The sequence below is a fragment of the Lampetra planeri genome, chromosome 8 (genome assembly GCF_965212315.1).
Source record: "Lampetra planeri chromosome 8, kcLamPlan1.2.h2, whole genome shotgun sequence".
NCBI lineage: Eukaryota > Metazoa > Chordata > Hyperoartia > Petromyzontiformes > Petromyzontidae > Lampetra > Lampetra planeri.
Genome location: NC_136114.1, coordinates 4,580,645 through 4,724,823, shown reverse-complemented (window position 1 = coordinate 4,724,823; position 144,179 = coordinate 4,580,645). Strand labels below are relative to the sequence as shown.

The 144,179-nt window shown below is 43.6% G+C and overlaps 1 protein-coding gene across 1 annotated transcript; it reads right to left on the bottom strand.

Moving 5' to 3' along the window:
• Positions 1-24,090: 24,090 nt before the first annotated feature.
• LRRIQ1 (leucine rich repeats and IQ motif containing 1) lies at positions 24,091-135,807 on the bottom strand. Its single transcript, XM_078596747.1, has 27 exons — positions 135,681-135,807; positions 133,724-133,847; positions 132,114-132,228; positions 131,192-131,283; positions 130,189-130,321; positions 127,076-127,260; positions 125,580-125,654; positions 123,402-124,664; positions 122,526-122,678; positions 122,044-122,194; positions 120,595-120,788; positions 119,517-119,644; positions 118,805-118,878; positions 107,974-108,067; positions 106,207-106,371; positions 105,042-105,686; positions 102,565-102,832; positions 88,002-88,127; positions 86,506-86,580; positions 85,024-85,106; positions 83,579-83,674; positions 81,637-81,725; positions 54,674-54,775; positions 42,072-42,204; positions 40,656-40,719; positions 38,007-38,190; positions 24,091-26,313 (listed from the first exon to the last, which is right to left on the bottom strand). The coding sequence occupies exons 2-27, from the start codon at positions 133,841-133,843 to the stop codon at positions 26,147-26,149; spliced, it is 4,974 nt and encodes a 1,657-aa protein (XP_078452873.1). The 5' UTR covers positions 133,844-133,847; positions 135,681-135,807; the 3' UTR covers positions 24,091-26,146.
• Between the last annotated feature and the right edge of the window lie 8,372 nt (positions 135,808-144,179).

The following is a 144,179-nucleotide window of genomic DNA, read 5'->3' as shown; positions in this document are numbered from 1 at the left end:
AGGCTTTCGCGAACAATATCATCCATAATAAAGGTTTTTTTGGGTTAGTTCGCGTAAATATATTAATGTGTTGTGGAAACCCGCCACCACCCGACACAGCTAACTAGTAAGGGTTGTCACGTAAGAGTGCACCACATCTACGCCTCTATATAAGGAACGAAACAGGTGGACTTCTCCACAAATCTGGCTGTCGCCTGATGAAGCTAGTTCTAATTACTGGCGAAACGTCGTACTCGGATTGTAAATGTTGTGGCTTGGCTCTCCAACACACCCGTGTGCTGTACTAGTGACGAATTTGCCACGTTCTGTTCACGTGACAACCCTTACTAGTTGGCTGTGTCGGGTGGTGGCGGCTTTCCACGACACATTTATATATTTACGCGATCTAACCCAAACTAAACCTCTATTGTGGCAGTGAGGCTAAGTTTTGTAACGTTATAAAGGCGCGGCCCCGCAATCGCTCGCTGATGCCACTGCTGGTGGAAGGATCTCGACCAGAGAGAGCCCTCGAGGGTAGCGTGGCCGACGTTTGGCGTCGCTGCTCAGACTTCTTGGGGCAGGTGCGGGTACCCACGTCTTCACCCCACCAATCTAACGGTGCTGCACACATTTACGTTGCTAAGGGGTGGACAGAGGCAACGGCGGGTTGAAATTGACTAAACACGTTGACGAAACACCGTCGTTGTTTTTGTTGTTGTTGTTTTTGAAACTACCACGCCGGGAGATGGAATGGAATCGGCGATACTCTGAACGTAACGATGGTACAACCCTGCAATTGGTTAAAGGCGCAAGCCTGCAGTTGCTTGCTCGTGACGCTGCTGCCGGAAGAACCCGAAAGAGAGACCCTCTATGACTATGCCATGCATTGTAATTCAGACTGTGTGTCCTGTGTTTGAGCACGAGTAGGGGCTGCACGTGTTTGTGTGTGTGTGGGAAGCGGTCGCGTTACGCTTAGCCCGCCGCACTACGAACCTGATTTTCCTGATTCCGGCTCACGGCCAACACCAGTGACGATTATCTGAACCGGTCCTGGGACTCGCGTAGGTCGACTCAGCCTCAAATGAGCACCTGGTGCAATGTGTAAACATCGCCATTGGGAGTCAAAGGCGTTCGGGCGTGGTGTTAGCCACCCACCCCCTCGTGTGCCGTGCCGGCCTTCATATGTGCTCGCTAACAGCACTTGCCCCAGCAGTATGTTACAGGCTACACGGGGGATCTGTGTCTCTGCGTATTCGCTGGAGCTGTCACATCATTAAAAAACAAAATAACTTTCTTTGCCCCACGTTCACTGCCGTGGCTACGAATACCATAACGACGACGCCGGTGAGAGAGAGAGGGGAGGGGAGAGGGTAGGGAGAGAGCATTGTTACGGAGAGGCTCAAACCTTCCCCTCTCACAAGGCGCGCCGCTCTAATGCCTCCCGTCACGAAGGGATATTATAGCGCAACAGTTAGAGTCCTTTGGATGTATCGAGTTGCAAAGAGCGACGTTTGGCTGAAGTAATGAAAATTGCGTGCGTTTCTCTCGCAATAGGGCAGCCTTGAATGCACGCGTTTGTGTGTGTGTGTGCGTGTGTGGAGCGGCGGTGCTCGCTAACAGCACTTGCCCCAACGCTATATTTAGACTATACGGGGGATGTTTGTCTTTGGAGCGATGGCGTATCGGTTAGCGCACTGCGCAAAGAATCCGGCAGACCGGGGTTCGATTCCCGCTCGCGGCCAACGCCAGTGACGACGAACATCTCTCCCTTCGATTATCACAGTTGGATAGTACGGTGCGAAAGAAGTTCAACATACATACCACTGAACCGCTTGTACACCGTACCGGCTTTACTAGATGTTTCACAATCGCACTTGCACCTACAGACTGTACGGGTAGAGAGGGATCTTTGCCTTCGCTTTTGGAGCGCGTGCGAGTTCGGAGTGTGTCCCATTTCAATCAAGTCGTGGGCTCACCACTGTGACTCTCAACTCAGAAGGTGGCCCTGAAGCGGTGTTGGAAATTCGACATTCGTATGGCGGTGCAGTTGGTTCCTCTGTAGGGACGAACACTGTTGACTCCCCATGCAGTAGTGATCATGTTATCGACCTCGGAGCGATGAGAGGCTGAGTCGAACTCCAAACGGGATTTCAACTTGAGCGGTCTAAACAGTAGCGGCCCCTAACCGGAACGTATTGCGATAGGCACTTGCAAACAGAACTCCAATCTCAAGTCCACATTGCGTGCTATGAAGACAAAGTTACATATCTACACACACACACGCACATCTATAATCTATCATGTGTGTGTGTGTGTATGTAGGTACTTAGGCACGCCGCTAGAAGGGATGGAGGATCTCGTGTGCGGGAGCTGGAGATGACTGGGCCATCAGAGTCAGAAGATGTATTGACACTGGAGGAATCCGATGAGCTTCATAGCTCTTTTTCACGGATGTCCTGTAGCATCGCGTGACCGAGGGATGGCGACTGCTTAGGGAAGCCTTCATCCAGCAGTGGGTAGATCACGGATGATGAAGATGAATATCATGATATGCTCTTTTAAATGTAAATATGAATGTATGCGTACAATGTATACAGTACTGCATATAGGCGTTATAATACACAGAATTAGACTTCAAATAACCTACAAATATGTATCCCCTGAAAGTCTGTGTACTCACATCACGTGCGGTGTTACAGCAAGTGCGAACCTTCTGGTCACAATAACTTACGTTTAAGTATTCCACATTTTAAGTACTGTATTACACATTTCATACAAATAGTGCAAGTTGTTTTCTGTGTTCTTGGGTCATATTATTTGCTCGTTTTCCGAACGTACATCTGTAGCAACAACAACAACAACCCACAACTACGGGCAATCACGACTTAAAAGCTAAATCCAAACTATTTTTAGTATTTTACCAGGTAAGGCCGACTGAGCTACGTCGCTTTTTTTTAAGAAGCGACCTGGCCACACGTGATAGCTTAACGAAGTGGCTTATCGTGTCGATTCTAAATGTGGAGGGAAAACCCGGAGGACCCGGAGAAAAATCCACGCGTCCACGGGCAGAGTGACGCGCACACTCCAAATAGATAGCAGCCGTGAGGGTTCTAGGATCGAACCCACGGACCTTCTGTATACCAGGCGAGGGTGTTCCCATCTCGCCACCGCGGTGCCCTCATTCACCAGCCGTGGCTCCCTTTGCCATGCCCATTGTCTGCACTGCCACATAACCCTTGCGAGGTTTTCCATGTCACCATGAAGCGACCGTGAGCCCGTGAACGTTCGAAATGAAATCGAACATTTGGGTGATGCTGCTACTGCTGCTGCTGCGTTTGTAGTTAACAATTTAAAAACGCAACAACGTGTGTGTCAGTGCCATTGACGAATCCACCGCGTGCCTCGTGTTTGTTGAATTTTGTTTAATCGAGCTGCGAGTGAGTGCTTTTAGAAGCGAGACAGAGAGTCAGTTCGTCCGGCCGGACACGACAAGGCCCTTGTATATCCACGTGAACTCTCGCCGTCTTTCAGTGCCGAGAAGTTAACGCAGCTTCAGCAAATGAAGGTCCCGGCTCGCTTCTGCCCGTGTCATATGGATCGCATTATAGGCGACCATAGCAAAGCTGTGTCAGTCTCACGCAGGCAACGGGGATTAGTAATGATGGGGGCGGGGGGGGGGGCGTAACAATATAGTCGCTTACAACACAAAAGGCTTCATGCGCTTAGTATTTCATTGCCTTGTGTTATGACGCACGGATGAAAGTACCGCAATGTTTATCAAGACCGCATATAAACGCACACACACACACGCGCACACACACACGCACGCACACACACACACGCACACACACACACACGCACACACGCACCCACACACACGCACACGCACACACGCACACACACGCACACACGCGCAACTTGTTATGAGATTGATTTATGAATGTGCCTGCACACTCTGGCGAAGCGGTATGAACCTGGCGACCTGCGTTTGATTCCAAGCCACGGCCCACATCGTTGGTGAGTGGTGTCTGAACGAGTCGCGCTCATCACAACCTCCTGTCCCTCCGCCCCTTGCATCAACCCCTACGGAGTATGGTGATGAAGTATTGAGCCAAACGCCCCCGTGACTGGCGCGATATGATACGAGGCCTTTATCCAGCAGTGGATTGACAAAGCGTTGCGATTTATTGGGAGTGTACGTATTACACATAGTACTCAACAAAAGTCCACATCATGTTGTTAAGAGCCATATGCGTTGTGCTTTGATGGTTGATTGTGTTAAATCATTCCATTCAGATTTACAACGATGAGAAAACTGCCAATCTCAATGTGCATAGTTTACACAATTAGTTCAGGACATCCGTATTATGACAATAACACTTATACCATGTCAAGTAGTTGTCAAATAATACATTTGGTCTCTTGGCATCAACTGAAATTATCCAGTGAGCAATATGTATGTTGTGATGTTATTATACGTGAATGGAAAACACTTGTTTGTGAGATATGCGGGATATCTGTTTCTGTTCTGTGTATGAATCCATGGGGAGCGTTGGAACATTGGTTAGCACATTGCGCTATGAACCCGGCGTCCCGAGTTCAATTCTCCGACGCGGCTAACATCAGAGTTCTCCCCCCCCCCTTATACAAATATAAAGATCCCCCGTAAAGATTTAACTGATTTTCGGGGCAAGTGCTATTAGCGAGCACCTATGAAGGCCGGCACCGCACACGAGAGGGTCGGTGAGCAGCATCACGCCCGGCCGCCTTTGTCTCCCCGGTGGCGAAGTTTACACATCGCACCAAGCATTAATTTAAGGCTTAGTCGACCTAAGGGATGCCCTGGACCGGTTCAGATATTCCTCACCGATGTTAGCCGTGAGCGGGTATCGAGAACTCGGGTCGCTGGATTCGTGACGCAGCCCGCTAGCCACGACACTACCGTTCCCCGTGCACACACTTCGTCATCAATACTCATTTACCAGCGCGGCCAAGTCAAGTGAAACATCCCCCTTCACCGACACGGCGTGGCGTGGGCGTGGCTGTTCGGTCGCAATCAATGATCAATCAAAGTTCAATCAAGTTTCAATCAAGGTTTAATCAAGGTTTAATCAACGTTTGATCAAGGTTCGATTAAGGTTTGATCAAGGTTTGATCAAGTTTTAATCAAGGTTTGATCAAGGTTCCATCAAGCTTTAATCAAGGTTTGATCAAGGTTTAATCAAGATTGATCAAGATTTAATCAAGGTTTGATCAAGGTTCCATCAAGCTTTAATCAAGGTTTGATCAAGGTTCGATCAAGGTTTAATCAAGATTGATCAAGATTTTAATCAAGGTTAGATCAAGGTTCGATTAAGGTTTGATCAAGGTTTGATCAAGGTTTAATCAAGTTTCAATCAAGGTTCCATCAAGTTTAATCAAGGTTTGATCAAGGTTCGATTAAGGTTTGATCAAGGTTTAATCAAGGTTTAATCAACGTTTGATCAAGGTTCGATTAAGGTTTGATCAAGGTTTGATCAAGTTTTAATCAAGGATTGATCAAGGTTCCATCAAGCTTTAATCAAGGTTTGATCAAGGTTCGATTAAGGTTTAATTAAAATTCGATCAAGGTTTAATCATAGTTTAATCAAGGTTTAATCAAAGTTCAATCAAGGTTCCATCAAGATTTAATCAAGATTCGATCAAGGTTTAATCAAGGTGTGATCAAGGTTCGATTAAGTTTTAATCAAGATTTGATCAAGGTTTGATCAAGGTTTAATCAAGATGTGATCAAGGTTCGATTAAGTTTTAATCAAGGTTTGATCAAGTTTTAATCAAGGTTTGATCAAGTTCAATCAAGGTTCAATCAAGCATCGATCAATATTTTGATCAAGGTGTATAGCCACCACAAGCTGGATCACACGGCGCGTCCGTGACGTGAGCTTCACAATGCAGAGCGAGCGTGCGGCTTGTGATCTGTCGCTCGCTCTCTGTGGACATGCCGAGTGACAGCGAGACGAGGGGACCACCACTTTGCACGCCACCACGCTAAACTCACCCTACATCTCGACGTGCGCGTATCTTAAAGGAGGCCGGTCCTGGGCCCTCTCCTAGGTCGACTCAGCCTCAAATGAGTACTTGGTGCGGTGTGTAAACATTGCCACTGGGGAGACAAAGGCGGCCGGGCGTGGTGCTGGCCATCCACCCCAACGTGTGCCGTACCGGCCTTCATAGATGCTCGCTAACAGCACTCGGCCCCAAACAGTCCGTCTTTGCTATGAGACACACAGGCTCATGATTATTTTGTCTTGCGAATAAAATAATTTCGTGTCAAACCACCCATTGCCAATAGACACATCTCGCAGTTCACCAGCATTTGTTCAGGCACGGCATGACTGCTGATGAGGCAGAGAATGTCGAAACCGATTCAGAGCCACATCGATTGTTATTGAAGCAACGCTGTTGAAATGACGCACTCACAGAATGGCGTTTGGCTGACGGGAAGTATTACAATTTAGCTTTCATATTTGTGTGTGTGGAGGGACATACATATGAAGGAGATCGATTATAGATTATAGAGTATCTTCTTATTCGTGTTGTTACTTCGATTCTCCGCAAACATGGAGATCCATTTACAGATACCCCACTGATTTCGAATGGCCCTCTCGATATCATTTAAACAGCTGGTTAGATGTCGTACATAAAGCGATGGTTCCGCGTCTTACGGAGGAGAGAGTCAGCATGCATCTGACGCGTACTGCGGTGTGCGGAAGACGTGCGAAAAGGCGTTTTAACGCAATGTAGTTGTCTCCGCAATGTCTCCGTGTTGTTTTAGTGGGGTATCTAGAAATGGATCACCCCGTACTTGCTCCCGTATGCCCGACTGGCAGCAGGACCGTGAACGTTCTCGCGAACTCTTGAGTCGTGGTATAATATATATTAACATTTAACGTAGATTAAGGTGCCATGGTGAACTATATATACACTTCATACTTGTGGTAACGTATTGCATGGGGGGGGGGGGTGCTCAGACACTGTGCATTTAAATTAACATTTAAAAATAATATTGCTTTTTAATCGATCAGCCTATGGTAACGGCTATCCGCAGAAGACGTGCAGCGTTGGACCAACGTTGGCCCGACGTTGGTACAATCCAACATTCCACGACGTTTCACTGGGTTCCGGACCCGATTTGGCGAGCGGTCAAAACGTTGTGAGAATCGCAATAACCGCAACTCCGCATTCACGACGGCAGGCTGTGTGCAAGTCGAAGCAGCCGTCGTTGTGTCATATGCTGAGCAATCACCACGCGTCGCAATGCTCTCATCAAGCGTGCGGTGAACGGCCGCTATGGAAGTGGGACATTCAAACCGCGTCGAGTGATGGGTCACGCACTTTTATTCTGCGATCAGTACTTTAAATAATACAAAAACGGTGTTTGGCAATTCTTGCACACTTAGCGCATGTGTCAATTCGGTGCGTATCCAGCAGACGTCGCGTAAAAACGCGTCTAGGCTATTGATACTACAGTGCTGTATCACAGACATCGACTAAGGCTTCAAATCATATACCGTATAGAGCTTCATTATACAACACATAGCAATCGGTGTGTAGCGTCGTAGCTTATATAAAAAAAAAACTAAGATCACTCTCAGGTTAAGTGTGAGTCAAGCACAAGATCCTCACGTGAACGAAAAACTCCACCACCGTATGATGTATCCATCCATGTATTATTTAAAACACACACGCACGCACGAGAGCTGTAAAAAAAATGTTAATGCAAAAGTTGAATTCATAGCCGCTCATATCTTAGTTCAATTCATATTCCGCGTCCATCCCAACAACCCTTAACCGCACAAATTATACACGCACGGATGAGCAGCGAACATCTAATTCATATTTAATACAAAAAAATGATGTTTCTCCCCCTCGATCAGACTGTTGGGGCCAAGGGCTGTTAGCCAGCAGCGACTGCAGGCCGGCACGGCGCACGAGGGGGTTTGGGTGGCCAGCACCACACCGACACACACATGACAAAGATCAAAGATCCCCCGTATAGCCTTAACAGACTGTAGGGGCAAGTGCTGTTAGCGAGCACCTATGAAGGCCGGAACGGTACACGAGGGGGTGGGTGGCCAGCACCACGCCCGACCGCCTTTGTCTCCCCAGTGGCGATATTTACACACCGCACCGGGTACTCATTTCAGGTTGTATCGACCTAGGGGAGGCCCAGGACCGGTTCAGATAATCGTCACTGGTGTTGGCCGTGAGCGGGAATCGAACTCGGGTCGCCAGGTTCATAGCGCTGTGCGCTAACCGCTACACCACCGCTCCCCCCACACATGAACACACAACACATCAGCTCCCTCCCGTAACCATACGTGTTGCTGTGTAAAGTGCCACTCGCGAGCACACACAGAGAGATTCCGCCACGGCCAGCGCCACACCCGGCCACCTTTATCTCCCCAGTGCCGCTGTGCATGGAGGATCGATCCACGCCCTGCTTGGTACGCGACTGTTCTTTCACTTATCTGTGGCCGGGGATCGAACTCAGCTCGCCGGCTTCCGGGCGCAGTGCGCGAGACCCCACTGCGTCGTCTGAACGACAGAGCGAGTCAATCTCAGCACCTCCGATTAGCACGTGTTTGGCCACGTCTTCGTACGGTGCGAAAGAGGTTCTACGTACACACATACACACGGCGGCGTGGGTATCAAACGGTGGCGCGATGGTGAGCGCACTGCTCTTATCGGAATGTCTATTTATACTGGAGGAGGAATCCGATGAGCTATGAAGCTCTTTTCCCCCAGACGTCCAGTATGAACACGGCGAGCTGAGTTCGATTACCGGCACAGGCAACACATTAACAACATCGAGTCACGTAACGACCCGATTCCTCTGGGGGATGGGGGTTCAATGTCACCAACCAATCGACCCCGCACCGATGAGTTGTGGTCATAACCAACTCGGTGTCGGGGGGGGGGCCTTCATCCAGCAGTGGATTAAGCAAGGGCCGCAGTGATGAACTCGTTCTTAGCAGGAGTGTTTTCGCGAGGTGCACCGCTAGTCGGTGCTCTGTGTGCGTGCGCTCACGGCACTTGCCCCACCGGTCTGTGCGAGGGCTTATAGAGGTCTTGGCTGTGCGTGTCGCAGGCTCTGCCATGTGATCGAGTCACACGCGCACATCGCTGTGAGTGCCGTCACACATCACGTAAACACAAGCTCAGCGCGTGTGCCAGCAACGCTGCCTTGAAATGAAATAGAACGATCATTGTGTGCTGCGAAGAAGGGCTATTTACCCGAAACGTTGCGTGTTAAAAACGGTGTATATATCTTTGTTTCTTTGACGAATGCGTTCAGTTGTTATTTGTGCACCACTGCCAACCCAGCAAGCTACATCACCACCAAATAATGTGTACGAGTAGCAGTGTGTGGGTGGAAGCCAACTGTGGTTACCGTCTGGATCGACTCTACCCCGGCCACGGGAATGTGTAATTTCCACCACTGGCTCAAGGGCAGATAAGCACCGCCTCAGTGCTCAATTGAGCATGAAAACACTGACTTTTGGAAGCTGTATGCATTAAAACCAAACGTATGCACACACATTGTTGCATTATGCAGCCAACGTGAAAATAACGCGCTTAACAATGCTCCTGACTAATGCCGTTTTCTTCGGACCATCAGACGCACCGGAAAGTAAGACGCACCCCACGGTGTCAATACAATTATACAAATCGGGTCACACACGCACCTACACACCGGATGAAAAGACGCACATCTTATTTTTTTATTTGAAATAAATGTATGCAAATCTGGCCATACACACCCCTACCGGATTATAAGACGCACACCTTATTGCTGTTTCTTCGATAGAAAAGTATGGAAATCTGGCCACACACGTCCGCACACGCCCCTACCGGATTATGAGACGCACCCCCGACTTTCGCTGTAAAATGCGGAAGAACATGTGCGTCCTATAATCTGCAGAATACTGTAAGTACATGCCAGGTACAGGAGGGTGGAGAGGAGTCAGTGCCGTTGTTATGATCGCGGCCACCTGAGTTCGATCCCCGGCCACGGCGAACGCCAACTGGAGGTGTTGATGGTTGGGCTGAATGCACCCTTAAACAAGCCGCATTGACCAGCGTGGTGAAGTATGGTCAACCCCCGTGACTGAAAACCCCGAGCGGTGGTGGGGGGCGGAGCAGAGAAGCCTCCAACCAGCAGGATTGTTCTCTGCATAAGGTTCATTGCCCGAAACGTCGCCTATTTGTATATATATTTTTTTAATTGAGAGCAGCGTTATTGACGAACGTAGTATATTGAGTTTTTCGTTATGTGTGCCTATGCACCACTGTCAATATAGTGTCACAAAACAATTCATAATAAAGATTTTTTTTTTGGGTTAAATCGCGTGATTTATAAATGTGTCGTAACCCTCCACCACCCGACACGGCCAAACAGTAAAAAATGCGTCCCGTTTACAAAAGACAAATAGTTCACTACTTTAGCCCACCGTTGTGTTGAAGAGTGAATCAACATCATTTAAACATTTTAATACGACGTTTCGCTGGTAATTACGAAACAAGTTGAATCTAGCAGTTGATAGAGCACCGCCTGTACGCTTGCAACTGCAGATACCATTGATCGCAACACGTGGACACACAAACAACGCCACCCCCCACCCACCCACCCACGTGTAGGCGCAAGTGCCGTTAGCGAGCAACTCTGAAGCCTGGCACGGCACACACGGGCGGAGGAATGGGTGGGTAACACCACGCCCGACCGCCTTTGTCTCTCCCGGTGTGTAATGCCCCGCACATCGCGATCTTCGACGCCGAAGAACCGTGTTCGGATGATCGTCACTGATGGCGATTGGAGCGGTGGGAGAGAGGGGATTGAACTCGGGGTTGGCACGGTTCGGAGCGCAGCGCGCGCCAACCGCTTGCCACTACCGATCCCCACGTTGGTCACGGAATTCGCGTTGGACTTCTTTCGCACCGTACGTGGCCGATCGTACTCATCGGACGTGTGGGTAGAAGGGCAACAAAACTAAACGCACGCAAAAAAAGGCCGCTCTCGAGAATTGCGTTTTCAATGTTCATTTTTTTAAGGCGCTCAGTCCAAACAACACACGCACAGCAAATACAAAGACACCCCGTATAGCCTGAACAGACTGTTGGGGCAAGGGCTGTTAGCGACCACCTATTGAGGCCGAAACGACACACGAGGGGGTGGGTGGCTAGCACCACGCCCGGCCGCCTTTGTCTCCCAAGTGGTGATGTTTTTAAACATCGCCCAGGGGATGCGCAGAACCGGTTCAGAGAATCGTCACTGGTGTTGGCCGTGAGCGGGAATCGAACTCGGGTCGCCGGGTTCGGAGCGCTCCAACCGCTGCACTACATTCACGATGTATGTTGAACTTCTTTCGCACCGTACATAGCCGACCGTGATAACCGGAGGTGCGGGAGAAGGACGGCAAACTAGACACACACACAGGCGGTTCTGAAGAAATGAGTTTGTCAATGTTGGTCTAAAAGTGCTCAGTAAATAGAACTCACGCACAGCACACGTCTCCCACGTGCGTACAGACACACCACACACACACACACCACACACACCACACACACACCACACACACACCACACACACACACATAACACCCACCACACACACGCCACACACACACACATAACACCCACCACACACACACACCACACACACACCACACACACCACACACACACACCACACACACACACCACACACACACACCACACACACACACCACACACACCCCACACACACACACCACACACACCACACACACCACACACACCACACACACACCACACACACACACCACACACACACACATAACACCCACCACACACACACCACACACACACACATAACACCCACCACACACACACACCACACACACACCACACACACCACACACACACACCACACACACACACCACACACACCCCACACACACACCCCACACACACCACACACACCACACACACACCACACACACACACCACACACACACTACACACACACTACACACACACACACACGACACACACCACACACACACACCACACACACACTACACACACACCACACACACCACACACACACACACCACACACACGCACCACACACACCACACACACACACTACACACACACCACACACACCAAACACACCACACACACACACCACACACACCACACACACACACGACACACACACATAACCCCCACCACACACACACACCACACACACACACTACACACACACCACACACACCAAACACACCACACACACCCAACACACACCACACACACACACACGACACACACACATCACACCCACCACACACACACCACACACACACACACTACACACACCACACACACACCACACACACACACCACACACACCACACACACACCACACACACCACACACACACACGACACACACACATAACACCCACCACACACACACCACACACACACACATAACACCCACCACACACACACCACACACACACACTACACACACACCAAACACACCACACACACACCCAACACACACCACACACACACACGACACACACACATCACACCCACCACACACACACCACACACACACACACACTACACACACCACACACACACCACACACACCACACACCACACACACACCACACACACACACCACACACACCACACACACACCACACACACCACACACACACACGACACACACACATAACACCCACCACACACACACCACACACACCAAACACACCACACACACACACACCCAACACACACCACACACACACACACGACACACACACATCACACCCACCACACACACACCACACACACACACACACTACACACACTACACACACCACACACCACACACACACACACCACACACACACACACCACACACACACACCACACACACCACACACACACCACACACACCACACACACACACGACACACACACATAACACCCACCACACACACACCACACACACACACTACACACACACCACACACACCAAACACACCACACACACACCCAACACACACCACACACACACACACGACACACACACATCACACCCACCACACACACACCACACACACACACTACACACACCACACACACACCACACACACCACACACACCACACACACGCGACACACACCACACACACACCACACACACACACACACACCACACACACACACACACCACACATACACCACACACACACACACACCACACACACACACCACACACACACATCACACCCACCACTCCACACACACACACCATACACACATCAGACACAACACACACCACACCACACACCACACACACACCACACACACACACCACACATACACACACCACACACACCACACATGCACCACACACACATACACCACACACACACACACCACACACACACATCACACCCACAACACACAAACACCACACACACCACACACACACCACAACACACAAACACCACACACACACAACACACACACCACACACACCACACACACACCACACATACACACCACACACACACACCACACACACATCACACCCCACACACACACAACACACACACACACCACACACACCACAACACACACACTACACCCAAACCACACCACACACACACACCCCACACACACCAAACACACATCACACACACGACACACACACACGACACACACATCACACACACACACCACACACACCACACACACACACCACACACAGCCAGCACACACACACCACACACACACACCACACACACCACACACACCACACACACCACACACCCCCAGCACACACACACCACACACACCACACACAGACCACACACACACCACAACACACACACACACCACACATACACACACCAAACACACACACCACTCCACACACACACCACACACACACCCCACACACACCACATACACACACACCACCCACACAGCACACCCCCCACACACACACAACACACACACAGCACACCCCACACACACACACAACACACACACACCCACCACACACACACCACACACACACACTACACACACCCAGCACACACACCAAACACACCACACACACACCACACACACACACCACACACACCCCACACACACACACACCACACACACACGCTGGGTGTAACAACGCGACGGCGGACACAGCACGAACCGCGCCACCGCCACCACCACCACCACCCACCTTGGGCCACATTCGCTCCGGGGAACTTGGCGTGTGTGCGCTGCTTGCTGGCCAAGGCTGCCCGCCCCGCTCCGCACTTGCCCGCCGAGACCCGAGCAGCAGCAGCAGCATCAGCAGCGACGACGGCGGCGGCGGCGGGCTGCTTGCTCCGAACGCGTGGAGGAGCTTCACACCCAGACCCCTCGCGGTTGCATGGAACTTGGCGTGCGAGCTTTGTTGCCGTCTGCTGCAGATCAGGGCCTTTGGTGCGTGGCGCGTGTTATTATGCTGCGTTGTTACTGGTGCACGGCACATATATGGGCATGTGAATGCGTGCATTGGTCCCGCGGTGAGTACATGTTAAAGTCACTTTAAATACGATATTCTTAACAGACGCGTGCATTGGATGCAGAAACGCAGACACACACACACAGCCCACGCTCGCTCCCTATCCGTGTCCTACACGCACATATGTATATGTTAATTAATGAGCCTGGCAGTAAGTCAAACTGTGAGTTGAGTCACTTTTACTTGAGACAGAGACCGATGGTTACATTGGGTGCACGCGCACGCACGCGCTCGCTCCCTTATCCGTGACCTCCCGCACACGGCGGCAGTCAGCGTGTACGTGACACCGTGTGTGTGTGTGTCACAAGAGAGAGACACACACACGGGCTGATGGGGGCTGGCTGGTTTAAGACCTCGCTAATTATGGCTAAAAATACGTCAAACAAAAGCCTTCGTAAGTGAAAGGGCGTGGGGGTGGGGGGAGGTGGTTTGGTTTTGGCGAAGGGGGTCTCTGGGTCAAAAATGCATCGGGTCACGCCAGATGCACCTCCTGGCTGCAAGCGGTAACGCGATATCGCTATTAGGCAGTGCTGCTGTACGCGACGGCGATGCAGATGGTGAACTTTACCCCCCTCCCCTTCCACTATCGAGACAAAGACAAAGATCCCCCGTATAGACTGTTAATGTCAGTCGGGGGCAAGTGCTGTTCGCGGGCACCTATGGAAGGTCGGGCACGGCCCGACCAGCACCTCGCCCGGGTCGCCTTTGTCTCTCCCAGTGGCGATGTTTTACTCCACCTCGACAGCTACTCACTTGAGGCTGAGTCGACCTAGGGGAGGCCTAGCAGCGGTGTTGGCCGTGGGTGGATATCGAACCCGGGTCGCACGGTTCGGAGCGCGGCACGCTACATAATTCTCACTCACACGTGCAAGGGAACCGGGGAGCATATACTTTGGGGGCATAGTATAGTACAACCATTGATTTTTCAGCATTGCCCCCCCCCCTGCTAACACACGCGCGATCACACGCAACTTGTGCGATTCGTCTTGCCACTCCACTGCTGGATGAAGGCCTCCCCACACCGTGCGCGCCGTGAGGTCGACTCGTGCGTGTATGTCCATGTATATAATTATACAAAGACAAAGATCTCCCGTATAGCCTGCAACTGACTGTTCAGGCAAGTGCTGCACGGCACGCGAGAGGGTGGGTGGCTCACACCACGCCCGGCCGTCTTTGTATCCCCAGTGGGGATGTTTAAACACCGCACCAGGTACCCATTTGGGGCTGAGTCGACCTCGGGGAGGCCTAAAACCGGTTCAGATAATCGTCGCTGGTGCTAGCCGTGATTGGGAATCGAATTGGGGTTGGCCGGGTTCATAGCGCCGCGCGGTCACCGCTACACTACAGAACGACACAGACAGACAGATGCACAGACACACACACGCATTGACATGACGACTCACACACAGACACACACACACGCAGTCACATGACAGATCACACACACACACAGACACACACAGACACACATACATACACGCATTGACAAGACAGATCACACACAGACACACACACACAGACACACACACACATACACGCAGTGACATGACAGACACACACACGCGCGCGCATACAAACTTGCCAAGAGGTGGAACACAATCCCAAATCTCATTTTCCAGAGCACTCACTTTGATGTGGAGGTGACTTAGAGGCACGAGTGGTTTCACGAGATCACACACAGACGGGTAACTGAAAGCCGTACACGCAAAGCCTCTGTCATCAGCGTTTGCGTTGTCGAATGGGGGCTCTTCGTTGTCGCCAACAGCGCTTCATGTGTTTTTTGCGGTGTCAGCAAAAAATGTCGCTCATTTTCAAATGCGACCGCATTTGCGTAACGTCTCCGGTAATGCTACACTATTAAAGTGCCTCTAACATCAAGTTAAATACATTCTTCGGAACAATATCGTTCCCGATAAGTCGCGTAAGTGGTACTCGTAGGCTGCCGTGACAAGGGCTGTTTGCGAGTGCCTATTACATCTCAGATACTGCAATCAGAATTAGAGGCCGAAGGGAGGAGAGGATGGAGTATGTGGCGCGTGTGCCGGCAGTCAAACTGAAGGTCCCCGCGGCTCACGGTACGTGCTGCCCTGTGGTGTCTCTTGTAAACACCAGTACGGGCTGCTCTACGACAACACGTGTTGTTTTCATCACGCGAATGGGATATAACGCGATGGATGTATTAGGGGCCGTCCATAAATGACGTCACGCACCTGGGGGGGGGGGGTCAGACATTTGTGACGATGTGTGACGAGGGTGGGGTGAAGGGTTGAGAAATGTGACGTCACATCAAAATGCGCAACTTGAAATAAATATGGAATTGTTATAATAACACTCCTACAACATCAGAGTGCAGCGCCACATTAAATACGCACTGCAATGACAATAGTTTAAAACCATTTGAAGCATGCTTTATTTTCAAAATGGAAACATGGTTTGGGGGGGGGAGAGCAGAGCTTTGTGACGTCATATTTCAGGGGGGGTCTGACTTTTTGTGACGCCGTGTGACGAGGGGGGGGGGGGGTCAAAAATCGTTCAAAATCGCGTGACGTCATTTATGGACGGCCCCTTAGGGAACACATCTCTTTTTTTAAGAACGCGGATGCGATTTGAGTGAACAGAAGAATGACGTCACGCGAGCTAGGGAGAAGCGGTTGTAGGGCTGCCTCGGCGGAGCATCCCACAAGGCACTGCGAGGCTTCTAGAAGATGCTACCCACGCTCTCTCCTCTGTGTTCAGCCTGCATAGGGGCCGTCCATAAATGACGTCACGCGATTTTGGTCGATTTTTGACCCCCTCCCCCCCTTCGTCACACGGCGTCACAAAAAGTCAAACCCCCCCCCCTTAAATATGACGTCACAAAGCTCTGCCCCCGCCCCAAAAAAAACATCCTTCAAATCGCTTTAAACTATTGCCATTGTCGTGCGTATTTAATGTGGAGAAAACATTTATTAAAAAGTCTTTGCAATGAAGTAGAACGTGTTGTCTATATTTATTAAAAGTTGTGCATTTTGATGTGACGTCACATTTCTCAAACCCCCCCCCCTCGTCACACATCGTCACAAATGTCTAACCCCTCCCCCTAGGTGCGTGACGCCATTTATGGACGGCCCCATACTCATCTCACGTGTTATCGCGGGACTGTGCTTTATCCTATATTATATATGAAAACGCATTTTTTCCCATAATGCGTTGTTCTCCGGGAACGCAACTCCCGCGTTATAGGAGAACGGACTGTACAGCAATGCCTCGATATACGAAGTAGATGCGTTCCTGGAGCTTCGTGTATTGAGAATTCGTGTGTTGAATATCTTATAACATTAGTGCTATGAGGATGCGTTCCCAGCCTTCGTATCTTACCATTTCATACTATAAACACTTCTTAACTTACCGTTCATATTGTAAACAAAGACAATTATATTGCTAATAATATTATACTTTACACTGTGCAGTATTAAAATATAAAAACTGACATGAATAAAACAAATAGTGAAGGCCTCGACACAGGCGTTGTTTCTCTGTGTGCCTATCTGTGTGTCTCTCATTGTGTTGTCTCTCTCTGCTTGTGTGTCTGTCTGTGTGTCTCCGTGTCTGTATTTTGCCTCTCTCTCAAATTTAGCAATCTTTAGAAAAACGTAATCAACCAGGTAGAGTGTTGGCTGTTATGTTAGCCGACTCTCTGTGTTGTATTGCATTATATTTCTAAGTTTACTTTTCTCATTCATTTGTACCTGCTTGTGTTGCAATCGAAACGTCATATGCTATTTGTTTTCTACGTGACTTTACCGAAAGAACCAAAGAGTAAAAAACCCATTTTTATTATTATTATTATTTATATAGTACCGCAGATCGTCGACTTTATTATTTATGCATTTCCGTGTATTAATTTATTATTTTACTTAATTGCGTAGCTTTCTGTTATCCAATAATGGTCAAACAAATTCCAACATTCATAATACTGAAACTTCGTTTTTGGAATATACGCATATCGAGGTATTGCTGCAAATGATTAGGTCGTGGTGCATGAGCACAATTAACAAACACTCGATGCGTTTGTCCAATAATATCGAAATAAAAAGGGTTAAATATATTATATCTATTTCAGGCAGTGTCCCCCCTTCTTCATAGCATAACTGTGCTATGGATATTTAGTGCATAATTTATATTTATGTGCTATTGTGTGTGTATATGTATAAGTTATGTTGAGACTTCATGTTTAAATGGGATAGCGTGCCACATTTATATCTGCTATTCTCTTTTTAATAACTTTAAACAACAATGCTGACATTTTAATTATGCCATTACCATTCCTTACTGGAACTCTAATTACTGTAATAGACATTAGCAGATTGTTGCATTTACATATTAATAATTCCATCTCAGTCAAATAATATTTCTGCACAAACCAGAAGCCAGCAGAAGTTGTCTTCGAGAACAACTGAAGCCCACCATGGAAACGTGGAATTTCCACTCCTCACTTTGCACCGTCAATGCCCCATTGCAATTTTGAGCGAAAATTTGAAAAAAATGTTGGAATGCGAATTTGTATTTTTTTTTATTTTGCTGCACTTCGTAACGCTTTGCATCGGTCACTGAACCTTCATTTTAAGTCACGCACAGGCGCACACACACACGCATGGAATGCAGTGCCACGCAAAGACAGAGAGCCACATCCGCATAGACTTTAATAGACTGTTGGGGCAAGTGTTGCTATCGCGCACTTATTAAGGCACACGCGGGGGGTGGAAAACATCACGCCCGTCCGCCTTTGTCTCCCCAATGCTGTTGTTTAAATGCTTGTGTTTCATATGCTTTTGTGTTTATTTTTTGCCCTTCCCCCACACCTCCGATTATAACCACGGTTGGTTACGTACGGTGCAACGTAAGTTTAACATACTACACAGGTTTAAACACAAGGAGCTCATGTAAGGAGGCCCAGGACCGGTTCATATTTTCGCCACTGTTAGTGGTTGTGTTACACAGTGCACAAGTGTGGAACAGCTGGACACCGCTGCCACACACCAATACACGTGGGCCACGTTGATTAAAACCTGCTCCCGAAAGCTGTCGAAATGAATCCCCTCGTTAACAGTGGCTGGGGTGACTTTAACTTGGGCCGCTAGCATTTCCACAGTTTATAAGACGGGGAAATATATTTCACCCCGAGACATTTAGAAGCCGTTATACAGCATCATAGCCTGCCCTTTAGAGACCTTGAAGACTTTTAATATATTATTTAAAGTTTAAAGCTTTCACTACACATACCTCGAGGGTATTTTCTTAAGACCTTCACCATAGGAATGTGCAAATCCCACCAATGTCCATTGATCGGTGCGAAAGAAGTTCAACATGAACACATCAGCTACGCGAATCAGCATATTCGTATGAGCACGAATGTCCTTTTGAATGCCACAGTGAGGAGTTCCAGGCGGCAGGTTTTGTTTGGGGCAATGATGTGGCCCGAGTGGTAAGGCGATCGCGACTCGTCGTTGCAGAGGTTCACGGTTCGAATTCAACGGCCTCCCCGGTTATTGCTGCCGCTGTGTAATAGCAGCTGGCCATTGTGTGCCGCAGTCACATTCGAACATTCCCCTGCAAATTACTCAACGTGGGATGATGCTGCCGGTAGACGAATGTCATGTCTTGGGTCACTCTTGCAAAGGAGACTCTTCTGGTCTCCCGAGTTCTCACTTTGTTTAAGCTAAATGCACTTGAAGCTGTTTTTTCTGTGTCAGCCGGAGCACCACACTCAACGAGAAGCGAACGACTTTTCTCTGACGAAGGAGATCCGATTCAGTATCTTTAAGCGTTTAGCACGAGACCTCACGCACTTCAGAGGGTTCGGTTGAGCCTAAGTGAAAACAATCAACCTTCTGGCAATCATTTTTTGTGGGCCATAATTTTAAAATGTTCACCACAATTTAAACATTTAGATTTTTGAATATTTATAGTTACGTGTATACTCGCGACTATAGTTGTGCCAAATATCAGTTTGCTGGCCCTTCACGAACGTTATTCGAATTTAGATCACTCAGTCATAACCATCCATTTGTATGAGCGCCAGTTTTATGTGAAGCAGCACATGTCTGGTTTCAGTACTGACACTACATCAGCAGTTAATTTTTTAAAGTCATAGTTGATGAGCACAGGCCCAAAATGACAGGGGCCAGCAACAATCAGCACGGCTAATGTTGTATTATATTAGAGGAAACACGGTTATCCATTGAGCAAGGTTATTTTCAAAAAATTCAACTAAAACTACGAAACAATTTTTATTTTACCAGGTAAGGCCCCCTGAGCTTCATAGCTCTTTTTCAGAAGCGACCTGGCCACAAATAATAGCTCAACGAAGTAGCTTATCATGTGGGCATTTATAGCAGCCAAATACTCTAAAAGTACTTTTCTAAATGTGATGGGACAAACCAGAGGACCGGAGAAAAATCCACACAATCATTGGGAGAGAGAGACACATGAAAATTCCAAATATACAGCAGCATTTGCCAGGGTCGCGATCGAATCCACGACCTCCTGAACACCAGGCGAGGTAGTTAACATTCTCACCACCGCGGCACCCATGGGAAAGAGACGGTGGATGGGAAATGCAAGGTCGAGCAGTGGGAAGGAAGAAGCAGCGACGTCTTCGTTGTGATGTGCCGTGTGGTGGTGGTGGTGGTGGTGGTGGTGGTTGAACCCGGCGACGTGGATGCGACGACTGAGTCGGGAAGACCGAAGCCCTCGACATGGCTGGGGGATTTACACTATGAGACATCTCCTTTACCAGTGGCAAAATATAGTAATAGGTTTTTACCCTTTCCAATGGTACAAAAACTGACACCTTTATACAAGCCATCATGTTTGCAATAACCACAACACAAGCAGTCAAAATGCAAACAAAAAGAAACAACTCTGATGATGATAATGATATGCACTGTCCTTGAAATTGATTGGTCCACACCCGAGACAGCTTTTCTTAGAGCCTAGTCTCCATTGGTGTTGGACCAGATGACGTCAAAAGGCGTACAACTCAAAGACAGCGCACTATCAGAGTATTGAGAGCTCGGGGTAAGCATTTACATAAAATGCATTATGACTGCTTGTGTTGTGATTATTGCAAACATGATGCCTTGTATAAAGGTGTCAGTTTTTGTACCAGTTGAAAGGGTAAAAACCTATTACTATGGCTGGGGGACTTAATGAGTGAAGTTCACGGGGACAGGAGCCAGGCTGCTCGTAGTAGCGATAGAAGAGCGATACGGAGGGGACTGACCACCGGTGGGTGGGCGACTGCAGTGACTTTCTGAGTGCTATAAACTGAAAATCGCGTACAATGCATGCCCCAGGTCAGTGCCCTTAGCCAATTACGTCAATTCCATATTCGCATGATAGGGACCATTCTCACTATATGTCAACCGCTGCTGACAGTGATCGCTTTATCAGCCCTCCAGGTGACAACCATCATATCATAATCATCTTCTGAAATCTTGATGATCATATAGAATATTCAATGCTCATCATTGGACATGAATGTGTTTCCACCAAATTATTTTCTTTTTCAAAGACTGAGTCTGATTCCCGTCCGTGGCTAAGATAATCTGAAGATAATTTGCATTGACAGGCGAGGTGAAGTATGGTCAAACAACCCACAGAACATAGGGAGGCCTTCATCTAGCAGTGGATTGACACAGAGTTGCAAATTTAAATTATATCTGCATAGCTTGACTGCTGCGATGGCTGCAATCATCTTCATTTACAACGGGAGATCCACATTTTTAGTAACGTTGATGTTTATCCATCGCAGGACATTATGCCATTTTGGCATCTAGTTAACATGTTTGCAACAAAGCACAACTAATTCTATCAACCCTGGAAGGATGATGGGTTTACTCAACCCTAAACCTGTGAGTCAACTGCTCGAATCTCAAAAGCATCAGGCCGTTTTCTTGGTTCTTTCGGTAAAGTCACGTAGAAGGGAAGTAATAAAATAATTTCTTCGCCTGAGGACGGCTGCTTGCGTTGTGGCCGAAACGTCGTGAGAATTGTTTTATTATGTTTTATTTTTATTATTTAATTACTTCCCTTCTACGTGACTTTACCGAAAGAACCAAGAAGATGAATCCCTGCAGTCACGAAAGCTTTAAATCGAAACATCAGGCCGTTATTTAGATATATTTGTATAAGCCGAATTGTGTTTATGACAATCAATAGTGGCTCGCTTTTCCTAATCGAATTGGGTCACGTGGGCAGCGACTCCACCAAGGCATCGTCGATGCCTTGCCCTCGGCCAGCGACATCGACTGTGGCTCCCGGATCGCCGGTCTCTCCTCGGCCAAGCGCACCACCTGGTCTCTCCAATGCGATCGCGGGCGGCCTCTGGGTCTTTTGCCTGCAGGACATCCTTTGAACGTCTCCATGGGGGGAGTCTTTCTTCCGGCATCCTTAACAGATGACCCATCCACCGTAGCTGGCTTCGCTCCACGCGCAATAGTGCCGACTGCACATTTAGTCTCTGGCGGATAGCCGTGCTTCTCACCCCATCGCGGAGAGCCCTGCCTCGCATTCCGCTGCAAAGCTGTTCATGACTATTATGTTGCCTGCACCCGTGAGCGTGTCCTTTCCACCAGGATCCGTGTTTCGTGACCGTAGGTCAGGATCGGGACGAGTATTGACCGATAGTCCGAGAGCTTTGCCTGAGGGCTCAGCTCCCATCTTGAGACCACCGACCACTTCATCGTCCGCATCGCTGCGGTCACCACTCCGATCCGGGGCTTCGAGAAATCCACCCCGAGGAACCGGGAGTCTTCGACCTCCTCCTCCACTGCTCCCCCATTAATCCAGAGGGGCTCTGCCACTCTGGTCCACTCCACAGCCACGGTCGTGGAGGTGCTGGTGCGCATGTCGATGGCCTCGCATTCCGCCGCAAAGCTGGTGATGACTATCTTGTGTAGTTTTTGCACGTATCAAATGCCATTTTTAAAATGCCATTTTTGGCAAGACATTTTCAAAATACCAAATGCAATTGTAATTCGATGGCTGTTAAAAGTTCCATTTTATATGCGAAATGCGAGTTTCCTGCGGAAATGTTGATTTGAATTGCTTGACTAGATTTCCATTGTAAATAGCTCTGGTTGTTTATTGTTTTATTATTTATTAGTTGTTTGTGCAATGTATTCTACGCAGCGCCTGTAAACCCTCCAACCTCATTCAACTTTCCTGATACCGTATCAGCTGCTTTGGCTGGGGTGCAATTGACAAAACCTTGCTTCTTAGCTCAACGGGCCTCACCCGAAGTCAACTAACAGAAGTTTATATGTCACATACGGAATTGTTTACGTGTGCATATATTACATGTGGATATTTTACACTGCCTGACATATTATTATATCTGACAATTAGACGCATTACAAATAGCACAACATGAAACTCAATCTGTTAACGCATACAAGCTATAAAACTGACATTTCTCAGTCAAATTAAGACACATTGATACGTGTAAAAAAAACAACTGCATTCATTGAAATAATTTATTTTGCCATTTATTTAATCGAATTACAGAACATTCTCAAATGTAAAACGATATAAATTCGTATATAAGCGAGCCAGAATGTATGTTAGCGGTTCATGCAATAACCAGCTGAGCCAGTTCGAAGGAAATTAATCATTCTATAACCCTGTAACACAACACACGTGAGTAGTCATATGTGTGACGAGTTATGGAGCAATTTCAATAATAAAACAAAAATAATCTAAGTGTCTCCATGCTCCAGTGAGTGCTGTACTCATCCAGTGGCACGACAGACGTAGTCATGACATTTCCACATTGATAAGGCGGGGACCAGTCTACACATAGGAGTCACTGTTGACATCACAGAATGTGACACATTGTATGCACTGACGGAGATGCAACTGATGTCACCACACCAATTATTTTCCTCCTTCCTTCTGCCAGATCCTGTCACTGTTGCACAGCCGACAACCCTGAAAGTCTGCTCTTACAGGAGCTCACAACAAGGCTTTAGGTCTTCATCATCGTGCCACGGCAATGCCCGTGACACAAACATGTCTTCCACCATCCTCATAGCTGTCAACCCATACGGTTTACCCGGATTCTTGGACAGGGAAATTGAGTTCCACACGGCATACAGCCGTTTCAATACGGGCAACAAAATGTGTTGTATATTTGTTTGTGTATCTCCCTTGTGATGAGACTTTGTAGGATTAACTTTGAGATTTCTAAGGGCACGGGGTGACCAACAAGGTCTGAATTGGTCTGCAATAAGGTAGGCACTGATAAGGGGTTGACAGGTATGCATAATATACACGCATTTTCTCCTGCCTTGTTCTATCCTGAAATTCAAAGTAGCTACCCTTAGCCTGCCGTGAAATTTCAAACATCATCTGCATGTCGCTGAGAGGTCAGATGTAATTTTCCGAGTAGATGGTCTAAGGTTCAACACTCTGACCTGTACAGTAGCACAAACATTACTCCTTATTCAGACACCTGGCACTTCACAATAAAGCTTTACAATTATAAAACCTCACCCTGTTTAAACAAAACCTCTCTAGTTTTTGCTGACCTTGATGTATTTTTGTTTTAAATGTCATGAGATAAAGGCATTTACATTCCCATCTCGAGTAGTGAGCAGTGCATCAACTGGAGCTGGGAAGGAGTGGTGGCCGATTCTATCATAGAACCACCGGTTAGGCCGTGCGCTTCAGTGGGCTGCGACGTGTCATGCACCTCCTCACATTCTCATCAAAGAGTGTCCAATGCACAGTAATCAAACCAAAAATGTCAGTTCCCAGACCTGGATTGTGACAATTTAAGTGAACCCCACCCCAAAATGTAATGTTTTTTTTGTTGTCATAAAATATTTGTTATTCTTTAATGTTACATTTCAATTACATTATTCATGACGGGGTTGAAACCATCGACTGGCTACGCCTGAAAACCCAGCGCAGCGTAGACGCGTGTGGCTGGCACCGTTTTAAAACCCATGATCACAGCGGTGCTGGCTCAAGTGCTCTCAAACGGGATCAGTTCCCCGTCCCCCCTTGATCCACCTGGGCACCTCTCTAATCTACTGAACCTCTGTGGGACGAGCCGTTTGGGGGGATTCACCTTCTCGAGCGTAGCCCCAAAACTCTGGAACACCCTGCTTGCCTGCCACAGGACATCCGAAATGCGCCGGGTTTCTCTCAATTCCGTAGTCTGTGCAGGATGCATCTACTCAGATTTGCCTTCTCATCACATGTAAAATGTAAAAAAAAAACTTATGTTACTTATTTAGTATTTTCAAATAACCTTTCTTATGCTATTCGTTTCGCACGGTTGCACTTTATTTTGCGCACGGTTGAATTTAACTTTTTTCATTCCCATTGCTCTGTGCCCCCCCGCCCCGTTCTCGTTCTGCACCGATGCCTACTGTATTGAGGGCGATATTGGCACGTAACATAAAGACTGATTGATGGCGAAGTCACTGCAGTGAACGCGTCCCCTCCAACCAACGATGCCCGTGAAGTGTGTGCGGGACGGCTGGCAAAGGGTTTGCGTTGGGGAGGCTACAGGGGCTTGCCGTGCTTGCGACCTCCCCCCCAACCCCCGCTGAGTTGCACGGGGGCGTCACGGAACGAGATTCGTTGTTTCGGGCGAGACGCCGGGGCTGAACCGCCTGGGGCTGGGACCGGCGTGGGGCCTTGAGCCGGGACCCCGGGCCAAGCCTTGTCGCCTGCAGGGGAGGCAGGCACGTGGGGGGGGGGGGGGGGAGAGACGTAGGCACGCACGGGGCAAGGGGTAAGTGTTCGGTTGGGAACGTTGTGCACTTTGTAGAGGATTCGCCGGGCTGGGACAGGCATGGGAACCTGAGTGAATTTAATTGACAAGGTAAACTGATATAAATGTATATAGAGTTGAAGATAAGATATATAAGCATGCCTTATATAACCCGGGCCAGGTGGTTTAGCAGTAGAGGGTATGATTCGCAATTCGAATCCTGGTTTGTAGGTTCACTCATAATCTGTCTGGGTTTGGAAAAATCGGTACAATTTTGTAAATAAATCACCAATGGCTGTCATAGGAAGAGACTCGGCCTCTGCCATAGAAATGTGGAATTTCTCCAACTGGCTCAGGGCTGTAAATGGGAGACCACTACGACCTCAATTCTCAAATGAGCAGCAAATTACATCCGACTTTGAATAGTTCTGGTATAAAAAACACACATCACTGAAGCAATCACTTCTGACAAAGGTGCACTTTGCGTATAAGCACACTTGGCCGTACTCTCATGGGGTGTGCTTATAACCAGCTAATAGTGTACGTTCTTCAGCGCTGTCATCACTGGGAAAATTAGACCATGAACTCACTCCGCATGCGAATCAAGTTCAATCACAGGTGGCGGCCCAGATTCCTGACCCAGGATCCCAGTGGTTCGACCCTTTTGTTCTCACACGGTAATCAGCAGTCAGTTTTAACATACCCCGCTCCACGTTGGTAACTAAACGCCACACGAATCAAACCTGAATATAAATAATTGGAAGCAAGACAATGCACGTGAAACGTTCAAGCCCTTTTCAAAATGCATTATCGCAGAGCTAAGAAATTACGGGCTCAATTCCAAGGTGTGTTAGATTAAATAAAATCGGTCGAAAATACCAAGACAAATAATGGGAAGAGAATGGTCGAGGCATGTGTTGTGACAAACGCAAACAAAACAGATCTCGCGTAAATATTTTGATGCCAGGAGATATTGAGCAAAGGGCTACATTGTGAAGTGTAGCCTCCAGCAGACTTGGCGAGCGAGAGGCCATACTGAGACCACATGGCAGGGGATGTAATAGCTTGTGCAAGCATTTAGAAGTTGTAAGAGCCAAGGATTGAGGAACGCAGGGCCCATCAGCTCTATGGACCGATACAGACAAACGGCAATAGCTTTACATGTGCCATAACTAAATCCGACCGAGTGGTGCCGTGGTTAGAGTGCTCACCTCAGGGATATAATCCCATTCAGTCATCATCCCGGCTTTTGACTCTCCTGTGGTCAAAATAATGATATTTTGGTATCCGTGCAATTCTTATAGCACACGGCTATCACCAAGGTGCTGTTTGAAGACAGTCTGCAGTTATTTCACAGTAAGTGCCGATTATTGCTATGTGTAACCTCAATGAAATAATTTTCTGTGCAATTTTTCAGATTTTTAGCAAGTTGAACCGTGATGCTAGCACACAATGGGCTCCTTGTTTTGAATGGCGTCAGGGGGTCTTTAACGTCCACTGTGAAGCAGACGGCGCGTGTGTTATGGTTAATACACACCCGAAGTAATAACCAGGGTGGCCTGCCAGATTCGAACCAACACTCGGCGAACGCACCACCGCTGGGCCACGCCACCACGGCGGAACTAGTCCTCTCCATGGAAATGTGGAATATTCATCAAGGGCTCACGGTTGTCAACAAAGATGAGTGACAATCGACATTGTGTGGGATAAAACGTTACCAATGCTTTCATGAAAATAAACGTGACAGGTGAAATCTTTTTAAGATTTTTGGCACGTTGAAAAAGTGCTTCTAAAAATCCCCGCTTGCAAGCGCGCATTTTCTATGCACAGCAGCCAAACGTCGTCAGTTCTTTAGAACGAGTCCGGAGAGTTGACCGGCGATCGAAATTCCTGGCAAAAAAAATCTGAAAGGCACAACCCTGTTCACAAATCCTCCTGCTTCGATATCTCGAATATGGCGAAAGATGGAAACGCTACCCTTACCAAAAGGGACTCGGAAAATGTTTTACGATTATTATTTAAAGGTCTTATTTTATTTTCCTAGGAAAGTAAAGCCTGCGGCTGTGAGATGTGTCGTGACTACAGCACATTGCCAAGCTTAGGAGTGCCTTGGAATATAGTGGAGAGAAAATAAAAGCAGGGGTTTGCGGTAACAACACATGGCCGCGGCTTTGTGAGGCACGTTTGCTCTGTGATGAGCGCGCTGCAACAAGATCCAAACATAATACACGCTCACAATCGCAGCGCAACAAACAAAACAAAACAGACGCCACATCTCATGACACGTGATGCCCTACGGTGTCGGTATTTATTAAGCTCGTACCTTTGCCTCGCCATAACTGCGCACACCACGCCCGAGTCATAGATGAGGTGAGATGGATTGGAATCCTTTGATGAAGAGTTGGTGTGTGGTCATCTCCGGGTGGTGCTGCGGTTAGAGCACTCGGCTCGCTATCGGAAGGTCGCGGTCGGGGGGGTCGACTCGGCACAGCATCCCTCCAGGGCCAATAAAATGAGTACCACATTGTCAGAAGTAAACAGTGGCTGTACTATGTGATGGAACGGCCACACCATAGGAATGCTGAATTTCCACCAATGGGTCAGAGCTGCCAATGGGGGATGAGAAAAGCTCAAAACATTCGTCAATAACGCTGCCCTTAAAGGAAAACTACATACAGCAAAAAGCTCTGTTATCCGGCATCCATGGGGAATGGATAGTGCTGGTTAATCAATGTGAGAGTTATACGTATTATTCACTGAATTTTCCAAGTACATAATACTTTTCAAGAAATAAACTAAGTCTATATTTTAACGATGATATCATAAATAATAAACTCTTAAACAGAGATACCCACCACTCAGTTGTAGAGAACAAGTGGGGCCCGTTTATAGTATAGTATACAATAGTGCAGTACTGTATGTAATGACTTCCGTAAGCACTCAGAATCACCATCAGAATCAGACCCACCACTCAGAATCAGAACCACCACTCAGAATCAGAACCACCACTCAGAATCAGACCCACCACTCAGAATCAGACCCACCACTCAGAATCACCATCAGAATCAGACCCACCACTCAGAATCACCATCAGAATCAGACCCACCACTCAGAATCACCATCAGAATCAGACCCACCACTCAGAATCACCACTCAGAATCAGAACCACCACTCAGAATCACCGCTCAGAATCAGACCCACCACTCAGAATCAGACCCACCACTCAGAATCACCATCAGAATCAGAACCACCACTCAGAATCACCATCAGAATCAGAACCACCATTCAGAATTACCAACAGAATCAGAACCACCATTCAGAATCACCATCAGAATCAGACCCACCACTCAGAATCACCATCAAAATCAGAACCACCACTCAGAATCACCATCAGAATCAGACCCACCACTCAGAATCACCATCAGAATCAGAACCACCACTCAGAATCACCATCAGAATCAGAACCACCACTCAGAATCACCATCAGAATCAGACCCACCACTCAGAATCACCATCAGAATCAGAACCACCATTCAGAATCACCATCAGAATCAGACCCACCACTCAGAATCACCATCAGAAGCAGACCCACCACTCAGACTCACCATCAGAATCAGAACCACCACTCAGAATCACCATCAGAATCAAACCCACCACTCAGAATTACCATCAGAATCAGACCATCACTCAGAATCACCATCAGAATCAGACCCACCACTCAGAATCACCATCAGAATCAGACTACCACTCAGAATCACCATCAGAATCAGACCCACCACTCAGAATCACCATCAGAATCAGAACCACCACTCAGAATCACCATCAGAATCAAACCCACCACTCAGAATTACCATCAGAATCAGACCCACCACTCAGAATCACCATCAGAATCAGACCCACCACTCAAAATCACCATCAGAATCAGAACCACCACTCAGAATCACCATCAGAATCAGACCCACCACTCAGAATCACCATCAGAATCAGACCCACCACTCAGAATCACCATCAGAATCAGAACCACCACTCAGAATCACCATCAGAATCAGAACCACCACTCAGAATCACTATCAGAATCAGACCCACCACTCAGAATCACCATCAGAATCAGACCCACCACTCAGAATCACCATCAAAATCCTGAAACTTCTGTAACCAACAGATCTATGTGGAGTGCATGGCAAGATGCCGGATGTCCGTCGGAATGTTTCCGGATACGTGACGGAAGATTTCTACTGCCGCCTGTGACAGATGCCGGTTAATGAAGAGCATTCCGGATGGTAAAGTGCCAGATAACAGAGCTTGTGCTGTATATATATAAATGCAACGAATTGGGAAATGGCCCTTCTTCATACCTGAGATAAGAAGGGCCATTGACAGAATGTCAACTTTCGATTTAAAGCTTTCGTGACTGCAGGGATTCATCTTCTTGGTTCTTTCGGTAAAGTCACGTAGTAGGGAAGTAATAAAATAATACAAATAAAACATATTTTATTATGTTTTATTTTTATTATTTTATTACTTCCCTACTACGTGACTTTACCGAAAGAACCAAGAAGAAGAATGTCAACTATTTAATATTTCAGTATGTGTGTCCTTTAAAGGGCAGTGTTATGAATGAATATGTTTCGTTTGTATGATTATACGTGATTGCGCACCACTCCCAATGCAGCGGAGCAATTGGTTGGTTTTGTTTCATGATGGAGATGAGCACTGCTCGACGACATTTGGATCAGAGACACCAGCATTGACAAGCCCTATTACATGCACACTTGCACATGAAGCACGCATGCTTTGTAGCTGCCATTAACAATACATCTCTGTAAAAAAATGTATTTCTCAGGTGCTTTCACGCATACTCATAGTCTAGCGATGTGGAGGTCAGGTTGGTGGATCGTGAAAATATGCAATAAAAACTCACCTTCAGGGTAATGAGCCTGAAATATGCAGCAAAGTAAGTAGGTCCTTACATTGTCCGTGCATGCATTTCGATTGTTATCTGGTCACATCCAAGGTTTTCATCCAAGTTTCAAATATTGGGGATCTAATGATCCATCGATGAAGATTGATTCCTATGCCTATGGTACACGCGTCAAATGACGTACGAGCATCGTCATTAATATTCATTGATGCGCATCCTTAAGAAATAGTTTTCTGCCTTAGATTATTAATTGGAATGGACAAGACAAAAGAGAGAAGCCAGTGCAAACAAGATATGTACGCACGGGACAATACCAACAAGACAGTACGTGCGTGAAATACATTACACATTAGAAAGACAACGCAAATGAGAACAATACCGACGGGACAATAAATACGTGGCACACATGGTGCCGTGCGCCTCCGATTAGCACGGTTGGCTACGTACGGTGCAAAAGAAGTCCAGCAGACATACAGGGACAATATCAATGGAACAAATGAGACGGACAGTATGTCAAATATTAAACGACACAGCATAGACAGAGTAACTGACGTAAACCAGTTGAGATTGGACAGACAGTATTATACCTGTCAGTACCTACCTTATATTCTTGGTTCTTTCGGTAAAGTCACGTAAATAGAAAACAAAAAAATTGAAAAAGAAAATAAGAGTTATAAAATAAATATAAAATAAAAATAAATAAAAATAGCAAAACAATTACAAAAATAACCCCACGACGTTTCGATTGCAACACAAGCGGTCTTCTCTCCGCCTGATGAAGACCTTTTACAAGGAATCATGTCTGCATTAACCGCAATACTTGCGGTCAAAATGCACAAATTGCATTGTTTCCAGATAAAAGGAGAAAAACCTATTCTAATATTCTGGTACTGGCAAAGGAGGTCCCATGATGATGAAGACCGCTTGTGTTGCGATCGAAACGTCGTGGGGTTTTTTGTGCTATTTTTATTTATTTTTATTCAAATTTTTATTTAAATTTTAGTTATATACTTTTTTTGTTTTTTATCTACGTGACATTACCGAAAGAACCAAGAGTATGAATTCCTGCAGTCACGAAAGTTTTAAGTCAAAATAGTGCCTACCTTATTACAGACCAATTCAGATCTTATTGGTCACCCAATGCCCTTACAAATCTCAACGTTCATCCTACAAAGTCCCACCACAAGGGAGAGACACAAACAAATAGACAACACAAATGTTGCCCGTATTAAAACGGTTGTACGCCGTATGGACCTGAAAACTCAATTTCCCTGCACAAGAATACGGGGTAAACCGCATGGGTTGATAGGTACAAGGCCAGCCGTGGTTATGTCCGAAGCAGTGTGCTTGTTTCAGAAGTTGTCCTTTGTTTCCCCCACCAGTGTCATGGAAGCATGTGTTGCTTATATGAAAACTGTGCTAAGGTGTGCTTATATACAGCTTCTGCTGTGCTATAAATGAGGCAGATAGGTATGCAACAAGATGGTACAAAAGAAGGGATTGGGAATTGGCGACAAAAAACATGTCAAATGGTGAATCCCGAATCATCAGTTCGTCGAGATTTGAGGTTATTTAGGTGTATTTTATTTCAGGATTAATTTTGGCACATATAAAACCGATTGGGCAATACGTGTTCTCATTAAACTGTGGCAGGAAGGGAAGGGGAAGTAGCGTTACAAAGCCGAGAGCAAAACAAATACCCAGTAAGGAGCCGGTGATGCATCCCAAGGCAGGTCAATGTTGAGGCTTTCTTGGGTAAATAAAGAACTGCACAAATGTAGAAGGTTTTATTTCCACACAATTTGGCAGAGCGGTGAGAAATGTTAAAAGCTAAATAAGGATCCCAATGAGTGGAATGTGCATTTGCTTGTTTAGTCAAGTATAAAAAAAAATCATTCAATTAGTGGAGTTGTGTCTGGGTCAGAGTTTTTTTTTACTTTTCAGCTGCCTTGCAATGGTGGTATGTCAGTGCCTATGCCAGAATCTTATCACGCTCTCCGGACCGTTACTCCATTTATTTTTAAACAAGAACATTTGTATGTTAAGCTTGGCTTCCAGCAAAATGTGAATGAAACGTGGGGACAACAACAATAATATAACTCTAAGTGTGAAACATTTTTACAGAATGAGGTGGAATTCTTTTCGGTACAAAAAAACAGAGCAATGTTGAGATTTTAAGGAAGTCAAATGTTTTGTTAGACACAATTGAATTTAAAGTAGACGCTTTACTTACAATATTTACACGGGATACATACGTTTATTGAAATGGAGCAGTGTTGATGTATTTTACAGAATATAGACTTAGTGGGGGTGATTATGATGATGTTGTGGAATGAGGGGTACTAAGTATAGATTCTAGTCACTGTATAGGAGTGCAAAGTTAATAATTTTAAACGTGTACACACTTACATAAGCGTATATGGTTATTTGTGTATAAATAAGTCTATAGATGTGTGTGAATGTGTCTACATATATATGTGTGGAGCAGCAGTGGTGCGATTAGCGTGCTGCCCTACGAACGCGGCATCCCGAGTTAGATTCCTGTTCACGGGCTATACCAGTGGCAATGATCTGATCTGGAAAGGCTGTATGGGGGAGATCTTTGTCTACATGAGCGGTAGTGCAGTGGTTCGTGCATCGTGCTATAATCTGCTGTGAGCTCGCTTTGATTCCTAGCCTCAATTCACAGCCAGTGGTAAATGGTATCTAAACCTGGCCTGTGGCTTCATTAAGTCGACTCAGCCTTGGATAAAGTGTAGCTGCTGCAACGGGATGGTCAATGACATCGTTGCGGAGACAAATATTTGCTGGGCGTGGTTCTGGCCACATCACTCCCTCATATACAATGCTGGCCTTCATAAGTGCTCAATAACAAAACATGTACAGTCAATAGGTGTGGATACAATGGGGATGCTAGTCATATGTAACATACACGATATCTGTACACACATTGCATGAGTGACACATTTAGCATTTGTTAATTTTCCAAAATCTATTTTTGACATCTTCTTGGTTCTTTCGGTAAAGTCACGTAGAAGGGAAATAATAAAATAATAAAAATAAAACATAATAAAATACAATTCTCATGACGTTTCGGCCACAATGCAAGCAGCCGTCCTCCTTGCGTTGTGGCCGAAACGTCGTGAGAATTGTATTTTATTATGTTTTGTTATTATTATTTTATTATTTCCCTTCTACGTAACTTTACCGAAAGAACCAATAAGATGAATCCCTGCAGTCACGAAAGCTTTAAATCGAAATACTTTTGACAGTTTAGGTCTATATTTATTACAATTGCCTGTTCAATTAAATAAATGTGTAGACAATGTACATACACATGTTTGCAAATATATGTATGTTTTAGAAAAAGATACATTATATCTGTATCATAATGTAGTACCGCTTCATTGTAAGACAACTGTGGTCATCCTATGGTGAGACGAGTCACCACCAAGGGAATATGGAGTCGACAACTCAGCACCACCAACAGATTGCACACACAACAAAAAAGACCCCCCCCTATCGCCTTAACAGACTGTTGGGAAAAGTGTCGGAGCACCTTATACACACACGCACACACAAGTAATTTAAAGCACGCACAGATTTCACTCAATTCCGTATTTTCCGAATTAAACCTATCGTTCATGATATAAATAACAATTACAAAACGTTACACCCCCCCCCCACCACCACCCCATCATGGAGCATAAACCAAAACGTTCCTGCCGAACACAGCACCCCAACACCACGAGAGCTCACGGCCTCCGCTGGAGTAGCTACGAGGCGTCCTCCGTGTGACCCTCGAGGATATAATTGATAGCACATTGCGGCGGGGGGTGGCTCGGGCTGAACTTGAAGGAAGTTGACGAAATCAACCAGGTCAGCCGGTTCAAAGGTGTAAAAATTCGTGACCTAAGGGAGCCATTTCGGAGGATAAATACGCAAAGCCCTGGCCTGAGCGTCTTGCTGTTCAGTAGTGATTTTGTTTTTGGGGAGGGGGGGGGGCGGAAAAAAAAACCTGGGGGGTGGGCATGCGATGTGCGTCAAGTGAACAAGGCTCATCACGCTCTCGCCGAGAGCTGCTGATGGGTGGCCTACGTTAGTCCAGCAGCTGGGTGGTGGTGCTGCGGTAAGCGAGCTTGACTCGAGTTTAAATCCTGGGTTTACTCGGCCTATCGTCCCTGAAGAGTGGATACAAGTTATACCGTTTCGTTGGACGTCAACAGTCGTCATGCTGTAAACAGACTTGCCTCAGCATGTGTGTGTCTGTGCATAATTGCAACAATGTTCGGCGAATATCTGAACATCATGAATATCTTTTTAGTATTATTTATTTTTATAATTTATTTTTTACCTACGTGACTTTACCGAAAAAACCTAAGAGTATGAATCCTTGCAGTCACGAAAGCTTCAAATCTAGAATGAATATCTAAACATCACTTGCCATTAACAACACCCATTGTAAGTTGTATTTAAACTGGTTTTGGACCACCCCGAGGTCAACTTAGCCTTACATGAGTACCTGGTGCAGTGTGTAAGCACCAGCATTGGGGAGACAAAGGCGGCCAGGCATGGTGCTAGCCTCTCACGCCCCTTTGTGCCGTACCGACCTCAATAGCACTTGTCCCAACAGTCTGTTTAACGCTATATGGGGGGGATATTTGTCTTTGTATGGCACACACACAGACTTCGGCGTCCCAGTGATGTTCACACTGAATCACAATCTTGTTCACTTAATTTAGTTCGCAGCCATGCACAACTTTGGCAGGTCACAAGTGATACCTTTCCTGGATCTCCCCTAGGTCAATGTGGCATTAAAATGAGTATCTGGTGTCATGTGTAAGCATGGGCACTGGGTTGAGGAGACACAGAAGGGTCAGGTAAGGTGCTGAGAGATTAGACATGCAAGCAAAGAAAGATTCAACGGTGAGAAACGATTCTTGCGCTCACGACATTTGCATCCAATTGCGAGAATCGATCATGTGAAAGGCATGCAAATTATACGCCAGCGGCATGCGAATGGCCACCTTTAGCCTGACGTATCAAAACTAAACTGATTAAAAGAGACAAATCGGGATGGTAACAAGTAAACCCGTAAAAACAAAGTTTTTCACTATAAATCCTTTATATGCGTGGCGGCTAGAGTCCTCTCGTCCTCTGGCTTGAGATGGCTGCCACCTATGGGTCAGATGATTGTCTGCCACCATTAAGCAATTGGTAATTAAATATTTAATTTGTTTTCCCTAAACACTGTAAAATTTTGGAATTTTTTTTTCACGAAAATTAATTGTCACACACAACGAGTCTGTGTGGAAAATGTCAGTTCGATTTGATCACGGGAAGTGGGTTAAAACACGAGCGAAAGATTTGCACGGTCCTAAGCAAGCAAGCGAACTTAATATAAAGGATTTAAAAAATATATTCGCCTGTGGAGGACGCGGGGATCGATCCCGCGACCTTTGGCATGGGAAGCGAGGGCGCTACCAACTGCGCTACTCCGCCACGGCCTGTGGAGGGGTTACGCTCTGGGCTCTTACACTGTGACGTTCAGCCAAAGCCATGAATGAGTTCTATTTGAATATATGTAAAATAAAACATTTTTGCCTAAAAAGTGTAAAATTTTGGGAATTTTTTTTCACGAACATTAATTGTCTCGCACAACGAGTCTGTGTGGAAAATGTCAGCTCGATTGGATCACGGGAAGTGGGTTAAAAAACGACCGAAAGATTTGCACGGTCGTAAGCAAGCAAGCAAGCACGCAAGCAAGCAAGTACGCAAGCAAGCAAGCACGCAAGCAAGCAAGCACGCGAACTTAATATAAAGGATTTAAAAATGAGACGGCAATCATGATCTCAAAACAGGAGGTTTCATGGAACTGGCGTTGGAGGGGGGGCGAGTGGGTGAATGACTCCGTGCCGACTGGCAACGGTAGCCACTCGTGCGCCGTGCCACCATTAATCGGCGCTCACATTAACAAACAAATCCCGCTTCTTAGTCGCTATTCTTGCCCGAGGCAGGGGTATCAGATACCGTACTGAGTTCGTGTGTGCAGCAGAATGACGCAGTCAATCTCTACCGCTCCTCGCAAATTGTAATTTTAGCCGCCCATCATTCAATTAAAGTGAAACACTTGCGAATCAACAGTACAACCACACTAATCATGGCAATTAATACTTGAGGCATGTGAGGCATAAACAAACCTAATGCCTTCATGTTTGACTCGCTTAAAGTACGAAGTATGTCACCTTGGCATTGTAGTGATGTAGTATACACATTATGGGTATATTGCAGTTGATTTCAGAGAAAACAAGTACATTTGAATTTTTTTTGGTTGAATGTTTTGAATTGATAATTTTATTTGGAATTCCTGCAACAACATTTACAGACAAAACCATAGCCAGCGTACACAATATATGCAGAAAAAAGAAAAAGAGGAGAATATAAAGGGGCAATGGTTTCTGAATGTGGTCTGGGCCTGCGCGAGTTGGACTCAGCTGTGAAATAAGTACTCGGTCGGTGTGTGATGACTGTCACCCCACGGCGGGGATAAAAATGCAGTTGGCTGTGCCTGCTATCTTTGCCACAGGACCATGTTATTTACTGTGCCAACCTTAATAGGTGCTAACCGCTACACTACCGCTCCCCACAGCACGCGCACCCACTCACCCACTCACCCACACACCCACACAGCCACTCACACACTCTCTAACAGTGGTGACTACACCTACGTGTGGCGTCGGCCGAGAGGTTGCGTTGTGTGGAGAAGCTGCTTTGGCGGAAGCCCCGCGTCCGGCCGGCGCGGGACTGCGAGTGGCTGTGAGCAGAGAGGGCCCCGTACGCTTTGCTGGTGCTGCCGCTGCCCGTCACCGACAGGAGCTCCATGTCCCTGTCTTCACGGCCAATGGGGCTGGCCTGTGCCACAGGGGGGCACACAGAGAGACACAGAGCCAACACAGTGAATCGTACCCACAATATGTCAAGCGCAGTCCAACAAGCTTGAGACCATATTCTTGGTTCTTTCGGTAAAGTCACGTAGAAGGGAAATAATAAAATAATAAAAATAAAACATCATAAAATAAAAGACGTTGTCTTTCCGACAGCTCTGTTTCTTCACCTGAGGACGGCTGCTTGCGTTGTGGCCAAAACGTCGTGAGAATTTTATTTAATTATGTAAAATTGTATTATTTTATTATTTCCCTTCTAAGTGACTTTACCGAAAGAACCAAGAATATGAATCCCTGCAGTCACGAAAGCTTTACATCGAAATTTAAGCTTGAGGCTGAGAAGTCAACGCGTACAATGCTGCTGATGCCGCCATGCCTCGTCACTACTTCCTTCTACTGGATCCCGGAATTGCTGAAGAGTTGATGCCTGGCTCCCAAGGTCCACTGTATGTGTGTATGTCAAACTTCTTTCGCACCGTACATAGCCAACCATGCTAATTGAAGGTGCAGGGGAAGGACAACAAACTAAACACAAAAAGCAGTTCTAAAGAAATGAGTTTTCAATCTAGATTTAAAACTCTAAACCAACCATGCCTTCCCCTCGCTTGCCTACCTCTAGATGCCACAGTCTCGGTAGTCTGCCCTCTTCCATTTGGCACATACTCATCATTGTAGCTTCCTCTTCTGGAACACAACTACCATGCTTCCTTGCCACGTTCTATTGCAAACTTTGGCGTTGTTTACTCTAAATGATCTGGGTTTCCCAACAACAGCCGTTGCTTTATTACTGCAAAATAGTCAGATGATCTGAGGTTTGGCTACACACCTTCTTGCTTTACAACTATGTTATTATTTGTGCTGCCACTTGACATGGAAGTTGCATCTCAATGGTGATATTGGCATCCAAGTGCAGTTGTGGCTCGGTATTCTGACGTGGGCGAGGAAAAGTGTTTACGTAACAACACCAGACCAGCTCCATGATGCTGAGAGCAAGCGTGGTGGAGTCAAGTGTTACAAGTGCTGTAATGCATTACCGACAGCACGTGCTGGTAAACATGTGTGATCAGATGGAAGCAACTTAACTGATATCTGGCAATTACACGATGACTTTATATTTACATGTTTAAAATAAATACAAACATTTTTACATTTTTGAAATAAATCCCAAGGGGGGGGGGGTTGAAGTTATCACATTGGCGCAAGCTGCCAATGTGAAGGCAGCAGCAGCAGCCAATACAAATTATAGGACAACACCTACAATCATAGCACATGTACAGCACATTGGGTCAATCCACTGCTGGATGACGTCCTCCCCATGCCATGCAGTCAGTGAGGGTCATTTGGCCACATTTTACCATGCCGGTCCATCCCTGGTTGGTGAAGGAAGGCAGCTTTGAAGTTGGAGCATATTAAAGCACAACAATGGATATTGCTGCATTTTCCTCTACTGCCCACAACACCGACTGCACGTCTTCTGCCCATGGAGGTCACCAATCCTAGTGCTACCCAGTGACAAGTTTCCAAGGTTTGATGCATTCCAGGTGATTTGGTTCAAGGCAAGATAGTTTAGTTTGAATAATTTGTAGCAACTGTGAATCGATCCGTTCAGATTGTTAGTTTGAGAGTACCAAACACGGGATTACACAATAACTCAAGTAGTCAGGGAGAGACTCGTGTTCAAAAACGTCAAGCTCGCACTACCTTCCACGGATGTGTTTTGCACGCCGTGTACCCATATTGCTTACCACAAATAAACCACAATACTTTGCTGATCTCGTCAAGGAGCATAAACCATCACGCAAAATCTGCTAATCCTCGCAGTGGCTTTTGGCTAACCATCGAACAAAGATGGTCACTGCATCGCGCGCTTTCATATGCGCTGCTGCACCATCTGGAAAGCTCTTCCTTCGAATATTAGGAAGCCGTTGGAGCTATGCACTTTTAAATCTAAATTGAAAACCAATTTCTTTAGAACTGCTTTTTATGTTTAGTTTGTTGTTCTTCCCCAACACTTCCAATAAGCATGGCCGGCTACGTATGGCGTGAAAGAAGTTCAACATACACACACGGCTGGCCAGCTCGTGCAAGCTACATTCTATTTAGTGCAGGGGTGCACGACAAATTCAAACGGACAACCAATTAACATTGAAAGGCATAAGGAGAATTGTTTGACAGGGGTATAATCCGCTTGCCGCAAAAACAAACACGACTGCCCGCAACTCTGTTTATGATGCCTGCGCCGCTGTTTATTTTTTCGACCGCCCCTTATTGATGACAAAAAGCCCTAAAGTGGCGTCTTTAGCCTTTGTTTTGTCCGCGAGAGTGCAAGGAGAGGGGGAGCCTGCGGAGGTGGGAAGGCGACGGGATTGGGACGGGGGAATTAGCCGCCGCTCAGGGGGACGGAGTCGGCGCTTCACCGCCGACTACGCTTACCATCAGCTGCACACGACCGCCGCTCAGAACGTCCGGGTCCATGTCGGGCAAAAAACGCGATTCCCTGTGAAACAACACGAAGCAGCGGAAGTTGTTGAGTTGTTGAGCATAAAACTGTACCCGACTGCACTGCCCGGGTTAAGGTAAAACCACAAGGCAACTGGAAAAACGTGCAAATCGATAACGTTGTGTATGATGATAGAAGAACAAATACGTTCAAAAATGCTCCCCAAACGGTAAAATTGTGCCATCGAAGTCATGCCATGGGACAAATCAATCTCAAGGCAAGCAGTGCAACTTCACACTCTGCCAGACAGTTGTCATTAAGTGCTCTTATGAACACTGAATGAAACGTATTTTTTGTATATACAGCCGAGGCAGAGACCATCAACTCACGAGTTTGAGTGACCAAAATTCAGCATGAGCAGTGCGAGTTCAGTGCTTGAACATGGTACTCGTCTAATGGGCCAACTCAGCCATCTCTGGAATAGATCACAATGAAGCTCACAGTCCAACATCCTCCTTCTGCTCATCATCATTATCATCTCTGTAGGCCATGATAACTATGGTATGTGCCAAATCACGCAGAATATGTTCCTTACTGATCAGAACTCAGAAGTTATGCAGGCCTTAGGCTGGTTAGTTCTTGGATGGGACACTGCCAGGAATACCAGGTGTTATAGGTTTGCTCGACGAGGTGGCTAAGAGATGGCAGTATATCTATGGATTATTGAATCAATCTGTGTTCCACATCCAATACCCTGGTTATGACCCACATGCCAGACACTCATTAATGGAATTATTCCAACCTCATCTCAATTCGGGATGTTCCTTAGAAAAAAAAGTGTTGAGACTCAGTAAGTTTTTCTTGGACAAATAAAGGGCATTATGTATTAAGTAATTGGAGTTGGTGAATCGTGCAGAGATGGATGCAGTGCAATCACCCAAACATTATGAAACCTGATCTTGATCGGTTCACATTCTGATGTGTGCATGCTCGGTTGGATCACCCGATCCAACGTTTGTTTAATTTAATACAAAACCTGAATCAGATCTGATGCTCAACAAAATTGAACACATACCACTAACAATCAATTGTAGAAACGTACATAAATATGTTCTAGACGTGGTTATTTGTTGACGCAGTTAACTTTGCTTTTTCCAACACTTTGGCGATGAAAGAAATTTTTAAAACACCTAATGGGAATGCACGACTCGCAGGAAACAATTTCCTCTCCAACACATCCAATATCCCACAAACGTTACGGGGGTATCGGAGAGAATGTTTGAAGGTGTTACCCGTGCTCCGCTGAAACCCGCTTGTTTGGGAGGATTGGCAACATCCGGGGGGGGGGGGGGGGCGCAAACGTTGGGGGCTCAAAACAACGCTGCTGCTGCGACGAAGGCGTTGCGCACCCTTTTGCGGAGTGTGCGTTGGTCATCCCACGGTCGCCTGCCTGTGTGTGCAGCCACTTGTACACGTGATCAATCTTCTGCTCGTTCACATCGACCACCGGCGAGCCTCGTCCCGGCAAACGATCCTCTTGGGCTGAAACGAGGGCACGCACGGCAGTTAGGAACGGACAGTTACAGGCAACGGATAATTATCGCAGCTCCCATTAGCGTGGTAGGCTACGTACGTGCAAAAGAAGTTCAACATACATACATGCACTGTTTAAGTAGAAGTTATGCCTTTTTTTAAGTGTAAACATTTTCTCTGAGTCTCAACATTCTATCTTATTAGTGTCATGCACGAGATGTTTGTAAAAAAAGAATTTGTCATGTTTATTCATAGGAGGAAACAGAGTGCCTGGAAATCGATGCACAGATAGTTTAAAATCTACTCTATATGACTCCTCCTACATATATATCTCATGGCCTCTTACGTAGGTATCACACAGTGGTATACCCCTGCCACCAATGTGCTGGTAAACAATTTAAACCCAGCCAGGTGGCACCGGTAGTTAGAACACTAGGTGCAAATCTTGGTCAGGAACGCACTCAGCCTATCATCCCTCGTACGTTAATAAAATAGGTACCAATTTTTTAGGTAAATAGTTGTCCGAGCGACCACTGCCATAGGAACGTGGAATCTGTATCACTGGCTCATGTGAGCATCCTCCCATGCTCATTTGAGCAGGAATACAGTTAGACTTTTGACTTATTTTTCCTGCATCATCATCATCTAGCACCTGCCAACCAACAGTGGTTGTGCAATGGGAATGATGATGAGGATATTGCTTGCATGTGCATGAACAACCCGTTGATAAACCCCAATGCCGGATAGAGGGCTATCCACGCCTGTGCGGGTTGTAGGGGTTATTTTACCATACTTAACCACGCTTGTAAGTGCAGGTCGGTGAAGGCGGTGACACTGCAGGTGAAAACGATTTGAATGAAGTATGCATTGCTTCCCATTGGATCACAATCAAATCACTCTTCATCAGGTGTCAGCTGCGGCTTAAGGACGTGAACATAAACATGAAGTCAGCTTGACCGCATTGTGGTGCTAACCAAAACTGCCAAAACAAATCATCGCATTGTTGTGGAAATGGTAGCTGTCCACTAACCCACACAGGTCTGTGCTTTGTTGTCTCAAAGTAGATTATCATTATTGCCAAGTGATGAGATGACATGCAGTGGTATGAGATGTATTGAAGCATCATTTTGGGACTGACATAACCAGCTATGCTGTGCTGTCATGTAATAAACAGCTACCAAGTAGAAATTCGTAGTGATTTACGGTGCAGAAGAGTGGTGTTGATTTGACTTAGAGGAGAGGTGGTGACAACCTGAAGAATTTTATGGGAAAAAAAACATGTTTTGTTTTGCAGGCACAAATTCACACGTGTATTTGCACCTTGGGTGTTGACAATTCACCCGTGCTTGTCAATTCAATTAACTTTGTTTTCCTTTATTTGACTATTGTGATTCATTATATGTGTTTAAGTTGAGACTTCTGAAAGGACATCGGTAAGATGTAAAATTCAGCTGTAGATAAAGTCTACCATTTCAGCACACAATGATCTATGCATTTATTTTTTTATTTTTTACAATTCTATTCCCAGTGCACTGTTATATTATGTCATGAGACAAAGCAGCTATTGGGCAATCTCATGGAGCAGTGTGAGTCCTTGTGTCTGAGAAGAGCTGTGAAAGAGATTCTGACAGAACTTCCTTTGAAAAACCCTAACCCTTTTGACTTTCATACAAATCGGAGGCACACTTTGAGATTGGTGGTTGTTGCATGACAGTGAAACAAACCAACGTGAGCATTCTTAGAACACGAATTCAGCCACATCGTCACCGTCATCATCACGGTGACAATGTGGCTGAAGACGCTGCTAAATAATGGGCTTCCCACGCCGCTGCCACTACCGTACTCACTATCCTAAGATAATAATCCACCTAGCAGCCGCGCTCAAACTGATTTCATAACTCCTTCTGCGAGGTAGACATCCTCTCAGACACATTTGATTGATTGGTTGAGGTTCCTTGGCTTACATATTTCAAGTGAAACACTCAATGTGAATACAATATTTTGGTATGTATTAATGGGTTAGTGGAGCATTAACTTACTATATTTAAGAACCCAGTTTGAAACTCGTATTGATGTCGGTGCTTTGACCCTGAGCCATCCATAGAATGGCCAACTCTTATGAATGATGTCACGTGGTATTGAACCCACAATGTATTTCCATGACTTAGCTATACACAGTCATATCTCAGGCATTCACTTTCTTTCCTACTCAATGAACAATTGCACGATTCTCATTCATTTCTGCCCATGCATCTTAAACTTCACACAAGTACGCAATCGCTACAAGAAATCGGCGAAGCTTATGCACATTATTATTTTTACGCCAATAATTGTGAAATCCAGTTTGTGAAGTCACCAGTAATTGCAAGACAGAATCAGTAACGTATCAAATTGATATGAACGACCATGCGACTTAATTCACATGAGTAGGCCACTGTTGTGCCTGTTTGGCAGATACAAATACAGATATAGGCATTTTGCCTGCAGTGAAAACATGGAAATCAATCCGCGGAATAAAATGTATGAATATGATCATCCTTGCAAGCTACATAAGAAACCTACATATGTTAAATATACACACAAATATTATGGACAAATAATGAGCCTAAACTGAATCCATGAAATAAATTAACTTTACCAGCAATTATTATGTATTCATAGATGAAGCCTATGCTGCATTTTTAAAATTAATTCAAAGTTGCTTGGAAGTGGCTCATACATGTTTCTTGTGTTTGTATATACAGAATTGCATGCACAATTTGTCAACTGAAAACGCATTATTTTTTTGTAGTAATACAATAAGTAAAAACTCCCGAACAAGGCAGATCTTGGAAAGTATTTCAATAAAAACGCGTATATATGTGAAACTTATGTAATGAATATTCACTGACAAATGCAATTCCATTTGACTGCTGTCAGAATGCGTGTTCTTGCAGACCTTATACCTTGAGGGCTACAAATGCATTATAATGCACGCGGTTAAATGGTTACAACAAATACATTTCAATTCCACGTCAAAACATTTAGCCTGACCAGGTGTCACTGTGGTCAGAATGCCTGACTCACAATCAGAAGCTTGTGAGTCAAGTTCCGTTTGGAGGCCCATAATCCCTTTCATGATCAATAAAATAAGCACTACTTTGTGGGAAGTCAATTGTGGTTATATAATAAACAGACTGAGCTCTGCCGTGGGAATGTGAAATTTCCACCTCTGACTCAGGGCCACCAATGGAGCTGAGCACCGCTCCGCGCTGGCGATTTCTGCAGGGAGGGCACCCTGACTCGACGTTGACTCCATTAACTACTCCGTTCCCATCGAGCCGATCTGGCTACACGCGGCGACGAGAGATCTTGCTCAAGGTGCACCTCGAGTGGAAGCTTCAAATAACTAAAGCCTATTTGTGAAAATAATCCGGCGACATTCAATGTAAGCGTCACGCCAATTGCTTCTTGCAATGCGGATAGCACGGCGGCAGAGCCAACGGCCAGCCTGCAAAAGAAACAAACACGAGCGTGCCCATCCTTATTCGGCCAGAGTCGAGTGTCGCTCAGACATCCAACAACAAAGCCTCTGCTGCTATAACCCGAGTCAGAAATATTTCCTCAGATCTGAGAAGCGCAGGCACATGAAAAGGCCAAGAAGCATAATATCAGGAAGCGAGTTTCCAAAACAGCTCGGGGCTCGTGTGGGCTTTGGTTCCCTGGATAAATAATCACGGCCCCATCGGTCGCACGAGCGTGGGCTAAATCTGGCCCATGATCTCCTCCCTGGCATGTGGGGCTGATGCCTTGCCTGGGGAGGTTGCCTTAGGGAGGAGTAAAGAGTGGGCAAAGGGTGGTGGGGGCAGGGTTGGATTGGCGGTCCTGCATTAGAGGTGCATTATGGAGAAACACATGTAGTATCAAATTATTCAGGGCGCCCGGTAAAAGGGGTCGGTACAGTGCAGCGTGCAGAACTGAGAAGGGAGAAAAGAAAAAGCATAACAGCGGCGGCCTGCAGCTGGTATCCATCACACTAAGGACTGCCCTCCTACTAGTACATGTATTCACTGAGCATCAACTTGACTGAATCCATGCTAAGCCACATTAAGGAGTCGTATTATTTTCGCTGCTCGTGATTTATTAAGGGGTCAGCTTAGCCATGTGAATTTCACGCGGGGCGCGAGCGCGCGCGGGCGTTCGAGAAGACGGCCGTGATGAATGTTTACCCTCACCGCGCGGCGCTGACAGCTGTTTGACGGAGCGTCGTTCAAGCCGCCGTGTTAAAGCTACGCATCTCCACGCTGCCAGGCCACGCACAAACGGCAAACGGAGGCGTTGTGCGGTTAAATTGGAAGGCTTGCTGTTACGTCACCAATGAAAGCCAAGTTAAGTGGCAGTGTCTCCGAGTGTTGGGGAATGGCCCCGTCCATTCAGAGCCAGTGGTGGAAATCCCTCTGCAGTCATCGGTGAAAAAACAAGAGACCCCCCCCCCTCCCCAATCAAGATTCGTGTTTAGTGGCTGTAAGGATAGTGTCACACGGATGCAATGTCAGCAAAAAGACAGTGGCTGTGTGGCTTGGGGGATAATACTTCTGTTAGCCACCTGGTTCTCAGGTGTAGCGAGTTAACGTTTTCAGTCTGATCATCATGATTAAGCAAGTTCTGACTGGGGACTAAACATTTTGTTCTGATTATCACACAATAAAACTACACAAAGAGCATAAGGGATCACCACCTGGTGGATGCATATGGAAAATAAAATGACTTTGGTAGTTGTATTGTAAAGTTATCTTCTGGGGCCATTCTCTGGCATAAGTTGATGAAGTGGTTAGCTGTGAACGGAAATGTTTTGACCTCATGACACGAGGCCAGAAAAGTGAGAATAAAAAAAAAACTTTTGTTAAAATTACAATTTTAATTGTGCGTTGATATGAAAAAAATACATTTGGGTTTTGATACCGGCACGCCGTAGCCAAATCTTGTGGATGATGTCACAGGGTCACTAATTCTGCTGTTTAGCAGAATGCACACCTGGGTAATTTCACGCAGAAATCACCAGGCTACGTGCAAAATGACCCAAAGTCAGGAAATGTAGACCACACATCCGTCCCAGCGCCCGACTAAACACGAGCGTGTGCAAGATCGCCATAGATGGAGAGGGCTTCCACTGAAGCATTCATAAGTACTTTGCCGTGATTACGGTTAGATAACTTAAATCTAAAAATACAGCGTGATCTTATATTGAGTGCGCAACGGAATGTCAAAAAGTATTCGGGCTCTTGGCTATGACACCGGATGAAATCTATGTTTCGTCAGTACCATTTGGGCGGGCAATTTTTCGTAAAGTTGTTGCATAACAGTCATCCAAAACAAACAAAGCCAAAGTTGCGTTAAGGCATGCGCATTAGCGACTCCACGTTACACAGCTGTTTGAGAAAATTCGCTGGATGTGCTGTGGCTATGCTTCCAAGCCGGCGGAGGGGGAAAAAAAACAAAAACTCCCCCAAAAAACTGCGGCAAAACGGCAAAAGAAACCTTGGCGGTGATATTCGTGAATTATTGACCACTTAACCTTTTGCCGTGCGTGCACCATTGGTCTGCGGTAGCGGAGACATGCCGTTTTAAATATAAAGAGAGAATGGAGAGAAAAAAAATCACAACTGCTTTCTGCTTTCAAACATCCTCTCGTGATCTTAAGCACATCGGACATGCTAATTCGCTCGGTGAGGTATTTCGAGCGGGGAGTGGTGAACCACGTTTTTATCGAGATGAGTCCAGCGAAGGGATGCAGATCTGTAAGCCGTCCTCCATTCTGCTGACGTCTGCGAAACATGGATTCTGTCTCGTTTTTTTTCTCTCAAGAAAAAGTTTGAAATTCTTCACAGTGTACTTTGTCTTTCCTTGTGACTTATGTTGCGTTCATCGAGTTTCACGGGGATCTGCAGAGCAATGCACTTTGATTTAATATTTTACTCGCGCATTGCTAAACGTCTCAAATATCTCTCTATACACACACACTGTAAGTGTAGATATATATATAACAAACATGCGATTGTTTGTACATTTTTGAAAGACTCGCTCCTGCCATGGGAATGTATAATTACCGCTTCAAGCTCAGTGCCACCCAATGGAGTGAGGACAACTCCATTGTTTGTGTACCGTGCCGCTGCTTTTGTTGACTATGAGGATCACTTTTAATTAACGAAGCTTTAATAAAGTTAAACACTGCGGCATACGTTTTAGAGGTACAATATAGCGATTAAAAGCATTCAACTAAATTCTCTAAATCCATAATTTGTCAAAATTAGCACATTTACATTGTGGTTACGTTTCATTCTGTAAACATTTCACTAATTTTCCATGTAATTTATCGCCCGCCTAATGCCACTACTGATGCAATTTGGAGGGCAATAGAGGCCCTTCCACAAGTGGAGTTTAGTTTGTTGTCCTTCCCCCGCACCTCCGATTAGCATGATTGGCTCCGTACGGTGCAAAAGAAGTTCAACATACATCGAGGGCAGTTCTAGAGAGTTCCTCTTCAGGATATTTAGCCTGGTCTTACACGCTGGCCACATTTCTTTGTAGAGTTTGGGGGGGGGGGTACCCACACTTTACCCCACAACGAACGACTGACCGTGGTGTGCCATTTAGTCTGTTGGGTGGGCAGCGGTGAGCGGATTGAAAAAGCTTGCAGCTTTGCTCAACTGGCATGCCGCGAGATTGAACACAATTGGCGACCGCTGATGTCTCCCCGTGCCAAGCATTGCACCACGGCAGGATCCCAAAAGAGCAAGCATTTAATAATTTAAAAAAATACCTACTTTGCTGAATGTTGGTGGGCATTCATTTATTCGAAGCCTGATAGCATCACGCCGCATTTGCAAATTGTACGAGAGGCTCATTTTAACGGCGCACGCGATGGTTGTTTACGCAATGCGATTGGGAGGGCGATTTTTGCAGTTACAAAGTTCATTTCTAGGGTGAATGCACATTAACGGGGAATCAGAAGATTAAGCAGAGGCTAATAATGTAGCTCGTGAACTGCATATCAATCGTGTGGGCCACCCAACACAAGTGTACGCGTTGCACATTAACAAATGGTCAAATCGCGTGCAGCGTTATGCATGCTGGCGTTGGTTAGGCAAGTATAAATACTGATTGCCAAAGTTATACATATTAGCTTCTCATACTATCTCGCATTGTCCTCCCTTGCATCCCACTGGGATATTTTGCACACAGCGTTGGTGTACGGTGCTTTTTTCTGGAATTTTTGCTGTTTTTTTTCCTGGATTTTCAGTTTGCACATAGTCACATAGTCACTTTAAGATGTTTTCTTGTTCATGTTTTTGTTTTTTGTTTGTTGCAGTTGCACCCGATTCAAGAGCCGAATGGCTCACAGGGCTATACCTAATAAATGAACTTGAAACCCATCTGCTCAAAAAAGCAATGCCTTCTCGAAGCTTCACATCAATGTAGTCTGCGTACAGTGGGAGGTAACTCCTTCTCTTCTGCTGCTATTGGTATAAAATCATCCTTCCATCTTGGCATTCCCACATAAAGCTCTTTTCGTAACAAATTGCATTCCAGGATAAACGTGGTCCACTATGTGATGCATTCCTTTCATCTGTTTAAAAGACGAGAGTACAGTGTATTTCCCTGCTCAATTACACATAGGGCAGCGCTCATACATCCAAGAAATGACTATCGTTGACTTCCCGCAAAGTCGTGTGGAGTTTATTATTTCTGGAGGGATGTTGGGTGGGGACAAACCCCGACCAGGATCTCAACATGCAGCCGTTTGATTGTGAACAGAGTGATCTGCCACAGTCCGCCGGGTCAGCTTTCTTGTGGTTATATGTTGTGTTTAGCTCGTGTAAATGTGTGTTTAGTTAATTTGTGCGAATGTATGTTTAGTTAGTTTGTGTGAACGCATGTTCAAATCTCTCCATCTCGCTGCCATGGAGCAGAGACCAGCTCATACACAGCAGCGTGACAGACAACGACTTATGGAGGCCTTCATCCAGCACAAGATAGATAATTCCTGATGAAAATAGTCACCTATACATATCCCATACCTCACATTTATCACGAGTAGCACTGCCATAACTGTGTAGTCAATTGGTAACGAAGCGTGCATGCTATTTTAAACTAAATTGCAGTGCCTTTTCCACCATGTTAATGCCGTAAAAACGAATATCCCTTTTGAGTGTTTCGCATGTGGAGGAAACTGAAGCATCGATAGAAAACACACACACACACGTGAAGATAGTACTCAAATATCCACACAGACAGTTCAGTACCTCACTTGCTGAACTGCCTCACATTGTGAGATTGATGATTATTGCGTGAGCCACCGACCCCTGCCCCAAGAGCGCTCAGCTAGAAGCATGCGCCACCATGCTCGACAAGAGTAAAAAATGTTTTTAAATTGGCAACATTTCATCAGCGGCAATGAACCACTGGCTGATATATTATTATTTTATGTCTAGGCACGCGCCGGCCCTCGCACGCGCGTGCCTCGCCTCGTCGAACGGGCGTCGTGGGGGCGGCGGCGGCAGGGGGGGGGGGCGCAGGCAGAGGGGGCTCGCGATGGCTCCCAAGTCGACTCGCGCTGGCGGTGCAGTCACGCCTCGCTCGTGATCACCTAGCGCTGGCCCCCGGTATGCCACCACCAAGCCCCCCCTGCCTCCTCCCGGAGCCGAGCCACCACCACCCACGCAGCGGCGGCGGCGGCTCTCACCTCGCATGTCGCTCAGTCACGTACCGCTTTCGTTTGCAGAAATATAAAAAAACTGATTTTGTTTTGCACATTAATGGTGACCGGGCTGAGCCCATGAAGGTGTTAACCCTTGAGAAGCCAGTTTTAATCGCAGGTGATTGCCTGAATTTAAACCCAGGATCTTAGCGATGCCAGCTCAATGTTGTGAGTTCGTATCCATCTCGAAACCACCATATTTATTAGTGGAATAATAGACCTTAATCCAGCTGGGTGGCACTGTCGTTAGAGATGTCGACTCAGTTAAGAGTTCATACGTCAGTTGGTCGATCATTCCTCCAGGGTTGATAAAACGAGCACCACTTTGTGCCAAGTCAACAGTGGCTGTGGAGAGATTGGCTCCTGCAACAAGAATGTGGAATTTCCACCGATGGCTGCAAGAATACGCTCTGACCTTCATTAAACTATTATCATCGTTAATTATTTCACCTGTCGCCAACATCATGGACACTTGTGTGTCCCCCAACCTGAAATCCTGAGCGACCCATCATCCCATCACCACAAGTGCCCTCATTGCACCATCAACGACTTCTGCCACACTCAAAATATCAGCGGGACGCTTCACACTCCACACTCCTTTGTCCAACGACACAGCTCAGCAGACAGAGTGCCCAGCATCGGTGATTTAATTACATTTGGCAGATCAGATGCTTAAAGTAAAAAAAACTGGGCAATTGTGTTCTTCAAACGGACGTCATTCCCACCACAGAGCCCCCACAGCACTATGATATATACCATACGTTTTCATTTCAAAACGTTTTTCAAATGATGTCACGCCTGCTGTTATTACTCTTTAGTATTTGGTGCTCTTGACGTTCTGCAGAGAAGAGATTCAGAACGGATGTCATCACCTCTTTCCAGAGATTACCATGAGTGTTTTTTTTTACTGCAAGTTAAAAATTTCGACGAGTTTCATCGTCTTTATGTGACCGGTGTTTGAGTTATTCCATCAATGTCGATCACTGTCTACCTATCCACCAACCTGTGTGCCTACCGAACTACATACGTGCCAGCAGATCATGGTAATTATGCTTTGAATGACCTAAATACGAGTTCTACCCATACTCCAATGTGCCAGTAACACTTTATAATTTCACTTTCAATGCAAAAGAGTGTATTCGTCATTTGTATTTACTATACGTATGCAAATTAAAAAACTATTCATTTTGCCGAAGGTGGCTTACTTTTCTTAATCTCGAAAATGGGACTGGAGAAATGAATGCATGAGCGTAACACATTCCTGCGGAGGGAGCTGGTAGGAACGTTGGGTTGCTAGGTCAATGGCCAGGGTCAATGGCGGCGTGGTGTATGCCGCAAATAATATGCCCGACTGTGAGGGCGGGCACAAGCCGGCGTGAGTAGGTTAAACGTTGAGTTTTATAAGGGCACCACGGGTTGACCAGTCCCTCCCCACCCAGCCCCTCCCCACTCAGCCCCTCCCCACCCAGCCCCACCCAGCCCCTCCCCACCCTCCCCACCCAACCCCTCCCCACCCTCCCCAGCCAGCCCCACCCTCCCCACCCAACCCCTCCCCACCCTCCCCAGCCAGCCCCACCCTCCCCACCCAACCCCTCCTCACCCTCCCCACCCAGCCCCTCCCCACCCTTCCCTCCCCACCCAGCCCCTCCCTCCCCACCCAGCCCCTCCCTGCACGACGGACGGACACAATAATCTCCGGTGGGCTGGTGTAACCAGGAGGCTCCTACCAGTATAATGTCAATTGTATCAAAATTACTGATAGGCAGAGTCATTGCAAACAACCAGAGAAGATGTGCATCAAGACCTGGACATTTGGACTGCCTCGAAACCACAGTACGAGGATGGGTAGAACAAAGGCAGAGTAAACGTGAACTAGGTTCAGGCAGGAATACCAGGATGAGCAACACGAGGTAAGGAAGGGGTGGAGACTCCAACTTATGCGAGTGTCTAGGATGACGAGTGCAAGAGGATGACGGACTGGGCAAGGAGATCGCAGTGAAGGTCAAAAAAGCATGGACGAAATGGAAAGAAATCAGTGGAGTGATGCGTGACACAAAGACACCAACTCGTTTTTGACAAGGGAAAGCTTTGGAGACAGCAACAAACGGAGCTGAATGTTGTCATAGTGTGTAAACATCAGCAATGGGTGGACAAAGGTACAGTTCAGACCATACCATGAAATAATTTGCTGTGTTGGCCTTAATATGTGATCATTAAACAAAGACAACGAACCCTCATATAGCCTTAACAGACTGTTGGGGCAAGTGCTGTTAGTGAGTGCCCATGATAGCTGACACAGCACACAAGGGGGTGGGTGGCCAGCATCATGCCCGGCCGCCTTTGTCTCCCCAGTGGCGATGTTGACACACTGCACCAGGTACTCATTTAAAGCTGAGTCGACCTAAGGGAGGCCTAGGATTGGTTCAGATAATGGTCGCTGGCGTTGGCTGTGAGCGAGAATCAAACTCGGGTTACTGAGTTCGTAGCGCCGTGCGATAACCACCATGTCACCGCTCCCCACATTAAACACACACACACACGCACAAAAACAGACACACAGAACTGAATCGGACAATACAAGACCCCATCGATATCGTTCTGGGCTCCCATAGTATGTTCGCGCGAGAACGCACTTAACGTTAATCTGAACACAAGGTGTGCTTATAACGCCAGGCATTTTATATGCCGCATACATTACCGCATGACAGACAGGCGAGGGCAGGGGTTTAAACGCTGCCACATACTACCTACAGCATGCTCTCAGCGGCCAGATGATTTATGGATTTGCTTAGACGCGCAGGCAGGCACTAATGTGCCCGCACATCAAACGCAAAATCTGGCTGCCGTGTTTCCCAAGCGTGCCGCATTATTACCGACCGGCGTTCGGCATTTTCCAATTCCGGGTGGGGTTTTGGAGACGGCGGAGAGACGTGCAGCAATCATGGGGGCGGCTCAGTGGCTCAAGGAGCTAATGCCAATTCCCATGTCAGGGTATTGAGCCAGCACTGCTGAGGACCTAGGTTCCATTCCCGGCTGCTGCTGCTGCTGCTCCATCGCTTAAGGTTAACTCCCATCTTTTGATGGTACAAACCTGGTCACTATTGGCTTATTGAACGTAAACAAATATGGTAAATATATTTGCATTGAAACGTTTTTTCGTAAAGACCAGCTGTGAAGGAATGTTCTGTCAAAAGGTGCCAACTTTGGCTATCTGGCTGCATCGCACTACAACAGAACCCTCGCCTTATGCTTTACACCTCGGCAGGGGGGTGGGAGGTAACTCAGGCCATCATCGCTAGAGGGTTAATCGTGAACAATTGTTGCCCTATGGAGAGACCGGCACCCGCCAAGGCAATGTGGAATTCCCACTACTGGCTTTGGGCCAACGATGGAGATAAGTGCAGTCCCACTACATACATGTTCACACCTGGAATGACTTTGACTTTTGAATGAAAAAGTGCAGCTATTTCTGGTATTTTTTCTTTCATCACAGTTGGTTGTGTGCATGTATGTTGAACTTCTTTCGCACCATGCATAGCCAACCGGGCTAATTGGCGGTGCTGATCACAGTACAAAAGGCCCAACATGCCAAGTGGCCAGCAACAAATAGCACTGTCGATGGTGTAACAGATACGAGTTAAACGTTTCTTGATAACAGCAAGGTTGTAATAATTCGGCAAAAGGCACGATGGGAGGGAATTCCAAAGTGGAGCAATGCGAGCGAAGAAACTTGTCTTTCACCGCTGAAATATCCGAGGCGGGCCGCAGGCACGGGTCGAGTGGGCTGCACGGGTGGCTGCCTGCAGTCCTCCGTCTTAAAGCGCACCAGCCTCACCGTGGGGTCTGCACGGACACAAACACAAACACGCCGCTTTGAACTCCTTCTAGGCTGATGCAGCCCAAAACACAACCAGCAATTCTCTCTCTGTGCATTTGGAGCTTCACGACATGATTCGGAAGCTTCATTAATGAGAGTTGCTACTCCATACATCACGACATCATTGCATCAAAGTATATATATGAAAATATATTTTTGGTTCAGAACGATCATAGAAGAACCAATTCATCTGTAACCATTTCATATTCGTGCAGTGTTTAGAATAACACTCGACAAACCACTATTTTCATGAGTACTGAGATTTGAAAATATTATTTTGTCAAAAATTTATTTTAAAAATATGTGTTACATAGCCCAAGACACACAGCTAGGCTGTGTATTTTTTGGTTGGGGCCTTCCTTTAATCAGGCGCATACAGAAATGTGGAGTTTGAATGTGTGTGTTTGTTTGTTTGGTAATACTGCTTGGGGGGCACCCAACTTATAAGCAGAAGGCTCCAAAGTGAAATTCTGGAGGTCAATTCAACCAATCATCCTTCACCCTATGGGCTTCGTACAACTTTGTACCACTTTTTTAAATTCAAGAGTGGTTTTCCTATGTATGAGAAAGTGGAACTTCCACCACTGGCTCAGCCTTGCCAATAGAGGTGCTGCCATACTCTTTAGTTATTTCGGTAAAGTCACGTAGATATAAAATAAATCACGACGTTTCGGGCGCAACACAAGCGTCCGTCATCAGGTGGGAAAGCATGCAGTCACGAAAGCTTGAAATCAAGAGGTGATGCTGTTCCATTGCTCCTTTGAGCAGGCAGCACTTTGTGATTGTCTTAATTTTCAAATTAAATAGTTCTCCACAGCATTATATATATAATGCATATATTCTGCAGCATTTTCCAGTTGTGTTCGTCCAACAATTATTTAATGTCTCTAAACAAACGTGTTGTACGTGATCTTTCTTTTGCTCTCATGCATCTTTAGCCTTTGCAGGCATTTGTTTACAACTTCCTGTAGTTTAATTTCCTGTGGTTGGTGTGAATCATGAACCACACCAAAAACATCAACAGGCCGATGTGAACATCCCCTTTCATGACTGGACATTTTAAAGACGAGCCCCAGTGCAATTGTGACCATGCAAACCCAACCATGGACCATATGGTTTACGAATGGGATCTGTGCTCCTTCAATGGAGGATTGGCATAACGACACGAACTCTCACCTTGAAGAACTCTCGTGGCTAGTAGAACTCGACATTGGCATTCAGTGCCTGAAAATATTGCAGTACGCAATAATACGACTTTCCTTCATAAATCCAATATTCGGGTAAGATGTTGGTGCATAACCTTGGCGAGAGTATTTCCTGGCGCTCGAGTTATGTGTATCTCAGTGTAGCTGTTCTATCATTATACATGATTCTGGTGCTTTACTGATGACAAATTTAGGCTTTGTTTATGGAAGCGTGTAAGACTGCAATATTTTTGTCCTAAACTAACTGGACGTAATTATATTCTTTACTATTCCATTCTTACAATAATTTGTCTTAACTAGAATATGTATTTACAGTGCAAGTGAACGTGAGAAAAACAATGGCAGAGAGGTCCTCCACTAGGGTATTTAGCCTGCTTTTCCATTTTCGCCATAAGTTTTGGAAGATAAGTTCCCATACTTTACCCTACTACATGTGATTATTCAACTCAGAATAACTACTATAATCACCCAGGAATGTCCTTAACGCTCGTGACGTCACTCCACATCGACCACCCCCCTTCATTAATAATCATGAGCAGGTGACGTCACTCCACATGTAGCACCCTCCCCCCCATTAATAATAATTAGCGGGTGACGCCACTCCACATGAGGGGCGAGGCGCCTCCTCCCCCCTCCTCGGCGTCAACTTACAACCCTCACTAAAAAGGCAGAACCCTCACGTCACGTGATCTCCGTCACGCTGTTGAGACATCAAAGTAAAAAGGACGTAATGATGAACAAGGGATTATAACCTTACAATAAAATAGATCTGTGTCAACGCGCCCTTACAAATTGCACACGCATTGATGCAATGAATATCACGTCGCGTTCTGCTTTTCGCTTGCAAGTTTCAGATTCATAGCAATACACCCGTCCTTGGACGGGCAAAAGGCTAGTGAATATATAAACACGTTCAGGTAAAGGTCTTGACTCCCATAGTTAAAGTTGTTTCTTTTAAATCAAACTTTTACAGTTGTCATGATTTGCGTGTTGATAGAAAAGTCTATGGTTTGACATATAACTCAATGACATGCCTGGATGTAACGTATTTTCTTAACATGGCCCCCTTCATGTTAAATACACTTAGTCCACTGATTGTCCAAGGATTTAATTCCTGTTCGTAAGAATCTCTTTTCTTGTAAAGTAGAAATATTTTGCAAGTTAATCTTCATTTACTGAAGTCACTGGATTAACTCCGAATTAATCCAAATTCATCCACAATAAAAAAAAAATCGCCATTTTAAATAAACACCCAATTAAAGTGAGTTCAAACAATCGTAAAAACACAGCTAAACTGTTACTATGGAACTTGGCAATCCTCATTAAAAACAATATACTTGCGTTTTTTTTATCGAGCATTCATCATTTCTTTTATAAAAGCCACTTCTACGGCAGGCGCTGTTCTCTGCGATTACCTCTTGTGACAACCACAGCCAACACGCAAAGCTAGTTTTGATGGCTACCATAAGAATCCCTTATCCCACAGAGACAGTGGTAGGCCTTCAGCTGCCCTCCCTCTTCCAGGCTACCCTTTCACCTATGACATTATTTTATTTACTTAACTGCCGCTCGCGCTAAAATGCTTTTCAGTGGGATCGTGGAAACGTTGTGAGTTTACGCGATCGCTTTCGGGAAGGTCAGGGAGAGCAATCCGACCCCGCCCCAGACGCGTTGTAGCATCGCCCTCACGAGACACGTGGTGGAGAACAACCAACAGACGTGCCATAGTGGAACTCATGGACAGGGGATGTAATCATTACGATACATGCCATCCACAATTCGGTGAATCGTCATGATTCAGGGTCGCGGTCTGATTCATGAATTGCCAAAGTCTCTGGAGTATAATACGCTCTGGAAAGTAAGATTCATCCCAAACTTATACGGTGTCAATCGACTTTATCACACATACACACATCGGATTGTAAGACACACTCCAAACTTTTATTTTATAATACTGGGAAAAAGGTGCATCGTAATCCAGAGATGATGGCAGTTCTTTTTTTAATTTATCACTGATGCATATCGCATTACAATGCTATAAAGTTACAGAATATAACAGTGGTGTGAATGTATGGCATCTATAGAGGTACAGTCATCTTTAAACATACACACGTACATTGGAAACGATCCATGCTAACACACATGGTTCGATGTCCGCAACGTGAGAGGTAACATTAATCGATGATTCATTCAGATCTCCAAAACAAATAAGCCAGTCAGAGCACTAGGCGAGCCAGCAACGCTCAGAACGTGGACTTGGTGATATGAAACGAAGCACTCATATGCAATATGTTTGCTCCTGTCAACTCAGTCACCAACGATTACTGCATGAAATAACATCCAGTGTGAGAAAGTTATTTTGAAATTATTAATAATACCCACACTGGTGGTGCTGTTGTCATATCAGAGGGCGAGGGAATTAAAATCTCGGTTGGGGGTCAAACCAGCCCTACATTACTCTCGGGCCAATACAATGAGTATTACCAAAAACCTCTATTATTGATACTTTGTGGAGATTAAAAAGTCATCATTTTAGATGAATGTTCTCTAACCATAGCATGTGGCATTACCATCATAGAGATGAGCACTGTCCCATGCTTGTTTGAGAAGATAAATCCTCATTTTATTTACCCGAAAGGATGATGGGCTGGGTCGACCCCCGACTCAAGATTCTAATTGAAAACATTAAAATTGTGAGTCCAGTTGTGTGTCACAGCACTTGCGGTCATAAAATGCAAATAACTTTAAAATACACGAAAAAAACTAGTTGGTTAACCATCAATCTCATCTCACTACCCAATCAGAAACCATTCATGGGATAGACAGCGCACGGTGTGGGACCGTGTGATTGGTCAGTATATTCCTTGGGGGCGGCGGTGGCATGGGAACGATGAAATTGGTCCCAGGGAATAAGCAGAGTCTCGAGTACGGGGAGTTTGAGGTATAAAAGGGTTAACACAACAGAACCTCTGCTACAATCACTCCCTGCCAAAGTGAAAATAACAACGTTGGCCTGCATGCATAGGCCACAAGACATACAAAATCAACGTTAAATGCTGCAGTGTGGGGGGGGGGGCGGAAGCGGGGGGCCAGGGGGCTTCTTGTCAGTGGTATTTGAGATGTGTTCTGGGCACCCGGCGTCCCGTGTTGTGTTTTCAATTGCACGCATCCATCGACCAGCATTTGTCCGTAGACACACATCGTCATGCCCGTGGTATTCGACAAGCCCGAGAAGTTGACATGTGGCGATGATTTCATGGAAAGGACAGTCCAAGACACCGGTGAACAATATGTTGTTTAAATATCGTCACACCAGTGGTGTGTTCTGATATGGCGATATTACGATATGTTGTACGATAAAAAGACCACAATATTTGTATAATCCGTCTTTACAAACTATGTTTGAGACGTGATAATTGTTGCTCACTCGATTCCAAATCTTTCATGTTTGTTTCTTGAAAATGACATAGCCAAAACAAAAATAAAAGTACATCTTACTCATTAAATTAGTGCTTTAAAAACATATTTTAAAGTAACTGACAGCACCATGTTTTCATGACATAATTTGTGCAGTTAATGTCGATATTTAATCATCTGTGTAAATGACAGAATGTGTGTTATTAGCGTCATAGTTTGTAAAGTTGCAATGATCATCAGACTTGTCAAAGGCTTGTGTTTTGTGAACTGAAATTGAAATCTCTATTTGTACATGAAGCGCAGCAAAGCACAGTAACCACGCAACACACATTACAGATACAAACCAATATCGCAATCATTACCGTACTGTGAAAGGCATAGTGCACCGTATGATATCGCAGCAACCATAATCACAACGCACATCTATGCTCGCGTAGAGGAATACAGGTGGTGCTGCGGTTAGGCTGTCTAACTCACAATTGTAAGACCGCGGGTTAAAATGATCACACCGCTGTGGTCAATAGAATGACGACATGTTTGTGGAAAGCCAATTTAGGATGCCCTCTGTAGAGGCTGACCATCAACCACAGAAATATGGAATTTCCACCACTAATATGGCAACAGGAGTGTGTATTTTGAACGAAGAAGGAGCACATCAATGTCTAGTGCTTGTGTGCCTATGAAGGCGTTTTGAATTGTTGACTTGGACAAGGCTAAGCCAACTCTATTTTGTGATTGAGAGATCAGTGTGATTGAGAGATAAGTATGTAATTTTCTTGATTGGAAGCTTCCGTGACTGCAGGAATTCATACGACCGAAAGAACCAAAGAGTATGAGTATGTAACTTATCAATGTAATTGGTATTGGAAGGGACATTTTCATGCGCTGGTGAATGTTCCTTTTTTATGACAAAATGTACCAATGTCTTCATTGCCAATAATGAAACAAACGGCTTGTTTTGAAAATAAAATGTGAATCGGGCACATTGAGTTCTGAAAATCGTTACATGGCTACATGGCACAATGCCGAAGGTACTCAGCAAAGAATTGCAGATAAAAAAGGACCACCAACAGTACCCACCTGAAAACGTTGTGCGACTCAGGCGTGGCGTTTCCTGCTTGCTATGTTAGCTCGTCCAACTCACAATCAGAAGGTTGTTGAGTTCAAATCCTGGTCGAGCAACCAACCATTCGGGCTCTCGTCTCTCCATGGAGGATAAGTTGTGTACCGTTTTGTAGGAAGTCAACAGTCCAATGCAGTGGATGGCTCCAAAATTTTAAATATGTAATTTATGACCGCCCATGGCTTGTTTTGGAAGGGTGACAGACGTTTTATGTGGGGGACAATGCACTACATATTGCTACGCCAGGCAAATATATCTGTCCAAGGACACTCAACATGTTTTCATGAAAACGACAAAACCCTTGGCCCAGTGCTACGGAACTTACTGCATAGTGCCGAGCATGCTCGCCGTTGCGACAGTATGCCCAGGGCCTCGATGATTTAATTCCACAGCCTCTCAAGTAATTGCCAATTCCCAGTAACAAATTACTGACTCGAAACGCCGACTCGGGGCTATCATCCAGTCACCTTAAGTCACCGATTTCAAAACCCAGTCTCTCAGTCCGTCCCAGTGTCCTCCGAGAAGACGTCTGGATGCTGAGGAATGTGAGAACCCACTCTTGGGCCGGGTTGAGATTGTTTTCCACGCTGCTGCTCAACCAATACCAGCTGCATGACATAAATACCACAGGCAACGCTGGTGGTGGTGGTGATGGGATGAGTGGTTACAGTGGGTCTAATGGACAATGAGCGTATCACTACAGCGTCAATGTCAAAAGTTGAAGCGTTTCTCTGCTCAAACGATCATGGGGGCAGTGTTCAACTCTGTTGGGAGGCCCTGAGTCAGCAGTAGACATTTTATTTCGATGGGTAGGGCCAGTCTAAACATAAGATGGCCACTATTGACTACCCACAAATTGATATGCATTCTATTTATCTCCAGAGGGGTCAGGTTTTTAAAGTCCACCACTAACCGGGATTTTAACTCATAACCTTCTGACAGCGAGTTGAGTACTGTGAGCAAAGTGCGACCAAGATAAATTGCTCATAAAACTGCACTACTTTGGTATTTTACAGTTATTTCAAATTCACAATGGCTTTCAATGGCTTATTGCACAACGTATTGCTTATATAGGCACGCCATTGACGATACTGACTAAATCGAACGTAACAAGTGATTTCACAATTGATCTAGAATTATTCCATCAAATCTGGAATTATACTCTTTGGTTTTTTCGGTAGAGTCACGTAGGTAAAAAATAAAATAAAATAAATGTAAACAACTAAATTAAATCACGACGTTTCGGAGGCAACACAAGCTTCCGTCTACAGATGGCACCGTTACTACAGCGACTTTGGCTGTGACGGTTCCACCTGAAGACGGAAGCTTGTGTTGCCTCCGAAACGTCGTGATTTAATTTAGTTGTTTCCATTTATTTAATTAAAATTTTTACCTACGTGACTTTACCGAAAAAAACAGAGTATGAATCCTTGCAGTCACGAAAGCTTCAAATCTATAAATCTGGAATTATTGATGTTATACTTAAGTTCACTTCAAAAGACCTATGCCAAAGTCTGAACATGGGTTTACCTCCACGGAAGCACCATATTCTCAAGTACAGTGAGTTAATGTTCTTAGCCTAGTCACCAATTATTGTCCAAACAACCCCCTGCACAATGTACACGTTTTCACTTATTTTGCCAAACACCAGGAATGAGGGTTAATACTTATACATTATCATCTTCTTGGGCTATTCTCTGATGTGATGTGAATCTCTTCTGAGAAGTAAAATGTGTACGAATGTTTAACAGGCAGGAGACACTGCTCCCTTCCTGAAAGAAACTAAGACAAGCGGCTCATCACTGTTGCTCAACTGCCCAACAGCTGAGCTAACTTTTCAGTGTGTAAGTAAATAAACACAGGCGTTTACACAAAGGAAAAAGCCAATGAACCACACAAGCAAACTTATGGGCTGACATGTCGAGGAAACCTGCACTCTGCCAAATATTTAAGACTAATTCGTGCTAAAGAAAATGACCAATACAATGTATTGTTACAACTAAAGAGAGCCTGTGTCGTGCAGAAAGAGATGGTACTATCATCAGTTACATTCACACGTATTTATATCTCTCGATAGGTGCCCTAACTACAAGGCATCCTCCTACACCATATGGCCCCATATATCAGTCAATAATGTCTAACGGTGCCTCTCAAAACAAATGTGTGGGCAGTAATAGCTTTGTTTAACACGTAGGCTTTCGCGACCAGTTTTATTCATAATAAAGGCGTTTGGGTTAGATCGCCTAAGTATAAATGTGTCGCAACACTCCACCATGCCAATCAGTAAAAAATGTGTCACGTTAACAAAACGTCAATTAGTTACCAGAAGATATTTCCAAACTAGCTGACCATTGTCATATGGAGAGGTGATTTATTTAAACAAAAGGAACGAGCAGCAATGGGCTCTCCTTTAACTCCTGCTATAGCAAATCTGTACATGGAAAACTTTGAAACAAGAGCACTTGCTTCAAGTACATTAAAACCATCTTTTTGGCTTAGATATGTCGATGACACTTTGATTGTCTGGTCACATCGTAAAGACACACTTAATTAATTTTGAAATCATCTCAATGAACAAAACCCGGCCATCCAGTTCACCATGGAAATGGAGGTGAACAACACACTCCCTTTCCTCGACAATTTTTGCTTGGACGTGGCATAAATGGTAAAATAACACACAGTCTTTACCGAAAGGGAACACACACTGATGCCTATCTGAATGCAGATTCGTATCATCACCCAGCACAGATATACTCTCTTATCAAGACGCTCATACATCGGGCAAATACAGTGTCAGATGGTGAAAGTCGAAGGAGAGAGATGAACATGTTAAAGAAGCACTACGACTGAATGGCTACAACCATGCTCAAATTAACAGAGCATTGAATGCCAAACCAAGACCGAACAACACAACTGCTGAAAGTGATCAGATTATCAAAACAATTAAAATACCATATATCTCAGGAGTAACTGACAAATTAGCCCGTGTTTTGCAAAAGTAAAACAATAAAATAAGATTTGGTACGGTAGACAAAATTCTAGAACTAGTGTCTTATACTAAAGATGAATTACCTAAGTTATCGACAGAAGGTGTAAATCGGATCAATTGCTTATGCGGTAAATGCTATATCGGACAGACGGGACGAAACATTAGCGCAAGACTAAAAGAACACCAAAGGAACATTAAGTTATCTCAAACACAACTGTCGGCAGTGGCAGAACATGCTTGCCAACAAGGGCACTCAATTGATTTTGATAACGTTGAAGTGTTATGCAAAACTATTTATTACTGGCCAAGACTAATTAGAGAATCCATCGAAATTGAGAGAAATACCAATAATTTTAACTGCTCTGATAGCTACAGACTTAGCGCAGCCTGGAAGCGTATTATTAAGTAATACACAATACATTTAAAATGTCCTTATAGAGGAATAACATACTAATTAACTGATTACTAATCTATATATAAAAAGGGAAATTTGTGATTGTGTGTTCGTTCAAAATGTTTAGCGTACTTCCCGGCATGCAATAAACTTGAAAATTTCCATGTGGGTACTTTCCAGACTGTATACCATGCAAAAATAAAAAAAAATAGACTTTTGTGTTTTTTTTTGGGGGGGGGGGGGGGCGCAATAATGCATATTTTTTGCACGGCAAGTGAGCTGTGACGTCACATCTGTCATGTCACCCGCGCATGCTCAGTGCTTGGCACGTTGCGCTACGAACCCGGCGACCCGAGTTCGATTCCCGCTCACGGCCACCACCGGTGACGATTATTTTAACCGCTCCTGGGCCTCCCCTAGGTCGACTCAGCCCCAAACGAGTAACTGGTGTGGTGTGTGAACATCGCCGGGTAGTAAAGCTAGTCTATTATATAACTACAATACCCCCCCTCCGCCTCTGATCTCGAAACCTTATGGGGTTCAATGATGACATCGTCCTGCACTATTTAAGACCGGAAGCAGGTGGATGGCTTCACTATTCTGTCAAATCGCCCGAAGATGCTGGATTAATTACCAGCAAAACGTCACAGTACTCAAACTCTAAATGTTGTGGATTCACTCTTCAAACACACCGGTGGGCTGAAGAAGTTACTAACTGGCGTTTTGTTAACGTGACACATTTCTTACTGATTGGCCGTGTCGGGTGGTGGAGGGTTGCTACACATTTATACTTACGCGATCTAACCCAAAAGCCTTTATTATGAGTAATAGCTTTCTAAGAAGTGACTGTGAAGCAAGATCACGGTCACGATGAAATAGACCATAACAACCTATGCTGTTATTGCCATTAGACCTCCCCATCTCTTACTTCACTAAAATATTGCCACTGGTACAAACTCTTAGGTTTTTTCGGTAAAGTCACGTAGGTAAAAAATAAAATTAAAATTAATAAAAGTAATAATAGAAATAAAATAATAAAAAATCACGACGTTTCGGAGGGCAACACAAGTCTCCGTCATCAGGTGGGACCGTCAGCTAGGTTTGCTGTATCACTTGTGTTGCCTCCGAAACGTCGTGATTTTTATTTTATTATTTTACTTCTATTATTACTTTTATTAATTTTAATCTTATTTTTTACCTACGTGACTTTACCGAAGAAACCTAAGAGTATGAATCCTTGCAGTCACGAAAGCTTCAAATCTAGAATCACTGGTACAAAGACAACGCCCTGGCTCCTAGCTCTGCTCTTCGAGCAGGATCAGGGAACCTTTTTCTGCCAAGGGCCATTTGGATATTTATAACATCATTCGCGGGCCATGCAAAATTATCAACTTCAAAATTTGCCTGTTATATTTGGTCAAACATTGAATTGACTCACCCTTAAATTTCGATTTAAAGCTTTCGTGACTGCAGGGATTCATCGTCTTGGTTCTTTCGGTAAAGTCACGTAGAAGGAGAATAATAAAATAATAAAAATAAAACATAATAAAATAATTCTCACGACGTTTCGGCCACAACGCAAGCAGCCGTCTTCAGGTGGAGAACAGGTCTGTCAAGTAGACAGTCTGAATCAGAGTTTTTATTTTATTATGTTTTATTTTTATTATTTTATTATTCTCCTTCTACGTGAATTTACCGAAAGAACCAAGACGATGACTCACCCTTAATGTGATGGCTGGAACTGCTTCTCTTTGGTGAGGCGTGTAGCTGGTATTGATGATGTTGCTACTCGCAACTGCTTTTCCAGGTTTGCTCCTAGATTTATTGAATTTCGAGTCCCGCCTGCGGTTGCCTTGGCAGGGCCACACCAAATGATTTCGTCGGCCTCATACGGCCCGTGGGCCGGACGTTCCCCAGCCCTGCCTTAGAGTGTCCCACGATCTGGTTTAGGGACATCCCCTGGTTGACGACCTCTGGGTGCCAGTCCAATGCCTGTAACGGTATTCTGCCCTCTTTCATCCTTTTTATGATCAAGTTTAGCTTTGTGAAAGTACTCCGTCCTGATCTTGTACACCTATTTGTTTCATAATTTTGAAGCTAATCCATCCTGAATGAATATCCTTCACTGTGTTAAACACTGCTTTGAAGTTGTAACATGTGTGCTTTCTCTAGAAGCCATAAGAAATAAATACCTTAATGACAAGTGTTCAATATTTTATATTGGTGAGTTCCACAATCATGTTTTAACTATAATTTTAGTATTGAAAAGAAATGCCCAAGACCCAAAAGCCAAAGTATATATAATAAATTTCGATTTATAGCTTTCGTGACTGCAGGGATTCATATTCTTGGTTCTTTCGGTAAAGTCACGTAGAAGGGAAATAATAAAATAATAAAAATAAAACAATAAAATTCTCACAACATTTCGATTGCAACACAAGCAATCATCATCAGGTGTGAAAACCACAGCAAGACATTTTTTTTTAAAAAAGTGTGGTTTTTACACCTGGTGATGATTGCTTGTGTTGCAATCGCAACGTCGTGAGAATTTAATTGTTTATTTTTATTATTTTATTATTTCCCTTCTACGTGACTTTACCGAAAGAACCAAGAATATATATAATAACTTATCATGTATATTTCAGGGTAGTGAAAGTACATAGCCAAGAAGGCCTGTGCAGCTCTCATGTTTATTTTCTAATACAGAGTATAGTGGGGCAAGCAGGCATATTGTAAATTAGCTAGAGTACAGAACATTCACTTCTTAAGTGTTATTTCCCATTCCCTAAGAAAGTATGATTGTTCAGTGGCCAAATACTATCCCCGTATGAGAGTACAGAGCCAGAATTGCTGAGATCCTTGGTTCAAATCCCAGGCTCCCACACAAGCAAAATGTGGCCTTTGCATCTTTTGGATTTTGATGGTCTCAATCCGGTCACTAATCGCTGCACTATAAAATCCACTGCGAATACATTTGGGTTGCCACTTATTTGAAAACCCCACCTTTGAGGGCTTATTTCCAGTATAAACACAGTGAAGATATCACAATTTAAATAAGCTAATAAATAGGACGGGATATATTTAATTGCCAAAATAAAATAATAATAAAATTTCAATCACCATAATGCCTTATGGATACGTTTTTCCCCCAGCAGCGTTCTAAACAGACAATTTTGACTTTTGTGAGACTCATTAGCACAGCTATGAAAAATTGTCTAACCTGTGTATGCATGTACTTAATTATTTATATCCACTTCTTACCAAGACGGCCCACTTTGCTTATTACTTTGTTCCGTGTGACTGAAACGGACAACTCAATGCCTCCACTTCTCATGGTCTCGTGCCATAACTCAAAGTTCTTTCCACATATCACCTACAGATGCAATAATGGCTTCATACAATATTGTTGCATTCCCCCTTGAGGTCTGTGGACCCCAGTTGGAGAGAAACTAATGCTGGCAATGGTATCATCAGCTTGTTCAATCTTTCATTCAGATCAAGTAAAAATGTCTCATTCAAACAATGTGGTAACTGGTGTACAGCTCTGTTAGCATCCCTCAGACAGTGGTAGAAATTCCACAGTCCCATGGCAGGGGCCAGCCACGCCACAGGCCATTCATTTAGACGTGCATATAAAATGGTTTAAAATAAGAATTGTTTTAGGTGAGGTCATTGGGAAAATGTGTGCAACTCCTCTAACCAGCCTTGGCTCGAGTCGCTCACAACTGACGCAAAACCTCCCACCGACAAGCTCACGGTGCTGCGATGCAGGAAAAGCTGCATTGCTGGCCCCACAAATTACTGTAACGCACCCGGGGAAATGAACAAAAAACCTCCACCCTTTACGTCACTCACTCACCCTAAGACTGGCTGAAAGGTTAGGTGTAACTGACCCCTAATGGTTCAGACACTGGGCTGGGTTGGGCACAAAGGTAATGGTATGACTGCCTTGTGATGGGGGACCTTGAAGCTTTTGGGATCCCCTGTTTGGCTTTTAAAGACATCACCTACAGCTCTGGCCAATGTAAACTCTATTAACAACAGGGTGACCTTGTTAGGTTACAGCCTCATCTGGAAATATACAGTGTTTGCGTGAGTGTGCGAGTGTGTGTCCGTGTAGTATTTAGCTGGATGACGCACTGGTTAGAGCACTCAACTCACAATTTGAAGGTCGTGAGTTAAATTTCTGGTGAGAGGTTGACGAAGGTTATCATCCCTCCAGGGCCAATAAAACCACACTGTGGGAAATCACGTTGGTCATCCTTTGGAGACTGGACCCCCATCATGAAAACGAGGAATTCCCACTGCTGATTCAGGGCTACCAATGGGGATAAGCACCATCACATTGTTTGTTTGAGCATGGAGATGCTTTGACCTTTGACCTGACCTAATGTGTGCTGTGCATGTGTGTACAATCGAGAAAAGTCATGGCGTAGTGGTTAGTACATTACTCTGCTCAGATTTTAGTACCTGATTTCTATCCTAAGCCATCCACAGCACATGCAGAAATCGGTGTCTAATCCTGACCTAGACTTTCCACGGGTAGTTTTGGTCGAACATGAGATGTTAACTACCTCGCCTGTTATACAGGAGGCTGTGGGTTATATCCCGACCCTACGGGTTCTCTGGGTTTCCCTCCATATTTAGAAACATGTGTTTAGAGTATTTGACTGCTATAAATTTCCACGTGATAAACCATTTCGTTGAGCGATCATTTGTGGCCAGGTCACTTCTGAAAAAGAGCTATACAGCTCAGTGGGCCTCACCTCGTAAAATAGAAAGAGTTCATAGTAGTTGTGGTGAATGATGGTTGTTTTTTGTTTTTCAGATGAACATTTGGCAGCACTCATATTATATGGAATGCCCCTTTCTCGTGGTTAAAAATTCTACTTGTATGGCATACAAGTCTTTCTACAGCAAAGTGGTACTAATTGTATTGACCTGTCAAGGATGATGGGCTGAGTCAATCCCCGACTAGGATTTTAACTTGCAACCTTCCAACTGTGACTCGGGCTCTCTTCAACAACACCAGTGGACCGGATGCAATGAGAATTCACGTGCAATTGTGCATTTCGTAAAATCATATCAATAGGTTACAAAATATGAAATCGCATTAATATTTAGCGCTTCACCTTTAGGCACAGTTCGTGAAGAAGCTTCGGGACAGGAAGCGAAAAGTTAGGCAGCATGACGAACAACACGCGGTACAACCCGAAAACGCATCGGAGAGCCATGTCGCACAACCGTGAAAATCTACACAGCAGCATCACATTCACATTTTCCCAGTTTACGATTGCCCTTCTGAATGCAGCCGTTGGCCTGCCACGGCCACTGTCCTATCAGCTTTCAGAAAAATTAAGCTCACCTCTGACCACAGGAAGACATGCCGTCAGTTTGTTGAAAGAATGGCTTAACAAAGCCATTGGTTTGTCTGACTAAGTAGTGTCAACATATGAGATAGTACATTAATGTGCTGAAGTAATTTTTCGACATATTTCTCTTGCACAAGCAAGCCTTGAATTTGATATATTAATTGCATTTATAGATTTTAAGTTAAGACAATTGCCAAGTTTCTTATAATCCCTCCCCGCCTCTGTACACCCAGCCATATAAATGGATTCTCCATAATTTATCGGCTAGCCGCGTGTGGTGGGGTAAAGTGTGAGTACCCCCACCTCTCTCAAGATGACTGGCCAGCAGAGACGAGCACACCAAGATAACTCCTAGAGGTATTCTATAGAAACCCTTTTTGTGGCGGCCCATCTACAAGCAGTGGCGTGAGCAAGAGATTGCAAGGCTGCACCTTTACCTTTCTATTTTAACATTCACCCGGTTATTAAAGCCGTCCTGAGGATAAGAGGAAGTCACCCAGTTATCCAAATGGTTAATATTCATCCCATGTAATAACACCATACATGTACATATATATGCATGACATGGTGAGCCTTTACTGGTGAAATAAATGATAACATATTTGAAGTTCTGAATTCAAATCACAATTGGAGGTCAAGTCTTATAAGCATAACATAACTTAATCGGATGTCAGCAGTGGTCAATATATAGAGACCAACCCCACAACAGGAATGTGCAATTTCCTTCACGAGCTCAGTGACACCAATTGAGATGAACATTGCTTCATGGGATTGAGTGGGGGAGGTACTTTGAGGTTCTATATATAATTGTTCCAACGTAATTTTTTGTCCATAAATAAATTAACAAATCCGCCATAATTAAGTTAGAACAAAAAGTAAGATTATTTAATTTGCTAGCGTGCTAACAATATAATGTAATCCTTGCAGAATACACATCTACATGGAGCGGAAATCAAACAACTGCACGCTGTCAATAAAGACGTTTGCATTTTCTCCACACGGGTGTTCATTTAGTCTGCATGCAGCTTAGAGCACACGCACAATAAACAGGACTTGTTGACAAGCAGCGAAGCTGGCCTCACTCCAAGAAAATACACAAATGTCCCTTTCCTGATGTATCATTCAATTATTATATTTCTAGCCAGGCCCTCTTCAAAGGCTTAACTGCTACATTCATCATAATACCAGGGTGGGCAGGGAATATCACTTTTCACCTTTTCCATGTCAGTGTGATTGAAAATGAAAAATGAGGCCTATGCAGGCCTGCATAGGCCTCATTTGGTGGGGGCAGGTTGCTTAAAACACATCGGGTGCCATAAACGTGCAGACGTGGTCACAGAGACTCAAAGAGCAGCCTTCAAACCTCGCGCCTGATTCATGTGTTGCTGAATTTTAAAAAAATCGTCCTATTTGTGGAAGAAAAAAAAGTCCTTGTTTACATTGTTTACGATGGGCAAAATCGGCAAGACAATACGATTTTGATGATTTGTTAACATATGCATCTGTGGTCGTTGAGAGTATTTGGTTGCGATAAATTTCCACGTAAGCCACTTCGTCATATATATGAAATCGTGGGTTTGATCTCGACGCTGATGCCCGCTGTATATTTGGAGTTTGCATGTATCTCTCGCCGTGGTCGCATGGATTTTTCTCCGGGTCCTCCGTTTTCCCCTCCACATTTAGAATCAACATGCGTTCAGAGTATACGGCTGCTTGAAATTTCCACGAGATAAGTCACTTCGTTGAGCTATCATTTGTGGACAGGTCGCTTCTGAAAATAGCTATATAGCTCAGTGGGCCTTACCTGGCAAGAGAACATTTTTAGTTTTATTTTAGTTACGTAAAATATTTTAAGGGATATTTTCCCTTAGTTTGCCATGTAAATCAATGGTGGAAATCCCACATTCTCATCGTGTGAGCAATTTTTGTCAGAGGACAGCCACTGTTGATCTCCCACAAAGTGTGTTAATGCATCGAAAAATGAATTGCTATTTCATTGTCTGATTGCATTCGTGTGCAGTGTTTATGTATGTATATTTATTTACTGCTATATCTTTAGATTTTTTTTTGGTGTTACTGTTTTACAGATTAACTTACTTTTTTTTATTCCCAGATTTATTTTTAAATCGATGAGTATCTCAGTAATCTATCACCTGGTTTAAACGACTGCCATCCTGTCTGCTGACAAATATACCAACTTACTCGCATTCCTACCAACCTTGCCACTCCTCTATCCGAGTTACCTACATTTGTACCCTGTGTTCCTACCTGACAATTAGACATGCAACGACTCAGCTCCCACTGCCAGTGATCTGATGGTCACAATTCTGGGTTCATAATTTTATTCAAATAACCAATTTTTTTCATTAGTGTTCCCATCCTGCATTGTTTCACTTGCTTCTGTCTAGTTTGTTTGTTCCATTAGCCTAAACGCAACACTGGCATATTATATGCAATAAAAATGCATAAATCATAACAATCGATTCTTGCCTGCACAATTATATATATAATACAATTACCATATATAGTTAAAATGCAACTGCATCTCCAGATGCTAACACAGGAAGAATAAGGTATGAAAAAAAATGTGCTATATGCGCATGGAAACAAATGTCTTGACTTGAAGGCCAGAGTCTTGATGTTGTAACAAAAATTTAATTTTAATAAATGCATTTATCCATTATTACATGCCTATTACCAACAATTTAACCTATCCACCCACTTACCCACATACTTACCAGCCTGCCTGCCTGCCTACATTTCGGTGTAATTTTCGTGCATTGTTTAACATTAAAATATTTCCATTATATGTATGTTGGTGGAGTGGTGGTACAATGGTTATCACAGAGTGTTATCAACCCAGATACATATGTTAAATTCTGAGCCAAGGCTAACATCAGTGATATCTGAACTGGTCCTGGGCCACCCCTCTACCCACCTGCACTGACCAGCATGGTGAAGTATGGTCAAATAGCCCCCACGACTGACATAAAATGGGAAGGTCTTCATCCATACGTGGTTTGATAAAGGGTTTTATAGTACATTTTAAATTCATTCACGTAGTATATATGCATAGAACAATTACATCTTAATAACTCCTTGTAAGACCAAAACCACACAACATGTGGAACAAACTGAAATTGACATTCAAGGCTACTGCTTGATATGCTTTCAGTGGGTAGATGTAAAATAGAAACACCGAATCCTCGGTATCCATTGTTGCAGCTGTCCATCTCACTAGTTTCCATGCGAGCATGTCTTATTATCTGCTACCTGATTTACATTTGGATGATTAGACGTGTGTAATTAACGTAAAAATATCGGCTGCTCTGAAAATTTGGAGTGTGGTTTTCTCTAAAGGTCAAAGGTTGCATAAGTGCTCAAGTACAAGCTGTGAGGCTTGAATGCATCACCTGAGATGCAATCATGAATCATGTCCATTCCAATTATCGCTGCAAAAGCAAAAGGTATGCACAGCGAATAAGAACCAGCATTTAGATCCAAGCGAGCTTTGGACAGCATTCATCTAAGTAGGTGGCCATGAGCCATTGGTGAAACATTCCAAGTTCTTATGGTCCATAGGACAAAACACATTTGGAAGGTTGCGAGTTCAAATCCCAGTTGGGAACCAACTACGCCCATCAACCCACAACATGTCGCTACTGTAGGACGGCACGGTGGCGAGATGTTAACTCCCTCGCCCGGTATGCAGGAGGTCGTGGGTTTGATCCCAACCCTGATGCCTGTATATTTGGAGTTTGCATCTGTCTCCCCATGGTTGTGTGGATTTTTCTCCGGGTCCTTTGGTTTTCCCTCCACATTTAGAAACATGCGTTTAGCGTATTTGGCTGCTATACATTTCCACATGATAAGCGACTTCGTTGAGCTATCATTTATGGCCAGGTCGCTTCTGAAAAATAGCTATACAGGCCAGTGGGCCATATCTGGTAAAATAAAAATAGCTTAGTTTTAGTTTCGTGGTCGATACAAAAACAGGACCCTGCGGGGTGGGCTGGTAGGAACGAATAACCAAAGAATATAAACATAATGTATTATTACACTTGTTAAGCCAGGAAAGCCCCACTGAGTCAAAAGGTTTTTGTAGGGTCCTGCCAAGTGTTTGCAGTAGGGGGCGATGTTGATACACGGACGGACGGACGGACGGACGGACGGACGATATAATCTATTGGTGGTCTGGTCCACTTCGTTCCTACCAGTATAAGTACCGATCTCATATGGGCACACTGTACTCCAGCATGGGAATGTGGAATTTCCACCAATGGCTTGGGCTGCCTGTAGAGCTGAAAACTGACTTTAACTTCTTAGCTAGGTACACAGATAAGGGTCATTCACAAAATTACTTTTATCATAACCATGCGATAAGCCAATGAACGATTGTCCCTTTTGCTTAGAGGCCCTATGATAACTGATGCATTTCCAAAAAGTGTAAACATTAGTTATGATAAAACTAATATTTGTGCAAAAAATAAAATGGTACTTTAAACGTGATGAAGTACAAGTAAACCCGTAAAAACAAAGTTTTTCACTATAAATCCTTTATATGCGTGGCATCGGGGTGGCTAGAGTCCTCTTGTCCTCTGGCAGCATTAAACAATTGGTAATTAAATATTTTAAAAAAATTCCCTAAACCGTGTAAAATTTTGGAAACATTTTTTCACGAAAATGCATTGTCACGCACAACGAGTCTGTGTGCAAAATGTCAGCTCGATTGGATCACGGGAAGTGGGTTAAAAAACGACCTAAAGATTTGCACGGTCCTAAGCAAGCAAGCGAACTTAATATAAAGGATTTAAAAATAAATGCCACATCTGCCGCTATGGATCAAGACTAATAACAAGAGCATGACCATTTGAAAATCCCACTAATAGTTTGCTAATCATATAAATTATACACATACCTTATATTAAATATAATTTTCGTATACTGTACACTTCATTATATTAATAAGGCAACAATATTGGGTGAAAAATAGTTCACAATCCTCTACAGGAGTAATGTTTAAAAAGTATATAAAATTAAATAAAATTATAAGCCACAATTTGTGTTTTTCCACCAAGGTTATTATCCTTTAGTGTTAATAGTAGTTATTATGTGACTGAACCCATCATAGGAATGAGGAATTTCAACTTCTGGCTCAGGACTGTTAACGGAGATGAGCACAACACAATGCTCGCCTGAAGAATGAAACACTTTAATTTTGAAAAAATATATAGCTGAATTAAATAAAAAATATATGTCAAATACATTCGGTGTTATTTTAACCATAGCATGACATCATTCTCTTTCTTACACACACTTTTTTCTGACCATTTCTATTCCCCAATGCATAGCACTCTCTTTTTTTATGCAAACAGTTAACAAGTCAAACCCATCAACCTACTGCCATTGCTGTGTGGTCCCCTTATATAAGTGGCAGGCTCTCGTAAACACAAACATGTCCAGCCAACGCTTTCCCCCCCCCAAGCAATACCCTGGGAGGGCCACCGCCTGACTTGTGCTGTGGGGGTTGTTTGGGGAGCCTGGGGGAAGGCGGTGGGGGGGGGAGAGGGGTGCAAGGTTGCGGTTGGGGGGCCGGTGGGCGCCTGGCTTGGGGCTGCGTCTCGTTTACGTGGCCCGGGCCCAGAGTCTCCTCCGTGCCGGCCCCGATGCGGGTCACCTCCGCCCTAATCTGGCTCCCCGAAAGCGATCCCGCCTGCTCGGACGGGGTCAACGAGGGGACTGGCGGCCGTGTAAATCGATTAGAAGTCCGAACGGTCAAAGGGGCTGGTAACCAAAGCTCGGGGGGGGGGGGGAGGAAGGTGGAGGGGGAAGTCTGCCGAGGGCCAGCCCGGCCGGCGACGGCGTGGCGAAGGCGGGCGGTGCCACCGCCGCAATTTGGAAACCGAGACGGCGCGCGGACGGGAGCTGCCGCGTGCCCTCTGCGTGACAGCGCGGTGCGTGCGGCCCCGTGCGCAGCGCCTGGCGCAGCAGCAGGAGCGGCGTGCGCAAGTGGTTCGCCGTGCACCGTTCTCCACGCTACGGACCCACTGACACAAATTCAGTTCCCGCTTATGGCCAATATCGGTGGTGAATATATATTAGCGATGGGGAGACAGAGTTGTGTTGTACTGACCCAAATAAGTGTTTTGCTAACAGCATTTGATGTGTTTTAATGTCTAAATTAGGGAGTTTTAGCTTCATGAATTGGCAACGCATATCAGTGCTACGCCGTGCTCGTTTGAGCAGGAAGACACTTGTGTTTTATTCGTATTATACAGTTAAAAAATAATATCGTACATCTCTCATGAAAGAGCCTATTCAAAACTCAAGTCAAAAGTCAAAACGCTTCCATGGGGTGGTTCTGTTGGCAGCCAGTGGTGGAAATTACACATTCCCATGGTGGGAGCCAGCCCCCTCATTTGTGCGCCGAGCATTCTGCCAACAGCGCCACCCGGCTGGATTAATTCAAATGTAATATGTCATATACCACAGACTCTAATGCGTATCGACTAACATTGCAGTGGAGTTGCACGCCGTTCCGAAGACATGCCCTGGAGGCGAGGCATGAAAAACACAGCGCCGAGAGAGGGAGGTTTCACTCAGAGAGGCAACAGCTGAAGAATCTGGGACACGGCCTGGGTATCCGTGCCTCGGCCACCCCTCTTCCTGTCATTACAGCCATCTCTCCAGCCAGCAAACAGCTCCTGGCCACTGACCCGAAACCCCACGCTTGTTTGGTCGGGCTGGCTCGTTTCATTTCCTCCCGTCACCGTAGCCGAGTGCCACACACTTGCATTGGACTTCTCGCCCACAGGCAAGAAACGACACCCCCCTCCAAAATTCCCAACGTATTCAATTAAACGTCATCGTCAGATACGGTCAAAGTACTTGAACGGTTTTTGCTATGTTACGCAAGACATATTCAAAACGAATGCGTGCACTTTGTTTCGTTTACAAGTATGCATGTGTATGCATGTATGTATATATGTATGCGCTGTGTACACATCCGGATCCGTGTGTTGCTGCGGATAAGAGCGCTCTTAGGCTTGAATAGGCCCATTGTCCCTTCAGGGTTAATAAAACGAGAATCACGTGGTTTGAAACCGATAATGATCGTCCTTTCGGTGCTTTGGAAACATGGCATTTCCACTGCTTAGAAGATGAGCACCAAACTAATGCTCATTTGCAAATTGGGAAATCTATACGAATCTGGGGGGAGGGAGGGGGGCAGTGGCACAGTGGTTATTGCAATGAACTATGAACCTGGCTTCTGGAGTTCAATTAATGTCCACAGCTAACATCAGTGGTAAGGGATGTTTAAATAAGTCCGGGATTTCTCACACATCGCCAACCCGCACTGGCCAGCGTGGTATGATTTACGAATGTATGTTCAACTTCTTTTGCACCGTACGTAGCCAACCGTGATTATTAGGGGTGTGATGGGACAACCACGTGACCGACATTAATCGGGAAGGCCTTCATCCAGCAGGAGGTTAAGAAGGCTACAATTGATTGCTTGATTGATGACATAAGAATGGATTAATAATTTGAATCACACAAACATTGAATATACAGCAGAGTTCAGTGGGCACAATTCATGGCAGCTGTTTTGGTTATAACTCTCACACTCTCCGGATGGCACTTTTCATAGAAATTCATAAAAGAAAAGAAAGCCGATTTTGCATTCACGTGCAGCCGATTCAGCACAATAACACACCCATGCTACCACCACTCACGTTGAATTGTGGAATTAAGTGGGCAGATTTAGCGCGAGGTTAGGTCAGGGATTAGGGTGGAGCCAACGATGGCGAAGAAGAGAGTTTCCGCAAATATTCAGAAACTTTCGACGTTGTGCGGAATTACGTCAATTTATTTTGGCTAGCCATCGAACAAAGAAGGTCACTGCATCACGCACTCTCAGATGCAATTCTGTGGCCATCTGGAACGCTCTTACTTTCAATATTAGGAAGGCAAATCTAGACTGAAAACTACTTTCTTGAGAACTGCTTTTTGTGGTTAGATTGTTGTCCTTCCCTCGCACCTCCGATTGGCACAGTTGGCTACGTACAGTGCGAAATAAGTTCAACATACTATTCTAATTTAGGGGCATTACTTTGTTTGGGAGGGAGCAATGAGAAGGTGTGACAGCCCCATTCTGCACAAATTCACGTCCACGTTTGCCACCTCTATTGGGCAACATGTTTCCGCATTTTGACGCAAAGTTCAGAGCGACGTTTTGCTCCTCCAAACTGTTGTGTTGTAAGCGGTGGAACGGAGGCAAACGCACATGAAGATGACAGTGATGGGGTGACGATGACAGTGGGAGTTTCATAAACCTCCACGTGATTCACCAACCCGTGCCTCCAAAGTGATGGATCGCAAGCACCATGCGTACACCACACCAGGTGCACATCTAAGTCTCGGTGGACCTTGGAGCTGGAGCAGGCTCAGAACAGGTTCTGAGAACACTCGCTACCGATGTGTGGTGCCGTGGCTGGTAATTAAACTTAAGTTGCACGTCTTTGTATCGCTGCGCTCGCTCCCCAAATTACATACACAATCACCCATCAACACATACACACATATGTACACATACACGTGCACACATGTCTATTGGACCCTTTCGCCAGTATATACACACACATGCACACTTACACATTAAAAGACAAAGATCCCCCATATAGCCTGAACAGACTTTTGGAGCAAGTGCCGTTAGCAAGCACAGATGAAGGCCGGCCAGCACCACGCCCAGGCGTCTTTGTCTCCCTAGTGGCTTTGTATACACACCACACCTGGTACTCATTTGAGGCTGAGTCGACCTAGGGGAGGCCCAGGACCGGTTCAGATAATCGTCACTGGTGTTCGGCCGTGAGCGTGAATCGAACTCGGTGCTTAGCGCGGCGTGCTAGCCGCTTACGCTACCGGTTCCCATGCACACATGGATAAACACACACTGCATTTGTCTTAGCGGTACAATTCCATGCCTCAGTGGAGGGCGGAGAAAGTCTCGCGTGCAGATTCGCGTGGTGTGTTCGTGTGCGGGACGGACAGAGCGTAATTGGTCGGCTCTGTGCGTTGGCGGGGTGAGCGTACTGACATCAGCACACACGGCAACCATTCCTGTGGGCACCCCCCCACCCCTCCCCCCAGCTACTAATTTGACCTCGGGATTTTTTTGCAGACTTAATCTCCACCAATTCATTTTCAAAAAAAGGAGTCATATACTGCTATATGTTGTTGTTCTTCCCCCGCACCTCCGATTATCACGGTTGGCAATGTACGGTGCAAAATAAGTTCAACATACATACATACACATACATGAATTAGTTGGAATCACCTTCACGGCTTCCTAAAAAAATGCATTAAAAACTCTGCATGAATTCATGAAGACGTGAAAACGCTACATTAAACGGGCCCAGTATCACTGCGCCGAAACTCGTGTTGAGTAATGTTCATCTTCAATGGTGGCCTTGAGCGAGTGGCAGGGGCTAGTCTATACGCTAGTACAATTAATTGCCCAAAAGTGGAACTAATTTTATTGACCCCGGAAGGATGAGTGGTTTTGTCAATAAACCCATGACCGGGTTTTAACTAATCGCCTTTTAATTGTGAGGTGAGCGCTCTAACCAAAGTTCCACTTTGATGTATATGTTAGCTTGTATGCTTTTTTAAACGTATGTAATGTCAAGTGCTTTTATACTGCCAACATTGTTATATTAACGTATTATTTTCCTGGATCAAATTATGGAAAACTGTTGGTGCCTATTTTGGTAAATGAACAGCCCCCCCTGGCCCATCGATATGAACATCCACAGAAAACACAATGGCTTACTGTTGATGCAGAAGAACTCTTCGATGGATTAGATTTGTCAGAGCTTTTAAAAACAACGCAAAAAAGGGAGAAATTCCTGAAGCCTGACTGGTGTCTAGACCTGGGCTCTGAAGAAAACACTGCATATATGCCAATAAAGGAGGTTAAAAAGGGTGCTACAGGAGGCAGTTTAGCAGTGTTAGGTTAATAGAACCAAGGCTGTAGACCTGTGAAAAGCATGACAATTGCTTTAGCATTTGTTCAAAAGCAATAACCCCTCTGAAATGTATATCGGTGCAGAGCAATTTTCGCTACACATCAGTGAAGGCTTTGCGCACAATATTAAGCACACGTGTTGGAAAAGGTGAACTCTTTTAAAATTTACCTATACAATAAAACTGTCATTGCTCGTAAGAAGTGCTCCCTGTGGGTTATTATTATGAGCATTGTAAGATTTTTAAAAAAATATGTGTAGTATTTTAATGTATGTGTTTACATTGCTGATGTCTACATAGTCCTCCAAGTGTAGTGTAAAACTTTCACTTAATTAAAACCTCTAATTCACAGTAACATTAGACTTGACGTACACGTTATACCATGAATGTCAAGCGCCACTTTGCTCAAATAAGCTCTGTTGGTGGTCTCGATCCAGTGGTTAAAGTTCCACATTCCTATGGTGGGAGCCAGTTCATCCACTACAATCGTGTAGTCTCACTGCATGGTGCTCTGCATTTTACTGAAACCCAGTGATACTTATGTATTTAAGGGACAACACCATAGGTGAAAGTTTATTATTGTGCCGCTTTATATCGAATCATAGGTGATCTGAACCTTCCTCAGCTCATTAAGCTACCATGGGGTTGAATTAAAACAGAATCACAATCTTTATTTATGCTGGAGGAGGAATCCGATGAGCTGTGAAGCTCTTAATTCTAGATTTGAAGCTTTCGTGACTGCAAGGATTCATATTCTTAGGTTTTTTCGGTAAAGTCACGTAGGTAAAAATTTTAAATTAATAAAAGTAAAATTAAATTAAAATAAAATAAAAATCACGACGTTTCGGAGGCAACACATAAGCAAGTCACTAAATATGAATAATTGATAAATACATTAATGATATAAGTCCCATTTATCAAGCTTGGGCAAGGCAGCAAAAACAACTAAACAGTCCCAGACCATATTCTTGGTTCTTTCGGTAAAGTCACGTAGAAGGGAAACAATAAAATAATAAAAATCTAAAACAATAAAATTCTCACGACGTTTCGACTGCAACACAAGCAATCATCATCAGGTGTGAAAAACACAGCCACTTTTTTCAAATGTTCTTGCTGTGTTTTTCCACACCTGATGATAATTGATTGTGTTGCAGTCGAAACGTCGTGATAATTTTATTGTTTTATATTTTTATTATTTTATTGTTTCCCTTCTACGCGACTTTACCGAAAGAACCAAGAATTATGAATCCCTGCTATCACGAAAGCTTTAAAGCAAAAGTCCCAGACCACACCAAGATAACACGCATGGAAATTCATTCAACATTGACGTTGAATGAATTTCCAGCATGGTTTTCTTTCTTTAGCCAGTATCACTGCTTCGCTCAGTCTCAATCCTTTGTCTTCTCGATCTTTCACCGCCACAAATGCCCACCTGGGTTGATGTCTTCCCCTACTCCTTACGTGCATCGCCAAGTAAGGGATGCTGTCCGAGTTCAACCTCCTATCACCACAAGTCGATTTCTATGGTGATGCGCAAAGTGCACTCATTGCTGTATTTTAAGAGAGAGGGTCCTTGACTTTAACATCTGGCAGTTCATCAGCGTCGATTCAGAGTTTGCTTCATTGAATCAGTGCAGCTGAAATGTTTTACTCCCAGAAGGCCATGGGGTCAATGAGTTGCATACAGAATATTTTTAATATTTTACGTGGAGAGCTACATATGTGAAGGAGACATTATCTGCTCATCTCGTTTGTAAATTACTCTAAAGGTAACGTGGTAACATTCACATTAATATGCCTTCGTATGATTGTCATGGTATCAGCCATGCATTTAGTCATGTATGTTATTTTACTTACCTGCAAAGTATATAAAACAAATATACGAATAACTGTTAATGTAATGCTCACTCATACAAATCTGAATTTCATATAATCCACTTGCATATAATGTACTTCACTTGGTTTAATCATGGACATTTAAAATGGATGGAAAGAGTATAACTGAGTGAATTTTGTGTGCACGTTACAGCCAAAATTCCCATTGAGAAAAATAATTGCAAAACAAATATTGTATCTCACATATGGGCTCTCACGTTATATAACTTGAACTTAATTGAAATCAAACCACAATGGTGCCCTTTAAGGCACCTGAATCGACATAGACAACGTTTATCTTTTAGAAAATGCCAGCTAGCTGGAATTAGCAAAAACATTACCAATGTTAATGCGATATGACCATAGGTCTCTGCCACATTACCATCTAGTCATTATGTACACATGATATAGCCACAAGGCACTCACCCATTCGTTTCTGGGCGACAGCCTTTTTAGACTTCATTTTCTGAGCACGCTTGAGCATCAGCAAGGCAGTCTGTGGATCTCGGAAGCCCCTTCATCATCAGCACACCATGCAGAGCAGCATTTTAAACAGGGCACCAAAAAAGCATCTGTATCATTCGTAAACAAGTCAGCTGATAAATAAGCCAATAGCTCGAAGTGTCTCCATGGCCAACTTAGAGTGGCTACCATCAGTCATTGGTGAAAATTCCACGATTACGTGGCAGGGGCAGTTTCTAAATAGGGCAGCCACTGCCACTTTTCTACAAAGTGCTATTTGTTTTAATGAACCTCAGATGGATGAATGTAAGTGAGTACGTTTATGAACACGCAACTGTGAGTGTAGTTATATTTTCATGTACAGAACTTTGAGATCGTCCAATATGATAGGCAATTTATGGAATGGAGATTAGTATAATAGCGAACGTTATTTATTACGAGTACGCAATAGTCATACTATGTAAGCTCTATCCAACATTTCTGTCTTGCATTTTCTACTGAATTGGTTAAATGTCTTGAACATTGCGTAGCGGCAGTGAGTTGCAGGCCGATGGACTGCTGTCCGCAAAGCTGCGAGGTCCAAATCTCGCTGTCTGAGTGCGCGGAACGATCACGGTCACCATGAGTTGGCAAACGAAGATGGCGACGATTGATATTGGAGTGAACCGGCTCACACATATGCATCGGATAGCGCGGAGCATATTTGTGTACACACTTGTATACGAATGTGCACAGCTCGTAATCAATAATTTGTCCAATTGGTAGCCAATGCAGGTCATCATGAATAGTCGGAGTGATGTGGTCGCATTTTCCCATTTTACACTGTCAGACGTGTAGTTGAGTTCAGGACAGGCTGGAGTGGACATAAACATGGATGGCGATGGTGCAGCTGAAGACGCTGTCACAGTGGTCCACATGACTGGTGATGAACGTGTGGACTAGTGTCTGGTCTGCATTGTATGTAGCTGTTGTACAAGGTCTACCCCAACCGGAATTTGAACGTGGAAAATGTTCACTTGTGAGCCCAGCAGTCTAACCGTGATGACACCTGGCCACATTTGCACCCAAGCAAGTATTTTCCAGTGTCAGCTTTGGGTTCTGCAGAATAAAATGGGTTTCCTCCTTTCGAGTGAAAGTTTGTGCTTTAAAGTGTCATGTGAAATGATCAATGGTTTGAGCATGGGCAAAGCTGTGGTGGGATACAACTATCTGATAATATAGCTGATAATACCAGCTCGAATTATAACAAGAGCTGATTGAGTTAGCAGTTGCATTACAAATGACTGATTATAGATAATAAACAATTTATTACAAGGGACATATTTCGCAAATGGGATGCAATGTTTGGTCAAGAACTCGGAGGCGTGGAGCCAGAGCTCAAAGTCTCTCGAACGCCTGTCTGAACAGGTGAAAGGCTGAACAGGCTGAAAGTCTCAACGGATGAGAGCCTGTAGAGTTGAGAGCATGGATGGGTGAGAGCCTTGAGCTGCTGCTTGAAGGTGGATGATGGTGCCTGCATGCTGCGTATGTGCAATGGGAGAGATTTCCAGATGGCTGCTGGTACAACTGCGGAGGAACACCGCTCAGCCAAGACAGTCGTGGTTCTGGTTACGATGAGTGAGTTGCTTGACGTGCTCCATAGAACGTGGCGGTTTGCCGTGGCGAGTGGAACGAGAGAAGGGTGGAGAGGTAATGGCAGGAGACCGTGAGAGAGAGAGCTAGCACAGGATAGTGATGTTGCAGCGTGTCCATGATTTGATGGTGGAGCCAGTGCAAGGTTTTAGATAACAAAATGTTAATTTACATTGGGATGTGAACGTTCCATTTTCATTAACAATGTTCCTTTGGCATTCATATCTTAGAAAGGGAAAGTGATGTATAGGAATAACAAAACAAATCCTCGTACCATTCTTCTCTAATCTTTTCTTGTTTCTCTTCTCTCAGGTGCTGACTGTTGTTTGAAGAAGCCTCTGTTATTCCAGAGGGATGCGAATCATTCCCCCTGGGAATGGAAAAGTACAATCATTATGAATAATGTTTTATTTTTTGTTGTGTTGCTCGTAGGAAATTACACATTTCTATGACAGAGGCAAGTATATGCAAACACATAGTAATTATCTATTTAATCCCGGAGGGATGATATCATTTCTAGATTTGAAGCTTTCGTGACTGCAAGGATTCATACTCTTCGTTATTTCGGTAAAGTCACGTAGGTAAAAAATTAAATAAAAAATAATAAAACATAAAACAATAAAAATCACGACGTTTCGGAGGCAACACAAGTCTCCGGAGACTTGTGTTGCCTCCGAAACGTCGTGATTTTTATTGTTTTATGTTTATTAATTTTAATTTCATTTTTTACCTACGTGACTTTACCGAAATAACGAAGAGTATGAATAAAAATCACGACGTTTCGGAGGCAACACAAGTCTCCGGAGACTTGTGTTGCCTCCGAAACGTCGTGATTTTTATTGTTTTATGTTTATTAATTTTAATTTCATTTTTTACCTACATGACTTTACCGACAGAACTAAGAGGATGATATCATGCCTTGTTCCTGGACTGGGATTTCTACTTAGAATTGGCAGTCAAGCCAGAAATATAGTCACTGCCAAAATTGTACTCCAACATTCGGTAGTACTAATCTCAATTTGTAGTTCTGAGAGAGAAGTGAATATTCCCATCTTATACTGGGCATGAGTCTCTCCATATAATACGACATCATATCCATTATTGGCCACACATAGCACTTTATTAATCAAGTCAAATAAAAGTGTCTCCCTACTCAAACAGGAAATCATATGGCACTCATTTCCTTTAGTGACCCTGAGTCAGCGGTAGAGATTTCATATTCCCTTTGCAAGCACTGGTCTACCAATATGCTGACCGCTGCTGACTTGCACAATTACGAGGACCTATTGCAAATATTAATAACTGAACACATACACACCGACTTAGAATCAGAATCTGTATTTAGAATGGGGGAATCTGATGAGCCGCAAAGCTCTTTTTCCACAGATGTCCAGTCGGGGCAGGTCAGAAAGTTACAACAACAAACAATATAAAAACACGATCGGAGTGAAAAGTATAGGAAGGTAAGCAAATCACAAAAAAATATTTTTTTGTTTTGTTTTAACCAGGTAAAGCCCACTGAGCTATTAGCTTATTTTTCAGAAGCGACCTGGCCACAAATGATAGCTGAACAAAGTGACTTATCAGGTGGAAATGTATAGTAGCCAAGTAATCTAATGAATCTACTTAGCAGCCAAAAAAAAACCACCGGCCTCCACATAAAAGCTATCCAGGTGCACGTTTTTGAAACAAAGTAGGTGGATGCTTGTGTGTACTGACCTGTCAGCCCTCCATGCTTGTCTGGGCTGCCGGGCTACAGCAACGCCACTGCTGTCCTCCCTGGCTGCAGCACTGACTGGAGGCTGGGGTCAAAGGAATCGTGAAGAAACTCAAACAAAACACAGTGGATTCACAATTCAAGTGCAGTCTTCCATATATTTAACCACGTGTTGAGCATGTCTTCTCTTAAGCTGTCGTCACGCACTACTGCTGCCATTTTCAACTCATACTTGAACGTACCACTTGTCAATATTTCAAATCTTTAAACTTTTGAAGATGCCCACAGTCGTGTGTGGTGAGAGCTTTAAGAGAAGATATGCCCAAAACGCGGCCTAACCTGGAAGACCACGCTTGGACATGATGAAATGTGCATTTGTGACGTCTACTGTGTACTTGTTATCGGCAGCTCTCTCTTCTTCTCTCCTTCTTAATTATCTCACTAAACTTTAGAAATAAAAGTCTGGGCAAAGCGATATCTCGCGAAGGCCATAACTTGGCGAGTATTCCAAGAGTGTTTGTGGGCCAGACGTTGCCCGTGGGTTGGCAGTTGGAGAATCTTGAGTTAGAGGGTTCTGCATTGAGATGTTTAGCAACTCATTTGCATGTATGACAAAACTCAGAGTACCTGGAGAAAACCCATGTGTTTGCAGGGATAACAGCCAGAGGTTCATACAAATGGGTTCATGGACCAATATGCTGTACAGTATTCCCTCATTATTCGTGAGGGATACGTTCCGGAGACACTTGAAAATAGCAAATTTCGTGGATAATATTGTTTAAAATAAAGACGTAAATAAGCTATGAAATATGCAACAATTATCTCATCACCTTCTCACATCGCATTCTCTGCCATCATTTTATCTCATCTCTTAGTCTCTCTCTCTCGATGCAGTCGTGTGAAGTTCCAGATACGATTCGCGGATAGACAATATCGCGGAAACGAGGAAATACTGCACTACTCATTTCCTCACCACCTTGCTGCCCAAGTGTGCTAGGGAGTTTCACAAATATTTTTCATCCACCAAATTTCCCCTGCATTGCTCTCAATTATATTCACGATTACAAATCTGTTGGTGTTGCAATTCAGCCATATTATGATTATCTCTCTGTACCTTTTCTTGGAATGTCAACAGTGGTTTTCCTACAGTGTCTGTAACCCGCCATAGCAATGTGGAATTCCCACGACTGGGATGTTAATGGGAATGAACACTTGCCCAACATGCGTTTGAGCCAGGAGACGCTTTGACTGTACAGAATACGCAACGTTCCAGTAACGCACGATATTGACAAATGCCTACAGCGATGTCACAAAACACTGCTCTGTGAACAAACCTGTATTATGCACGGCATGACTAAGATTACCACAATGTCGTCCTTTCAACATGTGAAAAAATATCCTGCACGAGCCACCAAAAGACTGCTGCCAATTAAATGTGGCTGGTGGGGGGGGGGTGCAGAGCAAAATGCGTGCCTTCATTGTACCTTCGACAGGAAAAGCTGGCTCCTCGCAGTGATTGGGGGAGTCTCTGCCGGAAGCCAGGCCTTATCCAACTCGTGCTGCACAACGGGAAAAGACAGCAAAGTCAGTAATGAGAAGCAAGCCCTGTGCTCAGAAGACCAAAAGAAACCGTTTTGCCCGCTAATTGAGAAATTGACGTAATGGGGTTCCTCACTTAAATGAGCCACCAATTAACCACCCCCTCCCCTCCTTGGCCCGTCTCCTTCCAACTCTGATATTTGATACTCCTCAGCAAACAAGAGTGCTTTTTCCTCTCTCTTTTCCTTAAGAAAACAGTAAGATCTGGTTAGATCCCAATAATTTGTTGGCCGAGTAACCTAGTGACCAATCAGCCGGTTGCATGGAGTTTGTAGGTAAATTCTTTCAGCGTCCCTTTTTTGTGCCTTTTCCCCTTCCAATTATATTCCAATTATGCTATTGGCATAATTTCAAGAGATAAATGCATTTCTACTCTTTGGGTCTCTCGGTAAATACATTTCCATTCGTAGCTAAAGTATCAAACAGTGCGTCATATTCCGTGAAGGAATGGCCCATGGAAGTTCATTTATGGAACTACCTCTGCCGTTACTTTAATAGATTGAGTGTCCACGCCAGGTGGCGTACCTCTACGTAAACTCTATCCAAAGTGCTCATTGCATACGAAGCAAATAATCTATCCTTAGTACTGAAATATGCTAGATAAAGTGAAAAAGGAACATATTTATTGATAGTATGTGAAGACGCTTGCTGAGACCATCAACTGCAATACTTGGGAACACAGACACCCAGATCCAAACCAAGGATCTCACGAGTGCTGAATCAGTGCATAGAATTTGATCTCCCAGCACAGCAGTTGAAACGATGAGCACACTTTCTTTTCAAATTCCCCCATCAATGTCCACCCAGCGGTGTAAATGGGTCCACCACAGTTAGTCCATTGACAGATCGTGTGTAGTGGGGGTAAAGTGTGGGTACTCCCACCTCTGTCAAGAAGTCTGGTGAGTGTGGAAGCGTAGGCCAAATACCCCTGGAGATGCTCTCTCTACCCTCTCGAGATCCCTTAATTGGAGGCCTTTCCATCAACAGCCTTGTGAGCAAGCAGTCACTGAAGCAGCATCTTTACCATGAGCAATGGAATTGCACTTTTAAATCATTGAGATTGAAAACTCATTTCTTTAGAACTTCTTTTTGTGTTTAGTTTGTCGTCCTTTCCCTGCACCTCCGATGAGCAGGGTTGGCTACGTACAGTGCAAAAGAAGTTCAACATACACACAAGCAACTATACACTAGACTACTATACACTACCCTATACACTTATACACTACACTCATATGCATTACACCACTATACTATGTTGAGAACTTATTTCTTTCGAACTGCTTTTTGTGTTCAGTTTGTTGTCCTATCGTACCTTCGATTAGCAGTTGGCTAACATACATACAAAGTTGACTCAGACCCAGCCTTTGCGTTGTAGACACACCTCTTGTAGCGTGAAGTTATCGATATCGACTTCAGCAAACTCATCGCTGTCGAGGACCGTGGCATCCCTGACCGCCTGGAGCTCCCGGTGCAGTTTTCTGCGCAGAGCGAAGCCCCTCCACTGAGCCTGCGAGCAAAGGGAGCGCCCCTTTTAGTATCGCACATGCAGCAAACGTCACAAAGCAGTCGCATCAAAGACACCCACGCGGGGTGGTGCTGCTTGTAGGTGGACCACCCGATTCACAACCAGGTCGTGGTTTTAGAACACTTGCGAGGGAGGTAAACCGGCTCATCGTCATTAACCGTCTGAGGTTGTTAAAAAAAAAAAGTGCCACTTTGTGAGAAGCATGTTCATTCTTTTGAAGAGACACCATCATAACATCGTAAGAGTCACCATCACAACATCGTGTCCACCACTGGCTCAGCGTTGCAAGTAGATATGATGGCCCACGTTCACTTGAGCATAATCTATTCAACAACAACCATGCGTCTGGATGGTGAAATCTTGCCGCATATATGAACGTAGTTGGTTATTTACGTCTGAACATGGAGCTGATGAACAGGCAATGTATCATGACTTGCTATCATTTTGTAAAATAGACTCAAGTAGGAAAAGACCAAAGGGGACTCTGCTAAGTCCAGCTGAGTCATATGAATTGACCATTGCTTTGTGCTACCTGATTGAACTCACACACCCTGTTAATACCGATTTTTTTTATTGCACATACACTCCACATGTAGCAATGCAGTACATAAAAACAAATACGACACCTAGTATTGTTTCTGTTGACTGTAATTACATCCTGTGATGTTCATGGACTTTACGGATAGTTTTTTTCACGTGTGTTCATATACACACGTGGAGTGGTGGCGCAGTCGTTAGTGCACTGTGTCACGATTGTGGCCACCACGTTGAGCACCTCGATATATACAACTCGAATGGAAATTGTTATGCAAACCTATGGTGGGCCTCCCATAGGTCAGCTCAGCCTTAAATGAGTACCTCATGTAGTGTGTCAATAACAACACTGAGGAGACAAAGGCACAGCACATACGGTGCTCGGCATACAACCACTTTATGCGCTGTGCCAGCCTTAATAGGTACAGTACTTGCAAAGAGAACTTGCCCCATATGGTCTATATACAGCTATACAGAGGATATTTGCCTTTGTGCATGAGCCTCGAGTGTAAATGGGAGTAAGTGTGCATAGTTTAATGTGTGCACACACATACTGGAATATGTCTGTTCAAATGTGTGAATGTGTATATATGTAGACAATGTGGGTGTGTACGCATAGATACAGCCATGTCTGTGACCAAGTGAATGATTAAGTGAAAGAGGCTGTACCAGTGTAGGTTTTGATATTAAAATATTTCACTAGACATGAATACTCTAATAAGTATTTGAAGAGTATTGCTAATGCATATGCTTTACAGCGATATGCCTTTATTATATTATTTTGATTTATATTGTTAACGCACCTAATTAATTCATTTTATATGATACAATTACTAACACGTGCTAATCTGTGCAAATTACTTACCCTCATTAAGACATGCATGTCATCAAGATACCCGTACATAATTTCAAAACCATTGCTTAAATGCAATATTTAAAGTAGGATTGAAAACCAGACACCTTAAATCCAATTTCTGAGACACAAATTGCTTCTGTATAAGCTATACCATATGCCACACTCAATTATTCCCCTTGGAGTCGTTTAGCTATTGGTGAAGGAACTGTTAGTGAGCATCTATTAAGCCTGACTCGACACATGCTAAGGTGCTGTGGTCAGCAAGACGCATGTAGGACCATCTTTCCATTGTTGATGGTGATCACTCCACACGAGGTGCAGCCATTTTAGCCCGAGTTGACCCAAGGGAGGATAAGCCAAGTTTCAATTGCCTACTGGTGTTATACACACCAAGGAATTTGACCAGGGGCTGCTTGATCACAATGCAGTGCCCCAATAACGACAAAAACAAATATACCCCCATATACTCTCATGAACCATTGGGGAAAATGTGGTTCGTGAACACCTACAGAGCACAGAATCAGAATATGTATTCATACTGGAGGAATCTGATGAGCTATAAAGCTCTTTTACACAGATGTTCAGGAGGGGCGAGTCAGAACGTTACAACAACAATAAAAACAAATCGACAGGAGTGCAAAGTATAGGAAATTGAAGCTAATCACTGAAAAACATACAAAGAAAACAACACTAATTTATTTCGATTCAGACGCTGTCTTTCCGACAGACCTGTTCTTCACCTGAGGACGGCTGCTTGCGTTGTGACCAAGACGTCGTGAGAATTGTATTTATTATATTTTATTTTTATTATTTTATTATTTCCCTTCTACGTGACTTTATCAAAATAACCAAGAAGATGAACACTAATTTAATTTTACCAGGTAAAGCCCACTGAGCTATTAACTTATCTTACAGAAGCGACCTTGGTCACAAATGATAACTCAACAAAGTAGCTTATCACGTGAACATTTATAGCAGGCAAATAATCTAAATAATCTAAACGACCAATGCATGGCACACAGAGTGGTGTGGCTGAACCCATGCCTGGCAATCATTATGTCACCAGCTACTCACTTAAGTCAAGATACGTGTGAGCCAGGACAGGTTCAGATACCACTTACCAAAGATGTGCATGGTGAGGAATTAAAAAAACATTGTTACCAAGGTGGTAACGCAGTGCACACACCACTGCACCATCACCCCTTTATCCACACTAGCATACATTTCATGTTGAAGTAATCGTGTGCCAGGTGTTGATGGCCATGTACACCTGTAACCCAGCACGACAGAGGTGACGTTTAGTAGATGGCACAAATGTTGCAAAACTCCGTCTGTATAGACATCGAGGTGCCGTACCGTGGCTCACCAGGAGAAGGCAGTACAGCATGTGGACTAATCACCATCTGCTTCCATCTATACAGGGATACAGTGTTACCCCCTCGTGTTCCTGGTTTTTTTTCCAGGTGCTCCGATTTTCTGCTACTTGTATAAACACTCGTTACTTTGCTTGAAACATCTTAAAATAGAAAAACAATTACAGGACATTCCTGAAAGATTGTCTCATGACTCTTCGTGGCTTTCTTGGATAAATACATGTAAGTGAATTATTATTAAGTTCTGCAAATGGCACGTTGCAGGCAGCCACATTTAAATGCTCCGTGGTTCCTTAATGGGAAATGCCACAGAAATTGGTGCACTGCCCTCGTCCTTGCAAAGCAGATTCGACCCTTATCACCATCTCGAGTTAAGCAGGCAGGGTTAACACAGCCCGACCCAGCTTTCACAGGAGCCCACAGTGAGCCTGCCTTCAAGCAGCGGCCCAGGGGAAAGCGATACCCTAATTACTGCCGTGTAAATGCAAATACTCGCTTGTTCCAGTAACCCTCTGTGCGGTGTCAGGAGCACAGGTTTTACATTTAGCAGATACTTTTCATTTTTCGTGCAAGTTGTGGTTAACCATGGGGGAATTGATTATAAAAAAAGAACATACACACGCACACAATTTAATACTGGTGATTATTTTCCAAAAGCAAACAAAAACAAACAATTTATTTTCTTAAATAAAACAATGTGAATCGTTCCTTGATTTATTTAATGTATTCATTATCATTTATCCAGGAATTAAAACTCTGGCAGGAGAGGTGGCCTTACAGCTCAAGGGACAAAAGCTATGCCCATTGCCAGAATATTGAACCAGCACCGGTGAGATCTTGGGTTTGAGCCCCACGTGGCCACCCGAAATTAAACAGGTTTTCACATTTTCTGCTCTAAGCCCCAGTCATTAGTAATGACTCCACAAAGGAACCATCAAATGTACGTGGTTTTGAATGCAATTCGGATTGTCTTGGCTCTGAGAGTTTATTTAAAACTATCTGGTTAACCATGGCTATGCCAGCATTAAAACGTGCTATTTGTGCCTTGCGCATCAATGTGTGTATATGTGTAGCAGACAGTGTGTATTTGATACGGCTGTGTGAAATATGGTCTTGGCCCCAGATAAACTAATGGGGAATTTTCACCACTTTCTAAGTGGAATAAACAAAGATGAGTAGGGTGGCACTTTGACTCCTTTTGTATTGCTCTTCCTTATTGTCCTATTTATAATCCTATAAAATGCTTTAAAATCAAACATAAAACATGCGCTCACAGCAAAGCATTTTCGTAAGTATTTTTTTCAGTTATTGCAGCTCTGCTTAACTTTAAAGTCTCCACAGTGTGCTCTCATCAAAGCCTGAAACCTGATATCCTAAAACCAAGCTTCAAACCACCGAGCAACTTCATGTGCCCATAACTCTATAACTTTGGTTTACTGTTCCTGAGTGCAAAACATCGGTCCATAACTTGTTCGAACTGACGGAGAAGATATTTCTGAACATGAAGGCAACGATTGTTGTTCATTACACAATTTCTACATGAGTGCTTATTAATAGTCACAATAAAAAATATTATTGTCCCCAGAGGTATCAGCCTGTTGTGAAGTCGACCACAGTCCTCCTATGGAGTGACCATTTCCCGCCATGAGAATGTGGAATTTTCACCCATGCTCACGGGCCTCCGATGGAGATGAGCGCGGTCAAGACACTTTGTGAAATTTGAATATCGAAAATGATTTGCCTCGCCTCTGAATGAATAACGGTACCCTTGTATAGCTCAAATACGCTGAACCCAACCTGTAACATTGTTGTTACCTAACCTCCCGTCATTACCTCTTCTCCACTGGGTTTCCCAGCCTGGGGAAACTAATGACGTTTTACAGATTCAGGACATTCCAGGGTTTTACCTCTCTCTCGCTCGCTCGTGCCTACAAGGCCTTGAATACATCAACAGATTTATGGCAAACTATTAGCAAAATGTACACTAATGCAAACACTATAATGGTGGCAACACTTTCAAGCTTAATACAGCCTTTGCATTATTGATTATTCACGCCATGGTAAGAAAATAAGAGATTAGTTCCTTTGTTATTTGTTAACCATGCAATTTAGTTTTACTTAACCCAGAATACAGGAGCTAATGACTGTTTTTATTACGTTCGTAAAAATGTAACAAACGAAAACAAAATATTTTTTCTATTTTAAAATGTGGAAAAATAACTACCTAAAGCTGCCATTTCCTGACAAAAAGCATTTAAGCTCTGCTCGTTTAGAATTTTGGCTTGTGTTTTAAGTTTAATGTGTCTACAGGTATTGCAATTGTTTAAAAAGACCATGCAGAATATAAATTGGGTGTATTTGGAACTTCCTACACTGTTGAGCTCTGACACCAATGTGCATAATATAACCTGTAAAAACAGGCCGAGGGCATAACATTTGCACAAGACAAAGATCCCCCGTATAGCCTTTAACAGACTGTTGGGGCAAGTGCTGTTAGCGAGCACCAATGATGGCGGGAACGGGGCACGAGGAGGTGGGTGGCCAGCACCACGCCCGACTGCCTTTGTCTCCCCACTGGCGATGTTTACACACCACACCAGGTACTCATTTGAGGCAGAGTCGACACTCACATAGATATGAGGTATTTTATTATAGTAAGGCTCTTGTCGACTGGCCCCCATGAGAGGAATATGACATTTGCATCATTGGCTCATGGCTGCCAAAGGAGATGAGTAACTTTCACATGTACTTGGTAACTTGACATTTTGATTTTGCGGCAGGTCAACAGCAGTCTTGCTTTGAATATAATTGTCCCTGCCATGGAATTTCCAATGATAAATCATGGCCACCAAGGGATTGCTCAAATCATTCTTATGCTTATTTGAGCAAGGATACAGTTGGAATTTATACTTTTGACGCACACATTATACAACTATACATTGTACAATCTTGGTTGGTTGACACATTGGTTCGTATATTTGTGATATCATGAAAAATGTAAACACGGTACATATATCCGATCGATGAAATGGCCTAAAACCTGATATCCTAGTCTCCCAGAACTGAACACTATTGCAGGGATTTAGCACGTCTAACACTCTCCCCACAACTTCTCCCCGAAGCCAAGTACATGCCATTATTACATATTATTCTTGCATATTTTACAATCATATATTTAATGGTTATTTTAAGATAAAAAAATTTTCTTATAATGAAATAGCATGACATTTTATTCTGTTGCAGCTAAAGAATGAAGCAAATAGTGAACAGACATGGCAGTCAGAAACATTATTGTGAGGATTCCATACATGGGAATAAAGTAAAACATATGCGCCAAGTTGCACTTACAAAACGGGTGCGTAGCCACACGCACACACAAAGGTGTAGTATTACGGTGTTTAATAACATCCTCGCGATACGTATATGACGGCCTAATCAATTACCTACAGCTCTCGAGAGATACTTCATCATGTCACGTACATATTTTGATAAAGATAAATATTTTACCGAGGTCATTTGTACCACTTCAACAGGTGTGCATTAGCCTTTCAGAGCTCAGGATTAAGTGCACTTTAAATAGAAAGCAAAACAACATATTTTGCAATCTACTGTTTTTCACGAAAGAGATCTCTTTATTTTTCTTTAATTAGCGACAATGCATGCCTATTTTCTGGACGGAAAGTACACCATATTTTTGAATGTCTGTTCAGAGTCGCGGCACTCTACCCCACATCATATATCTACATTTGTGGACGTGTGGGTGCTGTTCCTAAAACACTTTCTTCTACAATAACACTTAACCACATGAACCGTGTGATGTACTTAATACATTACACACGCACCAACTTGTTGTTACATGCAAGCAGCTTAATAAGCTACTGTAAATCATGAAAACTAATGTTGGTTCAAATGACTGACAAATTATTTACATTAATCTTCATCAGCTTTATTACGATTTTACACAAACTGCAGGATAATGAAGTAGGCAGCTGTGTTTGTCTATAAACTCTGGTGAGAGCTGCATGGGCATTGCAGATGATTCCCAAGAGCCTGTGCATAGTCAATATTCTAAACTGAGGGTCCGATTCACATGTTAGTGAATGCGCCCTTTCAAGTGATTTTTTTGGCAAAAAACGATAGAGCCGAAGTCTCCATTACTAACAACGGGATAATGGCCACAACGATGTGCTTCGGCATGACTGAAATCTGGCCACTCGAGGTCATTAACCCACGCCGGTGATGCTCTTTCCAGAGCACTCTTACAGTTGGAAAGTGACGAGCAAAACATTCCACCTCGGGAGCCAATTCAGCCAATCATCTTGCTCGAGTCAATCATGCGAGTGCTACATTGTAGAGAGAAATCAAAGGTGGTTGCACTGCGGATAGACTGGATACCACCAGAGGGATGTGGAAATCCCATCACTCGGCTCGGGGCCAACAAAAGAGATGAGCACCATCCTGTGATTATTTAAGCAGAAAGATTATTTGATTAGATTTTTTTTCCAGTGTAGATTACTATATTTTAAAATTTGGTCTGACCTTTAACGTATTTTTGCAGTTAGTATCAAACCGCATTGGTTGAAGGTGATATTAACTTATTTTACGAAGCCTTTATGCGTTATGGCTATGCAACATTATTTTTCGATGAGGGCACCCATGTTTGTGGGATGGCAGAGGTTGGTTTTACAACAATGGGCACAATCAAGGCACTGCAGTAGCATGGCAATACCATGTCGATGGCCTCCTTCATGGCTAAAGCCGTGCACCGTTGTAATGTCGACATGGCAACTGACAACCTTAGCAGATCAGAGTTCAAATCCCCAGTCAGTGTCAACACAGTCCATCACCCTCAGGGTTGGATAGAATGAACACCACCTGGTGAGGCTGTACTGCTTCGTGGGAGGTCAATTGTGTTGCCCTCGGGAGAGATCAGTGACCGGCTATATGAATGTGGAATTTCCACCAATGGATCGTTACTTGTTCAGCACAAGGCAAGAAATATCATGAAGAAAACATGACTGATGTAAATGATTCAATAGAATTTTTTGTACAAAAATATGCATGTACTATTTTGCAAATGTTCATGGCAGCAGTAAGAAAAATAACAACTTCATTAACAAGTTAAGATGTTAAATCGACTGACTGTGAACTTTTCGATTTAAAGCTTTCGTGACTGCAGGGATTCATCTTCTTGGTTCTTTCGGTAAAGTTACGTGACTTTACCGAAAGAACCAAGAAGATGACTGTGAACTATTTCATTTTCCCAGCCAAGAGAGTGCTAACCTCACAATCAGACGACTGTGAGTTAAAATCCTGGTCAGGGATTAACTCAGTCCATTTCCCGTCTAGGATTGATAGCATGAATACCACTTTATGGCAACTTAACAGCGATCATCCTCTTGAGAATCTGGCAAACCGTCATAGAACTGTAGAATTTACACCACTGGCCCAATGTCAACACAATGCTCCGTTGAGCATTGTGTTGACACTTTGGCTTTGATTCATGCCATAAAGCAAGCCAACATATTGTAACTAAAAAGATAATTAAAATTGTTCATCCAAACACGTATCACATACATCTCCTTGTATGAATGTTTTCCATAACAGGCAACATGCACGTGGCACAACCATCAACGAGCATGATTGAAAGTTAGCAGTAGGGAACAATACAAACACGTCATGACCACTGACAAAAAAACTAGATATTTTTTTCACCGCATTTACAGTCAAGTTTTGTTTTTGGATGAAGTTAGCCATCTTTCCGGTTCCTTGATCTCATTTAAACTATTCCAGATTGCGCTCAACTTTGGCAAAAATCTAAGGACGCGTAAAAGGCCCAACCATAGATAAACTGTTGTGATAAACTTTACAGATGTATTGCAAACATTGTATTAAACGCTCTTGCGTAATTCGTAAACAGTCAACGAGTTCTCAAAAAAACCTTCTTGCAACAGGCTTATTGTATGCAGAAGGAGACCCAAAATAACAGACAATATATGATTCGCACACTAGCGCCATGTGCAAATGCATGTTTTTCATTGGGAGTCACACAGTGGTCCGTTAAATTATATACACACGATTATCAGAAGCCACGATTGTGACACTGTGTGCTTCTCGTCCCACACTTGTCTGCACAAAAGCCTCCTCATGGCGACATCATTCAATCAACGCAATCACAGAAGACTAACAGCTGGATGTAGCCCATTGTAAATACACAATACAGTGTGAGTCGTTGCGAGGCAATTTAAATGTCAGCAGAGATTGCATTTTTCGCTGCAATTCTGCTGAGGTTCATACACATATTCTTGGTTCTTTCGGTAAAGTCATGTAGAAGGGAAATAATAAAATAATATGAATATAAAATGCCCCGTTTATATTTATATTATTTTATTATTTCCCTTCTACGTGACTTTACCGAAAGAACCAAGAATATGAATCCCTACAGTCACGAAAGCTTTAAATCAAAGTTCATACACATGTTCATCTAGCTGCCATCACACAGGGTACATATACGCACATAACAAACCCACAAATGAGCCGACCCGTCTTTTCGCCAGGATAGGCTGTTGGGGTAAACGCTCTGTTCAAATTCTTAGCTTTTTCGGTAAAGTCACGTAGGTAAAAAAATAAAATTAATAAAAGTAAAATTAAAATCACGACGTTTCGGAGGCAACACAAGCTTCAGTCTTCAGGTGGAACCGTCACTTTCATTAATTTTAATTTTTTACCTACGTGACTTTCCCGAAAAAACCTAAGAATATGAATCCTTGCAGTCACGAAAGCTTCAAATCTAGCTCTGTTCAAGGCCAAATCTTTTCACTCAAAGTAATTTCCTGCTCAAATGAACATTGAGCAGTGGTGGCAATTCCACATTCCCATGGTGGGGAAGAGCCCAACCAAATAACGGCCGCCGTTGACATCCTCACGAATAGGTAATTGCTTATTGCATCGACACACCAGAGGGATGATGGGCTGAGTCAACCCCCCACCAGGAGTTGAACTCGCAACCTTCCGATTGCGAGCTGTTCGCTCTGTGCAGAGCCTCCTGGCCGGCTGAAGTGTTTCACGAATAAAACAATTATGGGGCAATGCTCATTCCACGCGGCAACCCTGAGTTAGCAGTGGAAATTCCACATTACGGTAATTGCCAGTCTATCCATTAGACAACAAATTCTGACTTCTCAAAAGGTGGTACTCATTTTATCGAACCCAAGAGCATGATGGTCTGATTCGACACCTAACTGGAATTTGAACTCAGAGCCTTACGATTATGAAACATTAATTTACCTAAATATTGATTCGAAAATTAAGTATACATTTATATATTTTAAATGCATATTAAGCAGTGTAAATATTTTATATATCCCGTCTAAACTGTGCTGCACATATACGCACATACACATGAGAAATGTCTGTAATTGCAAAATGTGTAACGATAATAAAAATGCTTATTATTAAACCGAAAGTGACATACAATATTCCAATGGTATTAAGCTAACAAAAATTCAAACATATAATGTTTTGACCGATAGCCATTTCAAAGGTCCTAATGAAGTCTCAATGGTGGAATACCCTGACTTACTCCACATATTTTATCTTTCCCAGAGTAAATGTATACCCCTGGTATTTTTTGCTTAAAAAAAAGAAGTAACCTTAGTGAATGAGCCAATTTCTCATGCAGTGAAAATACCAGAGACTTAAAATGAATGTGGGAAAAAAATGTTTGAATTTACATTTTCTCTGTCAGGACTACAATTAATTGTTCAATATTTCTTTCCTTCAGCAACATAAATATTTCGTAACATTCTATCTGCAATTAATTAATCTCCGTTTTGGAATTGGCATTTTACATTGAACACTTTGCAACTAAGGTCGAAAGTGTTTGTGTTAGCACTGTCATCTCTGTCTGTAATGTTGGGGCATGATAATTCTCGTGAAGGTGGTCCAATCAGAACTAAACTTCAGTAGAACATTGTTTTGCTCATTGGGGCCTACTGCATGGAAATCTTGCCAAATTGACTAAAGACTTTCCCAAAACTTTGACACCAAAAACCACCACTGAAAAGATTCGCCTCAGTGTCCGCCATGACGATTTAGGTTCACGCATCTGCTCCACCTCCCCTCCGGATGCCATCGTTACGCGTAACGTCACCTCGTGATGTCACACATAATGTGCCCCGTGATGTCATCTCTTTGTGCAGCTTGAAATGCAGTGTTATTATCGCTACACCAAGACCTGCTTGACCCTCCACGAACTCGCCTGAGATCCCGGAAACCAACCTGGGATCGCCACACGAGACAACCAAATGTAGCGGGGTTAACTGAAGACCGCTGGCAAATGCTGTGGAGTTTTGCCAAGGTTCCTAATAAAAGCTTCTTCAACGAGGGCCCCACCACTTGCTACGCTTGGCTTCGATCTGCCAAGAAAACTGTGGTGGCTCCATCAACTGCTTTAGATCAGCGACCGGTTACTGTGCAAACCCCTTCCACGAGTAGGAAGTTAAAGATGACCCACAGTACGACTCCGGCGACCCAAGCCAGAAAATGGACCGTATAGCAAACGACGACTGCATTCTACGCTTGCTCTCCGCTGGACAATATTAGTCGCGCTTCTCCCAAAGCTATCACGTGGTTCACAAACTTAAACCTGGACGTATCATTTACATAGACTCGCCATGCGCTACAAGAAGATATCACTGAATTATATATACGCTATGTGTTCATGTACTACATAGGATACACCTGGACATACACGGCCAAGTTGGTTAACAATTGACTTGGATTCAGAAAGGTTGCACATTCGGATCACGATCGGTGAATAACACAGCTCATTGTCCCCCCCGGGTTGATGAAATGAGCACTACTTTGTGGGAAGTAAACATTCATCAGCCAATGCAGAAAAATGGTCTCTGCCATGGGAATGTAGAAATTCCACCACTGCCACTTACGGAGTTGAGTGCCATTCTGTATTCGTTTTGAGAAGGGTGACATGTTGTCTGCTACATATATATTCCCGCACCTCCGATTTGCACAGTTGGTTACATATGGTGCAAAAGAATTTCAACATACATACATACAGGAGTACTGTGCGTGTGCATATGTGTGTGGATTGTCGTGGTTAGCGCGCTGCACTACGAACCCGGCGACCCGAGTTCGATTCCCACTCATGGCCAACACAAGTGACGATTATCAGAACCGGTCCTGGGCCTCCCCTAGGTCGACACAGCCTAAGATTAGTACCTGGTGCGGTGTGTAAATATTGCTCCGAGGGAGACAAAGGCGGCCAGGCGTGGTGTTGGTCACCCACCCGCTTGTGTGCTGTGTCGGCCTTCATAGGTGCTCACTAACAGCACTTGCCCAAACAGTCTGTTTTCAACTACATGGGGGATCTTTGTCTTTGTATATATGTGTAGGGAGCGGTGGCACAGCAGTTAGTACACTGTGCTACAAGCCCAGCCACTCGAGTTCAATTCCCACTCACGGCCGACATCAGTGAAGATAATTTGAACCGGTCCTGGGCCTCCCCTAAGTCGACTCAGCCCCAAATGAATACCTGGTGTTGTGTGTAAATATTGCCACCGGGGGAGACAAAGGCAGCCAGACGTGAGGCTGGCCACGCAACCCCTCGTGTGCCGTGCCCGCCTTCAGAGGTGCTCGCTAACACCACTTGCCCCCACAGTCTTTTAAGGCTATACGGGAGATATTTTTATTTGTGTGTGCGCGCATGTGGTTTATATGCTTAAATATCGATATATGTAGTTGATCAGGTTTAACCAAAAACAGGAATAAGTTTTGCTCACTGGGAAGAAAAGGAGATCTTGACGTTTTAGCCAGGTGGTCTTCTTTAGAAAACATATGTATATATATCTCACCAAAAAAAAAATCTGAGTTTGTTTTCTGAAAGGAAAAAAAATAACCATTTGGCTAACTTGCCTTCAAGATCAATATTTTGCCTTGGCAAAATATGCAGGACAGCAGACTTATATATATAGAAAAACCTGCATGTACACATTTCAATTAATAAAATTATACACAATTTATTTTGTGTGAATATATGCCTACATTTTAATTAAATGTGTATTTGTTTGTATGTAAAATGGAGTTGAAACGCGGCGGTTTGCGCAATGCACTCCGAACCTACCAGGCTTTTACTTTTTACACAGTTGTTGACATTTTTTTACTATTGATGTTATGTCTGTATATATGAGATTGTGTGCCCTTAGTTATTTCTGCAATGGATGTTTGAAAATAACACGGTGATACAAAGGCAAAGTGTTTCCCTCCTCAAACAAGCATCTCTGTTGGCTGCCTCGAGCCAGAAGCGCTAATGCCACATGCCTATGGCGGGGGCCAACATCAAATTACTGTCTGCCAACAACCTCTGTTGGCTTCCCATTAAATGGTACTGATTTGATCAAACCCGGAGGAATGACCGACTGAATCGTACTCTCTAACTCGTACCCACCCGATTGCGAGCCCGGCGCTCTAACTGGATGGGTTATGTCATTTATGTCGTCATTTGTTGATTCAAGAAACCATCGTCGAGTCTCTAGACTATTTTTTTACGGATGATGTTACACTGAGATATTTGGCGAATTATTATTTAAGGAACGTTTTAACACAATAATCCTCAACAACAAACATGTTACACTTACATATTAAACAAAAAAACGCAAGGCATTGCATTAGCAGTGGTGTACAAACACAGATAAAATCACCACACTAATCATTTGCATTGCCTTATAACAGAAAACATATAAACATGTATAGTGTGCTAACTCTTTGCTTATTTGTGTTTAAACTCGGGTCAATGATCGTTCCAAGTACCCAAAAAAAGGACAATTATGGGCATGAACATCGCTTACAAGAGGGCGGCACTGATGTCTAAAACACGGCAACATCTTACGACTCTTCTCTCGCGACTACCATGGTTCCTGTGAACTTCACACGTTGATTTCTCCACCCATGTTGAGGACTCAGGTCTATCAGACTGACTGTTCATCTCAGCCCGGCTGTGCTTAACCACCACAATGCAGGTCCAAAATACTTGGACCTGCATTGTCTGCTTCTTCCATTGCACTGCTCAGCTTTGGAATTACCTCTCATAGTTTATTTTGGCAAGTTCTTATCAAAGTTTGCTCAAAATAAAGAAACATATTAACGCTTTAACACGTAAGCTTTCGCGACCAATATCATCCATAAGAGGTTTTTTTTGGGTTAGATCGCGTAAATATATAAATGTGTCGTTAAAACCCGCCACCACCCGACACAGCCAACTAGTAAGGGTTGTCACCTAAACAGGACATGCCAATTCGTCACTAGTACAGCACACCGGTGTGTTGGAGAGCCAAGCCACATTGTAAATGTTGTGACTTGGCTCTTCAACACACCGGTGTGCTGTACTAGTGACGAATTGGCACATTCTGTTTACATAACAACCCTTACTAGTTGGCCGTGTCGGGTGGTGGCGGGTTTTAACGACACATTTATATATTTGCGCGATCTAACCCAAAAAACCTCTAATATGGATATTAACGCGTATCTATTTAACCCGAAGAGTGCTGTTTGTTGCTGAACACTCAGCATTTTGGTCCATCGAGCCTGCACTCCGCAACCGTGATAACAAATAATAACCTGGGGGGCGTTGTCGACCTACCTGTATGACAGTGGCTCCACGTTGCCTCCTCTGCCCTGCTGTTGCCGCCGTCTCCCGCTGGGATGTACGCACGGGGGGAGTCAGGGTGGCTGGCCGAGATCGTGTAGTGGCCGTGACCGTGGCTGCCAGGGTGCTCTGAGCCAGGGCCCTCCTGACCCTCCGTGCCCTCCACGAGGCCTGGATGAGCGAGGCAGCCGCCTGCCGGCGCCGCAGCTCCCGGCGGAGACGGTATCCCCTCCAGTGCGCCTGCACGGCCGTGGCTGCGAAGCTGCGCAAGGGCCGATTGGGGGGAGGCGGGAGGAAAAGAACGAGACGGTGTTTTTGGGGGCGCCAGGGCACAATGTTACGCGAGGCCGTTCACTGTTCATGGTAGAATTATCCAACGCAAACTCATTAGGCGTTGCTGTGGAGGAGCGTTATGAGTACAAGAAGCAGAGCTCAAAGTTAACTCGACAAGATTAATACCCACAAGTTTCACTCTCTTACAACTTTTGTTTACATGTATATAAACTCACTATGTCTCATTGTGGAACACCGCGGGTTATATAAGCAGACGCTGTTCTGTGTCTTGACGTATAAGTAAAAATACTAGTTCGCCCATCAGCCTCCTGTATTGGCTTTGTAGACCAATATTATCAAGCACAGTGGTTGGGTAAGTAAACTCTGGATTGCTTTCCACCGACTGGTTCTCGTCAGTAGAGTCAGGCTTGCTAAATAAAAGCTGCCTTAAATGTGCGAGTTGGTACCCAAGACAAGGCAAAACAATCCGTGTAAGAGAGCGGAAGAGACAGCAGCCGTGGCAGCAGCGCGACGACGAAATCAGAGTTCGGAGGCCACGACGAGGATGGGAGCAACAACGAAGGGAAAGAATTAATGGAAGAAAATCGGGGAGGCCGTTGCCCAGCAGTGGGAAGTTACGGGCTGACAACAAGAACGTGGGAGAGGCTTCAGTAATACCGAGAGCTGAATTTTCAGTAATTTAGTTTAATATGTTTGCTCATGTTTTCCCCATGGTGTATTTAGTGAGTTAAAGGTAACAGACCGTGTACTGTATGTGAAGGCTGCGCATACTAATCCTGGTTGGGAAGTTGAATCTGCTCTTTATAACTCTAATGTTGAGACTGGCTGCTGGCACAGCAATGTGGAATTTCCAATACTCTCGCATGGTCAGCAGCAGAGAGCACCACCACAATATCCATTTTATCAGGGGGATTCTTTAGGTTAATAATAAGTTAATGTTTAAGCAGCAAATAATATACATAATGTACAAGTTTGTTTGTATATAAACTTAGAATGCGCCATCAGACATGTAACACAAACATATCATTACTGAAAATCCATAAACGCAAACAAATATTTTGTATATAAATTGTTGACCTACCTGGATAATAATGTTTTATTATTAACTATAAAATACAGCACTTGATTGTATATATATATACACACAACTACACGTAACGCTACTTACAATGGTGATTTCAAATGAAGAATACGCCTTTAATAAAACATTTTAATCTTCAAGAAAATTAAATGTGCATTAAGGACTGAATACTGTATATAATTCATTTAACTGTGGGAAAAAAACATTTGACAGGTGTCTCTTTGGTAAGATATCGTTTTTTTTATATGGTATTATTAAAAACGAAACACACGTAATTCTGCCTACGTATACTTTGCATCTGATTGCATCTAGTTTTACTTCACAATTTTAATGGGAAAGTTTTGAAAGCGAAAGTTAGGTAATTACTTTATCATTACATTATTTGCCAAAATATAATACCTATGAGAGATTATCCAAAACATTACTTTATTTTAACCTTGCAATATTGAGATATGTAATTTTCCCATCTATAATGTAAAGCAACACAGGATGTAAATGCATTAAATAAACAAAACTTTCCAGGAATTCTTTGAAGTTTCACTTTTGTTATTCCTGAACAATTATTAAAAAATCATAATTATAGCATAACGAATTAATACACCGTATATTTTAAAAATATATGTAATCGCCAATGCAAAACTATGTTTCTGAATTGAGAAAAATTACTGACAAAAATAGCTCATGAGCCAAAACAAATAGTCCGGCTGTTTCTTTACATCACAGTATCGCTGTGTCAAATAGATCAAGGCAACTATTTAAATCATTTAATAACTTACACGATACATTTCGTTTATAAGTGAATACAACAAAACTAATCTAAGTATACACCAAAACAAATGAGTAAAAACAGACTGTCTTTTGAAATTTTGAGGTTCATTAAATGGTCACTTCATGCCAAATTTAGTGACTAAAATACTTTATTACACCAATAAAACATGTTTAAATGCAGATAATAACACCCACATAACTATGATAACATTAGACGCAATACGACTAAATGCCCAGCAGGAACTTAGCATAGGAAAGCTGCTACCAGAGAGTTTCCGATTTCAAAAAAATTCATAAAAGAAGAAATTAAAAACATGAAAATACTCACTCGGCCAAAGTGCTTTGTTTTGCTTTCTCCATTAAGTTGCCAACATGGCTGGCTTTCACAGCCACCCGAGTGGTGGCAGAAGCCTTCGGCTGGCTCGAAACTGGTCCGCAAACCTCTTCACTTGTTTCCCTCTGCTGGCCACAAGCAACAGCGCCCGCAGTCCGCTGTCTCTGCCTTCCGTCGACTTGCAGCGACAGCTCCCTCTGTTGACTCTTTTGGGACTCCGTTTCCCGTCGCTGTGAACCTGACCCATCCGCATTTCTCCCGGCGCCCGGGGAATGAGCTCCGCTTTCACCTTCATCGCGTGCGAAACCTGGGCCGGTTTCATGCAGACGGGCATCGGTGATTGAACCGCCTGCTGTTTTCGGTGGACACGTGTTTTCAAGATTCGATGAAAGCTGCTGCGTGAGTATCGCAATGCTGGAAGGTTCACCATTCGTCTCCTGACTCTGTGCAGGCGATAGCTTTGCACTGGAGATGCGATTTTCAGTTTGAACATTTTCGACCGTGGGTTCGATTGAAAGGCTGCCCATTTCTCCATATTCCTGAGCATAGCGATGCTCTTCTGCTAGCCTAGACGCCTCCCCGAGCTGCTTGGAAATTAAATCCACAACATTTGGTGGCCGCGCCATGGTCTTTAGTTGCCTGCAATAGAAATGAATCGACACCATTTAGTTACGGGAATTTGTAACTCTTAACATAAAAGCCATAGTAAAGTAGACATACAGCAAATGGTAATGAGATAAATTAATAAATCCAAAAACACAGCCACTGTCGACTTCACAGAATGGTGCTCATACACAAAAAAAACATACAGATGAGACTCTCCTTCGATGCATTTATTGTTATATTCAACCAAGTGGCACTGGAGCAGAGCACCCATCTCGCAATCGGAAGGTCATGAGTTAAAGTCCCTCGAGTGTCAATAACTCGAGCATCACTTTATAGGAAGGCAGTGATTGGCCTGAAACGAGTATCTCGTGTCTCCCACCATGGGAATACAGAATTACCACCAATGGCTCAGAGGGCCCCCAACAAGATGGGTGCTGACCCACACTCATCCGAACGTGGAAACATTGACTTGTTAAAACCCTGACTACGGTTTCCTGCATTATTAATGAAATACATGTAGTATTGTGACAATGATTGATGATGATGAACTTACGCGAGTGCTGTGGTCATGTGCCCTTGGGACAAGCGCTGAAACTCTTCCAGTTGGGCCTGACAGAGGCTGGAGAAGGCTGGTGGTGTTAGGCTCCTCTTGTCCGTGCTTACGACCGTCTGGCCATCCAGTATGCGCAGAGCAGGGCTCACCTTTTCTATTCTCATTCTGATTGTGTACACATACCATGAATAAAATAAAACACGAAACATACTATTTATTTTTTGAACTGAATGGGTGCTGCTGTGGCAATAGCACACACCTCACAATTATACTCTTAGGTTTTTTCGGTAAAGTCACGTAGGTAAAAATAAAAAATAAATCCCACCTCATGACGGAGACTTGTGTTGCCTCCGAAACGTCGTGATTTATTATTTTATTTCTATTATTTTTATTATTAGTTTTTTTATTTTTACCTACGTGACTTTACCGAAAAAACCTACGAGTATGAATCCTTGTAGTCACGAGAGCTTCAAATCTAGAACCTCACAATTAGATGTGTGAGAGTTCACATCTCAGTCGGGGTAATGATCGTGAAATTTCCATCACTGACTCGAGGAAATATCGGAAAGATGAGCATTGGCCTATGCTTGTTTGAGTGGAGAAACACTTTGACTGAATACCTTTCGGATTTACGACTAATTCTATCCCAAATGTAAAATAAATATTTATCTTTTATATCACCTAAAACTATGAAGTAAATTAACTATTTTTCTCTTACCAGGTAAGGCCCACTGAATTATACAGCTCTTGATCAGAAGCGACCTAGCCACAAATCATAGCAAAGTGGCTTATCACGTGGAAATGTATAGTAGCCAAATACTCTAAAATACCTAATTTTATTACATCTACATTGCTCTCCTGCTACATTCCATTCGAAAACTTCCAAGTTGCTTACTCTGTTCCGCCAAGCAATTATCACATCATCCACATGCACTTATTTTCAAAGGCCAAAATATTCCTTTCTGTTTTAGGGCTGCCCTTCGACCCGTACAGTAACCTTTGAACACGAAGGTTTGGAATATTTGCTCTTGACATTTTTCTCAAAACCCTTTGAATTATGCAAATGAATGTCGATATTTACCAGGTCCTCGAGTATAGCCACATTGTACCTTCCTATTGCCACCTATGACACCAATCATGGAAATGCAATAGCCCATTTCCTCATCAATGCCCACGATATTGTTTTACAAAAGTTCACCTTAAAGCATCAGTACTTAGCCTCAGTACTTAAAATTGGTCAAAACTGTAATTCCTCAGACATGATGGAGTGGCTTGAAACATAAATGCAAGCAAAATGTATGCAAATGTTTTTAAATTTATATTACTTTACACGTACACAGGCAGACACGAAGTTGAAGATGCTGCAAATATACAATAGAAGCAATCCATAGATTCTGGAGACAATGGGAGATGTATCATACTTTATAAAGAGTCTCAGGATAATATTGAACGGTTTTCCTGCAAAGTCCAGCAAAAACGTGCAGCTTGCTTTCATCGCTCATGTCAAAGGATCATGTGTTAACAGCCCAGTGTTAATTTTCCCTGCCGGTAAGGAGGCTAATGAATTTAATGGGTGGGGAGGGGAGGCCTTCCACTGACCCACGCAGCTTGCTCATTGCAGTCACCAGACCAATTGCATCCCTTGGAGACGATCCTAATTGGCCTCCCAGTGCGTGAGTGCTTACTCAAGCGAGACATGCAACAATCTACCCCAATAACCCCTCCTATGCAAACGCATGCGTAAAGTGCTCCGTGGGCATAGCTTACCTCCAGTCTGAGTGGTTTTGCATGGGGTTTCCATCCAGAGTTATCTCATGGAGGCGTAGGCAGCCGGCCAGACACTCCAATAAAGCTGGAAGATCTTTCGTTTTTTTGCAGAAAGAAAGCGAGAGAAAAATATGCAACTGTGTTACAATGGCGTCTACGTCGTATGGAGAAATAGCAACAAGGTTACGGGGTAATGTTAAGTTCTGATACCAAGTCAAGAGCATTGGGAGAGTGAATTTTGAAGAAATGTTTCCAAGGAATGAGCGCAGTGGGCAGTTGTTTAAGAGATGGTTGTGTTGATAGGATGATTGTTACGAGTCAGACGTTCCCATTCTCAAATAAGTGTCTCGATGGTCCATGCCCAAGAAAGTGTGTGATCATTTATGTTGGTGGCTCTGAGCCAGTGATGGAAAAAGATTATATACATTTTGCAGATAAATAAATAGCAGACATTCCTATAGCTGTAACCAGTCTCTCCATAGGATAGACACTGTTGACTTTCAACTAAGTGGTACTTATTTTATTGGCTTTAGAGGGATGATAGGTTAAGTTCGCCCCGAATGGGATTTGAACTTGCACAATTCATAAGAGTGTTAAAATCACAGTCAATATTGTCTTCAAAAAGTAACAGATATGAAGTTATTCAATGGAAAATAAGGTTTTTTTCTAATCATTAACTCAAGTAATAATAAACTGTGTGTCAGTATAAAGAGCCAGTTAATGGTGAATACTGAACAACTTAATGGCTGATGTACTAATGTTAAGAATTGGTGTTATAACTTTTCGACAATCAATTACATGTTGGCTTGTATGGACACACTGGAATTTGGATATATACGTCCACATGTGCACGCAAATCCACAAGCCTACACTCTGTCTGGTGTAGGTATAATGGGCACTGTCCGCATTATCAGCAGGTCACCAGACATCAATAGGTGTGACTCGTGACTCAAAAGGATGTTCGCCAATGTGTCCTTGCCCATAGGCTGTGGTGACTTGTGGGCCTGTGTCCATCTCTATAATTACATTTTCCGTGGTGTGCCTTCGCTCGATCCCCCCAGCGTTTTCATTGGCTGGAGGTCACGCACGCGCTACCCAGCGCACCTTGTCATTGGCTCCCTCCCCCCTTCATGTTGTGCGCGCGAAGAGGTCAGGAGAGGCTCAGCACGCGGCTATCCCGGCACTCGAGCAATGCCCATGCGTGCCCAGCACGTGGGGCAGAGCAAGGTGGGGGCCGGAGGTGGGGGCAGGCAAGGGGAGGGGCGGTCACTCGGGGAGGGTGGGAGAGGGGTGTGCAACTGAGGGGCTGAGGGAGGCGAGCGCCCGGGGGTTGTCACGAGGGCTGAACGATTAATCGATTTAAAATCGATGAATTGTTCAATTTGAAGCAATGCGTTTAGCAAACCGCAAAGGCTGCGATTTTTTGCGATTTGAAAAGTCCTATTACTTTCTTATTGGAATTGTTTCTTTTTAATTTTTATTCCAACTTTATTTATTTAACTTAACAATTGTTCTATGTTTGATTGTTCTATTTCAATTAAAATATTTTAATAAATACATGTTGGAAGCAATTCGTATATTTTAAGTTCTCATCCTTGCATTAGAAGATATATAGAGCAGTTCATATTTTGATGGTATCATGTGGTAATGCTCCATCACATGTTTTAAATCTATTACACAGTGAATATTGAACTGAAGCGTGACTTAAAAAATTGCAATCGCAATATCTGTCAAAAAATTCGCAATTCGATATTTTCCCCAAATCGTTCAGCCCGAATTGTCACGCATGGCACACGAGGGGGGGAGGTGGGGATGTAGGGGGTGAGCCGTCACTCAGCGATGGGTACTTCCTCTATTTACATTTAAGTGAGTGCAATATATGTACAGTACAGCAATCCCTCACCAACTGCGTGTTTTTCGCGTCCCCGGTGTGTTTATGTAATCCACGGTTTTCCTTCGGCATACCGATTTGCTAACCGCGGTATGGGGTTTAGTATATCCGTGGTTTAGCTCGGTGAACGGCACTTATAATTTCAAAACACCCGCATCAGTTTTCCCTTCAGACACACTTAAGCGGTTGTGCTTTCACTACGTTGTCCCCACCTGAAGAAGGACGCTTGTATTTCGATTTATTAATTCAGATGCTGACTTTCCGACAGAACTGTTCTTCACATGAGGACGGCTGCTTGCGTTGTGGCCGAAACGTCGTGAGAATTGTATTTTATTATGTTTTATTTGTATTATTTTATTATTTCCCTTCTACGTGACTTTACCGAAAGAACCAAGAAGAAGGACGCTTGTGTTGCGCCCGAAATATCGTGATTTAATTTAGTTGTTTTCATTTATTTTATTTTATTTTTTTACCTGCGTGACCTTACCGAAAAAACCAAAGAGTACCCTTCGTGCATCGTCTGATATCCCAGTTCCCACCACCAATGCTCTTCCCACCACCACCACCGCTCTCTCTCGCAAAGTGACTGTTGTGTAGTGTGTTGACGTCGTATTCCTATGCATGATTCCTCGTTTCTTGACTTTGACTTATTTATTTCCATAAAATGTGCCCTTAATCATAGCCCCCGAAGCATGCAACCAGTGCTCAAGGTGAAAGAAGGGCGAAAAGGCCACGGAAAAACTCGGAGAAGAAAGTGGAAGTGCTCGTGGCGGGGGTGCGGCGTGGGTGGGATGCTTAATGGGGTCTAACGAGACCACCATAAGAATCTCCCCCATTACCTCATCAACGGCATAGTCATCCCCATGGACTTCAACCCTCAGTATTAAAGGTAAATTATATTATTTTTACTTGAACATTTTTTTGTGCATTTTAGTTGTGTTTAGTGAACGAACAAGCAACTTAGGCTTTGATGAGCGTGACCTGGCCGCAGTTGCCCTAACCCCCTATTTCCCATAAGGCCTTAGGATTGCCAAGCGCGGTTTTTCCAACCACGACGGTTTTCAGGAACGTAACCCCTGCAGTTGGCGAGGGATTGTTTCAAATGTTTTTCTTTTAGAATAATACGGTAATACAGTTTCTGTGAGAAAGTTGAATTGTACTGAAGTGCAAAGTCCTATTCACCCACAACATTGATGGGACAATCTTGAGGGGCTTGAGAGGTGGGGTTCATACCTATAACAATGAAGCATGTTTGCCCAAGGAGTTTTCAGTTGGATTCCAATTTCGCCTTGATGCACCCTTTCAATTGTACCAGTTTACATGGAGTAAAAAATTCAGTTTTTGTCGCTGCCAAATAATATTTGCAGGGAATCTCCTATGGATGCAGTGTGATGTAAGGTGGATGTTAAAGATCTCGAAATGATGTCATTAAAATAACATTGAATGTTATTCCACTAATTGTATCGTCAATTCAAAGCAAAGTCCCTAATTTGAATACTTGATATAAAACATTTAATGTTTCCACGAAGACCACAGAAAATGTAGTAACATCAATCATAATGTTAATTCAGCACACTGATGGCTGACAGTGGAGAGAAAGGACACTTAGGGGCCATCCATTTAGTACGTATGCAAAAATGTCAAAACTTGACCCCTCCCCCCCGCACGCGTACTTTTACAACCCCCCCCCCCCCACCTGCGTACGTACGCTTGACGCACCTCCCCCCCCCCCATCCTATAGAACGGCCGATATTTAATCTACGCAGAAACGATCAAGGATTAATAATATTAACGTGTTTAAGCAAACAGATAGTCCATCGCCGGACTATCTAATTCATTTGAAGGCCAATGTAAACAAATTATTATCGAGGCATCAACCCCCCCCCCCCCGTTTCCTATGCGTACGTGCATTGTCAGTAAACCCCCCCATATGCAAGTGTCGTTATTGGTGTCACTATGCCAGCTACTGTCGCAGGAGTGTAAACGCACGTCGGGAGTCCTCTCTGGCACCAGACCATGGGTTGACATGGAAGCTGGCCAACGGGGGCATGGTTCTGGTGAGGGTGGGAGGAGAGCAAATGAAGATGTGCTACTCCGTGTGAACCCGAGAGGGCACGTGACCGAGACAGGGTAGCGAGGGGGCCGAAGGGGGCTCGAGGGACACGTGACGTGGAGCCGAGAGCCTTCTGGCAAGATCCAGAAGGGGGCGTGGCCGAAGGCGGGGCGAGGCCGCGCTGGGGGGGGATAAAGGGGAAGCCCCGAGAGCAATCTGCGCTCGTCTGTGGAATCAACCCTGGGTGCTACGTCTTCGGTCGGCATCGTGGGTCAGCCAGCGTGTGTGCTGGCTGACCCGTTCGTATAGTTAACCCGCTGCTCACATATTTAACCGTGTGGCTATCACCTAACAGTAGGACCAGTGTACGTTTAGTTAGTTACCCTGTTGGGGAGTTGAAATAAGCACGTGGCCTCCAAGTTCAAGTGTGTGTCTCCATGGTCAACACTACACAAGTCTACGCATTTGGGTTAACCCCCCCCCCTTCCCCCCTCCATGCGTACGTACTAAATGGATGGCCCCTTACCAATAACACCTGGTAAACCAGCAGCATCTGTTAAGCATTCCTGACGATGCTGGTGAACCCCAGAAGAGCAAAACCGTGGCTACTGAATAAAGTAGGTCTGGAAGGCCAATATAGGCCACTAGGCTGAAATACATGTTTTATTTTTGTGGCGATAAAGAAGTAAGGTTTATATTTAGTCTTGATTTGAAGCTTTCATGACTGCAGGAATCCATACTCTTTGGTTCTTTCGGTAAAGTCACGTAGGTAGAAATAAAATATTCTTTTAGTTTATATTTAGGTTTAATTGACTAGTGCGAGCTGAGGTTTTTGTATGATATTAATAACTTGCTAATACAAATTCCCATCAATGAGGAAAGGTCAATCTAGTTTTGAAGTTTTCATGACTGCAGGAATCCATACTCTTTGGTTCTTTCGGTAAAGTCACGTGACTTTACCGAAAGAACTAAAGAGTAAGGAAAGGTCAGTTTAAGATATTTACAGATTGCCTCTTGGTTTTGTTTCGAAACAGGAATGGCCAGGAAAACCAATGCAAAGGAGGAACTTAAAAACTCTGGACAAATACATTTACAACCCACTTCATGTACTGCTGTTGCTGATACATTACTGCCCTGCAGGTCGCTGTTGTATGCACATTATCTCTGCATAAATCACCAACCAGCCTCCAAATTGCTGGAGTACATGTTTGTGCTGACTAAATTAGATTTTTTTACATATTCAGTCTAGAGCATCAACACACAATGGTCTATTCTTGTGAATTATTTAACAGGGGCTTAGCACCCACTTTATATAAAATACGTAAATGTCCAACTTGCTGGGGATTGAAAACGAATTTATCATAGAACTGCTTTTTGTGTTGAGAATACTGCCCTTCCCCGCACCTCTGATTATCATGGTTGGCTACGTACGGTGCGAAAGAAGTTCAACATACATGCATGTGAAAAAGGTCAGATTTGTGAACATTTTAAAACATGCCGGTTACACCTGCACGAACACTGCAGTGGGTGTGGGTGGTTAATTGGTCAAGGCAGATATGCGACCATCAGATAAGCGACAAAGTACTGCAGATTCTTGGTAAATGCATGCGAAAAGTGCGAGGTGGCAATTTGAATAAAACTCAGCGTTCTGTGAACTAGCCCAGGTGTGAGTGCACTGACCCCCTCTCCCTCCAACAAGACCATGCGGGAGGGTGTGTCGCACACTTTGGCGCCAGCTATCATAGAGTGCGGTCGTGTTGCTACAGTTCTCTGCGGTGAGTACAATGTCTTTAAATATAATAGTGCTATGCCCCTGTAAATAAAATTTACGCTGAACCGCTTGCACTTTCAGAGATTCAGCGGTGAATGAGACCCACCCTGCAACTTGCAATGTGACCCTAGTAAATGCAGTCCCCGTACAATACAATATAATGCAACCACATCTCAAAACTATATGTAACCATGATCACCCTTTACTATACATTACCGAAAAAACACATTGCATTTGTGCGTGATATATTAAAATATGTACTACTGAATAAAGATATGGTATTGTCAGAACATTATTTTACGTTGCAATACTCTGCTTTTTAGAATGTATCAAAGGGGTTATTCGCATGTGGCATCTGTCATGAGTAATTCAAACACCTCGACTTGTCTAACCTCACAAATACTATATTCATTGAGTTTGAAAAGAAAACACATAATGAAAACTGCTGTAAAAACAATAAATATATATGCCTTAATTGGCAATATCCATATTAGAAAATTATAGATGGAAAAGCCCATATATGTCACTCTGTATAATTTTCTTCTGGGAGGTGATAAATTAAATTTATTTTTGGAATGCTGTGCACTTTAAATTTTAAGGAAATTTTCAACTTGAGAGCACACTTGGGAGTAGAAATAATTGTGCTTGTATTTTGCAATATAATAGCCCTTTCGTCCATTGAAAAACATAGCCGAGTTACTGGGTAACCAGTAAGGCTTGTCAAAAAATGGAGACGTTAAAACAGAATATTTACATTTCATGAATAATGGAAGCTGTTGGACCAATTATTATTTTTTTGTTTGGAAATTTTGAGATATCGTGTGGCAAGATCGTGTACAAAGTCAAGTTTATTTTCCCAATCTCAAATGAGTGTTGAGTGGTGCTTTATCTGTGTTAGTGGTCCTAGGTTATTGGTAGAAATGGTATGTCCCCATGGCAGGAATCAGTCACTTCGTGGGATAACGACTGCTGCCTTCCCATAAAGGTGTGTTTATACTAGCCACCAAAGGCGGATGATGGTTTGTTTGGCTATTGAACTCCGATTCTAATTGAACTCTGGGCACACTGATCAGCTGCGTAAAACATTATACGTGACGATTATTATTTTTCTTTAACTTATGCTGTTTTAAAATAATGGAGAAAATCCATATAAGTTGTTTTATACAACTGGTCACTGCTGTACTACCAACTGAGATATAAAATGGCTTTGAACCACATAAGCAACATCTTTTGAACATTAGAATTGCACATGATTTAATGATAAAGGGATGGACCCATGCCAACTTATCACAGTAAAACATGGTACTCGAGCACACGGTGGCACAAAGATTTACCCAAATGATGACAACATGCATTCCAGTGCATATTTTGTGCTGGAGTGTTTTGTGTCAAATCGCAGTTTAAGGGGCCATGCAATACTGCAACGCGGTACCAACGGTTGCACAACACAACTTGTGGTCAAAGAACAAAGAAACTTCAATTGCCCTTAAAAGACTGCCGACTGAAAAAAAACTCCACTTTGTCCAGGTTCATTTGTAGAGATGAAACAGCTGCTGTTTCTTGCACAACAGTTCCCATGCAAAAGCCAGACGCGTGGTGAAAGGTAGGAGAGGACTCAATTAATCAATGTCTTTCGCACTTCTCTTGAAAATCATTACCTTACTGTTGAGGTGCATTAGGGATTATTTGCGGTGCCCTGCGTGTAACATATCAAAGATGAGCATATGTTCTCGTACCCTTTCAAAAGCATGGGATGCGTAATAACGGCATTCTTGTTGCACATTCTGGATTTCAACTAAAAATATGATGAATGGAGCCTGTGTATTTTCCAGAGCGTCAAAATCTCACACTCAAGTCCAAAGGTCAGCATAATTGAATTCTCCATTTTCTGCATGGCTATTTTTAAAATACATTTTCAGTTTGGCTTTGAATCAAAATGTTTTCTTCGTGAGAATCTATTGGTGAAAAGAGTGAAATTTCACAGATATGAAAGATCCAAAGCGTTAACGGGACATATATTTGTGAGCTATAAATGTACCAGAAGGTAAGAATCGATGACTGAAAACACGTGCCAGCAAGTATTAGGAAGATCATGTATTCGACTAGAAGAGTTTGTATTTGTTCGACCATTGTTGTTACATGTGAATTAGGTGTATAGCCAGGTTGGGAACTCTATATTTGAATTATATTAATGTTTGTATCAATTTCATGTTGTATACCGACACTGAAACACCACATTATTGTTATTATTGGTCGAGTTATACTTTTCGTGGCTCATAATTGCCCTGCACAGCTACACCACCAGAAATAATAGCAGCTATAGTGTGTGGTCTGCTCCCACGAGAGTATCATGCATTCATTTATATTTCATTCATTGCGTGTAGAGTAATTATTGCATTATAGCAGTTTGGCTAAGAGGAACTTTAGAAGCTCAGTGCTGTGGATGAAATGTTGTCTGCCTGTCAATCTGATTATAGGTGATCACGCCTTCTCTTATGCTGCTTCCGTGGTTGGGAATTTCATACATTCCAGGCGTTATAGACAGCCAAATACTTACTGAAAACGTAAAATGGCCTACATATGAATTATACGAATGGCTGTTCCTTGGAATGTTTGAGTATTTTTGCGTGGGTAGAAACTAGAGTTCCCGGAGAAAAACCATGTATACAAGGCGATGATTATAGAATTCTGCAATAAATGTTAAAATATACATTCTTTATAGATGTGACTTGTTATCCCTGCCCTGCAGGTAGCCATCTTATGCAGGCTGTCTCTAATTCGCAGCATTAGTCATATGTCTCCACATGTTACTTTTTTGCATCTATTTGTGTTGCTGATTAAGTAAAAGAAGGATACAAAGTGGGTCTCAAGATAAATTAGTAAAAAAAAGACATACAGTATACAAATAACTTTTCTAGACAATTGACAATACCCGTGGGAAAGACACAATTATTGAAAATAGACTGTGATGAACGATATAAAATAGAGGGGTGAGTGAGCACGGGTTGAAGTGCTTTTATTAAAAAAAAAAACTCTAAAATCTCAAGCACCGTATCAGAGGAAAGTTTGTACCGAGTACATATCACCTGCTATGACATTTGGACTGGATACATATACAGCGGGATGGAATGAAGCAGTTCAGTTGTCAGATTTTTTTTTGTATCGGGTATAAAGAGGTGTGATTTATTATATGCAGCTGAAAGCTACATGTGCCTACGTAAGGACTCATTTTACCATGCCCATCGTTACCCTGCGGTCAACACAAATAAGCACAAGTTTGTTTAAAGTCAACAGTCTTGGTTAGTCCAGAGACAAGCGAACGTAGACATTTCCACCAGGGGCTCAGGACTTTCAAAAATAGATGACCACCACCACCCTGTGCTTGAAAGATCAATCAGACTTATTTAAAGCCTTAATTAAAATGCTTCCAGTAACTCACTATTGTCTTTCAACAGCAATCATCATTTTTCTGCATGGTAATAATGCTACCGAGTTGAATGAATTGTTTGACACTTTCCAGCACAGCCTCACAGGCATATTTAATACCACAATGTCTATTTCTGCCTTTGCATCAAGCCTATACGTTTCAACCAACGTGACTGTCATCGCTCAGTTCAAGGCCTAAGTGGCCGACACATGTGTCTAAATCAGGTCTTATTTTGCGTGAAATAACCTGCCAGTATGCATGCCTACCTGTCATAGCCAAAATCCCAACAGTTTACATTACCCACACAAGCTAAATGTCAAATGTAGCGTATAACCGTGATGCATAACTGTGGTTTATCCAGGCATGCCTTGCAAAATATGTAATTCATCTCAATGGGATTTAAACGAGTTCAATTAAGGACAGGTATTGATTGACTTACTGGGTATGGTGGCTACATCTGTGATATAGTGATTTGGAAACGGAGGTGGTGAATGATACAAATGTGTAGCTGACGTGCATTAGACACACCTGCAGCCTGAACTGTGGATAGATTTCCGAACTGGAAACGTTGAAGGTATAATTAACATTATCAACACATTTGTCAATAACTCTGCCCTAAAAGTAAGAAAGTATATATATTGCAGAGGTTACATTTTGGGCAATGGACTTTCAGAGCAGAGAGATGTTACAGTCTCTCTGTGCTGTAAAGAATGGTCGATTATTGAAACGTTGCCGATTGTATGAGTTTTCATTATAGGCCACTGTTATCGACAGTTGTTCATACAAGCATGGTTATCTCTGGTTTCATTCCCACAACAAAAAATAATCCTGAAAAGGAATTTGCCAAAACAATCATCGCCTCTATTAACACGTGAAACACACGGGAGCTTTCCGAGGGCAAAATAAAATTATTGTTTCTCAAGCAACATAAAATGAAGCACAGAAAGACTGGTCCCTGCCCTAATTGGCATTTTATCCTCATTGCGGTACCCCGGGGTACCAAATAATGAAAACTGGCTGAGGCAATTAAATATTTAACTTCTGGGACACTATTTTTTCCAGGGGTGTACTTCACTCCGCGATTGGGGTACCAATCAGTCCGAAATCGGTGCCACTCCGCGATGTCGAAACGCAGCGAGGACGATTGCTCTGAAACCCTGAACACTCGTATGCACCATAGTGCATCGTGTACAACTCGTCGAGATGAGTCGATTGCCGCATCGCCGACCATCAACAGACTAACAGTGATTGCATCACGGACATTATGCGAGAGCCGGGGTACTTTGGTACCGCCATAAGGTTCATGTGGCATTTTCACTGCTGGCAATGGGCTACCAATGGACATGAGTACAGCCTTTTGCTTATTTGAGCAAGGAAACAATTGTAATGATTTGAAGTACTATGTACAACATTTCAGCAATCTGATATTTTTTGAAAAGTCATTATCCACAATTATCGGTGCATGCCAGAAGGTGCAATGGCAAAAACTCTTGATTAATTTGCAATGACACAAACTCATAATTTGATTGTTAAAAAGCCTCAAAGAACCCAGTAAAGTCCTGATATTTCAGCATGTGGTGGACTGCCAATAAAATCCAGACTAGCTCTGGAAAGTAGTGCGACTGATGCAGGTCTGGTGTTTCTCATACCATGGATCAAAGAGTACTGCCTTCAAGTGTGGCCACTTACCAGTTACACAGTTGTTACTGATGCAGAGTTTCTCCAGGGAAATAAACATATTGAATGGACACAAATCCGAGAGCCTTGAAAAGAAAAGAAGCAAATATGCAGCAAGTTTTAAAATTAAATTATATTTTAAATAAAATAAAAACCTTTTGAAAGAAATATAAGGCAACTGCTCTTTTTTTAAATGCCAAAATAAAAGCCGAATTTCCTATAGAGCAAACACACTGTACATATTTGAAATGTGATAGTACATTCATGGTATAGCAATGTTCACATATTTAACATAAATATTGTGCCGTTGTACCATGTGTGATTGTGTGCACGTAGTTTCAGAATGAGGAGAAAGGCAGTAATGGTTAATGTAGTGGGCTACTCCTTGACCTCCCCTAGTACAGAACAAAGTTGTATGCATTATTCAAAGTTATAAGTCATAGTGTCTGTCTCCTAAAATTAGCATGTAATGGTTCTCATTTCTGTTCAAATTGTATATTTACATTGTGGGGCCAGTCATGATTTCCCACACAAAGTAATTCATTTTATCAGCCCGTGAGAGGTGATGGCCAGAGCCAAGCCGTGAACCAAGATTTGAGCTCGCAACCTTCCAATAGTGAGTGACTACACACATACAAACCCAAGATCATGGGGAAGCTACCCAAACACATCTTGAAAATAAGTGTAGGGTTTTTTTTTCTCTTCAACATAAGTCATTACACACCCGTTGTGGGACAAGGAGAGTGTGCGGAGGTGAGGAAGCCAGCTGGAGCCCAGTGTCTGCAAGGAGCTGATGCCATTGTCATCCAGGCACAGTTCGCTCAAGAGCACCTGGTTGCGTAGTGGAGGGATCTGCACAAATACGAGAAACACATTTGCATTCACAAGCTTCAAAGTGAGCAAGTTCTATACGACAGTTTAATATGCATGTGTATTACTTTTGGTAACACGGGTAAAACAATTGGCGGAAATCGGTTTACAATATGTTCATGGGATGTATGATGTGTGTCCATGTGTTGTGTTGATTTAAGGTTTTTCATATATGTAACATCTGTGACTGGCTATAAAACTGTCTGCTAGCACAATATAAATGTGCTAAGATAGATAATTCACATTTCATAGTTTGTTTGAAACTTGCTTGATTACGTTAGATAAAGCTTATTTTTACTTGACGTTTTTACGATATCTTCACAAACGTTCAGCTTTGGTGCATTGTGATGAGTGCTCAACTCATGATTATAGGAATAATTCAAATATGTAAATTAGGAGATAACCCATCACAGCAGAAAAATGCAGGCTGGAATCAAATGTATTTACCAATATACAAAGATGTGCAGTGCATGTACAAAAGGTCTCAGCTTTATCCAGACCACCAGCTCAAAATAACTGAATGTGTCCATTTTGTCATTTATATCACTGTCTCTAATCGACAGCATGCCCACACATTCAGTTGTTTTGAATTGGAGGTCTGAATAAGGCTGTACATGCAATGCCTACACACACACACCTTTGTGTATATTTCAATCTAATCCTTAGATTGCCAGTTGAAATGAAATAATTCCAATTTCCATCCCATCATCATTCCAAAGGTCAATAACATTAGTACCACTTCGTGGGAAATCAACAGTGGTTGCCCCATGAAAAGAATTGCTCATATTGTGATTTAACTACCAGCAATTACATGAAAGCAATGCTATTATCTTGATGCTTGCTGATACCACCAGTTTAGGTATAGTGAGCAATGGACTTGACAACCACAGACACCTTTCACAACTGCTGCGACGTACAGTCTCCCTGCTAACCTGGGTGAGGTTGTTGCCCTGCGCGTGCACCGTGCGGAGCAATGCGCAGTCCCGTATGCCCTCCAGCGAGGAGAGTTGGTTGTGTGAGCAGTCCAAGTGCAGCAGCCGGGGCACCTCGCTCAGCCCAGCCGTGCTCACCAGCTGGTTATGGTCCACAAGCAGCCGCTGCAGCTTCTTCTGCCACTCCAAACCGCCTGCCGTAGAGTGCACAGCAAGAGGGTTATGCTGTGTTTTCACGGCCACTTGCAAGCAGGCTCGGCAAGCTCAGGAGCGGTGCTCGGCAGAGCTCGGATCTTGTCCCTATTGTACGGAGCCAAGCAGGTTCATGGGTTCAGCTCCTCCTGCCCTTACCTTCTCACACCCTCATTACCCTCTGTCGCTGGACAGTAGCAATCATAACAAAGCATTGTTATTAATAACACTCAATGCAGGCTTGGGTTAAGTGAGGCTATCCCAAGCAAAATATATTATTGTAATACCCTTCTGCCTTTTTTTAATAATGTCATACCATAGGTCGCTCTTCTTACTTCGGAGTTGACCCAGTAATGTGACCACTGGCTCCAACAGCAGTCCGGATGAAATCCGGGGTTTACTCATGAAAGCAAGCTGGTCAATTATTTTTTACCATATTCACCGAGACTGAGGTTCATGAAATTCAGCTGTCTGACTTCAAATGCGATTTCAGGAGTTGAGTCAGCCCATGATCCTTAAGGGGTCATTAAATGAGCACCAGGTTGTGTCAATTGGTCGCTGACCTATGGAATAAATTGCTCGTGTCATAATTATGTGGAATGGTTACCACTGGCTCAGGGCTGGAAACTATGATGAAGTTTTATCCCACACTCCTTTGTGCAGAGAGGCAATTTTACTTTACTCGACATAAACGGTTAAGCTTATATGAATGCGTAGGTTTTCACAGCCAATGTTATGATTCATAAATGATGTTGGGGTTAGGCCATATAATGATCTCGCCAAATTTGTGTTGTTAAAACCGTAAACCAAGCAACATAGCCAAACAAATTAAATTGTCACATGCACGAGTGTGTCATACACCAATTATTATTGTTTCGGCTCACCGGTGAGTTGAACAATTTTCACAACCAGTTTAACAATCATATGCAATGTTTCGCATGAAACTGCACGTCAAGGGTTTTCAGGACAAATATCCAGGAAGTAAGAATACAATCTAATAAGTCAGAATGCTTGTACATTTCACAATTACGTTGTATGGCTGTGTCGGGTGGTGGAGGATCTTCATGACACAAATTTTGACAGATCGTTACGTGACCTAACCCAAAAATAATTATTAACAAGGAACATGCCGAAACAGTAGTCATGAGAGACAGAAGGTGATGGGGTTTGGCATTCAGGCCGTGTTGTCGCAGTTGTGAACCGCCTATGCTGGTGTGTCGCGGTGATAGTGAATACACAAACACTGCCGGCACAAACCTATCCTTGTGATGTTGTTGTGAGAGAGCTCCAACAATGTAAGGTTGGTGCATCCTTCTAAGCCGTGAATCGAGGTGAGATGGTTATGAGACAGCAGAAGGACTTCCAGGTTTTCTAGGTCTTGGCAGTTTACAGTCTCAATGCTGTTGTCCTGCAAAACTCACAGAGAATATCATATTATACATATCTCTTATACGAATATAGCATTGTAATAACTTGTATTTTACTATATATTAAGGAAATCACCTGGAAATGTATAAAAGTATTAAAATACGAGTATTTAACGGTAACTAGCATTCTGTCACCTCTATTACGTCAAATACTGTAACACATTGTCACGCGATAACCCAAACTAACTCTATGACCCTGTCCGTTACATGTAAGCAGGAATGAGTATTACAATGCAACTCTTGCAAAATGCGTTTTTTTTCTTCTATGTTAAATATCACTACGTGTAATGTTAACGTGTTTAGTGGCGATACCTGCGTGTCGATAACTCTGAGTCCCTTGCAGTTGTTGACTCCGTCCAGAGCCAACAGGCCACAGCGATTGAGACTCAGAGACTGCAGATTGGGACACTGAGACAGCGTGCTCAGATTGCAGCCAGGCAGGTCTTGAAAACAAACTGTTGTGACCTGAATAAGTAACAACCATTAATTAAGCAAGAAAGTTTTGTACAACCAACATATTTACCATCACATCTCATATATGTATTTACTGAAAGCACTGCATTTGGTGTGATATATTGCTTTCAACATGGTTAATGGCGCAATGTAGATTACATAGCGGCATGGAAACCAATTCTGTTGGCTAAAGGTGATTTTAAATTACATAAAAATGTAACTCGGCTTGCTGCCAAAGCTAAATTGTAAACATATTTTACTTAAATTAAATGGCAATTCAACCTATGCATTTATATCATTATTTATATTTCATGGTACATCTATGTTACATTTTAATTCAACCATATCCCAATTACACTCTCGGCTTGTAGCCACACAGCAAAGCATATATTGTAATCCACAACCGCCCTACAAGCCTTTGTCTAACAACCAAATCAAGCTGTATTTGAGCAAATAAAGTGTAAAATAAAAGTTGAGTGGTATTTTTTTATGCAGTAAATAAAATAAAATGCATGTCCATCACATATGTCCAGGAAAGTCTTACTGAGCCTCTAATATTAGTCATTTACATATGGGAGGAATCAGAAACACCTGGGGGATAACCCATACACTCATGTGGATAACATTAATAAGTTTGCACAGACAGGTCAAAAATATCTATGTGACCTGTAGATTACTGGCATGTGGCACTAGGCCCAGCACAACAGCATTCGCAATGGTCTTATTCAATAATACCTGGTGAATTGAAGATGTCAAGCCCCCTTTTAGTATCTGCTCCACAGACAGTGGGGACAGATGTCTTGCTGCAGAGTTATTTCGTGGTCTTTTTTTACGTAAATCTTTACCTCGGCTCTCTGCCACGATTCTCGACCAAGGCTTGCAGTTTTTCATCCAGGCAAGCCTCCGTGCCTCGACTGCATCCGAAAGAGTCAAGCTAGAAGCATAGCTTTGCATCTCCCCTTGGTGTTCAACTACAGTTAACTTTCGATCATTGTTGCGTTGTGGGATGTCCATGTGCTCTGATGTAGTGACTTCTTCGTCTGGGGTAATGCTCAAATCCTTCTTGCAAGGTTGCAAGACCGTGGTTGTATCCATTATCCGTCCTTTATTCATGACTTGTTCTTGCTCTCTGTTTGATCTATATCCTTCCTTCACATCCATGCACTTCCTATCAATGCTCATCGCACTCTCTTGTGGCGTGCACCGCTTTGCTTGCGTTGGACTTTCCTGTTGCTCTGCCTCAGAGGTGCTTTGCTCCGGTTCGTGATTTTTACATTTTCTCTTCTCTCCTTCTAGCTTCTTGATTTCTTCTTCTTTTTCTTCCGCTCGCATTCTCTCCTCCTCTTTCCGTTTCCTCCTCTCGTCTTCCTTGTCCTGTTTTTGCTTTCTTTCTTCCCTTTTCCTTCTCTTTTCTTCCTGTTTTCTCTTCACTTCTTCTTGTTTCCTTTTGTTCGCTGCTGCTTCTTCTTCTTCATCCCGTTTTCTCTTTTCCTCTTCTCGCTGCCGTTCTTGTTCCTCCTCCAACTTGCGCTGTTCGTCTTCTCTCCTTTTCACTTCTTCCTCTATTCGCAAGCGCTCTTCTTCGAGTCTCTTCCGCTCTTCCTCCTTCTGTCTCTCATACTCCATCCTCCTTCTCTCGGCCTCTTCAAGCCTTCTCTTCTCCTCCGCCTGCCTTCGCCTCATCTCCTCTTCTTCTTTTCGTCGCCGTTCTTCCTCCCTTCTCTTCTGCTCCTCCTCTTCCCTCTGCAGCCTTTCTCTTCTGTCTCGCTCTTCCTTTTCCCTTCTGAGAGCGAGTTCTTTTTCTTGCCTGAGCTCTTCTCGTCTCGCTGCTATTAAGGGTGCGTATATTTTCCGTGTTCTGTAGCCTTTGAATAGGGCCTGGATCTTGAGTGCTGCGGGCTGCTGCCTGTCGCGTAGTTCTTGTCTGTCTTTCGCAAGCCTCTGCTCAAGTTCTTTCTTCTCATGGTCAATTTGTTCCTGAAAGCGCTCAATTTCAGCCTTGGAAATGCACATACAAAAGACACAAAAGAGATGCAGAAATATCAGTTATATTAGAATGTATGAGTTATTTCATGAAGGTAATTTTGTACATTTTATTTCACTTCATGAAATTTGTAGTTGATTGAGCAACACATTATGTTGAGTAGGGTCTCCACATGTTGTGTAAATAGAATAGTTAACTTGACCCTTTGGAAGACTTTGAGGACAATTAACCATCGTGCAAGTCAGTTCAGGGCAACATTTTATAAATCAGGAAAATGTTTCGAGCACAATGTCTCTTTCTTTGAATGATGTCACAGGATCTCTAAGATTGTCATTAAAGTGTAAAGAGGGTGATAATAATACCAACTACAACTCCATGAAGTGATCCATTGGCACATTGGTGAGAACCCTGACCATGAATGTCCTCAAATAGACCTGTTTATGTCATAATCTGGAGTAACTTTTTGTGTTTAGTTTGTTATCCTTTCCCCACACCTCCGATTAGCACGGTTGGTTATGTACAGTGCGAAAGAAGTTCAACATACATACATTTAGACTTCAAACTTTCGTGACTGCAGGAATTCATATTCTTGATTCTTTCGGTAAAATCACGTAGATAGAAAACACATTTTTTTGTAATAAATGAAAATTTAAAAATAGAAATTTAAATAATGAATTGAAATAATAAAAGCAAAAAACCTCAATAAATACTCAAATTAAAATAGTAAAAGAAAATAAAAAATAATAAATAGAAATATTTTTATTGAAAAAAAAATATTTAACATTTTGTATTTTTTTTTTCTATCTACGTGACTTTACCAAAAGAACCAAAAATATACATACAACATGAACAACAGACATTGCTAGATACACATATTGGACCCATTTCCGGTCAATGTAATTGTCATACTTTTTAAGCAATCACCATACCTCATAGTTTCTCATTTCCGCTTCAAATGACTTTTGATTTGCACGTTCTAGTTCTTCCACCTTTGCTTGTTGGAGCTGCATGTAATTAATCACAGATAAAACCATAGACTAAGATCATGTACATACATTGGAGTAAAATCAGCAAAGTTAAACTATTCTCCTGCTCAAACATGCATTTGGTTATGCTCAACTCTGTTGGTTGTCATGAACTACAATTTCATATGAAAATGGCAGGGGCCGGTCGATCTAAACTATCACCACTGCCGACTTACCACAAATTAGTGAACGTTTTTTCAACCCCTGAAGAATGATGGGCTGAGTCAACCCCTTATCAGGATATTAATTTTAAACCTTATAATTGTGTATCCAGCACGCTACACACTCTATGACCTACACTATATGCCATAATATGTAAAATAAATCGATGTAGATTGTATTATATTGTCCAAGATTATATTTTTCAAGAATTCTAGCAGCATTGACTTAAGGTACGAATCATGTTTGATAGAAAAATTTATAATTAATAACGTACAACTATGCATTGAATGTACAACAGCTCGAAGCCATTTGAAAAATTACCACTTCAAAATAACTGCATGTGTGGCCAATTTGTTTTAGAACACCCAACTTAATAAATCGAGAAAACGTGGCTGGATAAATGGCCATATTTACAGAAATGTGCAGACTCTTTTCTGTAAGACTTTTCTAGAAAATACTAATTTGTCAACACGTGAATAAGAAATCTGAATTTGGGGAATTGGAGGTCATGGAAGAAAGAAGTGCAATCACGTGTTTTATAATGTTATCCACTTCTTGGCATTACGTGGGAGACATTTCTAATTCTACAATACCAGCCACTGTTTGTTATTGAAAGTCAGTGTCTCCCTTCACAAATGAGTAATGGGCTGGTACTTACCTCCATTGGCTTCCCTGAGCCAGTGGTGGACATTACACATTCTCTCTTTCGGGTGATCACTGTACACTTAACACAATGGTATTCATTTAAACAACCATAGAGAATAATGGGCTGGGTAGACCCCATCCATTATTTGAACTTGCGACCTTGTGATTGCGAGCCTAACACTCAACCACTGCTGCTTGCTCATACCACTCCTGGCAGAAGTGCCTCCACTCGAAGAATCTCTTAGATTTAACAACATACATAGATGTGCATTGCATGTAGAACGTCTCTCAGTCCGAGGGTATTGGGCCCACTCTTTGAGGCTGGCCAGACATCTTGAGAGAGTTGGGAGAACCCAGGCTTTACTCCACCGCACACGACCTCTTGTTCGAGGCGACTGTGGTGTACATTTCACTCCAGTATGCTAACCATTACATCATGGCAGCATCTCTTGCCTGATATCACTTGAACAATCAAACAAGTTGTACAACACCAGCCACTGCGTTGTATTTCAGTACACGGGAGATAACGCCAGTTGAGTGATGCCAGCCAATGCTTGGTGTTGCTTGGCAAGGTGTGGCAACTAGGAGTGTACCAGCCGCTGCCGCTGCAAGTCCATCTCCTCCTGCTCGTCCTGCTCCTGCCTCGCGCGGCGGCGCTGCTCGTGTTCAGGCTGCCCGTGGGTTCTGTCACCGGCTCCCACGAGTCTCATCGCCTCCTCGCTGGCACCTGCCGTCTCCGCTATCGAATCTGTCCCGACACTGGCATTTCCCTTAATATCTGCAAGGGCGAATTGATAACATATTGTACAGATGGGTTGAGTGTACACGTAACTTTAAATTTATATTTGTAATGCTTAGGTGTAACAAACAGTATGACTTATTAGATACGTGTCTTTTCCAAGGTCGTTGATAAACAATTATTGCTCAGGAGATACAACAAGAACCAATTACCTTCAGCGCTGTAAACATTTTTAATAAAACCACATATCATCTCTGAAGTAGACATCCTGTCTACTCTGAGTTAATACCCTCATCTAACACACCTGTTTCTATATGACAATGACGAACAAGAATGAACTTAAATGGTTTTAATTGATGGAGTGTAGTGATACGTGCAATCGCTTCTCAAATTGCACACAGGAAGCAAGGAAGGCTGCTTATGCAAGTGTGTCAATGAAAGTTGAGATAGGTTCAATTTTTTGATTACCACTTTCTGATTTATAACAAAGCTACGTGGTGTGAACATGGTAACCAGACTTAGTATGGCCATACCCAGCAGCGAGGTTGCAATAGTAGATAGCAGAGATATGGAGTGAACCACACAGATTGCACAGGTAAACAATGACATGTCATATATGAGAAAAATGCCAAATGCAAATGACCTTGAGAAAAGTCCTGAAATATCCCTTCTTTGGCTGACAAGATACAGCAGTTTGTATTGCAAGTTAGGAAATGAGGTGAACTATTACATGACATATCAAGTCAAAGTGTCTGCATGTTCAAATGAGTATTGGGCAGCGCTGATGTAATTGGTAGGAATGAGTCAGTGGTGGTAATTCCACATTCCTACCAAAGGGGCCAGTATACCCTTGGAATTGCCACTGCTGACTTCCAAACGTACTCATTATTGACTCTGGAGGGATGATAGATTGATTGAACTCCTAACTGGGATTTGATATTGTGATATTCTGAATTGTGAGCCAAGCACTCTACAACTGGATATTATATTCGCAGTGATTTCATAATTAAATGTACTATCCATTGATTAACTAGATTAATAACCCACTGAGATTATTTCTCATAAAAAATACACCTGCAAAACCACTGATATTCATGGGTCATTTCTATTATGATGTGTTTTCGTGTTAATTTATGTTCTACAACTAGGATGTGGTATGTGACACCCATACACAGATGTCTTCTATTGTGACTGATATTCAAGTTCACGATCATCATATTTACTGCTCTTTGTTAATTTCCCCTTCTAGTCCTAACTATGGAAAGGTGGATTTTCGATCATTGGCTAAGAGCTGCATATTGAGATAAGCACCACCCTACATTTGCTTGAGCAGGGATACACGTTGACTGTTTGATGATAGTGTAATCCCACATATAAAAACATATGAACACATGGCTGTCAGGATTGCATGTGTAAATAAATACAAATAGATGCAAATGAAATAACAAGTGCAAAAATACTCGTTCATTTAAGAGATTTACAGCTGGCAAGCTGTGTGCATATCAGAATTAATAATGCATAGTCAGTGATTCCACCACATGGGGGCACATTTGTTTGGTATAATGAGGAGTTTGTAAGGGTGAATTAATGCATCATGGTATGAATAAATCACCGCGGACAGACCTAATGCTAATGGCACATCTTGTTATCATTATAAACCATTTTGTATTAAATCTGGCTTGAACATTACGTTCACCATTTGGGCTATATTTTATCCTTCGTGACGTGACCTAATTTCGATGTGCAGCCATATAGCTCGAAGGTAATGGCTTTGTGTGGTTTTACAAATCTATTTCACTGGGCTGTGAAAACATATGCGAAAAAATGGCATGATATAAAATTACATACATTTTATACATATGAAGTAGAAATCCCCTCATCTGCATTTAATGAGTGGTCATCATTACAAGTACATATAGTTATCGCTTCAGACATCCTGTTGTCTGCTATGTTGTGGTTAAAAAGACATGTACAGCACTATGTTGTCAATCCACTGCTGGATGAGCACCTCTCTACATCTTGAGGGATCTTTGACCACATTTCACCACAAGTTGTGGCTTAAAGATGGAAATGCAAAACAGCAATGGATATTTCTGCACTACCCTCTACTGTCCATAACGTCGATTGTACCCGTATTCAATGCATGGCGGTCACCCATCCAGCCACTATCCAGGCTCCACCCAGCTTATCTTAAAATATTGGATGACTTCTCGGCGATTTGTAAAACGCAGGTCATATCAGTCTAACGGCTAAAGCTTTCGGAGCAAGGCACGGGCGATCTCAACTGTGCCTTGGATAAGTCCCCATTGCACAGGTGACTCTCTTCTGCTCACCTGCAATGGTAAGCCATTAAATCTGCTCTATATTGCACACACAAGGAAGTTACCCAGGCAGTAAACCTATGAATTATGACACACTATAAGCCATTCTCTACAGTTACTTCAGTGTTTTCTGAGTATCGGTATGAAGCAGAATGTAATGATTTTACGGAAATCTCTGCAGACAGCAGAGCTGCATGCTCTGTTGATGAATGATCCAGGCACAGACACCATAGAACTTCCAAAATAGGCATCTCTTATAACAAATACACAAGTTATTATTATGCTGCCTAGACAAGTTCTTATAACTCTCATTACATGTATCATCATTCTCATCACACATCATAAATCCTCTGCTGGGTGAAGGCACCCCCAAGCCTCAAGATGTACAGGCCAAATTGAATAAAAACATTTTCACGTGACGAGTTTTATTATGATACGGTCATACTGACAAGACTCGTTCATAACATGTTTTTGTTTACATTTGAAAACTTGCTGTTCCCAGGTTAAATATGTGCCTGGTTGAAATGCAAGCTCTTTGTACTGCTGGTCCAAATAATTTATTACAGGACACAGCACATTGAGTCACACAGCCACCCATAAATAACATAAATTTCAAAATACGTTTCGCAATGCTAAATATACTTACTTTGGAACACATCAGCATCTGTTTCGCGGCCACTAATGTCCTCTTGTCCAGCAGCAGGGGGCAATGAAGAGTCACATTCTTCTGATGCCTCTTCACAGCTCTGCCGTTCATATTCCTCCAATTCTGACAAAACCTACGGTGGCAAAATAATGGAAGACTGGTGTGGGAACAACTGGGAGAGCACCATCATCGGAAATAAGCATCTCATTGAAGATCCCAATCATCCACACCTCAGGAAGCTCAGTGCCCCACAAGCAGTGGGTTTCTTTATATAGTATCAAAACTGGCCACACAAGGTGCGATCACCTTTTCACAAAGCAAAAATAAACCACCCAAATGCAACTTCGGTACACCACAACTAACTTTGTAACTGATCGTGAACTCGTGTCCACTGCAAGTGATCTCCGAGGGCACGAGTGGTGGATATTCGATGTTCTTTAAAGTCATAAGCTGGATTTACAACTTAAACATCAATTCATAATTCCTACTGAATTCATAGCCAAACACAAGAAATAAAAAAACATTTGTAATATAGAATCCAAGCCTTCAAGTGTTGCAAATAACTGAACTTAAATATGTAAACACATTCCTGCGGAGGGAGCTGGTAGGAACGTTGGGTTGCCCGGTCAATGGCCAGGGTCAACGGCGGCGTGGTGTATTCCGCAAATATGCCCGACTGTGAGGGCGGGCACAAGCCGGCGTGAGTAGATTAAACGTTGAGTTTCATAAGGGCACCACGGGGTGACCAGCCCCTCCCCACCCAGCCCCACCCAGCCCCTCCCCACCCTCCCATCCCCACCCAGCCCCACCCAGCCCCTTCCCACCCTCCCCTCCCAACCTCCCCTCCCCACCCAGCCCCTCCCTCCCCACCCAGCCCCTCCCTGCACGACGGACGGACACAATAATTCCCTGTGGGCTGGTGTAACCAGGAGGTTCCTACCAGTATTATCCACTGTATGTGTAAAATGGATGCAATATTGCCACATATCTCGGGTTAACCTACCCTTTTCTTTAGGACCTCAGGATCTTCACCATATTCCTTGGCTAATTCCTCAAGCAATACGTGAGACTTAAATGAAACTGGAGCCCAGTTGTCTGCAAGGCAAGATATGACAAGTGGAGAAGTTATTTTTTAATAATCGCATGCGATACAAAAATTTGATTCAATATTGAGTGAGGGATAATACTGTGACACTAGTTATCAACAATAGTGAACTACACACGATCAAATAAGCTGGGCACAATTAACAATGTACTTAACAGGTAGATCAAAAATAAATGGTAACATCAATGTAACAAAAATGGATTAGCAACTGGTTACATGCCTGGCAGATGCTGAGTGAAAACACAGGTGGTCTGAAAAGTGAAAAATGGTTCACAAAAAATAGGAGCCAGAATAATAGTGTCCAGATTAACTATGGGAAAAACCTAGGTATGCAATCCACACTATAGATATAAAAATTACATGACGAATCTCGATATGGTGTCTCTCAATCTATCCATCAATTATGCGATTAAATAAAACAAATTATTTCATTCATTAGACATTCAAGTGAAAAGGTCCCCATCCTCTAAGAAGCATGTCCATGGGTGGCCCTGAGTCTGTTAATGATTACATTTTCCATGGCCAGTGCCTATATCTCGATAGGACAACCGCTATTCACTCGCTAGAAAGTGATATTAATTTCAGTGACTAGAAAAGGGCTGAGTAAAACACAGACCAGGATTTTAACTTGCAACCTTTCATCATGAATCAGCATTCTGTGGCTCCACCAAAAATGAATTATTATCTATTAGCAAATATGTTATAACAAAGTTTGAGGCTTGGGTAGGAGTTGTAAGGGATCTGCAGTTCAGGAAGGTTCAGGAAAACGTATATATTCATGCTGTATTTGATTTAGCGTAAACATAATTTGATCTCATACTCAGGTAGGGCTCCTCCTCGTGCAACTTATTGTAGATGTCTTCCGCATCCTCAGCTCTGCTCTTCACTCGCGCCATGTACATGAGCACTGTGTCAGGCAGGCCTTCCTCTTCAGGCTAATCAATGTACACACATATCAGCAAAACGTTACAATCATTAACAGGGGTAATGGTAGTGATGCTTGCTAATTGAGCATTGTTGAGATTCTCCGTTTTTATATTTGGCTCCTACCCATAATAAAATAAACTTGTCATGAATCAGCATGGTTGCCATTGCAAGTCAAAGGATACTAATATTCTGCATGAGGATACAAAGATTATGCATGTTCATTGTCATGTACTTTCGTAATTCCCCCCGCCTCCCGATTGTTTCCAATTGCACTATTGACAGTGTGATGAGGCAAAACATATTTTCGATATTGTTAATTCTCTAAACTGGAATTTAGCCTAATTCAGTGCAAACCCGAAGTCAATATGAAGGGGTTTTGTGCAGTTGTTAGTGGGAGGTTGCTCAGATTGAGACCTAGGGTCTCAGCTGAGCACTATAACCTCTGAGCCACCCAGCCACCTCAAATCTCCATGCTCAAAGAGTTGACCTTAATTCAATTGTTAAGCAAAGTAGTATAGCTTATTTGGCAGATAAGCACATACAAAGGGACATACTGTATGTATGTTGAACTTCTTTTGCACCGTACGCAGACATGCTAATCGGAGGTGCGTACGGACAACTAAACACAAAAGTCAGTTCTAAATAAATGCGTTTTCAATCTAGATTTAAAATTGCATAGCACCAGTGGCTTCCTAATATTATTGACGGCTGCAGAAGCGCATCTGAAAGCGGGCGACGCAGTGACCGACTTTGTTCGATGGCCAGCCAAAAGCCGTTGCCAGGATGACCGGAGTTCGCGTGACAGTTTATGCTCCTTGACGAGATCAGCAAGGTATTGTGGGTCAGTTTTGGCACGCACTTTGTGTTTAATGAGTGCAACCTTATAACGTTTGTAGCAAATGACAGGACAATATAGGTAACAATGCAATGCTCTCACTGCTGTCCACCACAGAATCCCACAGCCTATGCCAACTGTTGCACACAATAGTCGCCCATCCAAGCGCTATCCTAGCTCAAACCCTGCTTAGCTTCCACTACCTGATGACATTGCTCACTTACTTTAAAAGCTCAAACATGTCTGGTGTCCAGTCACTTGAAGGATGTTAAGCAAAAGGTATTGTTTGTAAGTAGACGCTAAATTGACGCGTTATTCTTTATCGAAATGCCAAAACAACTATTTATATGTAGAGTACTCTTCTGTAAAAAAATGCATAATTGATCGTGTAATCTACGTTTTCACAAAATTTCAGTGACAGGAATTTGCTCTTGCATTTACTTTTTAATGTAAATGTATGAATGAATAGTTACTTTTGTTGTTATTGTCTGTCATATAAATAATTTAAAGCAAGTATATATTTATAAACTGTAGTGTTAAAACAAATCCTGGCCGCATTTTCTGTAGTTTTATGTTGTCCGATTTATATATTCCTTGTGCCTCAGTATGCGGCAAATTTGCCGCCTCGGAAATGTCAAGCCGATTTTGAATATAAAGAGGATGCTTACTTCAATGCAGGCAATTTCAGCTTGGTCCTCTTCAGAATCATTGCCTTCCAACTCCTCCAGTGGCACATTGATTAATCGTAGCTCACGCTCAATGGCTTCTTCCAAATCTTCGCAATCCATCTGTCTGGAGAGAAGACAAAGTATATACGAAATATTTTTTTTGCAAACATTATTTTATTACTTCTTAACAACAGGCCATTTCTGGTGAAGTGGCTGAATGGCTCAGCGGGGTAGGAAGTCAGGGCGTTGAGTCATCACGACTAAAACTCTGGGTTCCTTTCCGTGATTTACCTACCTATTACTCAATCATTGTCTCACGTTTATTCAGTTGGTCAGGGTTTTAGTCACAATCGACTGCACAAGTAATGCTATTTTTGTTCAATTTATTTTACATATTTCAGCACTGAGGCCAAAAAAGGCAGTTTGGCTGACATGTGATGAATTTTATAAGTGCCACCTTGTATTGATGAGGCTTAGTTAAGGCAATTAAAAGTAGTTATTTGATGTCTTCCATGTTTTTTTCGCTGATACAAAGCGATGCACTGCTCTATTTTAGTTGTGAATGGAAATGTTTTTAACTTTGTGCTGTGACATTAATGTCACCAATGAAAATAGCACACAGACTAAATAAAGGTTATGAACAAAAGGTGTTTAATACATTTATTTAACGTACCAAAATTGTATTTATGTCAATCTAGTATTCGCTTTCTCCAACTATTATTGCCCATCACTGTGGAAAGTAAACAGTGGTAATCCTGAAAAATATAGTCTGTTCTCTACCATAGGAATGTGGAATTTACACAACTGGCTCAGGACTGACACCAGATGTGAGTGCCACATAAAACTCAAATAATTGAGCAAAGAGACACTTTACTTTGGCTGGCTCTTGACATACAACTCTAGTATAGTATGCAGCGTAAAGGCACTACATCCTGGAGTAAGCAAGTAATTTACATCAAGTGGATTGTCCGCAAGAAATCAAGTACAAGTATTGACGGCTTAGAATTGCACTGCCATGCACAATGAGGAAGACGTGGATTACAGAACGTACGCTCGTCAAACAAACAACTAACGAAGGGAGTGGCAGCCAAAGCACAACCACCTTGGAGATGCAGCGATGAAATCAACTTTGTGTGCAGATGCTGAATGATTAACATCGCCGAATCGTGAGACGGCTACTGCTTGGGGAGAGGCCTTCATCCAGCAGTGGATGATTGATCGTGGCTCATTACAAATGGACTGTAACTGTGCGATTTGAGCAATGAGGCACAGTACTAAAGTCACACAGTCGGTGGTCTTTCCGCTCAAATGAACACGGCTCGCCGCTCACATTTTCCGGAGCCCCCCGAAGCAACGGCGGAAATTCCACATTCCCATGGCGAGAACCAGGATTCACATTGGACAACCACGGCTATCGTAGCAAGAGTACAGTCGTACGCGAGGACTGTATTATCACCACCACGAAATGCAGTAGCACTGTATCATAAACATGTAGACTAAGCATCACGCGAAAAAGTCAGCATGCTGTCAATATGTAACGCTCTACAATAGGGCCCATCCATTTGGTGCGTACGCAAACATCTGTCAACACTTGACGTACCCCCGGATCCTATAGAAGGGCCGACATTTAATCCACGCAGAAACGAACAAGGATTAATAATATTCACGTGTTTAAGCAAACAAATAACTCATTTGAAGGCCAATGTAAACATTATTATCGAGGCTTCACCTCCCCCCCCCGATACGCAAGCGTACACATTTGTGTTAACCACCCCATCCCCCTCCATGAGAACGGACTAAATGGATGGCCCCATATGGAAAATAAATAATTTAAAGACGACACAGAACAGCACGTTGATTACATTGTCATATACAGTACTCAACAACGCGACAGTGCTATACCAAACCCATTCACCGACAGCGTCGCAATGTCTTACGCCAGGATGTGAACCTGTACCTTGTAGCTCGCGTGCGCTACTTAGTTAGTGAGTGAGAACAACGCGGTTTGTAGCCACGAAGCCTCCTTCACGGCCCTGGCAAGCTCCGCTCAGCATGTGGCCGTGCGGGCGTCTTTGCGTTACCGTGGCGACGGGGGCCGCCGCTACCGGAAATGCGCGCACGTGGCCAGCAGCGCGCACGTGGCCAGCAACGCGCACTGCGGAATTGGCGTGAACCGACTTCAGTGGCCAGGGGGTGGGAAGTTTTTTGAGTGAACGCGTGCTATGTTAATTACGGTAAGGCGTGTGGAGTAAAATTTGTATATAAAGCTTCGTAACTGCAGGGATTCATATTCTTGGTTCTTTCGGTAAAGTCACGTAGAAGGGAAATAATAATATTAATATTAAACAATACAAATTATCACGACGTTTCGACTGCAACACAAGCAATCATCAGGTGTTAAATCCACGGCAAGAAAATTTGAAAAAAGTTTTTTTTCAAATTTGAAAGAAGAAAAAAATGAAATTTTCTGAAATCCACAGCAAGAAAATTTGAAAAAAACTTTTTTAAAATGTTCTTGCTGTGGATTTCATTATCAGGTGTGAAATCCACAGCAAGAAAAAATTCTTGCTGTGGATTTCACACCTGATGATGATGGCTTGTGTTGCAGTCGAAACGTCGTGAGAATTTTTATTATTTTATATTCATATTATTTAATTATTTCCCTTCTACGTGACTTTACCCAAAGAACCAAGATTATGATTCCCTGCAGTCACGAAAGCTTTAAATCAAAACGCGTGTTTAGTTACTTACGGTAACGCGTGCTATGTTACTTACGGTAACGCGTATTCTTGGTTCTTTCGGTAAATTCACGTAGAAGGGAAATAATAAAATAATATTAATATTGAACAATACCAATTCTCACGACGTTTCGACTGCAACACAAGCAATCATCATCAGGTGTGAAATCCACAGCAAGTGAGAATTTTTATTGTTTTATATTAATATTATTTAATTATTTCCCTTCTACGTGACTTTACCGAAAGAACCAAGAATATGAATCCCTGCAGTCACAAAAGATTTAAATCAAAATTTTACGGTAACGCGTGTTCGGTTACTTACGGTAACCTGCGCTAAGCGACGATCTCTTTGGTGACGCCGCGTTGGAAGTGGTCTCACAAGCACACTAAATAAAATACACAAGGCGACGTTTCGGGCAATGGCCCTGTTTCCTACTAGTGCACGCAGAGTGGCCAGAAAGATTTTTGGACAGTACCGTGGGTTGTAGCTTTCTAGATAGAATTAGCGAAGCGTGGGGCAGATGCAAGCTTGTAATTACACTGACCAACAACATAAATCAGGTGAATGACAACATTTTACCTGTTCAGAACAGCGAATGGGTTTGGGCAGGACACGTCGCCGATGATCAATAATACGGGATTGGAATGTGCGAACATCTGAATGTAAAGTGGCAGGAAGGCATCGTAGACAGTCGTGAAGATGGAATTGTGATTTGGGTGGGACGCGTGTGCAAGGTGGTGGAGGGCTTGGCTAAACGTTAAAGGTATCGCGCGCTTTCAGATGCACTTCTGCAGCCGTCTGGAACGCTCTTCTGATATTAAGGAAGCAACTGGGAGCTATGCAGTTTTAAATCGAGATTTAATTATTTTTTAAACTTATTTTTGGGTTTAGTTTGTTGTCCTTAGATTAGCACGTTTGGTAACGTACGGTGCGAAAGAAGTTCAGCATACATAAAACGCAGAAAGTTGTCACTGTTGGGAGCACAGTCGGTGCATCTTACAGTCATCTCAGTCAACCAACCTATGGCAACTGGGTTCTGTGACCTGCCAGCGAGCCTTCGACACGCCAAATGGCCTCGAAAGGGCACCGAGCATGACACAAGCGTCGTGGTGAGATGTCTCCGTCACTTAGCGGGCAACGGCGGTTGTTGTTGTTGTTGTTGGGCGACCGATACGGGCATTGGGAGTGTCAGCTACTAAGGGGAAGACCTCGAGCCCAGACAGAGGGAGACTGAGAGCAGAGCTTGGAGGTCGGGGTGTCGACTTGTGCAACAGTTGTGGGATGTATCAGGATAAACCAAGCCGTCGGAAGGAGTGATGGCTTCAAAGGCATTGGGCATGATGACCTCTTAGAGGCTTTGAGCTCACTACATGGATTATCAAGAGCGTCCATCACTGATCAAAGGCCTTCAAATGAAATCAGCTTTGACTTGCTGATAATATCTAATGAATGAGCCAGGTCGAGGTCTGTTGTTTTGCACAATGAAAAATATTGACCTTGAAGCTCTATGGGCCAAAAAAGTTTGTTATTTTTCTCTGTTAGTCATCCAGAATTCCACTTTTTAACGTTTTTTTCTTCAATGTATTAGATTTTTATAGAAGAGCAATAATGCACATTTGATATTTTTGTAACACATGACCTCAATTTTACCGAATTGATTTTGATTTGTTTGCTTTATGTTTTTGTGGTTATTCTGCCATTCACTTCAATACATTATGTGCACTGTAAAGCAAAGGCTCTTGTGATGTTATCAGGCTTGATGTAAATTCTTCACATTCCAGTTGCACTGAATACAGAAAACACAACACCTGCCAACTCTTGGAAGATGGAATTCAATAACCCTACAATTTCGCTGCACATTGCACATTACTGACAGTTTTATTACGTTTTCAAATATTAAAACTTAACGTATGTTGTGTTTTTCTTTACTCTGTTAAAAAGCATCTGTTATTGATTTTGTTTAGCGAATTGTCTGATGGATGTTTGGCAGAAGAAACAACGGTATATGTGTACGTTTTTTCATATGTTGCAATAGGATGTTTGGATTTGTATTGCAGAATAATCAACCTTTATCTATCCACTTGTAGATGAAGTCTTCCTCAAGCCATCAACATCACAAAACTGACTGCCTGCGATGCAACAATCCATCTCGCTCCTCCACACGAGTAAATGCTATCTCCCCAGCTCAACGGAGGATGTCCTCTCAGATGTGTTCCATCCTTTAGCTGCCACTCCATCATTAGACTTCTGGCCATTATCCCTTCCAGCAAAGTGTCTAATCCAAGCCCACTCTAATAATCCCAATTTACTTATTTAATTACATAATTTTTGCTTGACATCGTTTAACTTTACTTTAAATCGCTACGGTATACCAACCACAACATTGCATGTTTTCATTCATTCCTTTGAACGGTATGAATGTTTAGTCCAATGTCGTTCAATTATCTCATTGCTGATTATGTTAACGGTGTTCACAACATGTTAAATGTACGTGGAATGTTGAACGGATGGGTGCAAACGAAGCCAGGTTACACCTCTATGGTAAAATCGCTTATTTCGTAATTATCAGAAGATCGCAACTTCAAAATCCCAGTTTTGGGTCGTCTTAAGTTAATTGTCCTCTCTATGGTCGATCGACCTAATATTGTAGTACTTTAATTAGAATACGCAGTGACTATCCTTTCAGCATACCGGTCCTAGTCATAGAATGTAGAATGTTAACCATCAGCTCGCCACCACCAGTAAAGGAGATGTGACAAATATGTTATTTGAGCATAGAAACCTGTACGTTTTATAGTCTTATATAATCTTAGCATAAAGACCTTAGTTGAATTATAGTGTTTACCAGAGGTGGGACAAAGTCATTGTTATGCAAGTCCAAGTCGAGTCGCAAGTCATCAAATTCATGACTCGAGTCTGACTCGAGTCCAAGTCACATGACTCGAGTCCACATCTCATAGGTGGGACAAAGTCATTGTTATGCAAGTCCAAGTCGAGTCGCAAGTCATCAAATTCATGACTCGAGTCTGACTCGAGTCCAAGTCACATGACTCGAGTCCACACCTCTGGTGTTTACTCCCCATATCTATTCACTGGCGGCCAGCACTAAACAACATTATGTCATGTAATACATGATTTGCTGTTTAAACACGAGATTCCACAGCGCAGCAGTAAAAATCGACCTGTCTTTATGCCCAACACTAATTGCAACATTTCTCATTTCACCGTGACATTAAGGTGATTTGATTTGCAGGGATTATTAGTTCAGAGCAACATATTTAGCAAGGGCATGTTCAAATATTTTCACTCTTCTATGTGTGGATACATTACTGGTTGCAGTTGGATACGTTGTAGTAGGTTTGCCACGATATAATATTTTTTAGGATACAATTACATTTTGTGATATGACTATTATTGTGAAATCATGTCACCTTAAAACATTTGCATTGATATACTTCATATACGATTAAGGAGTTCTTCATATTGTAATTCATCTACTGCAGTTAGTTGAACAGAAGCCTGCCATGACCGTTCTTGTCATTGTAACTTTACAATCTAAAACCCCGATAACGCACATGCTGTCAGAACATGATGATGTCGCATAATCGTAATGTCAATTATTCCAGAAAACGCGGAACAATGCACAAATACAATGGGTAATAGTATTATTTGAACTTTAATATTTATTTTGAACTCCCACCTGAAGACGATTGCTTGTGTGGCGATCGAAACGTCGTGATCTATTATTTTTTCTACCTACGTGACTTTACCGAAAGAATCAAGAAGATGAATCCCTGCGGTCACGAAAGCTTCAAATCAAGCTTTAACTATGACTTCATGAATATATTTTTTTAAGAAATAAAATGTGGAAGTAAAACAAAAGCGATCGACAATAATTATTGAGCAAAACGGACGATTATATTGGATCTCATGCAATATACAGCAGTAGTATCATAGCACGGCGACTTGACTTTGTGCTTAACTGGCACGTGACTGAGCCGCTGTGGAGGAAATAAATGATTCCACTCCCTCAAACGCCATAAAGCTTCTAAAGCGAATGACCGACGCATGCCCTTGTAGTTGCTAAACAGGGCTGGATGACCAATCGAGCATTTTCGAGCCATCAAAGGATCGGTCCAACTGAAATGTCATTTTCAATCGAACCAGCTTGCATGGCAAATGCCTGCTGGCTTAGTATAATCCAGTGGCGAAGAAGAGGCCTCGGTCTTTTAGCAACAAATGCCCAGCAAACGTGAATGCGAAGTCATGATGCTGTGGATAATTATGGGTGGAGACATACAGTGTGTTTATAAGCAGAACTCTGGTCTGTGTCCACATGTAAACTAAAATACATTTTTACTGCACTTGCCTTTTGGCTTTGCATACCAATATAATGCAGCGGCATTTGTTTAAGGATGCAAACACTAATGGGCTGGGTTTTTTTTTCGTTTCAGGTCTCGTCAGCAGTCAAGCTTGTGAAACACATTCTGCTGGGTTACGAGATATTATTGGAAAAGGCACTCCTAAACGTTTTCTCCATATAGGTTAAACACCAAGAGAGCCATGAAGTCAAACCCAGTTCTACGGAGCTGGCCTGGCTATGCAGTAGCACGCTTTTTCCACTGCGCCAGAGTCCATGCACCGGGTCGGTCGGAACCAAAACGTCTTCACGGCTTGCCACTAATTCGGGCAGGAGGTGAAAACGACGCGATGAACGTGACCCAACCTGTACTACCGAACCACAACAATACTGTCCTAATTATAGATATAATTTATCATGCAGTCAATCCCCAAAGACTTCTCTTGTATCCGGGAGTCAGTAATCCTTTGGCATCGTTTACAGAATCAGAATATTTACTTATACTGGAGGAATTCGATGAGCTATACAGCTCTTTTTGTTGTTGTAACGTTACAACGATACAAAAACACGACCGTGCACAGTACACGAACTGCAAACAAATCACACAAAAACATACAAATAACACTAAACCATTCTCGTCCTCTTCTTGGTTCTTTCGGTAAAGTAACGTAGAAGGGAAATAATAAAATAATAAAAACAAAGCATAATAAAATAATATAATAATTCTCGTCCTACCAGGAAACGCCCACTGAGGTATTAACTGTTTTTTAGAAGCGACCTGACCACAAATGAGAGTTCACCAAAGTGACTTATCGTGTGGAAATGTTTACGATTGTTCCGGTTGGTTCCTGTGAGTTCGCGAGTCATTTCAGCGAGACCAGCGTTTGGACGACTCACAGCACCACGGAGCTCACACTACGCCCTGTGTGGGCTGAGGTGTCACCACTGAGATCGAGCTTTCAATGCTCGACACAGTAACCGTCCGTTTCTAACCCTCATCTCCTGCCTTGCTGTTGTTTCTCCTCCTTGTCTTCAATACGCTCGCTGTCTCTCAAGCAGCTGAGGAGCTTGGGCAAAGCAGGCATGTAATTGCTGTCCGGACATCATAATAACAATTACAGCTTAGACAGGATTTTTTATTAACGCGTCAAGGCAAAACCGGCAACCTGTTTTTTTGTATTTCTGGCCACGGCTAACATCAGCGGTGAGTGATATCTTAACCGGTGCTGAGACACTCCTCTTTACCAATCCACACTGCCCAGTGTGGTGAAGTATGGTCACGCAAGCCCCATGACCGACACTGTGTGTGTGGGAGGCCTCATCCAGCAGTAGATTGACATTGGGCTGTACACTTTTATTTTCATTACGTTACAACTATTATTATTATTTTGTATTGTTTATTTACATCAAATAGGGCAATGATTACTCATTCGCCGGCACCTGATTAAATGAAGGAAATTTAATCGCATTGGTATTAGGAAATTCGCTGTATATTTTCATCCGCTGTAATATGATACAACAATGCCAAACATGGAATAAAAACTATAGAGTGTTTGAGACGTCATTAAAAAAGGCTCACTGCGCTATATTTTAAAACAATTACATTTCCGGTTTTTGTTTTAGTGTTGTGTTTGGACAACACAATGCCTGGGGTGTCATATAAGATAAATGTAAAAAGTGTTTTCTTGTTGTTGTTGGAAATGCATTCCAACCCGAGTGGGAACTTCCAACAGGTCTGGCAGCACTAACATCCTGGCGTATGAGCTCTTCCTGCCTACCGGGGAGCTGTCTTGGCAGCGCTAAATCAAACATTGACTTACATGGAGTCGGGGCCAATACAAAGCAGGGTGTAGGTCAAAAAAAATCCCGTTCACATGCTGGCCATATCCAGCCGCAGAACCCAATTAAAAAATATGTGGAAAGTTGCGCCAACATTCAGCCAACTTTGGTCGAACGGTTCCAACCGCAAGTCAGCATTGACACAACTTTGGTCGAACGGTTCCGACCACGTGCCTACGTTGGCCCAACGTTGTTCCAACGGTTACAACCACGTGCCCACGTTGGCCCAACGTTGTTCCAACGGTTACAACTACGTGCCTACGTTGGCCCAACGTTGTTCCAACGGTTACAACCACGTGCCCACGTTGGCCCAACGTTGTTCCAACGGTTCCAACCACGTGCCTACGTTGGCCCAACGTTGTTCCAACGGTTACAACCACGTACCCACGTTGGCCCAACGTTGTTCCAACGGTTCCAACCACGTGCCTACGTTGGCCTAACGTTGTTCCAACGGTTCCAACCACGTGGCTACGTTGGCCCAACGTTGTTCCAACGGTTACAACTACGTGCCCACGTTGGCCCAACGTTGTTCCAACGGTTCCAACCACGTGCCCACGTTGACCCAACGTTGGTCCAACGGTTCCAACCACGTGCCCACGTTGGCCCAACGTTGTTCCAACGGTTACAACCACGTGCCCTCGTTGGCCTAACGTTGTTCCAACGGTTCCAACCACGTGCCCACGTTGGCCTAACGTTGTTCCAACGGTTCCAACTACGTGCCCACGTTGGCCCAACGTTGGTCCAACGGTTCCAACCACGTGCCCACGTTGGCCCAACGTTGTTCCAACGGTTACAACCACGTGCCCTCGTTGGCCTAACGTTGTTCCAACGGTTACGACCACGTGCCCACGTTGGCCCAACGTTGTTCCAACGGTTCCAACCACGTGCCTACGTTGGCCCAACGTTGTTCCAACGGTTCCAACCACGTACCCACGTTGGCCTAACGTTGTTCCAACGGTTCCAACCACGTGCCCACGTTGGCCCAACGTTGTTCCAACGGTTACAACCACGTGCCCTCGTTGGCCTAACGTTGTTCCAACGGTTACAACCACGTGCCCACGTTGGCGCAACATTGTTCCAACGGTTCCAACCACGTGCCCAGGTTGGCCTAACGTTGTTCCAACGGTTACAACCACGTGCCCACGTTGTTGCAACGTTGTACCTTGACTGTGAATCTGCTGGAAAAACAATCGCTATCTGTCTGCCAGTGTTGGGTGGGGGGGGTGTGATGGGGGATGTGACCTCGGCAAAGCCCCGACTCACATCGCTCAATTAAAGGCAGGCATACCTTAAGAACGTTTTCTTAAAACAACGTCCCAACGCCAACAGGGGAGTAGCCTGGGTGGATTGATGACACTGAAGATAAATTGATACGTGCTTATCGGAAATCCATCGGATCAACCGGTGGAATGCTCCGTAGTTATAAAAAAAGTTGGTGGATTGAGAGGTCCACGGTGGAAATTCAGGGAAAGCTGCAATGTGCAATTTGCTATGGAGTTGCTGAACTGTACACAAGAG

Excerpts from the sequence above, each read along its gene's own strand:
- LRRIQ1 (XM_078596747.1), bottom strand. The coding sequence starts at position 133,843 with ATGGATTGCGAAGATTTGGAAGAAGCCATTGAGCGTGAGCTACGATTA. Across the intron at positions 130,322-131,191 it reads CTGAGGTCCTAAAGAAAAGG|GTTTTGTCAGAATTGGAGGA; the intron begins GTAGGTTAACCC and ends TTGCCACCGTAG. Across the intron at positions 127,261-130,188 it reads AGATGCTGATGTGTTCCAAA|ATATTAAGGGAAATGCCAGT; the intron begins GTAAGTATATTT and ends TCGCCCTTGCAG.